General features: G+C 44.0%; 2 protein-coding genes across 2 annotated transcripts; both read right to left on the minus strand.

Moving 5' to 3' along the window:
• Positions 1–6,468: 6,468 nt before the first annotated feature.
• Positions 6,469–85,154, minus strand: PRTFDC1 (phosphoribosyl transferase domain containing 1). Its single transcript, XM_082258123.1, has 10 exons — positions 85,017–85,154; positions 76,784–76,861; positions 71,946–72,052; positions 70,877–71,060; positions 65,140–65,205; positions 63,202–63,219; positions 55,175–55,257; positions 49,388–49,431; positions 23,514–23,590; positions 6,469–6,602 (listed from the first exon to the last, which is right to left on the minus strand). The coding sequence occupies exons 2-10, from the start codon at positions 76,832–76,834 to the stop codon at positions 6,555–6,557; spliced, it is 678 nt and encodes a 225-aa protein (XP_082114249.1). The 5' UTR covers positions 76,835–76,861; positions 85,017–85,154; the 3' UTR covers positions 6,469–6,554.
• Positions 85,155–112,567: 27,413 nt separating this feature from the next.
• Positions 112,568–134,856, minus strand: ENKUR (enkurin, TRPC channel interacting protein). The gene is made up of 5 exons (XM_082257793.1): positions 134,700–134,856; positions 130,286–130,431; positions 123,154–123,407; positions 117,188–117,334; positions 112,568–112,781 (listed from the first exon to the last, which is right to left on the minus strand). The coding sequence occupies exons 1-5, from the start codon at positions 134,777–134,779 to the stop codon at positions 112,608–112,610; spliced, it is 801 nt and encodes a 266-aa protein (XP_082113919.1). The 5' UTR covers positions 134,780–134,856; the 3' UTR covers positions 112,568–112,607.
• Between the last annotated feature and the right edge of the window lie 9,323 nt (positions 134,857–144,179).

The following is a 144,179-nucleotide window of genomic DNA, read 5'->3' on the forward strand; positions in this document are numbered from 1 at the left end:
ATTACGTCTATTTCTGATTGTTTGGTCAGAGACTTTCACACCGGTAGCCTGCTGGAGGTCAATTTGTAAGGCCCTGGCAGTGCTCATGCTGTTCCTCCTTGCACAAGGAGCAGATACCGGCCCTGCTGATGGGTTAGGGACCTTCTACGACCCTGTCCATCTCTCCTAGAGTAACTGCCTGTCTCCTGGAATCTCCTCCATGCTCTTGAGACTGTGCTGGGAAATACAGCAAACCTTCTGACAATGGCATGTATTGATGTGCCATCCTAGATGAATTGCACTGCCTGTGCAACCTCCATAGGATTCAGGTATTGCCTTATGCCATCAGTAGTGAGACTGACCCTAAAACTAGTGAAAAACAGTCAGAAAAGATGAGTAGGGAAAAAATGTCAGTGGCGTACACCTGTAAAACCATTTCTATTTTGGAGATTGTCACATTGTTGCCCATCCAGTGCACCTGCTGTTTATTTCATTAACACCAAAGCAGCTGAAACTGATTAACAACCCCCTCTGCTACTCAACTGACCAGATCAATATCCCAGGAGTTTAATTGACTTGATGCTATACTCTGAAAAGTGTTCCTTTAATTTTTTTGAGCAGTGTATTTAAAGAATTTCTTGTTTTTTTTTTTTTTTTTTTACTCTCCTCCACTATGTGCCTTTCATGGTCTATTTTAGCTGCCCTGATTGCGCTCTTACATTTCGTATTGCAGCTTAGATGCTTTTAAAGCGTTTTTTCTCTTGACAGAAGAAAAGCGTTTACAAAAGCCCCAGTGTGCGTGAGGCCTAAGACATGGCACTGTTCACTGCATCATTCTCCTGTGAGCCCGGACAATTAAATAACCTAAGGGGACTAGTCCCTGTTGGGTTGCTTAATGCTAATTATTCAGCTCAGAAAAAGAACAGTGCAGGACCTCAGAGTGGTCAGTCTCTGGGGTACAGCACCCGAGAGGAGGTCAGGATTGCAGCGAAAGCGACTTTTTGCAAAACAGAAAGATCGCTCAAATGCCACATACCTTACCCAGCTCGAGTGGTAAGCAAGTAAAAGCAGCCTGAGCTCAATTCATCCAAACCAACAACTCCAACAGGTTTCACCCCACCCCTGGTGCTTAATCATGGATTAAACAATGTCCATGATTAAGCCCCAGGGGCAGGGTGAAACATGTCGGAGTTGTGGTCTGGATGAATCGATCTGAGGCTGCTTTTACTTACTTGCTTAGTACTCGGGCCGGGTGAAGTGTGCCGCGGCTGGGCTATCTTTTTTCTTCTTCTGTTTTGCAGTATGCTTTGGGTCTGCACAGACCTTTCCTCAGCCTGCACCCTCACTGGTCAGTGGCATCCAACTAACTGGACTTTGACAGCCTGAGCAGGAACCCTAAAGCATTTATTATAGGTCAAAGTGGCTTTTTATTTTAATAAAGACTGGGCTGCTTATTTATTTTAGGTAGAGTTGGGTTTTAAACCACAATTTATATTTCTTTGGGACTCGATTGGTGGGATCGCTATGCTGGGTTCCTGGGTCTGCTGCACACCTGCTCTGGCCATTATGAGGACCTTCAACTCTACCGAATATTTTCTTTATTTATAACATGGAGAATGTAACAAGAGGAGCAGGAACACAAAACATAGACAAGAACAGCCATAACTTCTAGGTGGACAGGAACCAAGGACTGAATTGGAAATTATGGCAGAGGGATTTTGCTGTTTAAATATCCCAGACATAAAAATAATCCAATTAATGACTTAACAAAAATATCATGCTTGGATGGATTGCACATTGAACAGTAGACTAAAAAAAAAAAAAAAAAAGAATATTGTGGCGTATGGTGTAAAAATCTAAATGTGGCACCCTTTCTGTGACCAGTCATATGACTCATACTGATGCAAGAACCAAGTGGTTTCTTTCAATGCAATGGGATCATTTCTTAGTTTGGCTCAATACGCTAAGCCCCTTCCCCAGAGACCATGCTTGTCATGTGACCAATCATTTACAGCAGTCTTTTTAAAATATCGCAGTCTGCAATTATTGTGTTATGACATTATAGAAGTAGGTAGTTAGACATGATTGCTTTTTCTTTCAATTTGCCATTGAGTATTCTGAGACGGGGGAGTGATCTGAGACCATCTCTCAGCATCCTGTGATTTGGCCATTTCATTCAGGACTAGAGAATCCTCAGCTTTTGACACATTCCCAGACTATGACACGGACACTGACTATAGAGAATACCTGCTTTGATCACCCACTCTGCTCAGGAGTGACTGGTGGACAAACGTTGGGCCTTCATTAGTCAGGGTGCTGATAGCTGACTTTCACAGATGATCACCCAGCTGCAAATTCACAATATCTCAGCGGCACGTCAGCTAGCTGCAGGTAACACGCTGAAAGGAAACACTGCAGAACAACATTGCGTTACTTCTAGAATCAATAGTCTTATTTTTTCCTCAGCATTCTCTGTGATTCTATAGCTGATTGATTCATTGTTCACATTGTTTCCTCTAACGTTGAGCAAATACTGTTTTGCTCTCAATTTATTGACCGCTAGTTGAACCTGAAATCACGAGGTAACACATGACTATATGGAGCACAGTATCGCATTCTTCAAATTTGTACAATATCCCAAACAACTCAAAATGAATCGGGGTTAAAAACAAGAAAATGGGACTTTCAATATGTACTACAACTTCCCTAAAGAAACTACTACAATGACCCAACTTTATGCTGGTCATTTTAAATGCTTGGTCGAGTCTACATCTTTTAGACGCCGGGCCTCCGAGCGGTGGAAAAAGAACTATACATTTTGTGGGCTCTATCTAATCTAATTTATGCGACCCCCCCCATCTTTTCAAGTCATGCTATGGCTTGAATAGATGAACTATCCGTGTGTGACCTGAGCTTCTCTAGCTTGTCCTCTCCTACCCCTTTTTTTCTTGAGGATTAGTCTTCCTGCCCTCAAGCCTTTTACCACACAGCATCAACCTATCTTTGATTCACATACCGTATTAAGCAACTACTTTTGCCCTGATCCCCTGAAGAAGCACTTTGCGAAACACATATCTTGCCCTATACTCAGTTCATTATCCAGAGAACTTTGAATTAGTACCGTTGGCACTTTGTCATCCTTTGAGATGTTGCTTGTATGCCTATTTTAAAAGGATATGTGAGGTTGAGGAGTTACATTTAGGGGCATTATTTGATATTTATTTTATATGTAATGCGCAATTTAGGTTTTAAACATTCACGATAAGAGCTTGTTCACACTGGGGCGACCTGTCAGGCGACCTGGTCGCCTGACAGGTCGCCGTAGGTTGCCTTCCATAGAGAAGCTGTGGACCCGATCTAATAGGAGTGACACAAGTTGCTCCGACTTAGAAAAAGGGACCGGAGCTTCTTTGGGGCGACCCGGAGCGACCTGCATAGACTTCAATGATATGAAGTCCGTGCCGGCTGCTCCGAGGTCGCGGTACTTCACAGGTCGCCCCGGGAAGTAGCGTCGCCACAGTGTGAACGGGGTCTTAATGTTTTTGTTTTTATTTATACATTGTAGTTTCTTTGGTAAAGATTTAGCACATATTAAAAATCCAATTTTTTTTTTATCTTCAACCCTGTTTTGCATTCAACCAATCAAATCACAGTGTGGCAATCTAGTGGGTATCCACAGACAGCCCCAGCTTCCTTCAAGTGGTTGTAAAGTCGTTTTTTTTTTTTTTTAATATAACAAACATGTTATACTTACCTCCTCTGTGCAGTTGGTTTTGCACCAGATCCTCCTCTTCTCGGGTCCTCCTTTGCTGCTCCTGACCCCTCCCTCCTGTGGAGTGCCCCCACAGCAAGCAGCTTGCTATGGGGGCACCCAAGCTGCAGCCGTGTGTCCATTCAGACACAGAGCTGCTGTTCAACCCCACCCCCTCTCTCCTGATTGGCTAACTGACTTTGATTGACAGCTGCGGGAGCCTATGGCGCCACTACTGTGTCTCTGCCTATCAGGAGGGCCGAGGGACTCGTGGACATTGCTGGACAGAGATGGGGTTAAGGTAAGTGTTAGGGGGTGCTGGGAGGGCTACTACACACAGAAGGATTTTTATCCTAATGCATAGAATGTATTGGGATAAAAAACCTTCTGCATTTACAACTCCTTTAGGTTTGTCATTGAGTTGTACAAGCGAAGAACACCTGGGATCCTGAACACAGATATCTGCAGTATATGGGTACTTTTTTTTAAAGAATAAGGTTTTATTAAGAGAAAGATACGATTACATGAACAAAACGCTATCTGCAATATACTTGGCGCACCATAGGACGAGTGAATGATGCCTTAGACTTGCTTATACTGCTGGCACCTTCTCTACCAGACCTGTATGATAGTGAATGGCAGACTTGCTGTTGAAGGGATTACAGGAAATTAATAGTATAATTAATATGAAGACCAAAGTTTGCACTGTATACTGTACAAGCTTAATTCAAACATCACAAAATTGAATTGGATTTTAATACAAAATTGAATCACATTGTGATATTTTATTTTCTTCCCAGAATGCAACTTTTATGAATATGTCCTTATGCTTCCATTTTCTTATTGTCATATTATTTGTGCACTATTGGTTGTGTATTTATATTTTTATGCACATTGATCATATTTTTAATGTGTGAATGTACTGATGTGAATGTATAGTAAAAATATGTAAAGCGCTGCATAAATTGTTCATATAAGTAACAGTAATAAATAAATAAATAGTAATATAATATAGTAATATAATAAATATGATAGTGGTGCTGATTAGAGTTGAGCGGACACCTGGATGTCCGTGTTCGGCCGAACTTGAAAAAAAAGTCCGGGTCCGTGTCCTGGACTTTTTTCTATCTTTACCCGGACACCGAACCTCATTGAAGTCAATGGGGACCCGTACTTTCAGGCACTAAAATGGCTCTAAAAAAACAATGGAAATGGCTAGAGTGCTGCAAATGGCAGCAAAATGTAGTTAAGAGCATGGCAAGTGCTATTAAAAAAAATTCCCCTTTAAATTTGTAATTTTTAAATAGCAGATTAGAACAGCAATCTGTAGTAAAATATAGCTGAGCGCTGCACACAACAGACTGATAAAAATATTTTTTTTCTCCCTCCTTCTCCTCAGTGGGCTCAAGTGAGGGCAAAAAGATTGTTCACTGCACCACCCCCCACACAGCAAAATCGATGTAGATAGCTAACGGACGATTGTTCTGTCCTGTGTCTCCTAATCTCTCCCTGCCTAATCTCTCCAGCCTGTCCCTAAAATGCTCAAATATCTTTCCCTGCCTACACTCCGACCTGTCCCTGCATTCTTTTCAGCACAATGTTGTTTTTCCCTGTCTGTCCCTAATCAGCAGCAGCCAGCACCGTCATGATGTGTGCTCTCTCCCTACACTACAGCAGACTGACGCACCGCGCTGTGTCTCTCGAGCTTATAAAGACCTGGGTCACATGCTTCAGCTGGCCAATCACAGCTCCTAATACATTAGTAGGCATGGCTGTGATGGCGCACACCAGTTAAACGCTTGTTGATTGGCTGTTGAAAGCCCGCCATTAAAAGCGCGCCATTACATACAAAACAGGAAATAAAATTACCGAACACGGATTTTAAACCTGAACATACAGTAAAGTTTTCGGGTCCGTGTCCGGGTAACAAAAATCCAATTATCCGGTACGGACCCGAATAATACAGTCCGTGTTCGCTCAACACTATTGCTGATAAAGTTGAGATGTGGGAGAGGTTGGTCCAGCTGGTCTCAATATCCCTAGGGGGGTTGGATGGACATGTGGACAATGCGCAACACGCAGGGTGTTATTTATTTGAAAATCTTATTAACTCAAGTGGCATTACCTGTTATTAATTCCCACATCGTTTTTGTTTTTTTTCTGTAAACTTAGGGATGTGGTACTCTGTATACCCATTAACACATTCTTCAATAGAATATTTATAACAAACGTGTACTACCTGCAAAACAGACAAGTACCAATTGCAAGCAGTGTAAGTAGCAGAATTTTACTTGACATCAGCCTCTTGCAATTCATTGTAGAGCAGAACTCCTACTGGGAAAGGGAGAAGCTGCATAAGAAGTCAATTGGTTCATGTGCTGACAAGAGTCATGCTTACAGAAGGAAAAAAAAAAAAGGGAAGACAGAGGACCCCATCAGTCTGCTGATTCTCCTCCATGTTATAGCACTATGGTAGAGAACAAAAATCAGATCTCAAAGGAGCTCGGACATACTTTCCAATGCTTTCGCAGGTAAAACAGCTCCTTTATATGGATTTCATCGGTGTATTTACCCGTCTGCCTGGAGTTCCGCATTCATTTCAAATCTTTAGTTTTTCATCCAAAGTTTCACTTCAGTCCATTATAACCGTTTACCCAAATGAAAATGGTAAATAAAGAAACTCTGAAGCATAATGTTACTAAATTTAATTTATTTTTACTACAACCAGAATTCCATTTAATTCAATATATTTCCTAAAATAGTCCATACAATCCCCCTAAACTGTCAAAAACACTTTCTTTTTTTGTAAAAACTGAAATGACTGTCACACTTTATATTTTTCTTTCCCGTTTTCACTGATGAGGCATATATGCTGAAAAAAAAAAAAAAAAAAAAAAAAACATGATTACTCAGGACTTCATAAAACAACATTTTAAGGGTCAAAACAAAAATACATGACAATAGGATTCAATAAATTTAAATCTCAGCTCACTAACACAATGTGATGATACATACAAAAAAGTTTTTTACTCAAATACACTCATAACCCAGCATATTTTAACCATATGATTCTATGCCGTTGTTTGTGATTTTCTAGAAGTTGGTGAAGTGCCCTTGTGTTTGCTTTAATATCCAATCATAAGCAAAACCAGCTGTAGCACCCTCTAGTGTGCTAGAATAGGTTTTTGTTAGTGTAGGAAAATTGTTCAGGCTTGGCTGGTAGCCAAGCCTGTGTTTTGCTATCTGGGTTGGGTGAATGACTCAGGGAGGGCTAGATTAACCACAGGCAGCATCTCTTAAACCTCCCTCCTACTTCTGGAACTTGCTGGAAACTTCTAGAAGAATGGGAGTGAGGATGAGGAGGAGCTGCCTAGAGTATTCACGAGGGCCTTGACCAATCCCCAACAGATGGGCTGGCAGGGGGCAGGCCCCGTCAAATACTCAGAGTCAGTCCAGCTGGAGCAGGGAGTTCAAGTCAAACGCTGGAGATGGAGTGTTAAGAGGCTGTCAGAGAACCTTGAGGGTAACCCGCTAGTCTGGGTCTGGGAGCTCAGGTGCGGAAGGGACCCTGTTCACAACACACAGGGGTGTCCTGACCGGAGACACGGGAGCAGGAGGACAACATTGCTGGGCAAATCTCCTGAGAGAAAGACAGCCGGTCGGAGGACTGAAAGGTAACCTGAGAGGATTGAGGAGAGCAGTTTGGGATGACTGTGGAAGAGAAGCCAGGAGGGCTAGTGAAAGGGGCAGCTGCAGCCAGGTAAGCTGGTAGTGCCTGAAGAGGTGGTGCTGGGATCAGTAGCCACAGGAGGAAGGCTGGGCACTAGGACTTTGCTACACAAACAAGGGGCCCGTGGTCCCTGCCTGTAAAGGGCTTTTGCTATCAATCTGACTGAGCCTTTTGTCAGATCACCCAACAGTATGCCGACTGGTCCTGGGAATTGTAGTTTATATAGTTGTGTCCCTGAAGAGTTCTTTTGCTAAAGTTGGCATCCCATAATATCCCTATCCAAGTTTATTCCTCTAAATAAAACATAAAAAAATACAAAGCACTGGACTGTTTCTTAACTCAAGTGTGCTGTGAAGATTCGGTGTGCCTGGCTGTGCAGGGTCGGGGGCTCCCTTTACACTTACGGCTACTTAGAGGGTGCACTACACATCCAATCCATGCTGTGTTTCTATTTTTTTTTTTTTACCACTGGCCGAACAGTCATCAGCTCAGTACCATTTTTTTTATTTTTTTAGAGCAGTCGGCTCTCTTGTAAAAGCAACCCTAGCGACTAACTAGCCACTGGATTGCTTTAACAAGCAGTGGGGGGGGGGGGGGGGGCTTTACCTAGAAATCCTGTCCTATCAGGAGTCCATATCAACCAGCCAGCGTTCCTGCTGGCTGATCACAGAGCCAAAAAAAGACAGGATCAACTTTGTTCAGCTGTGTGATATGGTAACTGGAAGGTGTGACCTGACATTACTTCCGGTTTACCCGGATGTAAAACAGTGCCGTTTTTCAAAAATCAAAAGCATTTGATCTTGGTGTGATCAAATGCTTTTAAAGGGCAGAGGAGTGATCTGGGGTCTTAAAGACCCCGGATCTCTCCATAAAGGGCACTGACCACATGCCCACATGCCTATTGCTGTCACAAGGGATGTTTAGATTTCAATAGATTTTTATTTGGTTTAAGTGCAAGTTAAACATACATAATAAAACATAGGAATAGCAGTAGTCATAAGACATAACAATTCAATATGAGAAAGAGATCTCAGCCCACCACAAGGGATGTTTAAAGCAATAAGGTAATAAAGAAAAAAAAATATGATAGCGACAGTGCAAAATATAAATAATTTAAAGTTCCCCCATTCCAACGTGCTCACGCACAAAAGAACAACCGCATCAGTCTCAAATCCAGTGATCATGCCACACAAGCTGAGGTATTATCGCGAACGTTGGATAATGAGCAGTAATTCTAGCACCAGACCTCCTGTGTAAATCTAAAGTGGTAACTCGTAAAGGCATTTGAAGTGTCACCTATGAGCCCCGGTTCACACTACTGCGTGTGCGGGGTTCGCATGTCATGTCGGAGCGCACTGCTCCGACATGACATGCGATCAGCTGTGCGGTGCGAGTTTAGCCATACAGTTTGTATGGCTAAATTCGCATCGCACCCGCAGCAAACACGCACAGGAGGCATTTTTGCTGCCGCATCAGGATCGGATCGCACAGCGGTTCACACTTGTGCGATCCGATCCTGTGCGAACTGCACGATCGCACTGCGATATGCGATCAAACTGGGGGTGTCGTTAAGATTACATTGACACCCCCAGCAGATCGCATATGGCAGTGTGAACTGCCGGGGGTGCGTGTGCGATGCGGGAACAGGCTGCGAATTCGCAGCCTTCCCGCATCGCATATATGTGAACCGAGCCTTAATAGTAAAATTTACGTTGTTTGTTGCATGCGCAATTTTAAAGCGTGACACGTTTGGCATTTATATGCTTGGCGTAACACAATTTTTTATATATTTTACCAAAAAATTTGGGTTATGTATATGTGGGGGTTTTTTTTGCATTACAATTCAAAAAAATAGTTTTTTTCCCCCAAACAATTTTGTTTGAAAAACAGCTAAGCAAATACTGCGTGACATAGAAAAATTGCAAAGTCCATCTATTTATTCTCTAGAACCTCAGCAAAAAAAAAAAAAAAAAGTTTGGGGGTTCTAAGAAACTTTGTAGCAAAAAATTACTGAGCGAGTGTCAGCACTTGGAGACAATAAGCTTATGCTTATGTCCTAAAAATGTACTTCTGCTCCTTTGTGGTCGAGTCAGCGGGCTGCAGACAGAAAAGTTAAACCACTGTATTGCTTAAAGAACACAAAGTGGTGGTGCCCTCTTGGTTGTACTGTTTGGCAGATATTTATAAAAGTACAGAAATCCTTAGACATATACAGTGCATCAGAAAACTATTCACAGCGCTTTACTTTATCCACATTTTGTTATGTTACAGCCTTATTCCAAAATGGATTCAATTCATTGTTTTTTTCCCCTCAAAATTCCAGAAACAATACCACATAGTGACAATTGGAAAGAAGTTTGTTTGAAATCTCTGCAAATCTTTAAAAAATATAAAAGGAAACAAAATCCCACGTACTGTACATTAGTATTTACAGCCTTTGCTCAATACTTTGTTGAAGCACCCTTGGCACAAATTACAGCTTCAAGTCTTTTCGATTATGATGCTACAAGCTTGGCACACCTATTTTTGTGCAGTTTCTCCCATTCTTCTTTGCAGGACCTCTCAAGCTCCATCAGATTGCACAGCCATTTTCAGAACTCTCCAGAGATGTTCAATCGGGGTCAAGTCTGGGCCACTCAAGGACATTCACAGAGTTGTCCTGTAGCCACCCTTTTGTTATCTTAGCTGTGTGCTTAGGGTCATTGTCCTGTTGAAAGATGAACCTTCGCCCCAGTCTGAGGCCTAGAGCGCTCTGGAGTAGGTTTTCATCAAAGATGTATCTGTACATTGCTGTATTTATCTTTTCCCCGATCCTGACTAGTTTCCCAGTTTCTGCCACTGAAAAACATCCCCACAGCATGACGCTGCCACCACCATGCTTTACTGTAGGGATGGTATTGGCCAGGTGGTTTCCTCCAGACATGATGCTTGCCATTCAGGCCAAGAGTTCGAATCTTTTGTTTCATCAGACCAGAGAATTTTGTTTCTCATGTCTGAGAGTTCTTCAGATGCCTTTTGGCAAACTCCAGATGGGCTGTCATTTGCCTTTTACTGAGGCGTGGCTTCTATCTGACCACACTACCATACAGGCCTGATTGGTGGAATGCTGCAGAAGAAGTTCTTCTGGAAAATTCTCTTCTCTCCACAGAGAAATACTGGAGCTCTGTCAGAGTGACCATCGGGTTCTTGGTCACCTCCCTGACTAAGGACCTTCTCCCCCGATTGCTCAGTTTGGCAGGGCGGCCCACTCTAGGAAGAGTCCTGGTGGTTCCAAACTTCTTTCATTTACGGATGATTGAGGCCACTGTGCTCATTGTGATGTTAATTGCTGCAGAAATGTTTCTGTACCCTTTCCCAGATCTGTGCCTCGATACAATTCTGTCTCGGAGGTCTACAGACAATTCCTTGGACTTCGTGGCTTGGTATGTGCTCTGACATGCACTGTTAACTGTGGGACCTTATATAGACAGGTGTGTGCCTTTCCAAATCATGTCCAATCAACTAAATTTACCACAGGTGGACTCCAATCATGTTTCAGAAACATCTCAAGGATGATCAGTGAAAACAGGATGCACCTGAGCTCAATATTGAGTGTTATGACAAAGGCTGTAAATATTTATGTACATGTGATTTTTATTTTTTTGTTTTTTATTTTTAATAAATTTGCAAAGATTTCAAACAAACTTCTTTTACTTTGTGGGTATTTTTTTGTAGAATTTTGATAAAAATAATGCATTGAATCCATTTTGGAATAAAGCTGTAACATAACAAAATGTAGAAAAAGTGAAGCACTGTGGATACTTTCCGAATGCACTGTATATGTGTATTTCTGCTGCGCATTTAGGGATTATCCTGGAATCAGGACAAGAGGAGGCCAAAATCAAGACTATCTGATCTGGGGGTGCAGTAAAAAAAAGTAAAAGCCAGGGGGCATAATGTCATCACTGTGTGTGAGTCAATGACAGTCTGTCACACAACGTGATAGAAATGCAGTGTACTAGTATTCCCTATTCACTCGGCACGCATCTGTACCACAAGTCATGGCCCCGAAGTAATGTCTGATAGGTAGTGCAGGGGTGGTACAGGAGTGAACAAGGAACACTAGTATGTATTAGGTGGTCATTGTATTAGAATAACTAGGTGCCCCCATCAGAATCCCATCCTCCATCAGGGTTTCCATCAGATTCCCACCTTACATGAGGGTCTCCATCAGTTGCCCCCATCAGACTCCAATCTTACATCAGAGTCCCCATCAGATTCCTACCTTACATCAATTGTCCTCATTAGAATGCACCTTTACATCAACTGTCCCCATCAGAGAGTCCCCCTTACACCAACTGACCCTATCAGATTGTCTCATGGATCAGTGGGCATGCTCTGAGAGACCTGGGGGTGCAACTAAAATGGGGGGGGGGGGGGCACAGCCCACTCCAGTGTCCCTGTAGATCCAGGCCTGCTGTAATTAACGTTAAATTTTATTAATGCTTCAAAGCAACTGAAGAGTAGAGTGCTCCTTGAACAGAAGCCATGGAATTACACCTCCTGTCTTACGTACCAGAGATCACTGCAGGAGAAAAGTGATCCTGCCTACTAAAGCTTTTAAAGAACTGACACTTGTAGGATTGTCTGATTCCTGGTCCCCTGCTACAGCAGGTGGTTTGACCCACCAAACTTAAGTCACTACTGTGTCCTGTACTAATGTGGGGCCAATGGATTGAACCACAGAGCACAGCAGGGGGGCAGGAATCTGACACTCCTGGAAGTGTCAAATTCTGAAGGATCTTCATCTGGTAGTTTCTCTCGCAGAGATCCATGGTGCAATGAGCAAAAGCATTGGGTATTCAATGTCATCTTTGCAGGGGCCAATGTTTTTGTAATTAATTTTAGCTTAGAGCCTTAAACCTCATCTTTAACACTTGCCCTAGCACTTAAAAAACAAAGTCAGAACATTGCATATTAATGTGTTTTTGCACTACCTTATTGAATTATCTGGAAAATAGTGTGAAATAACAGTGCATTAACCAGCTTAGATAGAAATAAACTGTACTTGGGAAAATTAAATTCAACACCTTGTGGTGATTATTAGATCAGTAACGTGTTATAGACCTAATCTTCCCACTTGCATTCGGTTTCCAAGGCAATTCATGGATGTCTTCACTCAACGTCCTAATTAATGAAATCATCCTAACGTGCAGATTGCAGCATTGGATTATTTTTATCCCTTGTGTTTTGTGGATCTGAAACAATGTAATAACTAGGAAAACCTACCGAATAGCAGGAGCTAAAATAAAGACAGTATGTCATTTATAGGAGATTCTTAGATTTTATTATACCCAATGCCTTCATGCACTAACCATGATAGGGTCAGATATTTAGAAGAATACATTCACATGGCAGTTTGTGTGCAGCCATAGACAGCCGCCAGCAAGAATCAATAGCTTCTTGCCCGTGGTTGTAAATGCCGCCTACACACTGGTGTCCGTTTATGAAAAACAGAGAAAAGCTGTGATCTCTGGTGTACATCAGTTAATGTAGCTGATATCATACCGCTTGTTCTTTGCTTCTCATCACAGTACATGACCGTTCTGTCACAAAAGGCCAGTTTATGAAAGTGAGATCTGAAGATCTCACAGCCGTTCCACTGAAATATCTCCTTCCAAGATTCTCCAGCTCAGAGGTGGAGAATCAGAGAGAAGCTGGTGCAAATAGAGGAAGAAAACTTCTTTCTTCATATATATCAGCACCAATAGGTTTTAAAATTGATATATAAAAAATATCCCCATTCACACCTGAGACCTCTTAACACTAACAAGTTACAGGGCATTGGGGGAGGGAAAATAGCTAATTGGGTTGAGTTATTTTGAGGGGACAGCAAATTTACACTGTTATACAAGCTGTACACTCACTACTTTACATTGTAGCAAAGTGTCATTTCTTCATTGTTATCACATGAAAAGATATAATAAAATATTTACAAAAATGTGAGGGGTGTACTCACTCCTGTGAGATACTGTGTATACACACACACACACACACACACACACACACACACACACACATTATATATATATATATATATATATATATATATATATATATATATATACACACACACACACATACAGTATATATATATATATATATATATATATATATATATATATATATATATATATATATATATATATATATATATTGTGACAGGAAGTCAGCTAAATCTGGGAATGTAGTCACAGGAAGGAGATACATTTCTACCTGATTTAGAAAGTCCATTAATTAATTTAGGGTGTTGGCTACAGAGCTAGCCAGCAGGAAGTTGAAAGGCCTTCACCTGTTCAGAATGAGGGAGTTAAGGCTCTATAATTTGTTCAGAGAAATTGCTATTGTTTGCTGCCTCCAGAAGCTGCATCCTGAAGCCATGTGGGCTGGGAGCAGGAGGACAGTCAGCGTGTGCCTCCCGACAGGATGTGTGGGCCTGGGAGAAGACCCCCCGGGGTGATGTGTGCCCGGGACGGTAACCAAGGGTGAAATCGTCTCAAAGGTGAGAAGACGAACTGTTGATGTGAAAGAAACAAAGGACTGTGTTGCCCTGTGAAGCTATTATAAAAGGACTATTGAGTGTCCGCTGTAGGACAAGGAAGTCTGCCCGACGGTAGGTTGGAGACAGACACTTAGGCAGGTTCCAGTTGTGAGAAGGTAGCCGCCCACAGAGGCAAGGATTTATTTTCTGTTTTATTTTATTTTGGATGTTTTGCTGCATACAGCCTGGTGAAGAAAACACCATTCAATAAACCACACTGTTTGTTTGCAAGCACTTGTCGGCTACCTGTCTGGGAAAACGCACCCCCCAAGGGGTCATCCACACCCGCCACCGAGCTAATCCCTCACATATGGTGGAGGATGCGGGCATAAGCAGAGATCCCTGCAAGGAAGTGCAAATGTTTGATGAACTTTATCTGGTGCATGAGATTGCACAATCTATGTGTGCAGGAGAGAAGATCCTGACAGAAAAAAAAAAAAAAAAAAAAAGTGTTTTAAAGAGACAGCGGTCTCAAAATTTTTTGATGAACTTTGTTGTGTCTGGTGCAAGTGACTGCACAAACTGTGTGCGCAGGAAAAGAGATCCTGCAAGAGAGAGAAAAACTACATGTGTTGAAGAGACAGTGGTCTGAAAATTGTTTGCTGGACTGTGAAAAATTTGTTTGTGGAGTTATTGAAGATGGGGCGTTCAAAACGCCTGAAGAATGCAAAGATAGATGAAATGAGAGACCGGATTCTATGGATGGAGGGGATGCTACCGTCTGAACCAGCCCCATCCATGCCTAAAGAGAGTCTACTAAAGAGGAAGGGTGTTGTCCCTAGCAACACTGATGAAACTGCTATGGAGACGCAGTGTGCTCAGATGAAAAGTAAACCCAAAATGGGGGAGATGCTGAAACAACGGAGCTTTGCAGCTCAACAAAAGGCTCATCAAGAGAGCATGGCAGGCTGGAAACAGAGACGCCAGCAGCCAATGGAGGCCATCGGTTTGGAAGAAACCGAGTATGTGTGCAGGGCTGAGTTGGATGCCTTGCAACGGAAAATGGAAGAAAAGGAACAAGCCTTGGAATTGCTTAAAATGGAGCATAGAAACTTGCAGGAAATGAATGAACTACTCAAGTCTCATGTGTTACAGTGGGAAGAATCCACTGCTCTTCTTTTGGTCGAGTTGCAAAAATGTCAAGACACTATAATGGAGAAAGATACCATCCTCATGGAAAAGGAAAGTGAAATTCAGACTTTGCAGAAGCAAAGTATGGCTGATATGTTGGAGTTGCGTAATCAGCTGGAAAAAAGTCTTCAGTGTTTGGAAGTTACAAAAATAGACCTGCAGGAGTCGCAGGAACAGAATGTTGCTCTGAAAGCGACATTGTCTCTCAACGACAACGAGAAAAGTGAAAGAGAGGCTAAATTACTGAGTACTGTGTATGATCTCACTACTTTGAGCAATGTGGTAGATGAATGGCGTGCGGACTGTGAAAGTTGGAAAGGGGAAGCCCAACGTGTCCAGCAGCAGTTAAAGGAGAAAGAAGCCTGTGTGGCAGAATTACATTCTTATTCCCAGATGCTAGCCAATGAGGTGAAGGCTCTTATGCAGGGAAAAGGAGATTGTGAACATAAGAGGGAAAAAGTAGAGGCACAGCTTCTGGAATCGCAAGTCAAGGTGTCAGAAGGTGACCGATTGTGTGCTAAGCTGTCAGAGAAGGCAAACCGACTGCAGGTTGAGTTGGACAATGTTACAAATCAGCTTTCTCAAGCAGACAGCAAATCTAGAGAAATTGCGGAAGATTTTTCTATCTTGGAATCGCAGCTGCAAGACACGCAGGAACTCTTACAGGAAGAGAGGTGTCAAAGGCTGAGTTTTAGCACAAAGCTCAAACAAATGGAAGATGAGAAAAATGGCTTCCTGGAACAATTAAAAGAGGAGGCGGAAGCAAAGAAAAACCTATCAGAGCAAGTCGCAACATTGCAAGCTCAGATAGCGGATATGAAAAAACGCATGGAAGAAAGCGTTGGTTCATTACAGTGTGTTGAAGATGTGAAAAAGAAGTTTGATCAGATGCTTGGTGAAGAGAAGACTGTGTCTGCAAAATATGCAGAAGAACGCGCACGTGCAGAAACGGAGGTGCGTGATAACGAGAGCAAAGCCCTGTTCTTGGCTCGCTCTTTGGAGGAAGCTCTAGAGTGTAAGGCTGAACTAGAAAGTGTTAAACAGCTGCGTACAGAAATGGAAGAATTGGTCAGCTCCAAGGATGATGTTGTGAAAAGCGTTCAGGAGCTAGAAAAGTCTAAGCGAGCCTTAGAACAGCAAGTAGAAGAGATGAAGATTCCGTTGCAGGAACTGGAAGAGGAATTCCAGGCAACAGAGGATCTGTCCCAAAGAGGGGATAGTGTGCCTGATGCAGTTTTTAAAAGGATCAGTGTTTTGGGGTCTGTCCTGAGTGAGCCTCAGAAATGTGACGACATGTGGCTTGAATCACCCCTTTGGAATAAACCGTTCCTTCAAAAACTTCAAGCATTGGAAAATGTATCATTAGAGCTTCAGCAAACAAAAGAGTTGTGTAAGAAATGTGATGATTTCTCAGTTCAGGCTGAAAACCTAGTGGAGAAAACTAAAGCGGAGAAAACTAAAGCAAGTGATATAAATCTGGGAGAAAAAAGCAAACGCCACCTAGTGGAGAAAACTAAGGCTGTTGGTGAAAACATGAAGCAAATGAATAAGTGCCTTTCAGGGAGTGTTTCGAAAATGGAACTGGTGAAAGACGGGTGGCAGAAGTTTGATCGTGATCTTGAGATGCATTCCATGTGGAATTCAGATAGAGAAAAAGAACTAGGTGACCTTGAGCGGTCAAATAGTTCAGCAGAAAGTGCATTGAAGAAACCTGTAAAAGAATGTGTTGCAGTTCCATGCTTCTTCACTGATGCAGAGAGGAGGTCTATAATGGATACCACCCAGATCGCTGGGTTCAACTGTGTTGTTGCCTTTGACCCCTATGTTGGTGGAAGGAAAGTTGATGATGTTCTGGTTGGCTACTTCTGTGAAGAGTTTGGCAAGAAATATAAACTGAATATCAAATTAAGTAGTAGGCCTTTACTGCGACTCGCTCAGGAGGGCGAAAAGTTTAAGAAGTTGATGAGTGCAAATGCTTCAGATCTGCCTATGAATATGAAATGTTTGGTGAATGATATTGATATCTCTGGGAAAAGGAACAGGGGTCACTTTGAAGAAATGTGTGACAGCCTGTTGTCTCAATTGGAAAATCCTCTGCACAGCATCTTAGAGCAAGCAAAGCTCAAGAAGGAAGATCATTCCCTTTTACAACAAAAAGTCAATGATTGTGTACAGCTGTATGGAGAGGCAACTCAAGTCACAGAGGGATGTCAAGAGTCCCTACTTGGAACAAAGCTTAGTGAAGCAAAGGTTCTCAAAGTTTTGTGGAAAACATTTATGGATTGCAGAGAGAGGCGTCTTAAGAATGTTGAAGACATTAAGACTAGCCCAATTGAGTTGCCTATGGATCACGGTCCTCCATGGTGGATTGGACAGACGGTTATGAGGGACAAGCTGTCTGACATTTATGAGAAAGCTGCCAATGAAGATGACAGAAACGAGAAGGAGCGAAATGATGCCAAAAATGCAGTTGAAGAATGTGTATATGAGATGAGAGACAAACTGTGTGGCATTTATGAGAAATCCGTCAATGAAGATGACAAAACAGTTTCATCCGGAAGCTTGAGGATAATAGGATGCTTATCAGTGAGTCAGCAGTGCTTGACACATGCGTGCCTGAAAATCTGTGTCCCGACCCTAGGGTTGAAACAAGAGGGGGGGGTATGTGACAGGAAGTCAGCTAAATCTGGGAATGTAGTCACAGGAAGGAGATACATTTCTACCTGATTTAGAAAGTCCATTAATTAATTTAGGGTGTTGGCTACAGAGCTAGCCAGCAGGAAGTTGAAAGGCCTTCACCTGTTCAGAATGAGGGAGTTAAGGCTCTATAATTTGTTCAGAGAAATTGCTATTGTTTGCTGCCTCCAGAAGCTGCATCCTGAAGCCATGTGGGCTGGGAGCAGGAGGACAGTCAGCGTGTGCCTCCCGACAGGATGTGTGGGCCTGGGAGAAGACCCCCCGGGGTGATGTGTGCCCGGGACGGTAACCAAGGGTGAAATCGTCTCAAAGGTGAGAAGACGAACTGTTGATGTGAAAGAAACAAAGGACTGTGTTGCCCTGTGAAGCTATTATAAAAGGACTATTGAGTGTCCGCTGTAGGACAAGGAAGTCTGCCCGACGGTAGGTTGGAGACAGACACTTAGGCAGGTTCCAGTTGTGAGAAGGTAGCCGCCCACAGAGGCAAGGATTTATTTTCTGTTTTATTTTATTTTGGATGTTTTGCTGCATACAGCCTGGTGAAGAAAACACCATTCAATAAACCACACTGTTTGTTTGCAAGCACTTGTCGGCTACCTGTCTGGGAAAACGCACCCCCCAAGGGGTCATCCACACCCGCCACCGAGCTAATCCCTCACAATATATATATATATATATATATATATATATATATATATATATATATATATATAGATTTAGTTAGTTGTCATGTGTCAGAACATAACATTACATATTTTCTTTAACCACTTTAGCCCCGGAGGATTTTGCTGCTTAAAGACGGGGCCCTATTTTGCGATTCGGCACTGCGTTACTTTAACAGGCAATTGCACGGTTGCGCGATGCTGTACCCAAATAAAATTGACGTAATTTTTTCCCACAAATAGAGCTTTCTTTTGGTGGTATTTGATCACCTGTGTGATTTTTATTTTTTGCGCTATAAACAGAAAAAGAGCGTCAATTTTGAAAAAAAAAAAAAAAAAAAAAACAATATATTTTTCACATTCTGCTTTATAACATTCCCCCAAAAAAATAATTTAAAAATCAATTTTTTTTTTTACATTTTACGCCAATTTGTTTTCTGCTACATATTTTTGGTAAAAAAAAAAAAAAATTCCAGTAAGCGTATTTTGATTGGTTTGCGCAAAAGTTATTGCGTCTAAAGATTTGTCATTTTTATTGTTTTTTACATTTTTTTACTAGTAATGGCGGCGATCTGCGATTTTTTGCGGGACTGTGACATTGCGGCGGACAGATCGGAACATCGCAAGTGGCCGGTGGCCATCGGAGCAGCCTGTCACACGCACTGGCTCCCCAGCTGATAAGCGCTCGCCCCCTAGAGTCTCCTGAGCGAGTGACGTAGTACTACGTTGGTTTGCCCAGCAGCAGCCGCCTGCCCAGTAAATTTGCGGTGGGCGGTTGTCAAATGGTTAAATTATAGTTTCACTTTTTAAACTTGGCTGCACTGTAATCTCACAAGATCTCTTGAAATTACAGGCAGCCCACCTCCTTCTATACAGATCTTGCCTGCTTTCAGAGGAAAAACTTCTCCTCTGTTCTCCCCCTCTGAGAAGTGAAGTTCTCTGCTTCATAAACAGGCTACAGAGGAGATCATTTACCCTGAGAACTGCCGAGAACTGAACGGCGAAAAAAACTTCTCAGTTTAATAAACATACACCACTGTGTGTAACCAGCAGTGGCTGTCTCAGATGTGTACACGGTGCACATCATTGGCAAGTGGCATTGCTGTTTGCATGTAACTTCTCATTCGAACAGTTACATGCGAATAGTGAACCTGGACACATACAGCATGGATCCAGGGTCGTCATTTGTGCAGAGTTGGCCAGTTTGTATATGGCCATAGCACAAAGCGTTGCTGTGTTTAGCTGCTTCTGATCGCAATAAACTATATGCGGCTAAATTGCTGTGGGAGGATACCTGGAAAAGATGCATGCTGGGGAAGGCTTTTTTATAGACTGCCCGCACGGTGGGATGCATTAGTCTTTTGTCCCCATTTAGGGACTTCAGTTAGCTCTGCTGCGGATCTCTCAAGACCTTACAACGCTGACCTTTTTCTTGGCACCTGTTGTTGTATCATGCCTTGTTCTTGTTGCATTCATCATGTTTTTTGTATCTGGTTATGCCTGTACCCAGTTGTTCTCAAATAAAATTTATATTTGAAAACAAATAAATAAATAAATAAATTTGCGTGTGAACGTAACCTCATAGATCTAATTCTTTGACACCTGTGGTTGTATTTCCAGATATTACCTGCATCTCCAGTTTCTGATGAAAGGTGCTATTATACTCAAGCATAATGATGCTCTTTCAGAATTAAAAAAAACAATAAGATCACTTTTTGGAATAGGTTACTGTATTAAGGGGGGGAACATGTAACATTTTCCAGCAGCTGCAGCCTCTAGCTGCCCCCAAGCCCCAGTGACAGTGGCGGGCATCTTCTCCTGGCATCCGCTGTCACTGTTTGAAAATAACGTGGCAGTGCGGTGCTCCACCTGCCCGGCCACGTCTTTTTTCACAGTCCTCTGTGAATGGGAAACTACAAGTCACGACAGCCTCTGCCGCTGTCAGATGGTATTTTCAACTAACTTTCCTCTCAGTGTGTATCTGCCTGTCCGTATGAGGTACGAGCAGACAGATACGCTGAATAGTCTGCAGAAGTCCTGCATGGCAGATTGCAGTGCAGTGCTTCTCAGGCTCCAAGTAAAAAAAGAAATGCACATTTTTTTACCTGCAAAAAGATGTGCATTAATTATTATTTTTAAATGGTGAACTTATCCTTTAATGAGGATTTAAATTTTGGAAGCTGTGCCCAAAAGCTGAACAGGCAAAGAACTAGTCACCGGTATTACTTGTTCAAACTTGGAAAGCAGGTGAGCAACAGTGCTTTGTCTCTCCTGATTGATACAGTTTACTCACACTTTGTTTATGCTATCTTTGTTCAGTTTTGGGTTTACTCTGACATTAACTTTTTTCTGAGGTTGAGATCTGAAGAAGGAAGCTACGCCTCCGAAACGTTGTCCTTAGCAACCCCATGCAAGTCATGCTCTGGGTCCCGATCGTGGAGTCTCCCTCTGCTTAACCGCATTGTCAGTTTCTCTGAGCGGCTACAGCATCCGGCTCTTGGAGGGTGTGCGGCGGCTGGACCGTGCGCAGGCGCACCACATCGAGTCTCCTTGAGTAATCCGAGGCGGTTGGCTTAGCCGTACGATACTCACTGATCAGTGCAGGACGAACAGCTGAGCCACCGAGGCTAGGAGGAGAGAGCCCTGTAAACATCATCGGGGGATATTTATTTCCATGCATGACTTCCTATCTGTTTGTGAGTACCTGTTTTTATGGCTTCTATTAACTTCAAATAAATGGTGTTACACTAGGGCGGTGTGCGCTCTGTTCCTTTATTTTTTGTACTTTTTTCTGTTAGCATCTTATATGTTAGTACTGATACCTCGTGTATACAATAAATTAATATCCGTGCTGTGATGTATAATTTAGTGAAAATAGAAAAAATTGAAAAAAAATTTTTTTTTTTGGCACCTTTTTGGCACTTTAGTTTCGTTGGAAGAAACCATCTTTTGGACTGCACTTAATCAATTCACTTGCACTTTATATGGTTATATTATGGACACTTATTTATTGCACATTATTGCACTTTATTAATTTATATCCATCGATTATGAATGCATTTTTGCTGCAGTATATTTATTAATTTTATAGCACATATATATATATATATATATATATATATATATATATATATATATATATATATATATATATTTTACCTGTTAGCGCTGTCTATTTATATCTTTTAACAGTACTGATAGCTCGCTAACAAAAATTGATGTGCTTTTCCATGTGACCTTCGCTGCCACTATAAAGAAGGTAATCATCGATGTAATGGGATCCGTTAAGGAAGCGGCGGATAGCTTTTAAGCCCACTCCCTAACAACAAGGTAATGTTAAAGACGCCGGTGGCTGCTAGCTCCAAAAAGTTGCATCTGAACCACATCTAAATCGCACCGGACATGTGTGAACCTAGCCTAACACATTAAACTTGAAAAGCAAGTAAGCAACAGTGTTTTGTGCCTCCTCTTTGATACAGATAGTGCAGGCTGCATCTTTGTTATCCCTTGCACACAGAAACTGCAACATTAGCAGTCATCAGGAACCATCATCAATGGAAGCCAATCAAAAAGCAACTTTTATGTGAATGGGCAAATCGATCTAGAACTGGTTGATACAGCTTACTGCACAGCACTGCAAGGGGGGGCCAACCCAAAATTTGACAGCCATGCATAGCACTGTGTGTGTTTGAGGCTGTACAGCTGCTCCAGTATGACTTTCACATTTTGACATGTGGCGGTTTCCGTGCAATCACTGTGTCTGCATCCACTTCTATAGAATGCCTAAATACAACTCAGAGCTCATACAGACTAACAAAGGCAGGATAAGTGCCTGTGCCTTTCTGAACGACGCCTGCGTCCTTCCAGACACTCCCGCATTTTTACAGATACGTTATTCATGATACCACTGAACTACGCACATGTATAGCATGGTTTAAGTATTGTCAGCAGTACTTTGTAAATAACACTAATTTGTAGGTGACAATATTTGGGGAGGTTAGCATTACATTATAGGGGCTCTATGATATAGAAAGCATTCCATGCTATTTGGTGCCGTGTTTGACAAGAACCACCAAATATTTTTTTTACCTGTGCGCAAAGTTTAGAAGTGCAATAAACATTACAATCACAGGAAATATAATGCATATTTCACAGTCAGAATTTTTCTGGAGACAGCCTTAGGGCCGGTTTATAACAAAAGGCGATGTGGGAAAGGTGCGTTCTGTGCATGTTTCCTGCACTGTGGTTAAAACGCACTGTGATCTGCGGGCAGCAATGCATTAACGGCACCCCAAACGCAGCTTGCAAATGCAGTGCATTTGCAGGCTCCAGATGGCATGATACCACAGTACCATGCCATTTGATACAGAACGTTTTTCAAAAGTAGTGCATTCACTACTTTTTGTGTGTTCCAGTGTGATTTGTGGGCCATTCAAATGATCAGCTGCCATATCGTGATTCTGGTGTAAACCAACCCATAAAAAGAAATCCAAGTATCGATATTTTATAGACACATTCATCCACCTTGGACCCATGTAAATATTGTATGTATATGCCACACCTGTCTAATGCCCCTGGAAGCTGGAAGTACCTGAAATAGACACCAATACTCCAGTGATCTCCACTTGCTTCCAGCTTCCCTGCTGCATTCTGAACATAGGAGGTTGGCAGATTGGCACAGATGCTTTTCTGCCTCCTTGTAACATCCTCTGAGCATCTGAACCTCTCCTTTTCACCCCTCACTTTAGTATGTTTGGATAATGCAATGCACTGCCCTATGCACAATACAAATCCCATAGTCAATTGTACCTAGTGCTTCCAAGAGGGAATCAAGAAAGGGTGGTTGTGTTCCTATATAAATTTCCAGATGGTTATTTACAATGATTACTGTCTATTCTATGAGTTATTAAAACAGATGCCAGATGTTTGTGCTTTGACTGTACTGATCACTCTCTGTTCGCAGTATACTATCAGCATACTCACATGGAGATCTCGGAAGTGTTCGTTGTAGTCCAGTGCATAACCAACTACAAATTTATTTGGAATTTCAAACCCCGTATCTGCAAACACAAAAAATTCATTACATTTCCATTCAAAATCACCATCAGAATAAATCACTATTTTATATATTAATATATAATCAATAATCTAATAATAATAATAATAATAATAATCTAATAATAATATATAATCAATAATATTAATATATAATCACTATTTTATATATATATAATTTATATATTAGAATATATCACTATTTTTACTCTGTAAGAAATCAGTTCCATAAAGTGGAAAACTATGCAATGTTGTTCCATATTTTTTTTTATGTAGATAAGTTCTCTCATAGAGGTAACATTCTCAGAGTTCTAAGGTGGAAATGACATTTATCCAATCACTGCTCCTCTAGGAAGGCTCATTTCCCTTCAGATGAAGAATCCTTTTTTTTTTCTGCAGAATTTGACAGCAAGCTGCCACCCAGTGGACAAAGTCTGAATAATTACTTACCATATGGATGCAGAGAAAACACAAAGATTTTACAGGTATTGAAGTAGCCATGGTGTGTGGGCAGAGAAGATTTTTTTTTAAAAGAGGTGTTACACTTGCACATGACCTTTGTTTACTGGTGTGCAGGTACCTTTCTGCTTTCATTATGTGTTCATATGTAGATGGATTATGATAAAAGTAAAACTGATGAAATGTACAATTTTTTTTTTCATGCAACTTCTGCACATTTTATAACAGACAGGAAATTTAATTCCTCTTTTAGCTTTGTCCTTTGTGACTTGCATGCTTACTGGACAATGAACCATTGGTGTGATGATCCAAGTACACTGACCTGCACCACAAGAGTCACACATGCCACATACAGCTGCCAATCCAAGTGAATGTAAATAATATGTGATAAACCCGTACCAAGGGGTCAATTCACTAACGTTTACTGCATGTGATAACATGGTCATGTGACTCATTTACATAAATTATTGCATGCAGGAAAAAAAAGCCCAATTCGCAAAAAAATAAAAAAATAAAAATTAAAATGAAAACTGTGCTGGTAAATATTGCAAAAACAAAAAAACAAAAAATAAAAACAAACTATAGCAGAACAGTATCATGCAGAATTTTGTCAAAAACAGTGTGGCCCCCCCCCCCCCCAAATAGCTGGTTGCTAAGGATCAGGCCATAAAGTCGGCCACTGCGTCCTTAACAATGGATGACTAATCTGCTGTCAGTGGGTTCCCTGCTGACAGCTGCATGTAAAGAAAACATGCTGGCGATTAAAAATTATTTAAAAAAAAAAAACAGCATTGCCCCGCCCCCCCCAAGCATTCCAGTCCCTTAGGGTCTGGTAGGGATTTTAAGGGGAACTCCACATCAAAATTTTAAAGAAAAACAGCATGGAGTACCCCCAAAATCCATACCGGACCATTATCCGCGCATGCAGCCCGGCAGGTCAGGAAACGGGCCACATGCCCTCAAAGTACCTTGTCTCCATGGTAAATTAGCTGACAGCTGATGAGTCATCCGCTTCCCATCCCGCTCATTAGCAACAAGCGCAATAGGATAAATTACCGCATGAAAATATGCGGTAATTACCGCATTATTGAAACTTTACCGTAGTTATTTAAACCACAATTCTTAGTGATTTGAACATTTGAACAATTGTTTGCGCATGCGTTATTTTAGCGCATTTTTTTCAGCGTTATTTAACTCTTAGTGAATTGACACCCAAGTGCCTAAATATTCACCAATAGTAACACAACAGCAGCACTCCTCGATTAATAATGCACAAAAATATCTAAATACAAATATACAAAAAGTTATCTTATTTTTTCTCTGAAAAAATGTGTGTGGATCAATGTGTGAAATTAATAATGCAAATCAATGTGCAAACAACGTGGTATCAGTATAGTCCCGTATATCAAATAAAAAGTCCCATTAAATATGAAAAAATTGGATTTTTGACTTACCGTAAAATTCATTTCTCTGATAATCATTGACAGACACAGCTCCTGATCTTCTTAACCATTGGGTTATACTGACCCCTACAGGAGGAGGACACTAGGCAGAAAATAAGTCTGGCTTTGCCTATGGGAAGTCCAAGGGGGGTATACTCCCTCTCTCTGTTATAGGTACTCAGTTTTGTTACAAGGAGTGTCAGAAGAATTACAACTCCACAGAGGGGTGGGTGCTGTGTCCATCAATGAACATCAGAGAAATGGATTTTACGGTAAGTCAAAAATCCCATTTTCTCTTTCGTTCATTGACAGACACAGCTCCTGATCTTCTTAAACCATTGGGACTTTCCAAAGCAGTGTTAAACATGAGGGGTGGGAACAGCAAAAAAGAAATTCCCAAGGCCAACTATAGCCAACCAGGTAAACAGGAGCTCAACCAAAACAACTGGAGCTCACCTGAAAACAACAATACACCCTCAAAGTGGACCAGGTCCTCTAAAAAGCAGCCTGCAAAGCCTTGCGGCCAAAGAAAGCATCCGCAGATGCCAAAACATCCACTTTATAGAACTTTGTGAAAGTGTGCACCGAAGACCAAGTGGCCACCTTGCAAACCTGCGTCACTGACGCCTGTTGACGGAAGGCCCAGGAGGCAGCGAGTGCCCAAGTAGAGTGCGCCTTGACAGGGAAAGGAGGAACCGGACCCTTGATGGAATAGGTTTCAATTACCATCTGTCAGATCCTTCTGGAAATGGTCACAGAGGAAGCGGACAACCCTTTTCGAGGACCATCCAAAAGCACAAATAGTGAGTCTGATTTCCTAAAGACTCCATAGCTGCCAGGCACACCCTAATTGCCCGGACGACATCCAAGGCATGCAAAGCAATTTCCTTCAGATGTTTTGCCCGGGACACAGGGAAGGCAACACAATGTCTTCATTCAAATGAAAATCAGACAACTTGAGGAAAGAACGATGGCCAGGGGTGAAGAACCACCAAAGTGAAACAGGGCAACGCCGCCAATTCCGACACCCTGTGCGCAGAGGTGAAAGCCCCCCAAAAAAGCGACCTTCTGGGACAGCGTATGCAGGGGAATCTCTCAAAGATTCTCAAAAGGAGACAGAGCACCAAATTGAGGTCCCAAGGCGGCAACAGAGACTGCACTGTAGGGGTCAAGAGCCTAACTCCCTGAAGAAAAGTACATACCAGGGAGCGTGTGGCCAAGGGCTGTTGAAAGAAGACTGGTAAGACTGACACCTGACCCTTGATAGTACTCAAGGCCAATTTCTGCTCAACCCCCCCCCCGTTGAAGGAAAGTCAAGACCCGAACCACCAGAAAAAAGAATGAGGATGAACCCCAAGAGACTCACACCACGCAATGTACGTCTTCCACGTACAATGGTAGATCTTCCTAGAAGTAGATTTCCTAGCTTTTAACAGTGTTGGAATCACAGACTCAGACAAACCTCTATCCATCATCAGCACCTGGCGTTCAACAGCCAAGCCGCCAAAGCCAGCGACTGTAAAGCAGCATGGAAGATTGGTTCTTGGGACAGAAGTCGGAACCAGGGCCATTACCCTTTAAAATATAGGGTCTTGCACTGCCCCCAAACACCCCGCCCCCCCAAAACAAAAAAACTTGTAAGCAGACCAAGGACAGTCGCACGTTGGAAGGAAGAACCTTACAGGAGGGTAAGAATGAAACTCGATCTTTTAGCCGGACCAAATTACCTCCTGGACCCACCTGACTTGTACCATGGGAGTCCACGAGTCCGGGAACCAGTGAAGATGTCCCCCCACCCCAGGTATGGCTGAGGGCGCACCTTCCTGCTGAAGGGGCTTTGTCCATGGGTCTGGAGAAGCCCGCTCTTGACTTGCCAGACCAAGTTTGCTTGGATCCTCCAGAGGAGGCCCTGAAGAGCTCCAATCCCTTGCAAGTTGTCCCAGAGGGACGAAAAAAACTTCTTATGAGCCAAGAAGGAGGGCCCACGTCTGGACCAGCTGGTCTGCCAGCTCAGCAAAGGCAGGGGGGGAGGCTACTCCACCTCCGAGTCACGGCGCAAGAGCCTAGCCCGTTCAGTCAGAGTCTGTGACAACAGGGCAATGGTGAATATCAGCCTCAGTGCCGAACCAGCCAGGGTGTACATATTGTGGACCACAGTCTTCACCTTCCTGTCAGCCAGGCTAGGGACTCTTCAACCGGAATCATGATTGCCTTGCTTAATCTGGAAACCGGGAGGGTCCACCATCGGTCGAAAAGTCCACTTCTTAAGAAGGGACTTCTCATAGGGGTATTGCCTAGCAAAATCGCCTAGGGACCCCAAGGGGAGATTTTGGTCGTGCCCAATATTTCTGTCAAAATAGGAGGGGAAAGGGAACACCTTTTCCACTCTAGATGACTTGTGAATGCCAAAAGGAACCTGTGCTTCCGCGGCAGCTTTTGCTGCATTCTCCATCTTTAAGGTCTCAAGCACAGCTAAAATCAGTGTGTCCACCAGCGCCTTTTTGTACGTGGTTGCAGAAGTGGAGGAATCAGGGCGCATGATCGCAGACCCAGGAGGGTGACCCACATCCGCAGCCGCCGAATCAGATTCGGGATCTAATAAGACAGATGAGGCAGGGGAAGGCGGGGGGCGCTTTTTGCTAGCCCGGTACATATACACAACGTTCGACCTGCGCCAGTGAAAGAGTCAAGTACATTCGATCTCATGAAAAAAGTTTCAACTGTGGCTGTAGGTAGTCTTTTTAGGAGGTATGCAGGATAGTTCAACCCCTGGGGTTAGTGGAGATGGATGGTGGAGGTGGCTGCAGGCTTCATACAGAGCTAGAGGGACTCTTCAACATACAAAAAGGGGTAGGAGAAGAAAAGCAGCGCCACCTCAGTGTAGATTAAAAGGTTATTTATTACATAAAAATAACATAGTAACTCACACAGAGGAAATAGTTGATCAGCAAATGGTGATGGTTCATCTGCAACACTGCAGGGGTGTTAGGGAAGTACACTGTGGTGGCCGTGGTCCTGGCTGTGCCGGTGGAGTCCGACACTTCCTGTGTTTCTGGCAGCGTTCAGTATCCAGGCTTACATCCAATAGTGGCAGGGGGGTGCTCGCGTTCGGAGCATGCATGCTCCTTCCTCAGGCGATCATGAGTCACAAGGGGGACCCCACAGAAAAGTGTAACACACTGCTAAGGGACAACCCCCACTGCTCCGGCAGCCCACCCGGTTGCCAGCCCCAGAGCAACAAATCGATCCTCAGAGAGGGAGAGGATCCCACCAGAATCACCACCCCATAGAAACCAGGCACCGCAGCTACCAGGAGAATCTGCACTGCACGAGCGGATAAGGAAATGAAAAGATCCAGAGTCAGCACCAGGTGATGAGGAGGGGCTCCCACCATCAAAATCTCCCAGGGACCCAGGAGGGATCCCTAGACCCCTGAAAATGGCACAGTCAGGAAAGGGGGGGGGGCCTGGCAGGAGCCCCAACCAGGTACAGCCCCCACCCACAGCCGATCGTCTGGTCGCCGGCGGTGCACCCCCTGCCCACTTTGCCAGCACAGCACCCTGCTCCCACCCTAGGGGGTGGACCAGGCCACCCACAGCCCCACCGTCAGTAAAGGGGGGGGGCGGATGGGGGTCCGATATGGCTCACAGGGACCACCAGACCGATGAGGGGGGTGCCTAACGGGAAGGATGGCCGTGCCATGGAGAGGCCTATGTCCACCCCAAAACCCTCCAGGGGGAGAGGGGGGACAGTTACTTACCATACCAGGAACCAGGCGGGCACTGCTCCAGAGAGAGCCTCCTCTCCTTTGAAATGGGGGGCTGTCGACCAGGAGGAATGCTGCAACTCGGGCCGAGACCCGGTCGTATGCGCTCGCTCGCTGGCCAGACTGAGGTGACCATTGGATCTAGATTATCCAGTCTGTCGCCCAGTCCGGCATTTGACTGTAGATCTCACAGGAAAAAATCCATGAGAAAAAAAAAAAGAAAATTCTATCTAAAAAGAAAAAAATGTCCAGGATCAGACATCCCAGCAGGGAACTAGGTCCTTACTCCTGACAAGGCAGAAAAAAAAAACTGGAGTACCTATAGCAGAGAAAGGGAGTATACCCCCTGTGGCTGCCCATAGGCTTTTCTGCCTAGTGTCCTACTCCTGTAGGGGGCAGTATAAACCAATGGTTAAGAACATCAGGAGCTGTGTCCGTCAATGAACGAAAGAGAAAAGTAAAATAAAAGTCCACTGTGAGTAAATTATTTCTTTATCGCCATCACAACCTCCAGAGCACCAATCACCAGCAAACATGGCTACCTACCGGACAAGAAGACCTCAGTACACAGGAGGTCAAATTGTGCTTTTTAGGAACAATCCTCAAATGCCAGATGGATGCATGGCTCTAACACTCGCTCTCAACAACCATAACCGCACCGCACCATATTCCTTATGCACCGAGAAAGAGTATAGAAAAATTACATAGTGAAGTTTAACCTGACTTACTTTTAAAAATATAGAGCATGTGCTCACAAACAAGGAAGAAATACACATACAACATAAGCACCTGATAGTGCTCCGGTGGGCGTGAGGACGTCACTACTAAACTCCGCCCTACGCTTTTCGTCCTCCCAGGGGCTTTGTTTGCACATTTTGCAATAATAATTTCACACATTAATCTGCACATACAGTGAGGGAAAAAAAGTATTTTATCCCCCGCAGATTTTGTACATTTGCCCACTGACAAAAATGATCAGTCTAGAATTTTAATGGTAGGTTTATTTTAACAGAATAACAAAAAAAATAAAAAATCCAGAAAAACGCATTTTAAAAAAAGTTATAAATTGATTTGCATTTTAATGAGTGAAGTAAGTATTTGACTCCTTCACAAAACATGACTTAGTACTTGGTAGCAAAACCCTTGTTGGCAATCAGGGTCAGACGTTTCTTGTAGTTGTAGTCCCGCTCCCCTTTGCAGATCCTCTCCAAGTCATTAAGGTTTTGAGGCGGACATTTGGTAACTCGAATCTTCAGGTTCCTCCACATATTTTCTATGGGATTAAGGTCTGGAGACTGGCTAGACCACTCCAGGACCCTAATGTGCTTCTTCTTGAGCCACTCCTTTGTTGCCTTGGCCGTGTGTTTTGCGTCCCTGTCATGCTGGAATACCTATCCATGACCCATTTTCATGGCCCTGGCTGAGCGAAGGAGGTTCTCACCCAAGATTTAAGGGGACATGGCCCTGTCCATCATCCCTTTGATGCGGTGAAAATCGAAATGAAATTGTCCTGTCCCCTTAGCAGAAAAGTACCCCCAAAGCATAATATTTTTACCTCCATGTTTGACGGTGGGGATGGTGTTCTATTACAGGCCAGGCAGCATTCCTCCTCCTCCAAACATGGCAAGTTGAGTTAATGCTAAAGAGCTCGATTTTGGTCTCGTCACACTTTCACCCAGTTCTCCTTTGAATCATTCAGATGTTCATTAGCAAACTTCAGATGGGCCTGTACATGCGCTTTCTTGAGAAGGGGGACCTTGCGGGAGCTGCAGGCTTTCAGTCCTTTATGGCACATTGTTTTACCAATTGTTTTCTTGGTGACTTTGGTCCCAGCTGCCTGGAGATCATGGACAGGATTCTCCTTCTAGTTCTGGGCTCATTCCCCACCGATCTCATGATCACTGAAACTCCAAGAGGTGAGATTGACAGTTATTTTGTGTTTATTCCATTTGCAAATAATCTCACCAACTGTTGTCACCCTCTCACCAAGCTCCTTGGTGATGGTCTTGTAGCCAATTCCAGCTTTGTGTAGGTCTACAATCTTGTCCCTGACATCCTTGGGTAGCTCTTTGGTCTTGACCATGGTGAACAGGTGTCTTTAGGAGCAAACATACAAAATCAGCAGGGGATCAGATACTTTTTTTCAATAGAATGACCGTTCTCACAATGATGGCGCTCCACAGCGCATAGCAGTCAGCTTGTATGAGCAGGAAGAGAGACGGCATCCAGCACGCAGGCTCCGCCCCCTATACGCGTTACGTCGGCGCCTCACTGAAGAAGTCATCTATAACAGAGAGCACTAGATCTCTTTATTTATTCCCCTTTATAGGTTGCAATCGCTCTGGAGGTGAGAGGCTATCCATAGCCTCTGAGGTCCGTGGATCCCTGTGTATAGAACAAGGCTGTTATTGACCCGTGATCGGGTCTTCAGTGGAGGTGAGAGACCAATTCACCTGGTGGTGGGATTGCATAGCTCACAGAGGTGTATTAAGTTCACACAGGATTATTCTTTTGGACACTTGGGAGCTGATTTTGCATTCACTATGTATGGACACCTTGGATGATTGCACCGTTTATGGACACTTATTCATAAGTTTGCAAATTATTTTGAATTGTGCACTATATGTGTTATTGATACACACTTTTTAAAGACTGGCGCATCACTATGATTTTGTAATTTAGTTTGTATTGTGAGGTGTTGGCACGATTAAGTGTGTGCTGCCGGTCTCTACATTGATTTATTGCACTATTGATTAAATGCACTTTTGATTTTTAGTAGTCCCCTTTTTGGTTGCGCTGATAGCTTTTTGTTTTATATACATATACACACACACACACACACACACACACACACACACACTTACACACATTTGATTCTGCACTTCTGCCTAGGGGGAGTGCACGCACCACCAGCGGCCCCCTTTTGCTGTGATTAATCACATCAGAAGCCGATCTTTGGGTGCCAGGCACTGGATGTCCGCCGGCACCCGCTGATCATGTGTAAAACACACACAACTGAGATCTGCCTATGTAAACAAGGCAGATCTCTATTCTGACAGGGAGAAGGGATGGATTTTGTATCCTTGCAAAGCAGGGAATAAAATCTATCACTTCCCCTAGTAAAAGCAGCATACAGTACACAAAAACACTGGCTAGGCTCACAGTTAACCATTTGCCGACTGCCTAACGCCGATCCACGTCGGCAGTCAGCCCCTCACAGGCAAAGTGACGTAGGGCTACGTCACTAGCTTGTGAGGGTCTAGGGAGCGAGCGCGGGCCCCCGGAGGCGCGCTCCCGCTCCCGCGTGGTCACGGACCCCCCCGCGCGTGTGACCAGCGGACCCGATGTCCGCCGGTCACTCGGCGATCGGCGGGGGAGAGGGAGAATGTCAGGCAGCTTGTGTAAACAAGCCACCTGTCATTCTCCTCGCTGTAAAGACACTGATCACACGGATCTAGTATGTAGATCCGTTGATCAGTGTCCTTACAGCTCAAGCCACAGCCAATCACAGTAGAAAGCACGCCCCTAGGGATACACACAGCCCCTCCCTCCCAAATAAAGTTAACCCCTTCACTACCAGTGTATTTTTACAGTAACAGTGCATATGTATAGCACTGATTACTGTAGAAATGTCACTGGTAACCCCAAAAGTGTCACAAATGTAAGTCAAGGGTCCGATCTGTCCGCCCCAATGTCGCAGTACCGCAAAAAAAAAATCACAGATCGCCGCTATTACGCGTTAAAAAAAAACAACAAAAATGACAAAAATCTTTCCCTTTGTTAGTAAACGCGATAACTTTTGCGCAAACCAATCAAAATACGCTTTTTGCGATTTTTTTTACTAAACATAGGTAGCATAAAACAAATTGGCCGAAAATGTTAAAAAATTTTGATTTTTACATTTTTTTGGGGGGAATTTCATATTAAAAAAATGTGAAAAATATTGCTATTTTTGCAAAATTGACGCTCTTTTTTTGTTTATAGCGCGTGATCAAAAAATCGCAGAGGTGATCAAATACCACCAAAAGAAAGCTCTGTTTGTGGGAAAAAAAGGACGCCAAATTTGTTTAGGTACAGCGTCGCACGACCGCGCAATTGTCCGTTAAAGTCACGCAGTGCCGAATCGCAAAATACCCCCTGGTCGGAATGGGGGAAAAATCTTCCGGGGCTTAAGTGGTTAACCCTTTGATTGCCCTAGATGTTTAACCCTTTCCCAGCCACTGTCATTAGTACCAGTGCATATTTTTTAGCACTGATCACTGTATTAGTGTCACTGGTTCCCACAAACTGTCAAAAGTGTCTGATTGTCCACCGCAATATTGCAGCCTCGCTAGAAGGCGCTGATTGCCGCCATTACTAGCATTAAAAAAATTAAATAAATAAAAATTCCAATATTATATCTTATAGTTTCTAGACAAAAAAAACATTTGCACAAACCAATCAATATACTCTTATTAGGATATTAACCAAAAACCTGTAGCAGAATACATATTGGCATACATTTATGAAAAAATTAGATTTTTAAAATGTTGTATTAAATATGTTTTATAGCAGAAAGTAAAACATATTGTTTTTCCCACAATTGTCAGGTTTTTTTTTTTTTTGTTTATAGCGCAAAAAATAAAAAAAACTCAGTGGTGATCAAATACCACCAAAAGAAAGTTCTATTTGTGAGAAAAAATGACATAAATTTTATTTGGGTACAGCGTTGCATGGCCACGAAATTGTCAGTTAAAGTAACGCAGTGCCGTATGCAAAAAAATGTCTGGCCGTGAAGAGGGGTAAACCCTCCGGAGGTCAAGTGGTTAAAGGAAACCTAAACTGAGGAAATATGGAGACTGGCATTGCTGCCTCCCCCCTAAAAATACCAAATACCTGAGTCAGACACCCCTTCAAAACAAGAAAGCCAGACAATTAGTATTATCTGGAGACGGCTGTAACAGCAGCTTTTCCTCTCAGTATCATTTTTCTATAAGTGAATATACAGGTTTCAGATTTTAAGCTTTGTGTTACATTGGAAAATATCACCTATTAACACTTCAAAGCTCCAGAATAACAGAAATAAATAGAGTATGAAAAGGTGAGCACACGTCAGTAAATGAGGTTTCAATGAATGGTTATTACTTGCATGCTGTGAAAAGACTTCTGAGCGTCGTGTAAAACGCTGACTATACTCTAATCTCTGCCGCTTCCAAATAATGTCACTATCAGCAAGACGCAGCTCTGCCTCCAGGGCAGATCACACTGATGGAGCAGGCGCTGCAGCTGCTTCTGCAAGGTAAGCCGTCACTTGGATTAGTTATTCTGCACCTGGCTTCCTAGAGAAAAATGGTAATTATAGTCCCCAACATTTCTGAATAATCTAGTGGAGCAGTTTTCTGCAACATATTGTATGTAATACTAATATATTAATTACCAAGCAGCTAAGATAGATACATCCTGTATATATGTATCTTTAGGCCTCATGTACACTGCTACTTGTAAAATGACCGTTTAGGAGCAGTTGGGCGTTTTTTTCAGAAGCCCCTGAACCCTCCTCTATGTTATCTTATCTGTCCATGTACACTGGGTCATTTACAGTCATTTAGAGGCAGTTGAGTTCAGTGTTGTTTTTTGGAAAACAATTATTTGCGTTCAGGATGTTCAGAATGTGTGTTTACCGGCGTTTCAAACGCAAAACGTGACCGAACGCGACCGAAAACGCGACAATGCATACTTGAGTAAAAGTACAAGTGCTCGATCAAAAAGTGACTTGAGTAGAAGTACTAACGTATTCAACATTTTTTGTACTTAAGTATTGCAAGTCGTTTTTTTTTTAAATTTTGCTACTCAAGTACTGAAAGTAAAAGTACCAGTAGTTTTGAAAAAAAATTGCTACTCAAGTACTGAAAGTAAAAGTACAAGTACTGTGTTACGTAGTTATTAAAGAAAGAAGTCAAAAGTTTGAACATCATATTGTTTTTTATTATTTCAAATGCAGCTTTTATTTATACATACAGTAGCATTTATTTTCGTATGCGCTGATAATACACATGTTTTGAGCTTCATGAAACCTGCCATCTACTGTTCTGGCAGTGGTAATTTTTATAATTGTAACGAGTAACTATGCAGCACAAAAAAAAAATATCGGAGTAGAAGTATTTAAATCATCGAAAAAATGTAGTGAAGTAAAAGTGGAAGTAGGAGAAAAAAATTCTACTCTAGGAAGGTACAGATACCGCCTTTCGGTACTTAAGTACAGTAGTGAAGTATTTCTATTTAGTTACTATACATCTCTGCGTTTTTCCATTTTAAAGGGAAATGATTTTTTGACCTCTAAAAACGGATCTGAGCGCAAACGCCCGCTAAACGCGGCTGCAAACGCGACACAACGGACATTTAAACGTCCTTTACATAGCTGTAAAATTCCAGCGTTCAAAGGACTTTTTAAAACGTCCCGTGTACATGTAGCCTTATATGTATAGTATGTGCGTGTAGAGTGGGGAGAAAGTTTCTTCCATAAGCAAACATATAGTATGGTTGTCCAAGGATGAAAAAAAGAACATTGGGGACAGACACAAACCCATTTTATAATCTAGTTGGGATGAGTTTTAAAGCAGTATTAAACCCAAAGCCAAAAATGTAATATATTGGAGTTTACCAATCCTTAGATGTGGTGGCTGCATTCGTTTTCTTTTTTTAGGCCTCTGTGTTTTATCTGGTGATCTGGCCAGTAACACACCTCCTGTATTAGAGTGCCCCAACTCTGGATGAAGGACCACAGGGGCACTTTTGACAGCAGCATTGTCAGTCTGGAACGAGGGGAGTGTAAGTATGGCCATAGACTGTTCGAATTGCTTTTCCTGCAGTTGGCTGACAGACAATGCTGAGAGGGGAATCCTTCCTGCCGGGCCATTGCCCCCAGCGGGAGAAGATGGGTATTATATCGCTAGGGGCTACAGCAGTCACTTGCAATAATCAGAAAGAATCCAGCAGGCTGGTTGTACCCAAGTTGATCAATCGATCAACTTAGTACACTTTGCCTGCCCATTAATTGTTTCAATCTCGGCCAAGACTCGAACCGTGTATGGCCGGTCTAACACTTATTAAGCAGTTACAACAAACGTTTTGTTAATTTGGGGATAAAGGTTTTACATAAATGAATACAAGCTGATCATTGTAAGCACCCCTGTCAGTGGTAAATAATTGGTCTTAACACTAACTGCTACATCTGCAGAACAGCTTGTTCTATTGAAAAATAACAGACTTACTGGTCAGATAACCAGGTGAAAATAGAAGTAAGCCAAAAAATGAATAAAATGAATGCAGCCGTCACATCTAAGAATTGGTAATCTGCAATTTAATAAACGTTTGGTTTTAGGTGTGATAATGATTTAAAGTGGTTCTAAAGCCCACATTTTATTTTTACCTTAAAGCATTCTTTGCATTAAGGTAAAAAAAAATGTTTAGGAATTGATTTTGCCCCCCACTCCGTATACTTACATGAGCCCTCATTCAATCCAGCGCTGTACTGTCTGCAACTCTTCTTTTCAGTCACTTCTGGCCATTGGCTCAGTGCTGTCAATCAAAGCCAGTGATGATGGAGCGAGTGGCGGGGCCAAGTCCTGCTGTCTGTGTCAATGGAAGCAGCAGCAGGGCTTGAAAGTGAGCATGCACGAGGGCCCCCATGGGAAGCAGCTTCCCATGCAGGGCACTAGAAAAAGCAGTGGCGGCGGGGGACCGAGAAGAGAAGGTTTGGGGCCGCTCTGTAGACATTCCAGTGTCTACTTTCCAAAAATAGGTCATTTGGGGGGGGGGGGGGGCATCTTGGCCTTTCGTGGCCCCTGAAACTGTGATAGGTAGTCAGAAGTGAAATCAACAATTTATGCCCTTAGAAAGCCTGAAGGCAGTGATTTTGGGGTCCTGTATGCGGATAGACTGCCAAAAAAGTCTCAAACATGTGGTATACTCATACTCAGGAGAAGCAGCAGAATGTATTTTGAGGTGTTATTTCACATATAAGCCATGGCATGTTTGAGCAAAATATCAATTAGGTGGCAACTTTAGGTAAAAAAAAACAAAACACTTTTGTCATTTTCTCAAAACTTGAGGCAAAAAATATTCCATGAACTCAGCATGTCTTTCAGCAAATAGCTTGGAGTATCTACTTTCCAAAATGGGGTCATTTGGGGGGTTTTGTGCTATCTTAATCAGGGCCTCCGAAACTGTGATAGGTAGTGAGGAAGTAAAAATGGGATTTTTGATTTACCGGAAAATCTATTTCTCTGATGTTCATTGACGGACACGGCTCCTGATCTTCTTAACCATTGGATTATACTGCCCCCTACAGGAGTAGCACATTAGGCAGAAAAAAAGTCTGGCTACGCCTATGGGCAGTCCCAGGGGGTATACTCGCTCTCTCTGCTATAGGTACTTAGTTTTGTTACAAGCTGTGTCAGAAGTATTACAACTCCACAGAGGGGTGGGTGCTGTGTCCGTCAATGAAAATCAGAGAAATGGATTTTACGGTAAGTTAAAAATACCATTTTCTCTTTTGTTCATTGACAGACACAGCTCCGGATCTTCTTAACCATTGGGACGTCCCAAAGCAGTGTCAAACTTGAGGGGTGGGAACAGCGAAAAATAAATTTCCAAGGCTAACTATAGCCAACCAGGTAAACAGGAGCTCAACCAAAGCAACTGGAGCTCACCTGAAAAATAAAATACACCCTCAAAGAGGACCAGGTCCTCTAAACAGCAGCCTGCAATACCTTGCTACCAAAGGAAGCATCCGCAGATGCCAACAAATCCACTTTATAGAACTTTTTGAAAGGTGACCGCCTTGCAAACCTGCGTCACTGACGCCAGATAACGGAAGACCCAGGAGGCACTGATTGCCTGAGTAGAGTGTGCTTTGACAGGGAAAGAAGGAACCTGACCCTTGATGGAATAGGCCTGAATCACTGTCTGTTGGATCCACCTGGAAATGGTCGCAGAGGAAGCTGTCCGATGCCCATCCGTAAGCACAAATAGTGAGTCTGATTTCCTAAAAGACTTTGTAGCTGCCAGGTACACCCTAATCACCCAGACCACATCCAAGGCATGCAAGCAATCTCCTTTAGACGTTTTGGCCTGGGACACAGGGGGAAGGCAACAGTCTTCACTCATATGAAAATCAGAGACAACCTGAAGAAGAATGACGGGCAGGGGCGAAGAACAACCTCATCAATGTGAACCACCAAGTAAGGTGAACGACAGGGTAACGCCACCAATTCGGACACCCTGCACGTGAAAGTCGTCAAAAAGGCCACCTTCTGGGCCAGCGTAAGCAGGGGAATCGCCCGAAGATTCTCAAAAGGAGGCTTCTGGAGGACAGAGCACCAAATTGAGGTACCAAGGTGGCATCAGAGACCTCACTGGAGGGGTCAAGTGCCTAACTCCCTGAAGAAAAATATGCAACAAGGAGTATGTGGCCAAGGGTCGTTGAAAGAAGATTGCTAAGGCCGACACCTGACCCTTGATAGTACTCAAGGCCAGTTTCTGCTCAACTCCCCGTTGAAGGAAGGTCAACAATGTTAGCACCGGGGCCAACACTTTTGCGAAGACCCGAGGAGCAGAAGCAAAACTAAAGGGTAATGCCACAAACTCATAATGCTCCTCTCCCACGGAAAAGCAGAGGAAGCACTGGAGACTGACATATATTGGAATGTGAAGGTAAGCATCCTTGATGTCGATGGAGGCAATAAAAATCCCCCTGATGCAGGAAAGCCACCACCATGAGAACGGACTCCATTCTGAACTTCTGCACTCGCACAAAGCAGTTCAGTGCCTTGAGATCCAGAATTGGACGCACCTTGCCTTCCTTCCTGGAGACTGTAAACAGGTTTGAGTAAAAACCCCTGAAAATATTCCGAAATCGGAACCAGGACCATTACCCTTTAGAGTAAAAGATCTTTCACAGCCCCAAAAAACGCCTGTAAGCAGATCCGAGGACAGTCACGCGTTAGAAGGAAGAACCTTATCGGAGGGTAGGAACGAGACTCGATCTTGTACCTGGACCGAATGACCTCGTGGACCCACCTGTGAACTCTTTCCCCTGTGAGACCTTTAATGATGTCATCCAGGGAAGCACCAATTAGGCCTTTTTAGAAGTCTGGTCCGCAGACCAGCGTTTGAGCCAAAAGACACGCCAAAGAACCACTGTCGAAACAGAGAGCCGAGCCACTAGGGGAACCGCATGCAAAGAGACATCACAGATAAACTACAGCCCCTGGAGCAGCTGTTCCACCAGCTCAACAAAGGCAGGGGGGAGCTACTCCCCCTCTAGGTCACGGCGCAAAAGCCTAGCCCATTCGGTCAGAGTCTGTGACAACAGTGCAATGGTGAATATCGGCCTCAGTGCCGAACCAGCCAGGGTGTACATATTGTGGGCCACAGCCTATGCCTTCCTGTCAGACAGGTCCTTAAAGGCTAAGGACTCTTCAACCAGAATCATGGTTGCCTTGCTCAATCTGGAAACTGGAGGGTCCACTACCGGTGGAACAGTCCACTTCTTAAGAAGGGTCTCCTCAAAGGGGTATCGCATAGCAAAATCGCTTCAGGACCCCAAGGGGACGCTTTGGTCGTCCCCACTATTTAGTGATAATTCTGTCAAAAATGGAAGGGAAAGGGAACACCTTTTGCGCACTGAATGGATTGTGAATGCCACAGGGAACCTGCGCCTTCACCGCAGCTTCAGCTGCATCCTCCATCTTTAAGGTCTCATGCACAGCTACAATAAGTGCATCTACAAGTACCTTTTCGTACGCGGTTGAAGAAGTGGAGGAATCCTCCTCACTATCTGAGGATTCAGGGAGTGTAGTCGCAGACCCAGCAGGGTGACCCATGTCCGCGGCGGCTGAATCAGATTCAGGATCTGATGAGACAGATGGGGCAGGGGAAAGCGGGAGGCGCTTTTTGCCAGCCCGTCACCCAAAAGCCACCTCCACCCGGGACACCAAGGATCCAGGACGGCCGTCAGTTCATTGATGGATGGAGGGGACCCGGAGGGCCCCGCAGCTTCAAAGAGGAGATCAGGTGGAGAGATGTGCTCCAAGGACTCCATGAGTCACCAGGGAGACCCCACAAAAAAAGAAGTGTAAAACAATGCTAAGGGACAATGCCCACTGCTCTGGCAGCCCACCCGGTTGTCAGCCACAGAGAACCAATCGATCCTCAGTAGAGAGGGGGAGGACCCCACCAGACTCCCCACCCCGCAGAAACCAGGAGAATCTGCACTGCACGAACGGCGATCAGGGAACTAAAAGATCCAGAAGTCAGCACCAGGGGATGAGGAGGGGCTCCCTCCGCCGAAATTACCGCCCATTGGGCTGCACTGTCATGGCCACCACTATTTTCAATGGCAAACCACCGAAAAATGGCCACTGGACTACACAAACATGGCCGCCGTGCATTACGCACACAGGCTACAAGAAAATGGGATGGATCCCTAGGCGTCAGAAAAACAGGACAGGCAGAAAGGGGGCCCCTGGCAGGATCCCCCACCAGGTACAGCCCCCCTCCCCCCCACAGCCGATCGCCCAACCCCCCTCCCCCATTGCCAGCACAGCACTCTGCCCCCACCCCAGGCAGTGGACAGGGCCACCCCACAGCCCCAGTGTCAGTAAAGGGGGGGAGGGCAGATGGGGGGCGATATCGCCCACAGGGACCACCAGACCAATAAGCGGGGTGCCTAACAGGAAGGAGGGACATCGAGGGGTCCTACCAACCTATGGAGGGGCCCACATCCACCCCAAACCCCTCCAGGGGGACAGCTACTCACCATACTAGGAACCAGGCGGGCACCGCTCCAGAAAAGAACCTCCTCTCCATCGAAATGGGGGGCTGTCGGCCAGGAGGAACGCTGCGACTCGGGCTGAGACCTGGTTGTATGCGAACTTGCGAGGCCTTCAGCTTGCAGGCCAGCCCCCGTCCGGTGGGGCTATGTCACAGCCGACCTAGCGCGAAGCTAAGGTCTGTGCGTGCTCGCTGGCCAGACTGGGGTGACCACTGGATCTAGATTATCCAGCCCATCTTCCAGTCTGGCAGTTGATTGTAAATCTCACAGGAAAAAAACAGGAGAAAAAATCTATCTAAAAAGAAAAATTTGCCAGGAGCAGAGATCCCAGCAAGGAACTAGGTCCTTACTCCTGTCTAGGCAGAAACAAAACTGAGTACTTATAGCAGAGAGAGGGAGTATACCCCCTGGGACTGCCCATAGGTATAGCCAGACTTTTTTTCTGCCTAGTGTCCTACTCCTGTAGGGGCCAGTATAACCCAATGGTTAAGAAGATCAGGAGCTGTGTCCATCAATGAACTAAAGAGAAATTAGCAATTTACTCCCTTAGAAAACCTGAAGGTGGTGATTGGTTTTCGGGGTCCTGTACACAGCTAGGCTCCAAAAAAGTCTCACATGTGCTATCCCTGTACTCAGGAGAAGCAGCAGTATGTATTTGGGGTGTAATTCCACATATACCTATGGCATGTGTGAGCAATATATTATTTATTGTAAAAAAGGAAAAGGGTGCGCTGATGTGTAAAAGACTGCTCCCAGAATGGTGATAAATGATATGTGTAATGTGAATGGTGCGCCTTTCAAAAATATATAAATGTGTTATAAACTTAACATAAATGGACAATAGTGATATAAAAACCTCTTTGTGGCATAAAAATGGTGATATAAAAATCAATAGGATGAAACAAATCAAAATGAATCAAAATATATCACAACGTGTAATAAAAATGTCCACAGTCCTTGTGTGCAAAAAGTTCACAAATGAAAAGAAATAAAATTCTTTTTAAACTTCTGTGATAAAAAATATATAAAGTGATGGGGAATCCAAAGCGTAATCAGTGTGGTGATAAACAAATGGTTAAATCCCTCCACCTTGTGAAATGCCTCCTTACCCGGCGGATATAAGATAAGTGCCTTAGAATATATTCTCGTGTATTGGCTGTATAAATCTCAATATGAACACCTCCACTCGTGCACAGATTCACCAGCGCGAAAACCAATAAAAGCCTCTTACCAGACGAAGGAAAAAAGTCAGCTTTCTAATCAACGGCTGAAACTTGTAAAGACTCCTCCTGTCTCTCTCAATAGGGGTAGGTGGCTAACGGCTCACACGATGAATCGGCAACATACGCAAAGAGTATAGGGAAGATTTATTGCAGGGCAATAGTCTCTGCATTAGACTTGATGATAGAGGACATGCGACTGCCAAAGCAAAGGGAAGAAGAGGCTGTGCAGGAATAACCTGGGACGAGCAACAGATTTTGGTTTTCCGAATGTGTTTCTTTAAAGCGCCTTGGATGATGTATGATGTAGTTCAGTTTGAACACTCAATCAGAAATATGAAGGAGAGGAATTTAAAACCCTTTTCTTTTGAAAGTCCAAACAGAGCTCCTCTCTCAGATTCCCTTCTGAGTCTCAGGCCAGAGCGCCTTAGAATATATTCTAAGGCACTTATCTTATATCCGCCGGGTAAGGAGGCATTTCACAAGGTGGAGGGATTTAACCATTTGTTTATCACCACACTGATTACGCTTTGGATTCCCCATCACTTTATATATTTTTTATCACAGAAGTTTAAGAAGAATTTTATTTCTTTTCATTTGTGAACTTTTTGCACACAAGGACTGTGGACATTTTTATTACACATTGTGATATATTTTGATTCATTTTGATTTGTTTCATCCTATTGATTTTTATATCACCATTTTTATGCCACAAGGAGGTTTTTATATCACTATTGTCCATTTCTGATAAGTTTATAACACATTTATATATTTTTGAAAAGCGCACCATTCACATTACAAATATATTATTTATTGACAACTTTAAGTTAAAAAAAAAAAAAAAAATGTAATTTTCCCAAAACTTGTGGCAAAGTATAAAATATTCCATGAACTCAACATGCCTCTAAGCAAATAGCTTAAGGTGTCTACTTGGGGGGGTGTTTGAATTGCCCTGGCATTTTATGCCCAATATTAGGAGCTTATGCTACACATCACCCACTCTTCTAAACACTTGAAGACCAAGCCGTTTCAGACACTTTTTGTTTACATGAAAAAAATATATTTTTTTTTATTAGGAAATTACTTTGAATCCCCAAACATTCTATAGTGTTTCAATAATGTTTCAAGAATAAAATGGTGGGTGTTGCATTTTTTTTTGTCACACGGTATTTGCGCAGAGATTTTCCAAACGCAACTTTTTGGGGGAAAAAAAACACTTTAAAATTGATTGCACAAACACACTATATATTGCCCAATTGTTTGGTAAAATATAAAAGATGATCTTATGCCGAGTATATAGATACCAAACATGACATGCTTTAAAATTGTGCATGCACGTGCAGTGGTTACAAACTACGTACAGGGCCGGCCCTTGGGGTGTGCGAGCTGTGCGGCCGCACAGGTCGCCCTGGGCAACAGGGGCGCTGTGTGGCCATCACAGCTCGCAGATGATCAGGCCGCACATCGGGAGGTAAGCGGCGACCACGGCCTGGAGGTTCAGTGTGGGGATCTCTGATGTAAGGGGGGCTCTGTGTGGGGGGTCTCTGATGTAAGGGGAGCTCTGTGTGGGGGTCTCTGATGTAAGGGGGGCTCTGTGTGGGAAGTCTCTGATGTAAGGGGGGCTCTGTGGGGGTCTCTAATGTAAGGGGATCTTTGATGTAAGGGGGGGGCTCTGTGGGGATCTCTAATGTAAAGGGGTATTAGATGTAAGGGGGGCTCTGTGAGGGGTCTCTAATGTAAGGGGGGCTAAGTTACTAGTGATCATAAAAAAGAAAAGACAAATAAAGTGCAAAAAAGTGCAAGAAAATGTGCGGGGGGGGGGGGGGGGGGACACGCGCGGTGGGGGGTGCCACAGGATTAGCTCGCACAGGGCACCTAAACGCCTAAGGCCAGCCCTGACTACGTACATATTTAAAAGCCTTTACAGGTTACCACTTTAGGTTTACAGAGGAGGTCTACTGTAAGAATTACTGCCCTCGATCTGATGTTTGCGGCGATACCTCATATACATGGTGCAATTGCTGTTTACATATGACACAAGACTGATGCTTGCGTTCGCCTGTGTGCGTAAACACGGGGGGAAAGGGATGCTTGAATTTTGTTTTATTATTATTTATTTTGCTTTTTTTTTTTTTTGACACCTTCCCTTTCCTTTTTTAATTTTTTTTTTATCATTTTATTGTTATCACAGGGAATGTAAACATCCCCTATGATAGCAATAAGTAGTGACAGGTACTCTTTTTTGAAAAAAATGGGGTCTATTAGACTCTAGATTTCACTTCTGCCCTTAAAGCATCTGACCACACCAAGATTGGTGTAATAAGATGCTTTCCCAATTGCGCTGTTAATATCTTACAAAACCAAAGTCATGAAATGCTTGTAGGTTCCAGTATCTTAGGCCATAGAGATGATTGGAGTCATTCTGGTCTCCAATCAGCTCTATGGTCAGCTAAAGGAACCACCGGCTGCAGTCTCGGGTTACCCGGTGGGACAGGAGAGCCGGACAAAACTGGACGGCGGCGGGAGATTTGGGGGGGGGGGGTTGGGAGTCCCCTCCCACTGCTTGTAAAAAAAAATTGGCCACTAGGAATTGCTTTTACATAAACCTAAACCGGCGTCATCCTGGTATGACCACTCAAATTCCAGCGAGGTACCAGTAGGTTGCTGGTCCTTGTTGGGCATATATTGTAAGGTTTTTTTTTTATGCAGCCTGTGGGCTAACTGATTCCTCCATTCACATCAATGTGGATGAACAAATCTCTGCCAGAAAGTGTGTGGTGCCCACCATTAATTAAACCTCCCAGCATCCACCCACTTCTAACCATGGGCATACATGCAATGTTCTATTTCGTGGAGCCCATGGCTGGAAATCGACTGTTTACACCTAAATTCCAGGTTGGCCAGGGAATGAGGGATGTACGGGCGCTGTAGAAGTGGTGGACTCCCAATCAGGATTTGAAAGCGCATCAGGAAGGACCTGTCGTCAAATTTTTGGTGGCTGCGGGACATTACTTGTGCAAGCCACCACACCAGCTTGAACTGCACTTATGGGACTCGCCACATCACCAAGTGTTACTGCAGTGCTGGTTTGATTACAACCAGGATGTACTAGGCCTCTGGTGCTTGCCAGTTCACCAGAAGGTTGAGCAGCACTAGTACCGACACTGCATACGAGAACCATGCGATTGTTGCACCTCAGCAACAGAAGAACGGGGTCGGTGCGCCTGACCTTAGTAGGGACTACTACTTCGTCGTCAGAGCTATCTGTCAGGATGTCACTGCTCTCTACAGGTTCATATGCTGAGCCTGATTCTAAAAATGTGAGGACTCCACATCACTCTCATCTGTCATGCTCAGCATTGTGTAGGTCTCTTCACTAGTGTACCTCTGTTTGGACATTTTGGCAAATAAATTTATAGGTACCTAGTGTGATTCATAGGTAAAAAAAAATAGCACCTGGTTGTCAAGGACTGTTTGAACCGCTACCAAAAAATGTAACTGCTAGTGCTAGCAGAGATCAGGCCTGACTCTGCGGTTTAGTGAGCTATGTATTAGAAGTGACAGTAATCTGTTGATTCTGCACTTCTTTGGGGCTGGGTGGAGGGGCTAAATGCAGGTGCTGGCAGGTGTCGGGGCTGATCCTGGTAATGCTGCGTTTTGGGAATACTATACTATAGGGGACACTAGTGTTGTTATGATCTGATCAACGATATTGATCTGTTCAGACACTATACTAGTAATGGAAGTGTTTAGTGTGTGTGTGTGTGTGTGTGTCACTGGCAATCAAAGGATTAAAATGTATTACTAAATATGTGGCGGGCAATCTGACGCTGTCCTGGATTGACGCTAATGCTAACTGGTGACAGTAATACAGTGATCAGAAAAAAGATCTGTACACTATAATGGTGACACTGTGGCATGGCAGTGAAGGGGTTAGCCAGGAGTAATCAGGGGGTTAAATCTTTATTAGGGGATATATGGCGGGTGCCCTAAACCTATCTGGGACTGCCTCTAACTACCACTAACTGCTGCTGACACTAACTGGCGTCACAAGTGACACTAATACAGTGATCAGTAAATTATCTGTTTACTGTATATAGTGACACTGTGAAAGGGAGTGATAGGGTTAACTGGGGGTGATCAACGGGTTAAATATGTGCCTATGTGTACTGGTGTCAGTGTAGTGCGTGTGTACTCAAGGTAGATGCTCTTTCCTCTCACGCCGTTACCGAAAAGGGCTCCAGGAGAGGAGATTGCATTATTTCCTGTGCCTGTGTTTACATTACACAGGCACAGAACACTCTGCCATTGGTCAGAATTGATCACCAGCCCCAGGCCAAAAATCATTGTCTTGACCCGATGACTGATCGGTTCTGAACCGAAATAGCACATCGCAGGGACGGCGGACGCGCTCCCCTACACCTGCGCGCGACTGATGTACAGTAAAACTGCGGTGGGTGGTCGGTAACTGGTTAAACATAGGGATTGCTGTCTAAATGAGCCTTTAGACCAGGGGTGGGGAACCTACGGTTCGGGGGGCGTATGCGGCCCCCGAAGTGATCTGGTCCGGCCCCCCATGCAGCTGAGTCTGTCTCTCAGCTGATCTGTCAGAATGGAGCTGATGCTTCCTGTATAGTTCCTGCTCCGTTATGACAGTTTGAGTGAGTCACAGGCGGAGTGATATCAAATGCACTCCGCCTGTGACCAATACAGGAAACATTGCCTCTTCCTCCAGCGTGGCGCTGCTACACTTCTCCTAGCCAGCATTTCCCACCAGCAGCACACCGGCCAGAGCCAGCAGTACCAGCCAGAACCAGCAGTACCAGCCAGAGCCAGCAGTACTCACAGCAGTACCAGCAGAACACACAGCAGTACCAGCCAGAACCAGCAGTACCCACAGCAGAACCAGCAGTACTAGCCAGAGCCAGCAGTACCAGCCAGAGTCAGCAGTACCTACAACAGTACCAGCCAGCAGTACCCACAGCAATACCCGCCAGCAGTACATGCCAGCAGTACCAGCCTGAGCCAGCAGTACCCACAGCAGTACCCGCCTGAGCCAGCAGTACCAGCCAGCAGTACCGACAGCACAGTACCAGCCATCAGTACCAGCCTGAGCCAGCAGTACCAGCCAGCAGTACCTACAGCACAGTACCAGCCTGAGTCAGCAGTACCCACAGCAGTACCAGCCAGCAGTACCCACAGCAGTATCAGCCTGAGCCAGCAGTACCATCCAGCAGTACCCACGGCACAGTACCAGCCATCATTACCAGCCTGAGCCAGCAGTACCTACAGCACAGTACAAGCCTGAGTTAGCAGTACCCACAGCAGTACCAGCCAGCAGTACCCACAGCAGTATCAGCCTGAGCCAGCAGTACCATCCAGCAGTACTCACAGCACAGTAACAAGCCATCAGTACCAGCCTGAGCCAGCTGTACCCACCAGCAGTACCAGCCAGCTATACCCTCCTGCAGTACCTGCCAGCAGTTCTTTTCAAAACTTACCACCACAAAAAGTCAACTGCGCTCCAGGCTGACCGACGCAAACCTGGAAAACCTGTTGCGAGTAGCAACATCATGAATACCAGCTACACATCATCACACACCTCACCAAAGAGAAGCAGTTGCAGCCATCACATTAGAGGTGAGTTAATTAAATGTTTGACCAAATATAACAGGCTAATTTTTAAGGTTATAATTTTGTACGGCCCCCGAATGGTTTTATAAATACCCAAATGGCCCTTGGCAGAAAAAAGTTCCCCACACCTGCTTTAGACTATCATTTTTGAGTATGTGGTCTGTGTAACTAGAAGCATGTCAGGGGCGTGTCTGCTGTCTTGGGGGCCCCATGCGTTCAGGGACAAATGCCCGGTACACAGTGTCTTCTGCATTCCAGGCATTCATACCTGAACCTGGAGGGTTCCTAAAACGTGGGTACCACTCAGCACAGCTGTCAGCTCTGTTCAGTTGCAGCCTGACATTAGCTTTGATGCAGGCAGCACCACTGAATGCTGAACCTGTTCCTCCTGGGCACATCAAAACAGAGAGGGATACACTGCAGCTAGAAAGCCTCGGCCCACTGGGCCTTAATTAGAGATGCATCAAAATTTTGGCGGACGAAAATGGTGTCTTCGGCATTTTTCTGATAGAGAAAAAGGTTGCGATATTTGCGCCGAAAACACGTGATTTTCCCACGACTTTACTGTGCTTATGGCGTGTTTTTTATAGGTCATGTGACTCAAAAGCCACATCAAAAACATAACATGGGTGTGTTATTGATGCGTTCTTGCTGTGTTTTCAATGCATTTCAATGTGGTGGTGCGTTTTTTTTTTTACTTTTTTAACACCACAACCGAAGCGCAACAGACCAATGTGAAGATCTAGATTAATAAAGGGGTGCATTTTTCTTGAGATTTTTTTGTGCTAAAAGTGCCAATAATGGCCGACAATAAATTCATATAATTAAAAAGTCGAATACAATACAATTATAAATAAAAATATAGATATTTTTTGAAATACTTCCACTTGGTGCACCTCTAGCCTTATTGTGAATCTAACCTCAAGAAAATTAAAAATTAATAGATTTCAGCCCACCAGTCTTTAGATGTAGTGGCTTAATTTCTTTTTTGTTATAGGCTTTTATTTTCACCTGGTGATCCTGCCAGTAACACATTTCTTGTCCTAGGGTGACCACAACCCCTTACCATTTCTATGGAGGAGCAGCGTTGTTAGCTTAGTAGGTGGTGTGTTAGAAGGTTCTTCTTCACATGAGAATATCACATGAGAATATATAAGAACATAATAGGAGGGTGTTCTGTGGTCTGAACACTATTTGAAATTAAATTGCAGAAAGCACAGAAAAGCACCGGATTTCTGGAGGATCAGCTGGTATTTTCCACATTTATTAAAAGGGAGAAAATAGTGGTTGGATATTACATACACTTTTAAAGATTCTGGGGGATAGTACCTTTGACCTGCCAGTAATTTTTCTACCTCTGATCAGGTAATAGTTCTAATGCACCCTGATAACCATGTTTAATCATGAACATCTAGGAGGAATGCAGCAACAGACAGCATAAAGGAACAGCACACTTTGTGACTCACAGTCTGGTCTGTATTTGTTATCACTGGATCTCTTCACCAGCAAGCTGGAAGAAGAAAAGAAAGGAGTATAAGGAAAGAGAGACAATGCAAAAATGTACAGAGCAAACTATCAATTTGGTATGTGTGTAGATATCAAGGTAGAATACTTATTTGTAGAGCCGACTTTCCACTTTACAGCATATCACAGGTATTTTCTACAGTACTTCTAAATATAGCCCATTCCTTTTTGAACATTATGTTAGTTGGAATATAAAAGATAGAAAACTCCACAGAATTCAAGCATTCATGCCATCAGCCCTCCTCGCTATAAGGGAATTGTTGTTGGTAGAAAATTTTACATGCAAAAAATAAAAAATAAAAAAATGAAACAATTGGATTATAATGTAATCTAAAATTAAATTAGGAGTTAAGCAAATTTCCGATTTACCCAACGCTGACATAACCCCAAATATTTAACCTAAGCCAACCTATTCTTAAAACTAAACTTAACCTCTAAATCTCAAACGTCAAGATGTAAACTTATTTAATGCCTAAACCCATTACTAAAGTCGAACCCAAGTCTAAATCTAACCCTTAACCAACATAACACCGATAACACCAAATTTAACACACCTGCTCCCCATTCACACCTGAGACCCTGTAACACTAACGAGTCACATGACACAGGGGAGGGAAAATGGCCAATTGGGCTCAATTTAGACATTTTACCTTGGGGGTGTACTCACTTTTGTTGCCAGCGGTTTACACATTAATGGCTGTATGTTGAGTTATTTTGAGGGGACAGCAAATTTACACTGTTAGGCTCCGTTCACATTAGGTCGCTCCGACTTAGGGGGTGACCTGTGAAGTTGCGTGGAAGTCAATGCAAGTCGCCTCCAGGTCGCCCCGAAGTAGTACCGGACCCTTTTTCTAAGTCGGAGCGACTTGTGTCGCTCCTATTAGAACGGCTCCTGTACTACACAGTGGGAGCGGGAGGACCGCGACTTGTCAGGCTGACAAGTCGGATCAATGTGAATGGACACTTATACAAGCTGTACACTCACTACTTTACATTGTAGCAAAATGTAATTTCTTCTGTGTTGTCACATGAAAAGATATAATGAAATATTTACAAAAATGTGAGGGGTGTACTCACTTTTGTGAGATTGTGTGTGTGTGTATATATTATATATATATATATATATATATATATATATATATATATATATATATATATATATATATATATACAGTATATATTACAGACCAAAAGTTTGGACACACCTTCTCATTCAAAGAGTTTTCTTTATTTTCATCACTATGAAAATTGTAGTCACACTTCAAGAGGTAGTCACCTGAAATGGTCTTCCAACAGTCTTGAAGGAGTTCCCAGAGATGCTTAGCACTTGTTGGCCCTTTTGCCTTCACTCTGCGGTCCAGCTCACCCCAAACCATCTCGATTGGGTTCAGGTCCGGTGACTGTGGAGGCCAGGTCATCTGGCGCAGCACCCCATCACTCTCCTTCTTGGTCAAATAGCCCTTACACAGCCCAAAGGTGTGTTTAGGGTCATTGTCCTGTTGAAAAATAAATGATGGTCCAACTAAACGCAAACTGGATGGAATAGCATGCCGCTGCAGGATGCTGTGGTAGCCATGCTGGTTCAGTATGCCTTCAATTTTGAATAAATCCCCAACAGTGTCACCAGCAAAGCACCCCCACACCATCACACCTCCTCCTCCATGCTTCACGGTGGGAACCTTCACCTTTTCTGCGTCGCACAAAGACACGGTGGTTGGAACCAAAGATCTCAAATTTGGACTCATCAGACCAAAGCACTGATTTCCACTGGTCTAATGTCCATTCCTTGTGTTCTTTAGCCCAAACAAGTCTCTTCTGCTTGTTGCCTTTCTTTAGCAGTGTTTTCCTAGCAGATATTCTACCATGAAGGCCTGATTCACACAGTCTCCTCTTAACAGTTGTTCTAGAGATGTGTCTGCTGCTAGAACTCCGTGTGCCATTGACCTGGTCTCTAATCTGAGCTGATGTTAACCTGCGATTTCTGAGGCTGGTGACTCGGATGAACTTATCCTCCCCAGCAGAGGTGACTCTTGGTCTTCCTTTCCTGGGGCGGTCCGCATGTCAGCCAGTTTCTTTGTAGCGCTTGATGGTTTTTGTGACTGCACTTGGGGACACTTTCAAAGTTTTCCCAATTTTTCAGACTGACTGACCTTCATTTCTTAAAGTAATGATGGCCACTCGTTTTCCTGTACTTAGCTGCTTTTTTTCTTGCCATAATACAAATTCTAACAGTCTATTCAGTAGGACTATCAGCTGTGTATCCACCTGACTTCTGCACAACACCACTGATGGTCCCAACCCCATTTATAAGGCAAGAAATCACACTTATTAAACCTGACAGGGCACACCTGTGAGGTGAAAACCATTTCAGGTGACTACCTCTTGAAGTGTGACTCTACAATTTTCATAGTCATGAAAATAAAAAAAACTCTTTGAATGAGAAGGTGTGTCCAAACTTTTGGTCTGCCCCGAAGTAGTACCGGACCCTTTTTCTAAGTCGGAGCGACTTGTGTCGCTCCTATTAGAACGGCTCCTGTACTACACAGTGGGAGCGGGAGGACCGCGACTTGTCAGGCTGACAAGTCGGATCAATGTGAATGGACACTTATACAAGCTGTACACTCACTACTTTACATTGTAGCAAAATGTAATTTCTTCTGTGTTGTCACATGAAAAGATATAATGAAATATTTACAAAAATGTGAGGGGTGTACTCACTTTTGTGAGATTGTGTGTGTGTGTATATATTATATATATATATATATATATATATATATATATATATATATATATATATATATATATATATATATATATATATATATATATATATATACACACACATACACACACACACACACACACACATACATACACACAGTATATTTATCCAGGGTTTTTTTCACAGAGAATAGGTGAGGGGAACTCAACCACTCTACTCCCATCCCTCTGAACCGCATTGGAAAGTGGGTGTGGCCAAATGGCCAAACAGTGGGAGGATTCTAAAGGGGCAAGAAATAGCAGGAGTGCATTATGTGCAGAGTTCAAGGATGCGCTATTCACAGAGTGCAGTTCAGGAGTGTGCTCTGTACCGAGTGCAGGGTTCAGGGGTGCGCTATGTAAAGAGTGCAGTCTCAGGGGTGCCCTATGCACAGAGTTCACAGGTTGGCTACGTACAGAGTGCAGAGTTTAGGGGTGTGCTGTGTACAGACTGCAGGGTAAGGAGTGCACTACATACAGAGTGCAGGATTTAGGGGTGTGCTATACGCAGAGGGCAGGGCTCAGCTCTTTTTCACAGGAGTCTACATCTCACTTGTACTCCTCTATCGCTCTGACCTCTGCACTACCCTCCCCCATCCTCCACCACAGCACACATCGCCTTCATCATCTCTCCTTCCTCGTCCCCAAATGCTTCCTTGCATCTAACCCACACAGCAGTGTAGGCGGCTCCACCTCTCTCTCTCTCACTTGCAGGGATATTATTGGTTGGCATCTGTGCACCCGAGAACAGATGAGGATCACAGTGCAGTTTACAATGGGATTCCCACACTGCACCAGCATCTGCATCCCCCCCCCTCCTCCCCCCCCCCCCCGTAAGTGCAGGGCAGGCAAGGATCTGTGAGAGCCACCAAGAGAAAAGTGGTCCTTTCAAACCCAAAAAGCTTCTGTGTATACAGGTGACAGTGGTGAGCAGGGAGCGCAGGGTGAGAAACGAAGGTGGTTGGACAGAGTTCCAGCAGAAAAAAAAGCCCTGGGTGTGAGGGCCACATGAAATAGTCTGGCGGGCCGGATTCATCTCGAGGGCCTTGTGTTTGACACGTGGGGTTTACAACTACTTTAACCAACCTAGACCCTTTAACAAATTCTTTAACCAACCCAACCTTTACCCTAAACCAGTGGTCCTCAACCCTGGCCTACAGGGCCCACTAAAAGGCCAGATTTTCAAGATAACTGAAATACATCCCAGGTGATATAATTTGCTGCTTAGTGATTGCAATACTCTAGTCTGCATCTCCCCAAGGTAATACCTAAAATCTGGCCTGTTAGTGGGCCCTGTAGGCCAGGGTTGAGGACCACTGCCCTAAACTAACCCAATCCCTTAACATAATCCCTGACCCAACCCAACCTCTTAAAGCGAATTTCAGGCAAGCATGGCTAATTTTATTTTATAAACACTCCAATTTGTTTGTACGTCAGCAGGTCTCTAAGCTCCTCTAAGAGCTCCTGATCTGTACAGTGGGGAGTCACACATCCAGCTCCCTACTGCGTTGGTAGAGGTGTGTATAAGCAACACCAGTTCTGATGTTATATCTCCCCAGTTCCCATTCGGCTGTGCAATTTACAAAGTACAGCACAATGGACATTTGTGCTGTGCATTGTGAATGGCACAGCAGAGTGAAGGAGGAAGTTGAGACACAACTGGTGTTGATCATACACACCATTCTAATGTAGAAAGGAGCTGGAAGGTGGTGGTACACTTTGGGATTTGAAGCCTCAGGTTAATATACTTCCTGTCACCATACTGCACCACTCAAGTTTGGACTTTCCTTGCTTGGACTGACATTTTTATCCTTTAATTTATAGGTTTCATTTATGTTAATCACTTTCATTTTCTTAATGTGGCAATGTAGACTTACCTTTTGTACACATTTTAGCTTATTGTTTTTTCCAGGAGCTATTTGGATTTCCCTTTGTGCACAATGCATCACTTATTATAAATTTGTAAACCTGGTTTTAGAGGTTGTTACATAGTTACATGGTCAAGGTTAATAAGGTTGAAAAAAAGACACCAGTCCATCCAGTTCAGCATGTGGTGTGTGCGTGCGCTCTTGTGTTAATGTCAAGAGTACATTGTGTATCCCTGTATATTGTGATCGTTAAGGTGTCCATCTAATAGTTTTTTTTTAACTATTGACGCTCCCTGCTGATACCACTGCTTGTGGAAGAGAATTACACATCCCTACCGCTCTGATAGTGAAGCATCCTCTATGCAGTTTAAGGTTAAACTGCTTCTCCTCCAATTTCAGTGAATGGCTGCGTGTCTTTTTAAATTCCCTTTCACTGTTTTTTTTCTATGCTGGGGTCACCAGTACGGTATTTGTACATCACTATTACCCTTCTCAAGCGTCTCCTCTCCAGAGAGAATAAGTTCCATGCTTGTAGTCTTTCCCAATAGCTGAGATTTTCTAGTCTCTTTATTAGCTTAGTTGCTCTTCTCAGGACTCTGTCCAGTTCCAGCACATCCCTCCTGAGGACCGCTGCCCAGAACTGGGCAGCACACTCAAGATGCGGCTGGACCAGAGTCTTGTAGAGTGGTAGAATTTTTGTTTTATCTCTGGAGTGAATCCCCTTTTTAAATGCATGCCAATATTCTGTTGGCTTTGCTTGCAGCAGCTTGGCATTGTGTGCTATTACTGAGCCTGTCATCTACTAGGACCCACAGGTCCTTTTCCATCTTAGATTCCCTCAGCGGTTCTCCCCCTAGCGAGTAACTTGTGTTTGTATTTTTAGCAGCCAAATACATTACTTTACATTTTTCAACTTCAAACCTCATTTGTCATGTAGTTGCCCAACCCATTATTTTTTTTTTTAGGTCTTCTTGTACTTTTTTTTGTCTATTTTTGTTCTTATTTTTAGACGTACAAGGTGCAATATATACACTTAACGGATCATGCCAACGATTTTACAATAGGGGGCAAAAACAAATTTCACATTTTATCACTACCCACCTTGCTACCTTCACCATTTTTGGACTGTATGCCTCTAAATGACTAAGAAGAACCTTCATTGTCCTTCCAGTTCCTATAACATCCTGAATAAAAGAGAAACATAACAGAGAGAGAAAAAAGGATCTTAGTAAGAATGTACAGGATCTAGCATTCATTTTAACCTTCATCTGTAACCAGAGCATGATGAAATCTGATTGGAGACCATAGGTCACCATACTTTATATACATGTAGTCAAATCCAAAATATGACAAACACAGCAAACATCTGGACTGTACGGAGAAAACATATACACTTGCCACATGCACTGACTAATTCAGCCTTCATCTGAGGTTAGTTTTAATGGATGCCAGTTACTTGTTGGAGTTCTTTATGTTACCTATTACCTATGCGACCTATTGACACACTGGCTAAAATGTTTTTCTCTTTCCAAAAGTGGATCTTTTTTTTGCCTCCACTAATATGGTTCCTTCTCCCCCCTTTCAAACATATTGACAAAAAAATAAATACATAAATTAGGGGGTGGGGTACCTTTTTAAGTAGAACTGGCCTAGGCTAGAATGAAGTTTAAAAGAGAAGTTCGCCTTCTTAAAAAAAATAAACACACATCTTTTTGCAAAAAAAAAAAAAAAAAAAATGGGATTTTTGACTTACCGTAAAATCAATTTCTCTGATGTTCATTGACGGACACAGCTGTTGATCTTCTTAACCATTGGGATATACTGCCACCTACAGGAGTAGGACACTAGGTGGAAAAAAAAAGTCTGGCTACACCTATGGGCAGTCCCAGGGGGTATACTCCCTCTCTCTGCTATAGTTTTGTTACAAGCAGTGTCATAAGAATTACAACTCCACCGAGGAGTTGGTGCTGTGTCCGTCAATGAACATTAGAGAAATGGATTTTACGGTAAGTCAAAAATCCCATTTTCTCTTTCATTCATTGAGAAACACAGCTCTAGATCTTCTTAAACACTGGGACATCCCAAAGCAGTGTTAAACATGAGGGATGGGAACAGCGAAAAATAAATTCCCAAGGCTAAACTATAGCCAACCAGGTAAACAGGAGCTCAACCAAAACAACTGGAGCCCAACTGAAAAGAATAATACACCCTCAAAGAGGATCAGTTCCTCTAAACAGCAGCCTGCAAAACTTTGCAGCCAAAGGAAGCATCCACAGTTGCCAACACATCCACCTTCTAGAACTTTGTGAAAGTGTGCACCGACAACCAGGTTGCCGCCTTGCAAACCTGCGTTACTGACACCTGATGTCGAATGGCCCAGGAGGCACTGACGCCGATTAGAATGCGCCTTGACAGGGAAAGAAGGAACCTGACCCTGATGGAATAGGCCTGAACCCCCATCTGTCTGATCAATCTGGAAATGGTCACAGAGGAAGCGAACAACCATTTCTGAGGCCCATTCGTGAGCACAAATAGGGAGTCTGATTTCCTAAAAGACTCGGTAGCCGCCAGGTACACCCTCATCACCCAGACCACATCCAAAGCATGCAAAGCAATTTTCTTTGGATATTTTGGCCTGGGACACAGGGAAGGCAACACAAGGTTTTCATTCAAATGAAAATCAGAGACAAACTTTGGAAGGAATGACGGACAGAGGCGAAGAACCACCTTATCTCTGTGAACCACCAAGTAAGGTTAACGACAGGATAACGCCGCCAATTACGAAACTCCGTGCACAGAGATGATAGCCACCTGAAAGGCCACCTTCTGGGACAGCGTAAGCAAGGGAATCTCCCAAAGATTTTCAAAGGGAGGCTTCTGGAGGACAGAGCACCAGATATAGGTCCCAAGGCGGTAATGGAGACCACATTAGAGGAGGAGCCAAGTGCCGAACTCCCTGAAGAAAAGACCAAACCTGGGAGTGTGTGGCCAAGGGCCGTTGAAAGAAGACCGCTAAGGCGGACACCTAGCCCTTGATAGTACTCATGGCCAATTTCTGTTCAACCCCCCATTAAAAAGGAAGGTCAAGATCTGAGCCGCCGAAAAAGAACGAAGATGAACCGCAAGAGACTCACACCACGGAATGTACGTCTTCCACGTACGATGGCAGATCTTCCTAGAAGTAGATTTCCTAGCTTTTAACAGCTTTGGAATCACAGACTCAGACAAACATCTATCCATCAGCACCTGGCATTCAACAGCCAAGCCGTAAAAGCCAGTGACTGTAAAGCAGGATGGAAGATTGGTCCTTGGGACAGCAGATCCTCCCAAGGAACATCGGCGACCAGCCACACCAGATCGGCGTACCCAGCTTAGCGAGGCCAGCCTGAAGCCACTAAGATGACCGGAATTCCTTCTGCCTCGATCCTGCTTAGAAGTCTTGCCAGAAGTTTGAGAGGAGGAAAGGCGTAAATCAGATGATACTGACACCACGGGGCCACCAGGGTGTCTGTGGTATCCGCCAGAAGATCCCTGACCAAGCCACAAACCTCTGCACCTTTCTGTTGGCCTGGGACCCCAACAGATCCACCTCGGGAATGCCCCACCGGAGACACAACTGATGAAACACCTCCGGATGAATGGCCTACTCCCCTTGGTCCAACGCCTGCCAACTGAGGCAATGCCAGTTTTCCACCCCGGGAATGTATACAGTGGAGAGGGCTGAAATTAACCGTTTGGCCCACCTTAGAATGCCGGCTACCTCCAGAGCCGCCAGGACACTTCTTGTGCTTCCCTGGTGATTGACATTAGCCACAGCCGTGGCATTGTTTTATTGAATGCGCACTGGACATCCCTGAAGACGATCTGTCCAATGTTCCAGGCATAGTCCGATCGCTCGGAGTTTCAAGACATTGATCGGTAGTCTTGACTTATCCAGTATACAGATCCCCTGAGCAGAACTTTTAGCGAGGATGCCTCCACAGCCGGACAAGCTGGCATCCATTGTGACCACTGTCCAATACAAGGGGAGGAAGGATTTGCCCAGCCGAAGAGCCAGAGAACTAAGCCACCATATCCGGGAGTCTTTCATTCTACGGCTCAGCCGGATCAGATTGTCCCGAGACTGCAGAGTCTTGTCCCATTTGGCCAGAATCTCCCTTTGCAGGGACCTCGTATGTAACTGTGCAAATGGAACCGCCTCCAAAGTAGACACCATCAGGCCCATCACCCGCATGCAAGTCCAGAGGGATGACCATCTGCTGGACAGCAGTAGACGAAGAGCAGCCTGCAGTTTCTGGAGTTTGTCCAGAGGAAGGAGCACTCTGGCTAAAGCCAAGTCCAGAGTCAGACCAAGATATTTCAGCTTTGTGGACAGAACCAGAGCAGACTTCTGAAAATTCAGAATCCAGTCTAACTCCCTCAGCGTTCATATGGTGATTTCCAGGTTTTCCACCAGAGCAGTAGGAGGTCGTCCAAGTAGCCCAGTACCGCGATCACCCATTGGCGTAACAATGCTAGCACTGGGGCTAACACTTTTGTGAAGACCAGAGGAGCAGAGGCGAGCCCAAAGGGTAACGCCACAAACTGATAATGCTCCTCTCCCATGGCAAAGCGGAGGAAGCGCTGGTGACCGCCACATATTGGAATGTGAAGGTCAGCATCCTTGATGGCGATAGAGGCAAGAAAATACCCCTGATGCAGGGATGCCACCGCCGTGCGAATATACTCCATTATGAACTTCTGCACCCACACAAAGCAGTTCAGCGCCTTGAGGTCCCGGATTGGACACACCTTGCCTTCCTACATGGGAACTGTAAACAGGTTTGGGTAAAAACCCTGAAAATGTTCCGATGTCGGAATCAGGACAATCACTCCTTGAAGTAACAGGTCTCGCCGCAAACTAATCCTGTAAGCGATCCGGGGACAGGCACAAGTTGAAAGGAAAGAACCTTGCCCAGGGTAAGAGCGAAACTTGATTTTGTAGCCGGGCCATATAAGTTTGTGGACCCACTTGTCTTGTACCAGGGAAGTCGACAGGTCTGGAAAACAGCGAAAATGTCCCCCCACCCCGATAAGGGTGAGGGTGCACCTTCATGCTGAAGGAGCCTTGTCTGCGGGTCTGGATAAGCCCGTTCTCGACTTGCCAGACCAAGATCGCTTGGATCCACCAGAGGAGGCCCTGAACGGCTTTGATCCCTTGTCAGTCGCCTCTAAGGGACGAAAAAACGTCTTATGAGCCGAGAGGGATGTCCCATGTCTACGACAAGGGTCCTTGCCCTTAGTAGCCTACAAAAGAAAGGTACTCTTCCCCCGTGAGACCTTTAATGATGTTATCCAGGGTAGCTCCATACAGTTGATCTCCCTAAAAAGGAAGATTAGTCAAGGCCTTCTTAGAAGTCTGGTCCGTAGACCAGCATTTCAGCCAAAAAATATGCCAAAGGACCACTGCTGAAACAGAGAGCCTAGCGACTAGGGGAGCCGCATCCAAAGAGGCATCACAGATAAACTGCAGCCCCTGAATCAACTGGTCCACCAGCTCAGCAAAGGCAGGGGGGAACTGCTTCCCCTCCTTTACAGTGTAAAAGCTTAGCCCACTCGGTCAGAATTTGCTACACCAGTGCAATGGTAAATACCGGCCTCAGTGCTGAACCAGCCAGGGTGTACATATTCTGGGCCACAGCCTCCGCCTTCCTGTCAGACGGGTCCTTAAAGGCAGAGTACTCTTCAACTGCAATCATGCTTGCTTTATTCAATCTGGAGACTGGAGGGTCCACCACCGGTGGAACAGCCCACTTTTTAAGAAGGAACTGCTCATACGGGTACCGCATAGCAAATCGCTTAGGGACCACAAGGGGATGTTTTGGTCGTTTCCACTCTTTAGCGACAATTTTGTTAAAATAGGTGAGGAAAGGAAACACCTTTGCCTCTCTGGATAGCTTGTGAGTGCCAAAGGTGACCGACGCCTCCGTTGCAGCTTCAGCTGTGTCCTTCATTTTTAAGGTCTCACGCACAGTTTCAATCAGTGCATCCACCAGCGTCTTCTCGTGCGCAGTTGCAGAAGTGAAGAAATCATCCTCACTATCTCAGAACTCAGGGTCTGTGGTCACAGACCCAGCAGAGCGTCCCATGTCTGTGGCAGCCAAATCAGATTCAGGATCTGAGGAGACAGATGAGGCAGGGGAAGGCAGGGGGTGCTTTTTGCTAGCCCGTTGTCCAAAAACCACCTCCACCCGGGACACAAAGGACTCCAAGACCGCCGTCAGTGCATCGATGGATGGTTGGTACCCGGAGGGACCTGCAGCCTCTGAGAAGGGATCAGGTGGGGAAATGTGCTCCAAAGACTCCATGAGTCAATAGGGGGACCCCACAAGAAAAAGGTGTAAAAATACTGCTAAGGGACACCCCCACCGCTCCCGCAGCACCACTCGGTCGCCAGTAACAGAGCACCTAATTGATCCTCAGCAGAGAGGGAGAGGACCCCACCAGATTAACCACCCAGCAGAAACCAGCACTTGCAGCCACCAGGATAATCTGCATTCCACGTGCGGCGATCATGAAGTGAAAAGATCCAGGTGTCAGCACCAGGGGATGGGGAGGGGTTCCCACCGCCACAAAAAAACACACCCACAGGGCTCCACTGTCATGGCCGCCGCCATTTTAAATGGAAAACCACCACAAAATGGCTGCCGGACACACCACCACACATGACCACCCTGCATGGAGCACACAGGCTACAGCAAAATGACAGCCCCTTACGGCACCACAAGGCACGCAGGGGGGATCCCTTGGCCTCAAAAAAAATGGGACAGGCAGGAAGGGATGGCTCCTGGCAGAAGCCCCCACCAGGTACAGTCCCCCCCCCCCCACAGCTGATCGCCCTGTCGCCAGGGGCATACCCCCATCGCCAACACAGCACCCTGCCCCCACCCCAGGCGGTGGACCAGGCCAACCCACTACCCCAGTGTCAGTAAAGGGGGGGCGATTGGCCCACAGGGACCACCAGAACGATGAGGAGGGTGCCTAATGGGAAGGAGGAAGGAGGGGAACTCAGGGGTCCAACCGTCCCACGGAGGGGCCCACTTCCACCCCAAAGCCCTCCGGGGGAGAGGGGGGGGACAGTCTCTTACTATCCTAGGAACCACTGCTCCAGACAGAACCACCTCCTAATCAAAATGGGGGGAAGCTGCCGGCCAGGAGGAATGCTGCGACTCGGGCAGAGACCCGGTCATATGCGACATCGCAAGGTGTTTAACTCACAGGACAGCCCCCGTTTAGTGGGGCTATGTCACAGCCGACCTAGCACGGAGCTGAGGTCTGCATGCGTTCGCTGGCCAGACTAGGGTGACCACTGGACCTAGATTATCTAGCCCATTGCCCAGTCCGGCAGTTGACTGCAGATCCCACAGGAAAAAAACCAGGAGAAAAAAATTCTACCTAAAAAGAAAAAATTGCCAGGACCAGAGATCCCAGCAAGGAACTAGGTCCTTACTCCTGACTAGGCAGACAGAAAAACCTATAGCAGAGAGAGGGAGTATACCCCCTGGGACTGCCCATGGGTGCAGCCAGAATTCTTTTCTGCCTAGTGTCCTACTCCTGTAGTGGGCAGTATAACCCAATGGTTAAGAAGATCAAGAGCTTTGTCCGTCAATGAACAAAAGAGAAATTTGCATTTATTATTATTTTTACTTGGAAACTGTAAAGAATTGCACCTGCGATTAGCAGATCGCGGGTGCCATGCAGGACTCCTGCAGACTTGTCAGGCAGATACACACTGACAGGAAGAGACAATGAACTACCAGAGCACTCAACTGCACCATGGTAGCTCATTGAGAACTACAAGCCGACAGCCGCAAAGACTATTTCCCCATTCACAGAATTCTATGAATGAATGACGCGGCTAGGCAGGCAGAGTAGTGACAGCGAGCACCTGGATCTTCTCCCCCTGCTCGCTGTCTTTGTCGCTGTCTGTCAATGTCTCACCGTAAAAAAGGGTGGAACATGTAACATGTTCCCAAAGGTGAACTTATCCTGCAAGGTAAAAAATGCCCTGGCTTTAGAAGCACTTTAAAGAGGTTGTAAACTCTGAAAAAAAAACAAAGAAGAAGAAGGGGGGACCCTGTAAGATAAAAGCATAATAAGCTAGTATGCATCGCATACTAGCTCATTATGTAATACTTACCTTAGAACGAAGCTGTTACAGTGGCGCCTGCACACCGCTGACATTTTCCCCAAAGTTTCTTCCAGGTTCGCGGGCTCTGGCGCCATGAATGGCCGGAGTCACGATGACGTCACTCCCGTGCATGAGCTGTGGCTGTTCCTTTAGAGCACATGTGCCAGTGATGTCTCTGACTGCATGTCTTGTAAATATCTCCTAAACAGTACATGTTTAGGAGATATTTTCACTACCTATAGGTAAATGTCTGCAGAGGAAGTTTATTTCCTCTTTAATTTGCAGTTGGTCTTACATTTGTGGCTATAGAAGCCATCACTTTTCTGAATAGGCTTTCCAAATTTAGAGTTTGGGCTTTCGGGCGCTCCGTATGTCCGTATTTCATCCAATTTTTTTGTGGATGAAAAACAGACATAATGCATGTCAATGGGATTGCGGATGTCAGCGGGTGTCAGCCGACATCCGATTTTCATCCTTTCAGTTCTGTTACGTTTTTTGGAACGGAACAGAACCCTATTTTTCCTCCGTTTAAAAAAACGGAACGGATGCAAAATCGGATGTTAGCGGTGTCATCCGCTGACATCCGCAATGCCCATAGACATACATTATGTCCGTATATCATCCGCAAACGGATGGGATGATATGCAGACATACGGAGCGGATGACACAAGTGTCATCCGTGTCCGTGAAAAAAAAAAGTGCCGCAGCGGAATAAAAAAAATCGGAACGGCCACGTGAAAGAGCCCTTCATCAGCGTAGGCAAAATCATTTGGCTGCATTTTAAAGAAAAAAAAAAACAGCAGCAACTGAAAAATTTTACAATTGATGTATAATGTGACACATCAGGAATTTTACGCAGTTTCAGAAGTATATAACATGAGCCTGACCTGCTCTCCCATCCTCCCAATTAGAAAAAAAAAAAAAGTATAAAGGACAATGACAGATTGACTGCACTTACCTCAACAATAAGTACATTCTAAAAAAAGAAAAAAAATACTTTACTTCCAGAACAATAGATTTATATTTTATACATAAAACATTTTTTGTCATATATGACAGCACTGTAGTATCATGTATGCATGTATGTATGTATGTATGTATGTATGTATGTATGTATGTATGTATGTATGTAGCTACAAGTTTAGAACATAATTTTTCCTAAAGTGGAACACCATCCCAAATGATATTTTTCTTAGTCTTACATAGACTAGGGAATGGTTAGACAGTTGGTCAGGTATCATATGCATATTGGGAATGATTTACCTTATTTCCTATTCCATCAACTCTGGTCAGAAAGGAAACAAGAGAAGTCGCTTCAATAAGGATAGAAAAATAAAAACTTTTCTTTTTTTTCTTTTTTTTTTTTTTTTAGGTAGGGAGAAGTGATATAGCCTGTGTTCATTCTGTGCCCTTGATTTTCAGACCCCCTTACTTTCCATTCTAATGACCATGGTTCAGCTGAAACCGCTGCTTGGGATGTTTGATTAGTATACTCACTTGTCCACTTGGATTATGGTAATTTGGAAAAACAACCCAAAAAGTCAAGAACAGGGTAACCCCACAACGCTTGCTATTACACTCGCAAAGGTCAGCCTATACTTTCCATTTCCAATGTTCACAGGAATGACTGCTGTGAACTGGGAACCACCACACCCAGGATTGTCATAAAGGACGTACGGCCATCTTTGAAACATTTACACCATTCAATATCTTACTGCTGCTGAGCGGCTCATCACCGTAATGTGCTTGAGGACTTCTGTAATTATCCACAGGTTTTACGCCTTCGTTCACAGGAAACTTCAAGACCACACACTGATCCATGCATGCACTAACACGGTTGTCTGCCATCTTGATTATCGATCTCTGGACTGGCCAGCAATATATGTGCTGCCTATCAGTAGTGGGACACACTTGCTACTTACTACTGTGTGTAGAACCACCACGCCAGCTTCCCTTTTTTACCTAATTCTTCAAACAATTTGTGTGAACATTCTGAACTCCTTTAGGCCTCATTTACACTCAATGTCCGTGGGAGGGGGGGGGGGGGGGGGGGTTGTCAAAATAGGCAGCTGAGTCACTGTTTTACTGCTTCCTCGGCCACCCCTCAGTTAGCTGCAAAGACATCCAGATGGGGTTGTACATATGTTGAAGCAAAAAAATGATACCCCCCCCCCATCAAGTTCGGTGGGAAGTACAGATGTCCCACACAAACCAATCAAATCAATGTGGCTCCCCCCAACCACCCTGCAATTGCATGCAATGCATATAGTTGTAGCATGGTAGTGAGAGATTTTATGGGTTAATACAGGTAGTGTAGAGATGATATACAGTATCACCTCCTTGTTGCCCATCAAATGCCCTCTGAAAAGTTATGCACCACAGATTGCTTCTCAGAAGGGTGGCAAGGGCTGCTGCATGTGTAAATGGGCCCTAAGGCTGGGTTCACACATGTCCGGCTGCGGTTTTGCAGTTAGGAGGCCGGTGCGTTTCTGTTCACCAGTTCAGGTGCAAATCTTTGCCCAAATTCACACCTGAACCCAACCCAAAAACACACAGGACCCTTTTCAAAACCACACTGCGGCCTCCTTGGACGTGTGTGACCCGACTCCATTGAAAGTCGGTCACATTTACACGTTATGCCAAAAGGATGCGGTTAAAAATGCATCCAATTCGCATCACTGTGAACCCAGCCTTAGTTATTCATATTTATTAAACATTATAATAAATATTACCTAAAGCAGCAAGTAATTATTTAGGTATCTGTACAAATTGTGTCCTAGCACAGCTTGTTGGAGTCTGAAGATAAATTATTTAGTAGAAAGGAATGAGCTTTGTTTTGCTCAGTACAGGTTTAAGTGAAGTCAGTTTGTATTAAAGTAAATGATGCATTAAATACCTTCCCCGTCAGCTTTGACAGGTCTTCCCCTCCGATTATCTGCAGGTCCTCTGTGGACTTGTCATTCTGCAGAAAATGAGATAGAGGATATTAATGAAGAAGTGCAGGATACACACAAGCATGCATGGCACGTATTCGTCACCGCGCTGGTAAGTGGAGCAATCACACAAACACAAAAGACTATGGCTAAGTACAGAGGTATGGTCAGGGTAAGACAAACATGGTCACTATACGCAGTAATGTCATTCTTTCATCATTCCATTCTTTTTAATAAACATCCAATAAAAAGAAACGGCACACAATGTGGACTTCCATACCGAATCTAGTTATTCAATAGAGTGGCCACTCACACCCCAGCTAGTCCTCCCTTTGACACATTTCACTCAGAATGGATTAAAGCTAAACTCCAGCCAAATATTTGGTTCAAGTTTTGGATAGAGTGGGGAAAACGAAAGTGTCTTTTAGGTTTTTATTTCTATTTCAGACGTTTTTATTGTTTTATCATACTTGTTTGTATACATTTTTTTTAAACTAAGCAGTTCCCTTGATGTCCCTACCATTGAGATTGGAGGATTAACCATATCCATTGATTATCACATGCACCCCTGAAAGGAAGATCAGCGATCATTGAGTCTGGGATCATTGAGGCTGGGTTCACATCCAATTTGCAAGACAGAAGAGTGTGACCGACTCTCAATGTAGCCAGTTTGCACACCTCCAGAACAGCTGCGGTCTGCATTTGGAAAGGGTCCTGTGCGTCTTTGGCTTCGAATCAGGTGCAAATTCAGGCAGAAATTGGGACCTGATTTGCAACTGAAATTGGTGAACAGAGACGCACCAGACCTCCTGCTGAGGGATGCTGTCCTGTAATTTAGACAAGACATGTGCAGTTCGTTTTGTTACGAATTTAAATTCGGACAAATTTTCCTTTTTTGGAAATTTAGATGTATCCGAATTTTCAAATCACAATAGTACCGAATTGAAACGAATCCAAAAAATAACGAAAATAAAATTTGGATGAAATTCGAATAGTTTTCAAATTCGAAAAGTTTTCCATCTTCAAAAAGAGAATAAAATAGAATAGTAAGTAAAGCAATAGAATAGAAAATAACAGAATAGAAAATAATAGCATAGAATAAAAAAATAGAAAGAATATAACCATCTTCTGAAATTCGAATTTCAAATAGAATACATTAGAAAAGAATAGAATAGAATAGACTATAATACAAATAAAAAAAAAAACAATAGAATAGAATATAAAGAATATAACCATCTTCCGAAGTTCGAATGGTGAATAGAATAAATTCAAATCTGAATAGAAAAGAATAGAATAAACAAATAGAAAAAGAATAGAATTAAAAAAACAATTGAATAGAAAGAATACAACCATTTTCCAAAATTCAATTATAATTCAAAATTGAATAGAATAGAAAAAAATGGATTAGAATACCAAGATGGTTTTATTCTATTCTATTTTTTTCTGTTCTATTACAATCTATTCTTTTCCATTCTATTCAAATTTGAATTTTGGGAAATTGTTATATTCTTTCTATTCTGTTCCATTGTTTTTTGAATTCTATTCTTTTGTATTCCATTCTTTTCTATTCCAATTTCAGAAGATGGTTATATTCTGTTCTTTAATTCTATTCTTTTATTTTCTATTCTATTTTGTTTGGTATTACTCTATTATATTCTACGCTTAATGTCTGTTATATTCTTTTCTATTTTTTTCCTATTCTATTCTTTTACCTTCTTTTCTATTTTATGGTCTTTGGAAACTGGAAAACAAAAATCGAAATCTTTTTGAATCTGAAAACTTTTCGAAATTCATTTGAAAACTATTCGAATTGATTTGAATACAAATAAACTAAACAAATTCCGAAAACAAAATAAGTGGATTAAACAAATTTAACCAAGCCAATTTATGCAAATAACGAGTCGAAGTGACAAAAAAAATATGTATATATATTGTTTTAAGGGTGATACTATGAGATTGTTGACCATCCACACCTGGATTCCATATTTCACGTAAGGACATTTTCTTCAATTTTGTGGTTTATGTGGTTGTGATTTTTGTGGTTGTGATTATTTTAGTAAATCACGGCTTATGCACTCTCTCCACTCTTGATAGAGAGTAATTTTATATATTCTGTTTATTTCTTATGTAAAGCGCTGCATTTATTCTTTTTATAGGTAAAAGGGAAATACCCCCCTAGGAGCCCGAATCTACCCGACCGCCAATCCGCCACTATTCAGCTAGAACTGTGATTGCCTATCCAGGAGCGAACTACCTATTTTTTTCGTTAAGCATAATCCAAATAATTTTAAGTTTCAGCAAGTAAAGATCGATTACAGGGCTCTTCCATGCAGTGGCAATCACTATCTTGGCTGCCAGGAATATAACGTGAATTAATGTTTGAGTGTGCTTGAGGATATTTTCAACTGTCTCATTAGGAAGAGCTGTCCTGGCAGTCTTCGTGATATTCACCATGGTTACCCAATACATCAGGGAATAAACTTGTATCCAGAAACATCTAACTTTGAGGCATGTCCACCACACATGCAGGACTGTTTTAGGTTTTTATTTCTATATTTGACCCTATTGGAGATAATAAAGCCAAAGCAACAACATGACAGCCAAGTAACAGGCTTTTTCAGAAGGTAGTTCTGTTAAAGAGACACTATCACCTTGCTTATTTAAAGGAAAAGTGACCGGGTTTTTCTGAAAGTCAACCCCCATGACCCCCCCCATCTTACAAAAATTTTTGCCATACATTCTTCCAGTTCCATTGTAGCCCTCACAAAATACCCAAGGCTTCAGAATATGGACGGACATGTGACCTCCTCCCAGCATGTAGTGCTCAGGCCTAAGAGGTTAAAGGCCAGGCTCAAAGTCACATGAGGCAGGGGGGTAACATCATTCATGTGTATTCCTGGACACCAGAGTCTCAAAAGGTAAAGCAACAGAAACTCCTTAATGTCAACCTCCCTCTTCAAACAAATTCATATATGCCAAGTCTCCTTTCCAGTCCTTTGGAGCCTTCACAAAATATCCAGTGTCTCAGAGTATGGAGGAACTTGTGACCTCCTTCCAGCATGTAGTGCTCGGCCTGAACGGCTATAGACAAGGGTAAGATCATCAACCCCATGTAAGCTCTGGCATAAGAGTTTACAGAGGATTGGAGTCCCAGCTCTCGTGGAGGAAACAAGGGGCAGGGAAGCATGGCAAAGGTGGGTATAAGTAGGTCTGGGGATGGGCTTTAAAGAGTACCAGTCCCAATTCCCCGAATACGCAAACTGATAGAGTCTCGGTAAAGCCCTACATAGCCCAACTCTTGCAAGGAGGTGCCTGACTATCTCAATGCTTTTACTGAGCCATTTATGACCATCCTTATATCTATGGATACCATAATTGTACTCTGTCATGAACCAGCTAATGTGTGTGAATAGGCTAAAATTTATTTGTCTAGTGACTTAACCACTTGACCTTTGGAAGATTTACCCCCCCCCCCCCTTCATGACCAGGCCCTTTTTTTGCTATATAGCACTGCATTTAACTGACAATTGTGCAGTCATGCAATGCTGTGCCCAATCAAAATTTTTGTCATTTTTGTCTCACAAATAGAGCTTTCTTTTGATGGTATTTGATCACCTCTGGGTTTTTTATTTTTCGGGCTATAAACAAAAAAACCTGACAATTTTGAAAAAAAAAAAATAATTATAATTATATTATATTATAATATAATATATATTTTTCTTACTTTCGGCTATAAAATATATATATCCAATAAAAAAATGTACAAAATCTAATTCCTTCATAAATTTTGACTAATATGCATTCTGCAAAATATTTTCGGTGAAAAAATCCCAATAAGCGTATATTGATTGGTATGCAGAAACATTTTAGCATCTACAAACCATTTATATAGTGTGGAATTTTTTTATTTTATTTTTTTTTAATTCTAGTGTTGGCAGCGATCAGTGACTCATAGCAGAGGACAATCTGACACTGACACTTTGTATGAACCAGTGACATTAAGACAGTGATCATTTCTGAAAATATGAACTGTCACTGTACTAATGACATGACTGGGAAGGGGTTAAACATCTAGGGTGATTAAACAGGTAAATGTGTGCCTAATCAGTGTTTTGTGTGTACTGTATGCTGCTTTAAATAAAGGATGTGCTGGATTTTATATTTTTGCAGGGAAACAAACTCCAGTAAATCCCCGCAGACAGGACGGAGCTCTGCATTGAAAAACTAAAGAAAAAGAGGACTAAAAGAGGTGTGTGGAAAACAGCCGGCCCTTAGCTAGATATACTCACCCACCAGTCTGCTAACAAACCAAATAAATCTGTCTAATGTAGGTTAAAAACAGGGGTTTGATTAACACATATTTGCAAACGCATGTGTAAGCTGCAAGGCCTCTCCACGGCACCCTGTGTATCTTGCAGTCCTAACATTACTCAACCTGAGTGTCTCCACAACTGAAGCACATGACTGCTAATGGATGGATGGGATACAGATGGCCTTGGAGGTGGCCCGATCCTCCCCCAACCTGCTCCCATTCATGACTGGTTTTCAAAAATGAATGTCTGTGTAATAGCCATAGGGTGCAAACTAAAAAATGACCAGCTGAGAAACACACACCTCCCTCCCTTTAGTGTAGGTAGTAAAGACAAATTGGGACTTTAAATGTGGCACCAGCCTGTAAAGCACAGCATCTCCATCCCCGATTACATATAAAATATGGACAGTTTTAGGACTTTAAATGAGACACAGGAAGGTAGTGCTCTGCATCTCCATCCATGTATATGAAAAAAATTAATTTACATATGCAGAGCTCTGTCCAGTCTGTCTCCTCGCCGATCAGTGGGTGCCGGTGGTCATCCATTGGCCGACACCCGCTGATCAGCTTCTGCTGTGACCAATAATAGCAGAAGTGACGCACCCCCTACCCAGATGAGCAGAATCACGTATACCCCCGTATACGTGATTATACGCAGAGTGACTGCCCTGTAGCAGGAAAGCAACGATAGGGCGGTTGTTAACTGGTAATGGGCAGATTCTTTTAAAGAGACTCAGTCACTTTGGCTATTCAAGCAAAGTGCCAGTGTTTCCTAAAAGGCAACCTCCCCCTTTCAGTTTAAATTCGCTATGCTTCCTTCCCATTCCATTGGAGCCTTCACAAAATACCCAGTGCTTCAGACTATAGAGGATTGTGTGACTTCCTCCCAGTATGCCCTGTAGTGCTCAGGCCTGAGTGGCCCAAGGCAGGAGTAACATCATGAACCCGGTGTAAGCTCTGACACCAGAGTTTACACAGGATTGAGCTCACAGAAGGACAGATTAGCAGGGGAGCATGGTGAAGGGGAATATAGGCAAGTATTGGGGTGGGATTTAAAGATTACCTGTCACCATGCCCTGAATAGGTGATGTGACAGGGTCTAGCATAGTCCAACTCTTGTAAGAGGTACTGGACTATACCTCAACACTTTTACTGGCCATGTAGGACCATCCCTAAGTGTAAAGTTAAAGTACCAGGCAATGCGTGAGCGCAGACTCAAATTAAAGCAGCATTCTCTTCTAGTCCAGTGTCATGGTGACCAGATTCAGCTTTACTGTCCCAGTGAAACAATTGCCGCTTCCATCTCCCCCTTCCCACACAGGTGTTCTGCTCCCAGACAAAGTCACTTAAGGAGTAAAAAGTAAAAAATAAAAGTGGATATAACTTACACAGTAACTTCTCAGCCTGATAAAGTCTACTCTCATAGAGATAAAGCGCTCAGAATTCCGGCTTAGATTTTTTATCTGTTCCACGAGATCAGCGCAGAATTTGTATCCTCCCTTCAGCACACACAGCACGGTAATATGATTGTCTCCAATGTCTTTCATAATATCATTGGCCAGCCGCTCTATCCTGCAAGGCAAACATAGTCAGATGTCTGTGTGCAATTATCAGACCATTGTGGAGGGAGAAGTGCGGAGGAGGTGAGAGAACCATAATGCAATGCCACTTATATGGAGTATTCCTGTAAAAGAGAAGGAGGTTACTGGAAGACAGTGCACCGACCCTTTGGAAGATATAAAAGCAGCTTTTTTTAACAACTATAAGAGCCGTGAGCTTTTATTAGAGTGGATATCTGTGCAGAATGAATCACCCGAGAGGGCAACAAGTGAGGAGGGATTTCCCAATCCTCGCTGAAATTATTCACCATCGGAAAGGCTCTTCTCTCTATTAAAATAAAATCCGTGGGCACATGGCGGCTGGGATTTTTTTTAAATGGTGACTCTTGGAAGCCTGTGTTACTCTTTAAATGTTAAAATGGAACTTCATCCAAAACTCTTTTTTTTCTGTTTTTTGGACAGACAGGAAAAGGTTAGATTCAGTCTACAACAGTCCATGTGCCCCCCTGTGCTACAACAGTCCATGTGCCCCCCTGTGCTACAACAGTCAATGCCCCCCCGTGCGAAAACAGTCTATGTATCGCTGTACTGCAAAAGTCCATGTGCCCCCAATGCTGCAACAGTCCCTATGTCACCAATACTGCAGCAGTCAATTTGTGCCCCCGTACTGCAACAGTCCATGTGGCACCAATGCTGCAGCAGTCCACATGTGCCCCCGTACTGCAACAGTCCATGTGTCACCAATGCTGCAACAGTCCATGTGCCACCAAGTGCCATTTATGCTGCAACAACCCAGAAGAAGAGAGCAGTAGCAGCCTACATATTTCTCGTAGTATGTCTCTTAGCATCTTTGCTTTAAAGCTGTAATAAAATAAAATGGATCTTTTTGTGGAACTACCTGTCTACAATGACTCCATGAGGTATGAACACACAGTCCAGATCTTCAGCATAGTGGTTTGGCAGTGTAAATACATCCAGATTATATCCAGTCCATTTATCAGAAATCTACAAAGAAAATTGAACACAACTGAAAAGACTGATTCATTTCCGCAGCTATTCATTACAACACACAAGGAGAAGAAAAAGAAAAAAAGGAAATCTAAGATTGGAAGCTTTTATTTTGGATAGAATAGGAATTGTTTAAACTCCTGTTTTTCTTTCATTGGAGATTTTTTTCCTCCTTAAAGCCCCGTACACACGTACCGATCGTCGGCCGACAGATCGGCCGTCTTTTGTCCCTGGGCTGTCGTGTCCGCTGAAAAGTGCAAAAGACCGCACAAGAATTTTGTCCGCCGACTACAGCCGACTGCAGAAGTGATGTCATGTAATGGTTAACTTTCCCTGTGTTTTTCCTTTTCTGAGTATGCCCAGTCTTGGAAATCAGCGGTCTGTCGGCCGAATTCTGTACTGACTGGCGAACAATCGGCCGCTCTGGTGTCGGCATACAAAAATTTTAATGCTTGCATGACAGATTCTTTTCGGCCGAATGTGCGCTGTCGGCTGTCGGAGGCATCATACTAACAAGCCTACAATCGGCAGATCGGTCGTCGGCCGAAGCTTTTCGGCCGACGATCGGTACGTGTGTACGGGCCTTTAGACATACAAGAGTGAGACAAAAATCTCTCGAAAGACACTTTTCGCCATAACAAGTGTCTCTATTGGATAGTATATTTCCAAACCTCTTGTTCCATGGAAAACTGTAAACTAAACGTTTACATTACCCATTACTTTCTATTCCAGTGGCAATGCTTAAGAGGAGAAATAGAGAGGGGAAATCTTACCAAGGGAGACCCTCGCTCCCTCTATGCTATAAGACTGGCCTCTGAAGCCTCTTTTCTAAGGAGCTGCCGCAGTTGCAGGTACTTTTATCTATTACTATTATTATCCATTACAATACAGAGCCAATAGCCATGGAGGACACCAAGGGACAGCCCACAAGCCTTGGCAACCAAGAGAGAAAGAGAACATTGGCTGCTGGGGATGCAAGGGATAAGGAGGGCAAGTCATTTTTTACTAGTATCCTAAGCATAAACGAGCATTTACCCTTGCAGAGTGGGGAGAATTCTAGTCCCCCCCCCCCCCCCCGAGTTTAGCATGGAAAGTGAACCTGAAACCGTCTAAAAGTTAGTTAACAGCTAGTGACCTCTAATTTGTCTGTTGAGTGTCTTGGGTGTCCTGGACCCTAGGACAGTTGTGGTCAATATCCTGATTCAATCCTTTCCTACATCCAGTACCTCACTACTGGCAAAAACTGCCCATCACATTAATGGGCCAACATTGAGTTGCAGGTGAGGGGGGTCAAGCTCTTGACTGCAGGTGTTGGTCTTGAAAATTAATTTTTGAATGGCACCCAAATGCACCTAGGCAGCGCACTGTAATGTAGTTGAGTTGTAGCACACAAAAGTGCATGGATAGTACCAATTTGTAAGTCGTGGTGCGCTACGTTAAAAGAAAAAAGTTCTCATCCAGCTCTATTCTGTGTTGTGCTGCAGTGGCAGCCCTTGCAAAATGAAGTAGTGATGCACATTACATTTGTGAATAGCCCATGTTAAAAGGTATATGTTCAATACAGCAACACACTAGTGTGAACAGGTCCTTTATATTTATTTGAAAAATTTCAGCAAGCGTAAATGAACAGCTTCTCTCCTATAGGAAACAAGCAGGTTGCCAAACCCAAACAAAGCTCACTAAATCAAATGTGCATAGTTGACCTAGACAAGATTAGTTATCAACAAAACTGGCAAACCCAAACATCATAATCTTTCCCTACGTTCCCAGGGTGGCCCAATAAGCCAACTCTGCAAATTCTGTGACGCTCCGAAATAAAAAGGTGAAAAAAAGGCTACTGCGTAGGAATAGCCTGAGCTTGTGTCTGCTATCATTGTTTTTGGAAGGGTACGCTGCTCTCAATAATACTTGGCAGACGCTCATAGTAAAACTGGGCATAAATCCTGAGTATTTGTTGAAGGTTCGTGTATTTGTACACTGGCTTACTTCCTATGTATACAGAAATTCTTTTTCTTTAAGACTCGGGACATCATACCCCAAAGTAGCTTTAGACACCGGCTTAATTATCCGATAACTGTGTATGGGCATGCTTGCTTTGAAATAGTGATTAGTAAACTAAATAGCTCATAGATACCAGAGCATGTTGGGACATTCATCTATCAAAAGCTAAAAAAAAAGCTAAATTACTTTTGTTAGATGATTTATGTGTCAGGACTTTTTTTCAAGGCAATTTTTGGAGGGGAGGAAAAACCAGTTTCACTACTTCACCATGTACATAAAAAAAAACCAAAACCTAAAGTTATACCCTTTTTTCGCCATTTTGGAAAGTGTAGGGAATGGGTAACCCCCCCTCCCCAGTTAGTAACTTATTTGAGGGTTCTCCTTTCTCTTCCTGGAGACACAACAGGAAGTGAGAGAAATCTCCCCCAATGAGCTAATACACTCTTGGCTGTCACTGGCAGTAGTGACCCCATTGGATGATTTCCACTTTACTACTGTGTAGACAGATGCCTACATTAGGTGGGGTTATTCCTGTTAATGTGTTATGTCTCTTTAACTGCTGGCTGGTGCATACAGGGAGTTATGCCTCGTACACACGCAACGATTATCGGCCGACCGTTCGTCCGACTTTTGTCCAGAGTTGTGTTTTGTTGGTTGGAATGTGCCTAGACTGCACACAAATTTTCTCGGCCAACAAAAATCTACTTCAGAAGTGATGTCATGTGCTGGTTTACTTTCCGTGTGTTTTTTCTTCTCTGAGCATGCCCAGTCTTGCACATCAGATTTTTGTCTGACGAAATCTGTACTGACTGACGGAAAATCGGCCGTTGTGTTGACGGCCAACAAAAATTTTATAGCATGCACACCAGATTTTATTCGGCCGAAAAGTCTGAGTCGGTTGTCGAAAGCATCATACTAGCAAGCCGAAAACCGGCCGATTGGACGTTGGCCAAAAATTCCCGGCCAATAATCGATGCATGTGTACGAGGCATTAATGTAATTGTTTGACATGTCTTCCCTTGTATGTGTGTGTCAATTCCTATTTCAAGAGGCTATATATACAGGTACAGGGGAAGCGGACCTCATGGTGCAGTCTGGTGTGGGAACAATACAGTGAGGACCAGTGTATTTACCATGTAACCTCTTCTAAATGAAGCTTCACCATTTAATGGGACCCAATCCTGGGCAACCACATGAACGGTCAGAACACAGAACATTTTCTTGCTATCAGAGATTTTGTGTTACATATTGTGTTCCAAATGAATGGGCTGCAACGCAACGCAACACATCAAAAATGAGGTCCTGCCGAACGTATCATCAGTGCATTGTACTGCAGTTCGGTGCACCAAGGTGTGGCAAGCATGTGGGGAGAGCAAAAATGCGTGCATGGTGTTTTACTATGCATTACTGCAATGCAAAGTGTGTATGGCCTTAACAGTTAAAAAAAACTGCTGACAATTTTTAATTAGAATCCCACTTTTTGCAAAAAATAAAAAATAAGTGTGCCAATTTTTAAAAAGCAAGATTTATTTTTGCATTTAACTCTGCAAAGCATTGCAACCACGATCAATGGATTATGGGTGCAATGCTCTGACTCCTGCAGACTTTTCCTTTAGCTCCTGGTCCATACAGAGGTACGAACCTTTGGCTACGGAGCTGGAGCAGTTATCAATGGACTACAAGTGCGGTGACTGCATGTGCTGCAGCGGCAGATAGGTTTGTCGTTTTTCCATTCACAGTTCAATATGTGGCTGTCCGGGCAGAGCCATGCCGACTTTGAAAAATGACAAGAGCCTACAGCCTATAGGGAGAAGAACCCTGCAACCCTGTAAGTCGGGGGGAAGTTTGGGGGTAGAGGGCTGTGCATGCTGACAATGTTTCAGTTAACACTCTAAATATTGGTTTGACATGAAACAGTCTGAAAGAATAGTTAGCTTTTAGGGCCAGTTCACACTGGTGCAAATGGAAGACATTGCATGTGATTTGCATCGCACTGCTATGCAAATCACATGCATCGCAGAATTCACATCGCATTCGGACCAAAGCCGTGCAGGACCCTTTTTTTAAACTGCACCAGAATTTGATCGCATGGATGTTTACACCCATGCGATCCGGTACCTTTCCAAATTGACAGTTCGCGCTGCGATATACAAACTAATCTGGGGGTGTCATTAACTTTGTATTGACACTCCCAGCAGTTCACATATGGCAGTGTGAACTGCCTGCGAGTCGGGTGCGATGCGGGAACCCACAGTGGATTCGCAGGGTTCCTGTATTGCACCAGTGTGAACAGGCATAATCCTATTCCTTTTTTTTTGAAACGCCGGTAAACACACCTTCTGAACATCCTGAACGCAAATAATTGCTTTCCAAAAAACGACACTGAACTCAACTGCCTGTAAATGACTCAGTGTACATGGACAGATAAGATAACATAGAGGAGGGTTCAGGGGCTTCTGAAAAAAATGCCCAACTGCTCAAAAACGTCCGTTTACAAGTTGCAGTGTACATGAGGCCTTATTGTAACTTAATAGTATTGCTGATGCCCCAAAACTTTAGCTCGAGCACCGTGCAGATTTGTGATTAAAATAGGAGTTTGAGAACTGTGGGTGCTCCAGTCTACAGAGTAACTGTAGCCATGGTTGCCTCGAAGCCAAATTCCAGTTCATGTCAGTTTTAGGGTAATAGTAATAGAATAATGCAGAAAAATAAATGTGTACTATTTACCACCATTCCACGATGTTTAGCATAGTAATCCTGGGATTGGTTTTCATCCATTTAAATTCAGAAGATGACTTGACACAACTGTGAGAGCAATAAGCAGAGAAAAGTGAGAAGATTTGTTGCAGCACAGAAGGAAAATACATTTTTTGCAGGAACTTTAATTCTGCTGACTAATATCAATTCAATACATGGCACTTTCACCCCCTTCCAGCCCAGGCCTATCTTCAGCTTTCAGTGCTGTCGCACTTTGAATGACAAATGCGCGGTCGTGCAACATTGTACCCATATGACATTCTTATCACTTTTTTTGAGACAGATAGAGCTTTATTTTGGTGGTATTTAAAGTGATTGTAAAGTCTCATTTTTCTTTCTATTAAAAAAACAAATGTTATACTTACCTCCTCTGTACAGTTGGTTTTGCACAGAGCAGCCCAGATTCTCCACTTCTCGGGTTCCTGGCTGGAGCTCCTGGCCCTTTTCTCCTGTTGAATGCCCCCACAGCAAGCAGCTTCCTATAGGGGCACCCGAGCCGAGCTGCAGCTCCATATGGGGGGCACCCGAGCCAAGCTGCAGCTTCCTATGGGGGGCACCCGAGCCAAGCTGCAGCTTCCTATGGGGGGCACCCGAGCCAAGCTGCAGCTTCCTATGGGGGGCACCCGAGCCAAGCTGCAGCTTCCTATGGGGGGCACCCGAGCCAAGCTGCAGCTCCATATGTTCATTCTGATGCGGAGCTTCCGTTCGGCCCCACCCCCTCCTGATTGGCTAACTCAGTTTGATGGACAGCAGCGGGAGCCAATAGCCTCTCAGCCAATCAGGAGAGAGAGTACCACACTCCTGAGGCACTCATGGACATTGCTGGATTGAGAGGAGGCTCTGGTAAGTATTAGGGGGGCTGCTACACACAGAAGGGCTTTTATCTTAATGTATAGAATGCATTAAAGGGTAACTCCACTTTCATGGGGAAAAAAAATCAGCAAATGAAGAAAAAACAATGTAGCTCATACAATTGCGACACAAATCCTATTGTAATTGAATGTTATTAAAAATGACCTTTCCTTCTCAATCTGCAGCAGTAATTTTCTGAAAATGCAATACAATATGGCTACCTGGAGGCGTTTTGTACACAGAATGTGTACTGACTACACCCCAGAAACATCATTTGCTGCTTGTGTGATTGCCTCACCACTTTTCCCAGAAGTCTGCCTAAGATACAAGTCAGATTTCTGGCATCCCCTGCAACAAAAATGTCATTTTTGGTGAGATACTCCCAATAGGAGCACATCAAAGGGATGCAGGCCCAGCAGATTTCCTCATTAGAACCCTACAGCTGCCACAGCTGATAGATAATTATGAAACCACTCCAATTTGACCCACTCAGCACAGAGGAACAAACAATGATTTCTTCAAAATAACAAAAGGTAGGAATCTGCAACAAAGTTTGTTAAAATCCTTGTACATAGATCACCTAGAGGGGAATGATTTTTCTCAACAAAAGTGGAGTTCCACTTTAAAGGTAAAAAAAAAAAAAAAAACCTTCTGACTTTACAACCCCTTTGATCTCAACTGAGTTTTTTATTTTTTGCTAAATGGAAAAAGAATATTTTTCACAAAAAGAGGTGCGCTAATAAGGCTGACAATGTACTCACTGTGCCCCATCTTGCTAGTTATCGGCTCTCCTTTCCAAAAAAGAGACAGCGTGTGATTGGGCATAGCCGATCACATAGTAAAGGGCCGCTGTGATTGATCGATCATTGGCCAAGTTGATTGATCGATCAACTTGGGTACAGCCAGCCTGCCGGCTTCTCTTACGATTATTGCTAGCGGCTACAGCAGACATAATCATTGTTTTCTCCTGGCTGGGACGGCTTCCCCTACCTGCCCCCCTGCCGGTGTTCTGCTGAAAACTTCAACTACGTCACTTCAGGTGACTCTTCAGCAGGAATAAAAGGAGATTTAGACGAGTCGCTGTTTTCATAGACCACTGGCAGCCTATACACTCCGGTACATGACCATGCATAGAATGCATTAAAGGGTAACTCCACTTTCGCCGAACGCCGGGTAAGGAGGAACAAAGTTGTCGCCGCCTTGCAGGCAGCCATGTTGTTGGTTAGTAGCGGGCGTTACTATCAATGTCCAGTCATTATAGCGTGTACCGTAGTGTACAGGCTGTCGGCGGTCTATGAAAGCAGCAACTTGTCAAAATCTCCAATTAACCCTGGAAGTGACGTGGTTGGAGATTTTGGTGAGTTGAATTTTTTGGCAGAACACCAGGAGCAGACGATTGTTTGGCAAAAGGGATTCCCCTGTTAGCACTGTCTGTGTTGATGGGGGAATCGTGCAAATTTCTGTGCTGCAACCCATGGCTGCAGGAAAAAAATTTGCACCGTGTATGAGCTGCCTTAAAGGCAGGATTGATCCATCCGCTTGCGGCAGAGACAATTTGCAAATATGAACACCTAACTAGATGATCCATCTGTGTGAAGAGCTGACTTTCTGAGATGGGAAAGGACATCTTTTATAATTGTATTTATTTTATATATATATACATACATACACACACACACACACACACAATATCGCACAAAAGTGAGTACACCCCTCACATTTTTGTAAATATTTTATTATATCTTTTCATGTGATAACACTGAAGAAATTACACTTTGCTACAATGTAAAGTAGTGAGTGTACAGCTTGTATAACAGTGTAAATTTGCTGTCCCCTCAAAATAACTCAACACACAGCCATTAATGTCTAAACCACTGGCAACAAAAATTAGTACACCCCTAAGTGAAAATGTCCAAATTGGGCCCAAAGTGTCAATATTTTGTGTGGCCACCATTATTTTCCAGCACTGCCTTTTGGGGATGGAGTTCACCAGAGCTTCACAGGTTGCCACTGGAGTCCTCTTCCACTCCTCCATGATGACATCAGGGAGCTAGTGGGTGTTAGAGACCTTGCGTTCCTTTAGCCTTCATTTGAGGATGCCCCACAGATGCTCAATAGGGTTTAGGTCTAGGGACATGCTTGGCCAGTCCATCTACTGCTTGTTTAGCAAGGAAGTGGTCATCTTGGAGGTGTGTTTGGGGTCGTTATGTTGGAATACTGCCCTGCAGCCCAGTCTCCAAAGTGAGAGGATCATTCTCTGCTTCAGTATGTCACAATACATGTTGGCATTCATGGTTTCCTCAATGAACTGTAGCTCCCCAGTGCCAGCAGCACTCATGCAGCCCCAGCTCAAGACACTCCCACTACCATACTTGACTTGACTTTAGGCAAGACACAATTGTCTTTGCACTCCTCACCTGGTTGCCACCACAAACGCTTGACGCCATCTGAACCAAATAAGTTTATCTTGGTCTCATCAGACCACACCACAGGACATGGTTCTAGTAATCTATGTCCTTAGGCTGGCCATACACTATACAATTTTCTTGTTCAACTTTCCTTTAGATTTACCAAAACCATGTAATATAGGGTCAAACCTAAACACTTTCAATTTGTATGCAGTCAGGCAGGCCCTTGCACTACGTAGTTTAAGGTAAATCTAAAGGAAATTGAATAAGAAAATTGTATAGTGTATGGCCAGCCTTAGTCTGCTCGTCTTCAGCAAACTGTTTGTGGGCTTTCTTGTGCATCATCTTTAGAAGAGGCTTTCTTCTGGGATGACCATGCAGTCTAATTTGATGCAGTGTGCGGCGTATGGTCTGAGCACTAACAGGCTGACCACCCACCCCTTAAATCTCTGCAGCATTGCTGGCAGCACTAATAAGTCTGTTTCCCAAAGACAACCTCTTGATATGACGCTAAGCATGTGCACACAACTTCTTTGGTCCAATCAACGTGAGGCCTGTTCTGAGTGGAACCTGTCCTGTTAAACCGCTGTATGGTGTTGGCCACCATGCTGCAGCTCAGTTTCAGGGTTTTGGTAAGCTTCATATAGCATAGGCCATCTTTATGTAGAGCAACGATTCTTTTTTTCAGAGTTCTTTGCCATGAGGTGCCATGTTGAACTGTCTGTGACCAGTATGAGAGAGAGAGCGCTATCACCCAATTTAACACACCTGCCCCCATTTACACCTGATACCTTGTAATACTAACAAGTTACATGACACTGGGGAGGGAAAATGGCTAATTGGGCCCAATTTTGGACATTTTCACGTAGGGGTGTACTCACTTTTATTGCCAGCGGTTTAGACATTAATGGCTGTGTGTTGGGTTATTTTGAGGGGACAGCAAATTTACACTGTTATACAAGCTGTACACTCACTACTTTATATTGTAGCAAAGTGTCATTTCTTCAGTGTTGTCACATGAAACGATATAATAAAATATTTTTACAAAAATGTGAGGGGTGTACTCACTTTTGTGAGATATTGTACATAGTTATTTAATGCTACCCCTGTAGGAGCCGCTGATTTAACTGTTTCTTTCCCAAAAACGAGTGAAGAGGCTACCACTATCACAGGCAACAGTATATCCACTCTGACTCCATTAAACCGTTTAGGGGATGTCTTTTTAAAGTTCTCTGCATGATGTACTTGCATGTATGCAAGGGTGCTATGGAATACTCCAGAAGAGGAGTTGTAACAGGAAAACATTCTTTACTAGTTACAACTTCTTTGAGCAGACTTTAACCCAGTAATCAAGGGGGGGGGGGGGTCAAAACTGAGACCCTTAGTAGAACAGAATACAATCACTGGATTCTTGAGCTTGGGTCAGTTTTCACAATTTCCCAAGGCAGCTGCACACCTCCCGGCTTCCACTAGGCACTTCTTCAGTAGGTCCTCCAGGAGTAACTAGAAATCGGCCCCCCTAGCTCTACTATAGCTGGGACCTCGATGAACATGAGCAGACTCCAGCAGGAGTGCCTCAAAAGGGGCAGCAATCGCTGAGGCTGGGAACTTCTCCAGTAGGAACAGGGCTGTGTCAGGCCTCAGACTATTTATACCCCCTCTGGACATCTACTGGACACACCCCCCGAGGGATTGGCTGAAGTACCATAAATAGTCAGGCTGCTCATTTGACTTTCCCACCCCTCTATGTTCTGGAAGCCTCCAGAAAGCAGGGGCAAACTATCAAACCTACAGCCTGGGAGCTCTAGAACAGCCCAAATAAATCAAAAGCTGCTCCAATGATTGCAGAGGAGCCCAAAAGAACTATATTTACCTATCATCCTAGTAACCCATCTAGGAGGGTGCTACAGTTACATTGGTGCAAGCTGGACCAATGTAATTATGTATAAAATATCCATACTTGGAATTCATTTTCATTTGTTGCTTTTTCTATTTATACACAGTTTACAGATTTGTATTTCTAAGTATGCATTTTGCAGGTATTTAGCACTTTTAGTAGTTCTAAGACCGCATTCACATTGATCCGACTAGGACCGCGACTTGTCAGCTTGACAAGTCGCGGTCCGTCACGCTCCCATTGTGTAGTACAGGAGCCGTTCTAATAGGAGCGACCTGGAGGCGACTTGCATAGACATTCATTTTATGAAGTCCGTGCTTCGGAGCGACCTAGTGTGAACCGGCACTAAGTTACGAGAATGAAGGATTTTTATCTCCAAACAAGTGTTCACAGTTGGGGGCATAACAGAGAAGAGAGTCAGAAAATCGGTATTTATAAATGCAAAATTAAACGGTTGCTTTGGTGGCACTCCACATTGTACCACAGCCCGTCCTCCCCCAGAGCGCATGAACACTTTATATCCAGACACATGCTCTGACATCTCTGCTATCCTGTGAGTTTTATTCATCTGTTTGGAATAAACCCTATTGCTGCACTTAGATGGCGCTGCTCTTTTTTTGTTTTGTTTCTGCAGAGTCTCTTCTAGCTTTATCCTGAGCCATCAGCTTACCCCAGAGACTCAGTTTTACCATTAAACTTTTATATTGATTGCTCACGCCCTTCACATCCAGCTAATAGTGCGCCAATGATCGATTTTTTGCCTAGCTCCCAGCCTGGCTGCTGAAATCTTCGGGCGGCTTCTGGGTCTCAATTACCGGCCACTGTTATTAGCCAAACAGGGATGAGGTCACTCCCACGCATGCGCAGGAGTTCAGTCAGATTCGCTGTTGCCTAATTTGTAAAGTGAGCTGCGCATGCGTGGCTCACTGTACAAGGGCAGACAGGCAGGTCAGTAACTTTAATGCAGAAGAGACAAAGCATGTCTCTTCTGCATTAAAATTCCTGCCTGTCCGCCCTATTTTAAATTCTGTGCTAAAGTTCCAATTTGTTAGCACCTTACTTAATCAGAGACTGTGTCTCTGTATCACATTACACTTTAGCAAGATTTTTTTGCTAAACCTTATTTGGCACAGCAATTATATGGTATTTAATGTATTTATTTTACAATGTTTCTTTTATATATTCATTCTTTCTTTTTTAGCAGCGCTACCACATCTTTTCATTTTAAAGTTCCAATTTAAATCCCCCTTACGATGGCCACAAGCCCCGCCCCCACTTTGGCACTGCTATCTTTAAAAATATGGCTCATGCGCTGAAGGGCTCTGCCTGGCCATCGGGACCCAGCAGAGATTTGCATGCAAAAAGGGATTTCCTGCACATACGTGAACATCTGGGGGCCTGCATTTGCGTCTGCACGTGTGCACAGATCTCTACGGGTCCCAAACCCCTGTGGCAAGTCTGCTCGTGTGAAGATCCCAGCAGCCTGCATACACTGTAATAGGCAGAGATATACAGGGGGCACAACATTGTTTTCTCCCAAGTGGAAAAAGTCAGTAGAACTTTTTTTTTTTTTTTAAATCGAATTTTAAGAGGGGGAGAGAGGGGGAGCCAGGTGCAAAAAAAAAAGTTGTTTTAGTGGGTGAAGCTCCACTTTGTTAAATGTCCCCCCATGCATTGTCTGTGAAGTGTCACATACATTGAACTGCACCGAAGATGCTGGAGCATGAATGCGGGCCTACTAAATCAGACCCACTGTTGTGGGAGAAAGAAGACCAGAGAAGATTTGGGGCCAAAAACTTGCTTGAGATCATTGTAGCCGAATTAGGCTACATTCACACCTGAGCGTAGCGTTTTCGCACGTTTTTTACCGCGATTTACAGGCGTTTTTACAGGCGTTTTTTTGTGCAGGTGTTTTTAGATTGAATAGAAACCAATGGAAAACGCCTGTAATCTGCCCAAAAAGAAGCTAATGTACTTTTTTGAGCGTTGGGCGTTTTGCTTACAGCGTCAAAACGCTCAGATGTGAACAGGGGCCATTGAAATGAATAGGATTTGTCTTGTTGGGCGTTTTGAGAGCTGATCCTAGAGCAGAAAAACTCCCCAAAAACGCCCAAAAACGCCTACATGTGAACGGAGCCTAAGGCTGCATTCACATGTCAGCATTTGGATCGCAGGCAGAACCGCCGCGGTTCCGCCCGCGATCCGGAGATTATTGCAAATCGCGGGACGCCTAGCGTTTCCCGTTGATTTGCAATAGCCCCCCAAACGCCGAGCGATGTTGCCGCGATTTCCACCTGCCGAATCGCGGCAACATCGCGCAAACAAAATCGCGGGACGCAATACGCTCCAAAGAAGTACAAGAGCTTCTTTGGAGCGTATTGCGTCCCGCGATTTTGTTTGCGCGATGTTGCCGCGATTCGGCAGGCGGAAATCGCCGCAACATCGCTCTGCGTTTGGGGGGGCTATTGCAAATGAACAGGCAACGCTAGGCGTCCCGCGATTTGCAATAAATCTCCGGATCGCGGGCGGAACCGCGGCGGTTCTGCCCGCGATCCAAATGCTGACATGTGAACGGAGCCTAAGTGCACTTACGACAGAGACAATTGAGTACTGTCCGTGATACTTTTTTTTTTATTTGCACTAACATACAATTTTTAAGCTTGTCCTGAAAAATTGTATGTTAGTGCAAATAAAAAAAAGTATCAGGGCCAAAAACTTGTAAGTCAGAAGCCATGCAGTTATTTCTACAATAGTATTCCTAAAGGTATAAGATAAAGGGCAGACGGAAATGCAGGATGAGGTTCCTGTGCCATACCACAGCATGCTACTTTTCAAAAACTTTGGGTGACTCCCTCTGACTTCACTCCAGGATGTCAGTTATGGCCACAAGCACAAAGATCCATGAGCTGCAGCTGCAGAATTCACAAGTCAGAGATATGTTCTCACCATTAAACCAAAAAGCAGTCTAGCCCACCCATTTATACAACTTTCTATTTATACAATGAGGGTCCTCTAACCTTGATTGCCCCCCCACACCCCAGCTCACCTCTGTGTGGCTTCCTGGCTGAAGAGTAGTAGAGAAAAGCGAGGGAACAGGCTCAGTCCTAATACTGCTGGGGGAAGAGGGCTGTGCTGAAAGACATGGCTTGTTTTCTCTGCAATCTGCTGGCATAATGTGAGACTTGTGATAACTCTTTCTTTCCCAGACTGGAATGCACACATATTAGTTTTCGAAATTTGAGACCTGGTTTGGCTAAGTGACTGCGCGTGAAATTGGGGATAAAGTGTGTGTCTGGCTAGTCATGCAGTAAGCTCTCTGTTTTTAACAAGGAACATCTATTTTTTTTTTTTTCAATTCTTTAAAGTATGTCTAAAGCTCAAACTTTTTTTTTTTTTTTTTTCTAGGGAGATTTTGAATAGAGCGGGGGATGGTTAGTAATGTGGACCTTTTCATTGCTGCTCAGTAATTTCCTAGTAACCATTGTCACTAAAACTGAAATGATGGTATATGATGGGATATTTCAAATGGTGTTGCAGGAACAGAAAATATGGTAATGTAACTTCCTATGCGATATTAAGGTTCAATAAGGCAGTATTTTCACTATAAAGCTTAGAACAAGAACATTTATTGGTTGAACTAGATGGACTTTTTCAGCCAGACTAACTATGTAACATGGGGACATGACCTCAGACTAACAGGAGGAAAGTTCAAGTCTTTTTTTAGGCTCTATTCAAATTTGTGAGACTTGTCGTGCAACTTTGGACATCAAAGTAGCATGGCAAGTAGTTCCCCATGTTTTCCAATGATAACCATTCATATATGTGCGACTTAAAGTTTTAGCAACTTCAAAGTAGTTTATGCACTACTTTGGTTCGACTATCATGCAACTTGTGGGCAGTGTTTAGGGCTTCCTGTGAATACCCGCTACGGGCAGCGGTGCCCGTAAAAATTATGGCTGCGCATGTGCCGTTCTGAACCTCGCTGGGCTCGAGAAAGCCTATCCACGCTCAGCCATGTTCGGCTAGGTGGGTGCATGAGCAGTGACCTAATGGCGCCACCCAGCGCCATTTTTAAATGTGAGCCATTCGGTCTTAGCGGCAACGCGCGCTGCACCATATCACGGATTAGACCAGACCACTACGCAGCCTCTGACCACCTCCCCCTAATCCATGTCCACACAGCCTCTGACCACCTCCTTCCTGTTCCCTGTCCGCACAGCCTCTGACCACCTCCTGTACCATTTCCGCAGCCTCTGACCACCTCCTGTTCCATGTCCGCAGCCTCTGACCACCTCCTGTTCCATGTCCGCAGCCTCTGACCACCTCCTGTTCCATGTCTGCGCAGCCTCTGACCACCTCCTGTTCCATGTCTGCGCAGCCTCTGACCACCTCCTGTTCCATGTCTGCGCAGCCTCTGGCCACCTCCTGTTCCATGTCTGCGCAGCCTCTGGCCACCTCCTGTTCCATGTCTGCGCAGCCTCTGGCCACCTCCTGTTCCATGTCTGCGCAGCCTCTGGCCACCTCCTGTTCCATGTCTGCGCAGCCTCTGGCCACCTCCTGTTCCATGTCTGCGCAGCCTCTGGCCACCTCCTGTTCCATGTCTGCGCAGCCTCTGACCACCTCCTGTTCCATGTCTGCGCAGCCTCTGACCACCTCCTGTTCCATGTCTGCGCAGCCTCTGACCACCTCCTGTTCCATGTCTGCGCAGCCTCTGACCACCTCCTGTTCCATGTCTGCGCAGCCTCTGACCACCTCCTGTTCCATGTCTGCGCAGCCTCTGACCACCTCCTGTTCCATGTCTGCGCAGCCTCTGACCACCTCCTGTTCCATGTCTGCGCAGCCTCTGACCACCTCCTGTTCCATGTCCGCGCAGCCTCTGACCATCTCTTGTTCCATGTCCGCAGCCTCTGACCACCTTCTGTTCCATGTCCGCAGCCTCTGAACCAACTCCTGTTCCATGTCTGCAGCCTCTGACCACCTCCTAACCACCTCCTGTTTTATGTCCACAGCCTCTAACCATCTATTGTATCATGTCCGCAACCTCTGACAATCTCTTGTTTTTTTATCAGAAGTGTGTGGACTGTGGAAAGGAGACTGTAGGACAAAACCAGAGCCACCAAGCTGGAGCAAGCTGACTGAGCCCTGCACGGTACACCTGAGAGGAGGTAAGTGACAGGCCAGTCTGGGGGGTTACTGATCTAAGGGGGGAGCAATTATAATAATGTAAGGGTGCACTCATATAAAGGTTCCGCCTTACCTTAATATATTCACTCTGCGGAAGGTGGTTTCTTATCAGAGCCCCCCCCCCTCATTCCCAGAGTTCCTGGCGTTTCCCTTTACATCAGAGTCTGCAGGATTCCCCCTTACAGTGCAAGAGGGAACTCTGCAGTCTCTGATGTAAAGGTGAACTCTGATGTAAAGGGCAATGCTGCAGACCCTGATGTAAGTAGGAACTCTGATGTAAATGGGAATGCAGTAGACTCTGATATGAGGGGGTCTCTGGTCCTCAGAACCCCCCCCCCCCATCGGAGTTCCCCCTTAGATCATGATCTGCAGCGTTTCCCTTTATGTCAGAGTTCCCTTGCACTGTAAATGGGAATCCTGCAGACTCTGATATATGGGGAAACTGTGTTGGAGAAGTATGTTTTTTGACTTTTAATTTAAACAGTTTGCTAATAGCTTTAGCTACATGTTTATACCTTAAATATTGATATTGGCCATGTTTAGCACAGAAAGTGGCCATTTTAGGAACAAAAAGGTACTTTTTTCAGTGTTGTTAAAAAATGTGGCTCTGTCAGTAAATTTCATGATTTTTGTCAGTAAAACATTGGTGCTGTTCGTACATTTTGGTGTCCTGCCAGCAAATATCACTTGGTGGGGGGGTTGGCAACACTACTTAAGGGCCATAGAATTCAATGTTAACCCTCAAAAATTGCATAAAAGTTGTACCTGAGTGTTATACAATGCAACAGTTGTCCATTATCACTGGTCAAAGCCAAAGTCGTATCCAAGTTGCACCCATCCAAAGTTGATTGGAATAAACTTCTAGCAGTGGTAGTGAGTCAGCTAACAGTAAGTGGATTCAAACATGCTTAAAACAAACATAGGTTTACAAAAAAAAGGTTGAAAAAAATAAAAATGATATTAAAAAAAATGGGGAAGACTTAATAGTCCACTTGGTCTTTTTGTTTACCATTACTCTTCTATGTATGGAAGTTAAAGGATAAGTTCACATTGCATTACATGTTACACCCATATTCAGGGTGTAACATGTTAGTGTAGCACCTTGCATCATTGGGAGGTTGCTGCCTCAACCTCAAAGAGACAGCCTCCTCCCGATGACAGCACGGGTCCTGAGCAGTGGCAGTGGAGAAGAAGATCGTAGCAGGACAATGCTGCATCTGGTGGGTAGGTGAGTATCTGGTGGGTAGGTGAGTATCTGTGTTAAGGACAACAAAGCATCAGGTAGGTGGGAGTTCAAAAATGAATGGGGGAGTTAAGTTCCTCTTTATCCTTAATCCTTTTAATGGGAGGACTTCATATGATGTCCTCCCATGATCGAGCCACACAATAGCGTGATCTGTCACCCACTGTGTCCACCAAATGTTTGATACAGCCCTGGTGATTTGGCAGAGGAAAGTGCCTTGTTGCATGCTGGGGTACTGTATAAATGCCAGGAGCACTGCTTGGGGTCTTTCGTCTGGATAGCGGAGCCCCGGAGGGAGGGGGCGGCTGCCTCCTCCTCTGTAGAGGTGCCATGCGGCCTCAGGGGGTTGACCAGGAACCAGGAGGTTGTGTGAAGCTGACTGAAAGGGGAGACACTGGAGGATCTGATTCCGCAGTACAGTGAGTACAGATCTGTGTCAAGGCCTGTGGGGGGGGGGGGGGGGCACCTCTGCAGCTAGAGGAGTCAGTGGAAGGGTGTCAGTAAAGGAGGTGCTAGTAAGTGTTCCAAAGAGATTAAAGATTAAAGTTCACCAAGTTTATTGCTGGAGAGAAAACAGCAAGGAGACTTAACCCTTTCCATACATGTCACAGTATGGATTAAGTAGTGCAGCTGCTTCCACGAGCAACCTAATGAGGCAAAGTGAGAGTTCTCCTTATCCATTGTGAATAGTTACAGTTGGAGTATCCCACTATTCCCTTCTCCCATCCAAAATAAACACTAAAAAACCAATACCCCTGGACTGTTTATTGAGTGACGAGCCATCGGGAGTAAGGAGTAATGTGTGAACTGTACCCTAAGTGACTGTGTGCTGGTAATCAGAGGAAGACCAACAAGTCATCATACAGCAAGCCCTACGAGGACAGTGCTACATGTACTATTGTGATGAGCTCTGTAAGTGGTCACAGTGATCACATGTCACAGACAGGGCCAATCACAGCCCATCTGTATCATGTGATTAGCTGTGGCCAATCACAGCTAATCAATTTAGTAAACACTACATGAATAGTTATCATTCAGAAAAAATGGTTGCTTAGAACTGTAGAAATTACAGTTATGAGCAATCATAGTGTATAAAAGTAGGAAAATTCTGATCACCTCCCCAGAGTAGCACTGTGTTACTATGATAACACTGTATAGCTCTGGTCACTATATGTAAAAAACATAAATTGCAAAAATATTTAAAAAATGTAATAAAACAAAAAAAAATGATTATTTAAAAAATGTAAAAATATATATTCATTTTTATTTATTTATTATTTTTATATACTTTTAGCAGTCAGTGTCCCTGATCACCACCACACCAGTTTTAGGATGACGATGTACTGCACTGGTTGATGACGCTCTACTGCAACTGTTGTATGTAAACAATTGTGAATATTTTTTTTTTTTTACATTTCTTAATTTTCCAAAATATTGTGACAAAAATTACAAGTTGGAAAAGCTCACCATGCCACTTACTAAATACCTTGGAATGTCTACTTTCCAAAATGGTATAACTTGGATATTTATGCTTTCCTGGCATTTTCGGGCCTCAAGAAATGAGATCGACTATCAGTACCTCAGGATTGATCCATTTTCAGATATACAGTATACAGTGGGGAAAACATTTATTTGATCCCCTGCAGATTTTGTAAGTTTGCCCACTTTTCAGAGACATGAAGGGTCTATAATTTTTATCATAGGTGTACTTATAAAAAATAGAGACAGAATATCATCTAAAAGTCCAGAAAAAAACACATGATACACATGTTATAAATTGAGTTGCAGTTCAGTTAATGAAATAAGTATTTGATCCCCAAGCAAAGCATGACTTAGTACTTGGTGGAGAAACCCTTCTCGGCAAGCACAGAGGTAAGATGTTTCTTGTAGTTGGTGACCAGGTTTGCACACATCTCAGGAGGGATTTTGGTCCACTCTTCTTTACAGATCTTCTCTAAATCCTTAAGGTTTCTTGGCTGTCACTTGGAACCTTGAACTTTCAGCTCCCTCCATAAATTTTCTTTAGGATTAGGGTCTGGAAATTAGCTAGGCCCCTTCATGACCTTAATGTAATTCTTCTTGAGCCACTCATTTGTTGCCTTGGCGGTATGTTTTGGGTCGTTGTCATGCTGGAAGATCCATCCAAGACCCAACTTCAGTGTTCTGGCTAAGGGCAGAAAGTTCTCATCCAAGATTTTATAATGCATTGCCCCTCAATGCAACAAAGTTGGCCCGTACCTTTAGCAGAGAAACAGCCCCAGAGCATAATGTTACCACCTCCGTGCTTGACTGTAGGGATGGTGTTTTTAGGGCCATAGTAAGCATTTTTCTTCCTCCAAACACAGGAAGTCGGGTAATGCCAAAGAGCTCAATTTTGGTCTCATCTGACCACAACACTTTCTCCCAATCTTTCTTTGAATCATTTAGATGTTCATTGGTCAAATTTAGACTAGCCTGTACATGTGCCTTCTTGAGAAGGGGGGCCTTACGGCCGCTCCAGGATTTCAATCAATGTCAGTGTATTGTGTTACCAGTGGTTTGTTTGGTGACTGTGGTCCCAACTGCCTTGAGATCATTCACAAGCTCCTACCATGTAGTTCTGGGCTGATCCCTTACTTTTCTCATGATCATCCTTACCCCATGAGGCAAACCTCATAGTACCTTGTATTTTCTATATTCTTTTATTATTATTTTTTTTTCAGGAAAAAATGCTATATACCCTGCTGGAATACATGTACAATGTAATGCAGCCTAAGATCAGTGACAGCGGTCCCCCATGTTATATGTTCATCTCCTTGTGCAGCACCCGGCACGGTAAGCCCTGCTAATGGCGGGGCACTTGCAGCCAAACAAGAGTGTCAATCCATCTACACCTTCGGCCTCCGAGCCCTGGCTCCTCCTCCCGTGTCGGTGGCATTTTTTTGCCAGTCGGATGCGGCCAGACTCGCCACGGCTGCGTGCGCAGCCGGTTCACGCATGCGCGGTAGTCCCGCATGATGCCCTTCCGCCCTGACATATAGGACCGCAATGCGCAGCACTGCGCATGCGCGGCCCTATAAAAGACACCGGGGATCTCTGGAGAGTGCCATTCTTCCCCAGGCAGAGGAGAGAAAGCACCTCTGGGAGGAACACAGACCCTACCTTAGTCGGATTGCAGTTCTGGACCCACTAGCCACCAGGTACTTTTCTTTAACCTTAAAGGAGATCACACACTGGAACACTATAATTTTGAAAATTTAAACTTTTTTACTTTCATTGGATCCAGGAGCCCATCCTCAGCCTTAAGGCACTCAAAAGGGAACAAGAGGAGATCACCATGAAAATTTCTTCCTGCAGCCCCCCTTAAGTAAGGTTTTTTGATTTTTCCACCCTTGGTCTCACTATGGGATCGTCAAATAACATTGGAACTTGAAATTATTTATCTTTTGATACTGTTTATATCTGATGTCACCATTATCACACATGTCACTACTTCTGACTCTTTCTCACTACTCACCCTTGGGCCCCTTGCCCAAATCGAGCACCTTTCTATGATCTATGTAAAATAAATATAATTTTTTACAAAAAATCGCATTTTCCAAATTGCATTTATAAAATTATAAAATAATGCCTTAAAAGTCTCATTTTGTCTTTTGGCTTGAGGAACCAAAAATGACTTGTAACTATATAACAGGGATGTTGGCACACTATACTTTATTCCTAAAACTGGGCATCTGAGTATCAAACCCCTTTACCCCAATTACTTTACAGTGCAAGGATAAGCCAGAGACTTTTAATTTGCATGTCTAATGTAGTTTCAGTCCTAAAGTGTTACTAAATACACAACAGTAAAATCAGTCTGTATATGAAGTAAAGCATGCTTGTTATACTCACTGAGGAACTTAAAGCAGAGCTCCACCCAAAAAGGGAAGCTCCGCTTGTTTGCTTCCCCCCCCCCCCCTCCGCTGCCGCATTTGGTACCTTTTTGAGGGGATGGGGGAAGCGGATACATATCAAAACCTGGTACCCGCGCCCACTTTTGGATAGGATCGCCGCAATCGAGGTGTGGTGATCTACATAATTTCCAGTCCCTCCTCCTTCTACCCCAGAAGACAACAGGACCATTCAGAAAACGCAGCGTGACTCGCACAATAGTAAACAGGCTGTGAAGCTTCACTTCCTGTTTCCCTTAGTGAAGATGCCGGAATCTGCACCCGGAACCGATGGACAGATCAGCTTGGGGTGCCGACATTGCGGGCTCCCTGGACAGGTAAGTGTCTATATATTAAAAGTCAGGAGCTACAGTATTTGTAGCTGCTGACTTTTCATTTTTTTCCCCAGGGGGAACTCCACTTTAACCACCCAAAGACTAGGCCTATAACTTTTTACAAGTTAAAATCAGAATTTTTTGCTAGAAAATGACTTAGAACCCCCAAACATATATTTTTTTAGCAGAAACCCTAGAGAATAAAATGGAGATTGTTGCAATACTTTATGTCACACTGTATATGCGCAGCGTAACAGCAAGGAAATAGGGAGAGGGTGCTATTATAGCTCCCTTTTTGGACATACAGGCGGTCCCCGGGTTACAAACAAGATAGGGTCTGTAAGTTTGTTCTTAAGTCGAATTTGTTTGTAAGTCGGAACAGGTAAATTTTTTAAGTTTAGCTACCAGCCAGGAGTTTCTGGTTCAGGGACTCATTTCCTACATCCCTCGAGTGCAAGAGTTCAAGGGGTTCTATCCCATGTGTTCATCAGAAGGAAACCTTTGGGGAAATACAGGTTGAAAGGAAGTCAACAATAATTCACGATGGACATGATTTTCACAACAAGAGGGCTATTATTCAGACGTTTAAATGGTGACAATCGATCTAAAAGATGCATACCTGTATATTCCAGTCAGAAGCTGCTCCAAACCCTTCCTCAGGTTTGCTGTGAAAGGCCAGGCCGAACTATCTTTTTCCAGTTCAACGCCCTCCCGTTCTTCATGAAAAAGTTTCAGCGGTTTCTAAAACTTCCATCGCTAGATGAATGAAGGGGGCAATCCATGAGGCTTATGCAACTGCCGGGCTTAAGCTCCCCAAAATCTTACAGACCATTCCACCAGGGCCCTGGCTATGTCCTGGTCGAGTTTCCAGGCTTTTTTCAAGCATTGCCGCCTGGATCTCTTATCTGCTAACGACCAGGTTTTCGGGAGTAAAGTGCTTCAGGCTGTGGTCCCTCCCTAGCAGGATGGTGCTGCTTCCCGCACTATTATACATGTTGTAGTATGGATGGTAGGTATGAAATTAGCTGTGCCTTCAGTTATTTGTTATTACTGAGGGTCTCTGGCTCTCACCTGTATTTGAACTAATGTGGATTGCGTTTCCTGTGTTGGGTGGGAGGAGCCTATCTCTCATTAAGCCATCCTGGAAGCTTCCTGGAAATCAAGTTAACAGGTAATAACTTCGTTTTTTTTTTGTATAATGTGAAAGATAATGTTACTCCCAGTAAATCGACACCTAACATGGCATGCTTTAAAATTGCACACACTTGTGGAATGGCGACAAACTTGGTACTTAAAAATTTCCATAGGCCAAGCTTTAAAAATGTCTACAGGTAACCAGTTTAGAGTTACAGAGGGGTCTTGTGCTTGAATTATTCCTCCCACTCTAACGATGGTGGCGATACCTTATATGTGAGGTTTGTACTCCATTTACATATGTGGACGCGACTTGCGTCAAAGTAGCAATGTAAATACACGGTGGGCGGTCCGGAAGTCGTTAAAGGGTTAATCCTCTGCATTGTGTAAAAAGCCTGTTTGATCCTATATGCACGGATCCTCCTGCTCCTGCACTGTCCCCCTAGACAAGGGATGAGACCCAATGTGTGGAATCAGGCTGCACATGCTCAGTTTGGTCTCTATTGCATGAAGAGAACATTTCCTGTTTGAGTTTTTTTTTTGGAACTGGTCATGTGATCAGCACAGCACCAATCAGTGCTGGGCTGACAGAGGGTCGGTGGTCAGTCGGTGTCAGAAGACACTTTAGAGGAGAGTGAAATCTCCTTACAGGAACATTCAGCGCTGGGCCAGGCACATCTATATATCATGTGACTGCTGTATACCGCTCATCAGAAAAGGTATATAGCGTTTTAATTTTAATGAAAAAAAAAACGTATTTATAGGTTGTGTGTAGTGAGGTGGTGCGGATGCATCATTGTTACATTCATGGGTTTTGTAACACTTTAAAGTAGAACTATGGGCAAAACATTATTTTTCCAATTTGGAGAGAAAAAGGAAGGTTTGTTACCACTGTCAGATTTTTTTTGGCCATCTGTGTCCCATTGCAGGGATTTCTCTTCACTTCCTGTCCCATAGCCAAACAAGAAGTGAGAGGAAATCACTCCAAATTAAGGGACGTTCTTGGTCACCAGGACTAGTGTCCCCATTGGAAGATTTCCCTTCTGTTACTTTTTTTTGGGAACAACCCAGAATTTGGGAATTTCTTATACATTCACTTTCAATGATAATAGTAAACGGACAAATAGAGAGGATGGATCTTCCTAAAGCAGGCCATAGACGATTCGAATTTCGTACGATTTATCGTTCGATAAACGAAAGCGGCACTCGTGCACATCATCGAGTGCACCATCAATGTGAGCCGAAAATCGTACGACAAAACACTATTTTTTGTGCCTTTTAACCACATCTCTACCGGACACACTCCCTACTGTTCTGTGTTTTGTTAGGTGAAATCATACAACTCCCCCACTAATGATACGAAATTCGGCCGATTTTCGCAAAAAAACCCAACATGTTGGATATGTGAATTTTTGCTGTCGTACGAAAATCGAACGTTTTACATACCACACTAACGATACGAAAATCGTTCGATAACACTGCCATTTACGATTTTCGAACGAAATTCGAATCGTCTATGGCCTGCCTAACTGTGGGGCATAGGCAGCAATAAAAACAGACAAGGGTTCTAACCTCTCTCCACTCTATACAAAACTAAAAAAAACTAAAAAAAAAGTTTTTTCCTTTAGTTCTACTTTAAGGTTAAAAAAAATTATGAGCTATATTCCTAACTTTCAACCACATTTCCACCTCCATTTATCTTCACAGCCTTGGAGTATTGTAGCATGTGATACTGGAAAGATCACATTCCAATTTTCTCAGAATAATATGTTTATAATCATCAAAGTATGACAGTCATTTCATGTTACAATTACTTAGAGCCTAGAACTGAAACTAATGAGAATCACTATCATATGATAGTCTGATGGACTTCCCGCAGCCACAATAATAGTCTGCTGTTCTCTGCTGATCTATGCAGGACAACTGACACATCAGGATGGACTCGAAGCCTTTCCACAATAAACAGGTTCATATTTATAATAATGCTATAAAGACCCCAACCGAGCCCCCAGTTACAACGGCTTGACTTGTCATGTGATTTAATAGTTTCAAACCACATGACAAACCGCCTCAATGAAAGCAGCCAAATCGGTGCGACTCCGGCTCTATCGGAGTTGCAACAATTTTGAAAGTAGATGAAGTCGCACAGTTGTTTTCCAAGTCGCACCTTAAGTTGCACTGACATGCAACTTCAAGTGAAGTCGCACGATTTCAAAGTCGGATTTAGTGTGACCGAAGACTTATCCTTCTTAGAAACAGATTTTGGCTTAATTTGCTCATCATAACCACAAGGTTAAAGTTAATAGCCCAATAAAAAAAAAAAAAAAAACTGGCTATTGCTGCAATGTTCACCTTCAATCAAGATTTTACATGCAGTACTTTTTTCTGCTGCTAGATGTCCTCTGACCAGCATCATTCATTCCACTTCCCCTTAGCCTGGATTGTCCTCGACCAGCCCCAGCCTCTGACTAGACAGTGAAAGGAGAAGCAGCACAGTGATGAGCTTTTCTCTCCTCCTATCAGTATGCTTCATGTCACCAAATGAACTGATTGACTATTCCTATTGATCCTTCCTCTCATACTCCAACCCCACTATACAGGCACTGCAAGAAACGGATACCAGGTCATATTCAGTTACTTACAGTTTGCATTTAGGTGTTACATTCAATGATGTGCTCAGTTCAGATTTCAGATTTCTTCAGAGTTAAATTTCAGATTTAAAGAAACCCTCTGACAAGGAACGTGTAAAGCCTACCCCTCAACCATCTTATATTCATCTTTGCAGTGCTCCTCAATACAACATCTTTGTATTGAGGCTGCCACCGCAAAGTACCTCTGGGTATCGACAGCATCTGACCTTCTGCTATGATGCAGTACTCAGGCCCAGCGGCCAATCCCTAGGTCTGAGCATGGTCACATGATGGGGTAACTTCCTGCTCCCTCTAAGCTCCGACATATTTTGCAGCAGTTGCTAAATAGTGGTGGGGAACGCAATACAAGTATGTATCAGGTGGTAGAATTGTGGGCTTTAAACAGATCCCTATTTAACAGGGGGGCACATTTGCAGGGGGGCACATTTGCTTTCGGGGGGCTCTCTTCTCTAAGTGGGGGGGACGATTTCTACAAGTGGCATTGCACTTCTGATTCTGCAGAATTCATTCATCTCAATGTGTCATCTAATCCTTCTCTTCTCTGTCTCTCCATAGGTATGTGTCCAACTTTGCTTGCAACCATCCAACATTGAAAGCGTGTACCTGCGTTTTCTAGGCTTTGTTTTAATGTGGTATGTGTCCAACTTTGCTTGCAACCATCCAACATTGAAAGCGTGTACCTGCGTTTTCTAGGCTTTGTTTTAATGTGGTATGTGTCCAACTTTGCTTGCAACCATCCAACATTGAAAGCGTGTACCTGCGTTTTCTAGGCTTTGTTTTAATGTGGTATGTGTCCAACTTTGCTTGCAACCATCCAACATTGAAAGCGTGTACCTGCGTTTTCTAGGCTTTGTTTTAATGTGGTATGTGTCCAACTTTGCTTGCAACCATCCAACATTGAAAGCGTGTACCTGCGTTTTCTAGGCTTTGTTTTAATGTGGTATGTGTCCAACTTTGCTTGCAACCATCCAACATTGAAAGCGTGTACCTGCGTTTTCTAGGCTTTGTTTTAATGTGGTATGTGTCCAACTTTGCTTGCAACCATCCAACATTGAAAGCGTGTACCTGCGTTTTCTAGGCTTTGTTTTAATGTGGTATGTTTATTTGTTTATCCAGCTGTAAACTGGAGCTGCTATATGCTTTCTTACCTTAAATTTATAACCATTACAGCCTTTAACCTTTAGAGGTATCCCCCGGTTATCTGTAGATCTTTCTGAAGTGAAACCCAGTGCCAGCTAACCAGCCCTAATTTATCAATTCCTGATTGCTTAATTGGATAAGCCCCCACCCCAGGTCTAAAAGTATATAAGTGAAGCATCACTTGGGGACAGCACATTTTCAGGGGGGCACATTTGCTTTCGGGGGGCTCTCTTCTCTAAGTGGGGGGGACGATTTCTACAAGTGGCATTGCACTTCTGATTCTGCACTTCAGAGAATGCACAAAGTGAATGAACACAGGAAAGGCTGAGATATATACCACATATACTGCAGGTGATCTCCATCAGTTTTTTTTTTTTTTTGGTTTCACCTCTTCAGCTCTATCCTGGTAAAATGCACTCTCTGCCACTTCTTCTGACTGCCCTATCCTCCATCCTTAAATTCTCTCTACTTCACCCCTCTTCTCCACCCCACAGCTTATATATATCATCCTCACTTCTGTCCTCACCTTATTACTGCACTCACCATCTCCTGCTATTTCTAAATCCACATGCACACAAATCTTCAAGGACACTGAGGCATGTCCCTTCATATAAATCACACTCTCATATTACCACCCTCACCTTTCTGCTTCTCCTGGCCTCTGGAGACATATCCCCAAACCCTGGGCCTCCATCTACCCATGCTCAATACTCCACCTACCCTACACCCTCTGGCTGCAGTCGCAGTCAGCACAATCTAGTTCCTATCTCTCTTCTTCCCAAGACTGGACTCCCTTTCTCTTGCGCCCTTTGGAACGCCCGCTCTGTCTGTAACAAACTCACCTCTCTCCATGACCTTTTCATCGCTAATTCATTTAATCTACTCGCCATCACCGAAACCTGGCTTCACGAATCCGACACTGCGTCTTCTGCTGCCCTATCCCAAGGTGGTCTTCTATGGACTCACTCTCCTAGACCCAACGGACGCAAGGGAGGGGGTGTCGGGATCCTTCTAGCCCCACATAGCTCCTTTCAGGTACTTCAGCCGCCTCCCTCTCTGTCACTCTCCTCATTTGAGGTACACTGCATTCGTCTTTTCTCCCCTGTCTCTCTAAGGATAGCTGTGATCTACCGCCCCCCTGGACCAGTATCAACCTTTCTTGATGACTTCTCCGCCTGGCTACCCTACTTTCTCTCTTCTGAAATCCCCACAATCATTCTTGGCGACTTCAACATCCCTATTAATACTAACACTCCTACCACTTCCAAACTTCTCAATCTAACCTCCTCCTTTGACCTGAAGCAATGTATACATGCTTCTACTCACTCTGAAGGCAATATCCTTGACCTTGTTTTCTCCCACCTATGCACCCCGCACAACTTTTCCAACAATCCTTTCCCTCTCTCTGATCACTACCTTATTAGTTTCACTCTTTCCCTCTACTCCACCTCCTCTCCCTCCAGCTACCGTACATTTACCCGCAGAAACCTACGCCATCTCAACCCTTCTCTTCTCTACTCTGCTACCGACCACCTCTATGACAAAATCGCACCCCTGTCCTGCACCAACCTAGCCACTTCTGTCTACAACACTTCACTCTTAGCCTCCCTGGACACATTGGCCCCCCTCACCACACACCGAATCAGGCCCAGACCCCTTCAACCTTGGCAAACCGATAACACTAGAAGTCTGAAAAAGCATAGCCGTGCTCTTGAGCGCCTATGGCGTAAGACTCGGTCTCAGAATGATTTCAACCAATATAAATCCGCCCTCCAAAAATACAATTCCAGTCTCCACACTGCCAAACAGACCTATTTTATCACTCTCATTAACAGCCTGTCATCACGCCCCCGACAACTCTTCGCTACCTTTAACTCTCTACTCCGTCCTCCACTACCCCCTCCCACCGACTCACTCACTGCCCAGGAGATTGCCAACCACTTCAAACAGAAGATTGACACAATTCGTAAGGAGATCGTTGCTGTTCAGATACCTTCCTCCATGCCTTATGCTTCACGCCCACAAGTGCGATCATTACTTCCCTCATTCAACCCCGCCACTACAGACGAGGTTGCTAAACTACTTGCTAACGTCCACATAACAACCTGCCCTCTGGATCCTGTTCCCTCGCAAATGCTACGTTCACCTTCTGGCCCTATTCTACACTCTCTAACCCACATCTTCAATCTCTCTCTCTCTTCTGGCATCTTCCCCAACTCTCTAAAACATGCACTAGTCAGCCCCATACTTAAAAAGCCCTCACTGGACCCAACCGATCTGAACAACCTACGCCCTATTTCCTTGCTCCCCTTTTCATCCAAACTCCTCGAACGTCTAGTCTACAACCGACTGTGCGACCACCTTGCTGAGAATAGCCTCCTTGATCCCCTTCAGTCTGGATTTCAGCCTCAACACTCCACTGAAACTGCACTCCTAAAGCTGACAAACGATCTGCTAACGGCCAAAACCAATGGACAGTATTCTGTACTCCTACTTCTGGACCTTTCTGCTGCCTTTGATACGGTTGACCATCCCCTCCTCCTCAAAAAACTCCATGCCTTTGGTCTCCGTGACTGTACTCTTAACTGGTTATCTTCCTACTTATCTAACCGCACCTTTAGCGTTACCTACAATTCTACTTCCTCCTCTCCTCTTCCCTTCTCTGTTGGAGTTCCCCAAGGCTCTGTTCTTGGACCTCTCATATTTTCAATCTACACCTCCTCTCTAGGTCAGTTGATAGCCTCCCACGGCTTCCAATACCACCTCTACGCTGACGATACCCAAATCTACCTATCCACTCCTCAGCTCTCTCCCTCAGTCTCCTCACGTATCACTAATTTACTATCAGATATATCGGTCTGGATGTCTCACCACTTCCTCAAACTCAATCCATCCAAAACCGAGCTTATAATTTTTCCTCCACCTCGTGCCCCTTCCCCTGATTTCTCCGTCAATATCAATGGCATTACCATCAGCCCATCCCCACATGCCAAGGTCTTAGGTGTTGTCCTGGACTCTGAACTCTCCTTCAAACCCCACATCCAATCGCTGTCCAAATCTTGCCGCATCAGCCTCCGCAACATCTCCAAAATACGCCCCTTTCTAACCAAAGACACAACAAAACTCCTAGTTCACTCCCTGGTCATCTCGCGCCTCGACTACTGCAATTCCCTTCTCATTGGCTTACCTTTACACAGGCTATCCCCCCTTCAATCCATCATGAATGCTGCCGCCAGACTCATCCACCTCACCAATCGCTCAGTGTCCGCTGCTCCTCTCTGTCAAGCCCTCCACTGGCTTCCGCTCACCCAACGAATTAAATTCAAAATACTTACAACATCTTACAAAGCAATCCACAGCCTAGCCCCCAGCTACATCACCAGCCTCATCTCAAAATACCAACCTAATCGCTCTCTTCGTTCCTCTCAAAACCTCCTGCTCTCTAGCTCACTCATCACCTCCTCCCATGCTCGCCTCCAGGACTTTTCCAGAGCCTCTCCAATCCTATGGAACTCCTTACCCTTATCTGTCCGATTATCCCCCACTCTATTAGCTTTTAGGCGATCTCTGAAAACCCTCCTTTTCAGAGAAGCCTATCCTACCAACCCCTAACAAATGTACCTCCTTTTTCTCCATCAACCCATCCCCCACGGTTATTGCCTTTTGTTTCACTTGACCCTCCCTTCTAGATTGTAAGCTCTAACGAGCAGGGCCCTCTAGTTCCTCCTGTTTTGAACTGTATTGTAACTGTATTGTCTTCCTTCACATTGTAAAGCGCTGCGCAAACTGTTGGCGCTATATAAATCCTGTATAATAATAATAATAAAATAATAATAATTTAACAGACTACTGACTAGGCATAGTGACAGGGTCTCTTTAGGTTAGGAAATGCTAGCCCAGAAGTGAAAAGAAAACATACCCATAATGAGAGATTATGATGGGGATCAAAATTTTTCTCTTTTCTTTTATTTCAGCACAAATGTTGATTTTATATTATCAGTCTTATTGGTGTGATAGCAGTATGTTTATATGATTATGGTATTATTTCTGTCTTCATAATATTTGAGTTAGGAATTGGGTTTATTGTAAGTATATACACTGCTTAAAGAAAACTAAAGGAACACTTTGAAAACACATTCGATCTCAATGGGGAAAAATATCATGCTGGATATGTATACTGATATGAACTGGGTAATGTGTTAGGAAGGAAAGGATGCCACATCGTTTGATGGAAATGAAAATGATCAACCTACAGAGGGCTGAATTCAAAGACACCCAGAAAATCAAAGTAAAAAAATTATGCAGCAGACTAGTCCATTTTTTCTGAAATTTGATTGCAGCAACTTATGGTAGTCAGTAGTTTGTATGGCCCCCACATGCTTGTATGCATACCTGACAATGTCGGGGCATGCACCTTTTGAGATGACAGTTGGTGTCCTGGGGTGTTTCCTCCCACATCTGGACCAGGGCATCACTGAGCTCCTGAACAGACTGAGGTGCAACCTGGCGGAATCCGATGTACCAAAACACAATGTCCCAGAGGTGTTCTATTGGATTTAGGTAAGGCGAGCCTGGGAGCCATTCAATGGTATCAAATACCTCCATCTTCCAGGAACTGGCTGCATACTCTCGCCTCATGAGGCCAGGCATTGTCGTGCACCAGGAGGAACCCAGGACCCACTGCGCCAGCGTAGGGTCTGACAACGGGCCCAAGGATTTCATCCCAATACCTAATGGCAGTCAGGGTGCCATTGTCTAGCCTGTAGAGGTCTGAGCTTCCTTCCATGGATATGCCTTCCCAGACCATCACTGACCCACCACCAAACTGGTCATGCTGAACAATGTTACAGGCAGCAAAATGTTCTCCACGGCTTCTCCAGACCCTTTAACGTCTGTCACATGGGCTCAGGGTAAACCTGCTCTCATCCGTGAAAATCACAGGGTGCCATTGGCAGACCTGCCAATTCTGATGTTCAGTGGCAAATGTCACTTGAGCTCCACGGGGCGGGCAGTGAGCACAAGGAAAACTAGAGAACGTTGGGCCCTTAGGCCACCCCCATGAAGTCTGTTTCTGATTGTTTGGTCAGAGACATTCACATCAGTGGCCTGCTGGAGTTCATTTTTGTAGGGTTCTGGCAGTGCTAATTCTGGTCCTTCTTGCACAAAGGAGCAGATATTGGTCCTGCTGATGGGTTAAGGACTTTCTACGGCCCTGTCCAGCTCTCCTAGAGTAACTGCCTGTCTCCTGGAATCTCCTCCATGCTCTTAAGACTGTGGTGGGAGACACAGCAAACATTCTGGCAATGGTACGTATTGATGTGCCATCCTGGAGGAGTTGGAATGCCTGTGCAACCTCTATAGGGTCCAGGTATCGCCTAATGCTACCAGTAGTGACACTGACCCTAGCCAAATTCAAAACTAGTGAAATACAGTCAGAAAAGATGAGTAGGGAAAGTTTTTTTTAGTGGTCTCCACCTGTAAAACCATTCTGTTTTGGAGGTCATCTCATTGTTGCCCATCTAGTGCCCCTGTTGTTAATTTCATTAGCACTAAAGCAGCTAAAACTGATTAACAACCCCCTCTGCTACTTAACTGAGCAGATCAATATCCCAGGAGTTTAACTGACCTGATGCTATACGCTGATTAAAAAGTGTTCCTTTAATTTTTTTGAGCAGTGTATTTTGGTTAAAGCTAAATGAACTCCAGACAAGTAACTAAACATACTGCATAGAGTACATATATCGAAAACCATTTTACCTGCTAGGGGTTTTGTAATTCTGAGTAGCCTGTCTTGTCATCCAAACGCCCCTGCCAGACAACACAGCTGGAATGTGGAGAATACAACCTCAGCCTGCCTACTGCTTACAGTTGGCACTCTACTGTTTCTCCTTTTCAGCACCTTTACTGTCAGTACATGTGAACTGCTCACCTTGGTTCTTCTGTCTTTCCTAAATCTTTAAATCTGTTTAAATCTGGCCATAATAAACATATAGATTTTTCTTTTTTTTTTTTGTTTCAAAAGAAATATAAGAGATAAACTGCATGGATAGATTAATCTCCGCTGCTGGATATTGCATTTTGACAGCTGACTCCAGAGGCTGTCAGAACACCTGAACAGTGTTTGTATCTGATCCTGGTCCTGTTGGGTGACTTTCTAATGGCACTTTTCCACTGCAAGTACCGGCTCGGCTCTACTTGGCCCTGCTTGGCCCGGTTTGCTTTTCCACTGCTGGTACCGCATGGTACGGTGTTGGAACGGTTCGGTACGGTACGGTATGGTTTGCTTTTCCACTAAAGTAGTACTAAAGTTAAGTGGGTGGGATAACCACGATTCTCTGACCAATCAGTGGCTAGTAGTGACTGCATGCAAAGGATTGTGGGATATGGTACCGGTATGGTACCTCTTGGAACCACAATCGAGGTGGTACTGTTTTTGAGAGCCGTACCGTTCGGTTCCATGCAGTGGAAAAGCGACGCCGTACCGTACTGTACCGAACCGTTCCTACACCATACCATGCGGTACCAGTGGAAAAGCACAAAAGCGAGCCAAACCGTTCGGTTCCATGCAGTGGAAAAGCGCCATAAGTGCCCCGCTGAGAGGAGGGCTTCTCAGCATTATATGGAGATTGGTAGACGCATAATGTATGTAAGTACAACTTTCAATGTAATTACAGATTTGAAATTATGTATTATAATGTGGAAAGCAAATTACTGGCAGCTTTCTGTACATTATAGGCTGGTGATAAATATCCCTGATTAAGATAATCCACAGATATTTGACAGCATTGGATTTCACTCTACAGATAAAACTATTATTGAACCATTGGGAATATACAGTAATTTATGGTATTGGGTATCATCTCCGTATACCATTATGCTAAGCTCTGTTTTTGATGTCTAGAAAGATATGAGCTTCTTGGAGGTTTAAAGTTTTTTGAATAAAAAATGTATATTTTTTATACAAATATGCTTTTTTGATTATTTCGGTTGCCATGTAAAAGTTGTACAAAGAGGTATACGGAAATGTTTTTGTGCTAATTAAAGAGATGATGGCAACTCTGATTCAACACTGAGGATACCATTGCTTTGATTTACAGTGCTTGTATCTGGAAGCAGGCACTGTTTGGCTAACAACTTTTTACCCAGCTCCTTCGTCAAAAGTTGTTCAATCAATGTTGATCAAACTGGGTGGTGCCAATAGGGGCACCCATGGCTCTAATTTCAGCCCATTCAGCATGAATTAGCCAAAACTGAAGCTATGTATGTCAGCCTTTATTAGATATTAGATAGCATGGATGAAGCAAATTTTGGGCATTCAGCCCACAAGAAAGAGAAGAAAAATCACTTGATTCCCCCATCAATGCCAAACATTGTATTCAGGCAGCTGGGTCTCGTTCGGCTGCTTACACTGTTGAACGGTGACTGCATATGGTCTGATGCACCTGATGGGGTGTACTCGACCAGAACATTTACACCCTCTAATTTTCAAATTTTAAACTTTTGTAGAGCTGGGTGGTACTTACAGGACCACCCACAGCTCAAATATCGTCAGATAAACTGTAGCAGGAGTTACCACAATTCGAGCTGTCCATGGACTTTAGATAATTGTATGTAGGCAGCATTGTCCCCCTGTTTGACCTTTATGCAGCTGTGCTAATGCATAGCTTGCCTGCTACTTTTAGCATTGTCAGCAAAGGAACTGCTGGATGATTGACAGTTACTTTAACCATTTAGCAGCTGAGACTAGGAGTTCCTTCCACAATGACCTCACTAGCTTCTCCTCTTCCAAAGCCCTGTCTGCAGTGATGAAATTACTTAGGCAGTAGTCATGGGACCACTCCTAATAGCCAATGAAAAATGTATGAAATAGATTTTTTATTACAAGACCTATAGATTTTTAATATTGTATGCCTGCACTCGTGTGAAAAGTAGAGTTCACATACACTTTCAAACAATATAATAGATAAAAGGGTCATTCTGTAGAACTAGGTTCTGATGGGACTGCTTTCTGTAATTTCTCCCGCGCTCTCCAAGACTTCCACACAGTCAGAATACACTGATGAGCACTGCCGTCTATAGACCAGTTAATAAACTTCTGTACAACCAGCCTGCCCATACATGGATCTAAATTTGGTCTGTCCCTGCTGAACCTGCTGCATTTCGATCTATGTATTACCAGCGTAAGCCAACACAGCAGGCTCCTGGGAGACGGCCCTCTCTCCTGCAGCACACCGCAGGTGACTCAGAGCCTTAGCTCTGTATGTTTGTCTATGAGCCTGTGTACAGAGGGTGTGTCCTTTCCCTCCAAACAACTATCAGATTTCACAGAGCTCTATGCTCGAGCTCTGCAGTGCATGTGATCGCAGATCCTTGCCCCTGCTGCTGAGAAAAATATTTTAATTGTGTTTTGGAAGGCTCTACGGGAGAAATTGCAGCAGATAAACAGGTCCAACTTATGTAGGAGGATTTGTTTCATCTCAGTGTATCACCTGAGGTAAGTCCCTTCGCTAGGTATATGTTAGAGTTTACAAGCAATTTACGTTTTTTTTTTTTTTTTTTTGCTATATAAACACTTAAAATAAAACTTGCCATTAGAGAAATACCGGAGCTTTAGGCTTCAAGCGATATTCAAGCCACTGGCACAGTGAAAAAAAAACAAGCTCCCCAGAACCTGTCCTGCCGCAGAGTTCGTACAGGTAGTCGTTAACTGCACGTTTCTGCTGGAGCAGCCTATCAAGCATATACAAGGTTGAGTTCCATCGCGTCGGCCAGGCACAAAGAAGACGTCTGACGGGCAGGTTGTGTTGCCGCTGAATGTCAGCAAGGCAAGCCATGGCTGTGTAAGATCTTCTAAAATAGCCCGAGATTTTCCTGGCCTGCCACAAGACGTCCTGGACCCCAGGGTATTTGACAACGCATCGCTGCACGACCAAGTTCAGGACGTGTGCCATGCATGGCACGTGTGTAATTTTGCCCTGTTTCAGCGCGCTCAGCAGATTGGCACCGTTGTCGCACACAACTTTACTAACTGTCAAATTGAGCGGTGTTAGCCACTGATCTACCTGCGAACGCAAAGCTGAAAGGAGTGCAGGACCATTGTGGCTCTTGACTTCCAGGCACAACAGACGCAGCACAGCATGGCAACGTCTCACCTGGCATGTCAAATAGGTTCTGGGGATCTTGGGCGGCGCAGCGGAAGAGACGGTAGCAGCGGAAAAGGAGTCAGCCGAGGAGGAGAGAGAGGATGGAGTAGGAGGAGGAGAAGAAGAGGCAGACCTGCATGCAATCCGTGGCGGTAAAACCAAATCTACATGGGTGCCAAGGGTTACATGCTTGATGGCCATCAGAAGGTTCACACAGTGGTCAGTAAAAGTTATATACCTTCCCTGTCCGTGTTTGCTAGACCACGTGTCTGTGGTCAGATGTATCTTGGCACCGACACTGTGTGCCAGAGATACATTCACTTACCGCTGAACATGGCCATATAGCTCCGGGATGCCCTTCTGCAAGAAATATTTCCTTCCTGGGACCTTCCATTGTGATGTTCCAATGGCCACAAATTTTCCAAAGGCCTCCGAGTCCACCAGTTTATATGGCAGTAGTTGGCGGGCTATCAGTTCTGACAAGCTAGCTGTCAACCGTTGGGCAAGAGGGTTATCCAGCGTCATAATTTTTTTACGCGCGAACATTTGGGCCACGGAAGCCTGCCTTTTTCCAGAAAAATGTGAGGATGGCATGATGGAAGGTGGGGTGGAGGACAATTGTGAGGAGCGAGGAGAAGGAGAAGAGGCTGGACAGTGAGAGCCTGGAGTGTGGCTTTGTGGGTTCTGACGGCGTTGCTCCCACTGGGCTCGGTAATGGGAGTCCAGGTGCCTTCTTAAGGCGGTCGTCCCTAGGTGAGTGTTGGGCTTATCGCGACTTATGCGTTGACTGCAAAGGCTGCAGATGCATGGCCGGCCCTACCATGGGTCCCGGTGGGACCATGGGACCCAGGCGGTACTAGAGAGCGGCGGCCCCCGGCCGCCTCTTCTCTTCTTTTGCTATTGGTAAAAAAAAAAACGTGACCCGCGGCCGGCCTGACATGCACACTGCGCATGCGCCGCCGCTCGGCAAGGCCCGTAAACGTTCGGCTATTTCCGGGAATAGCCGAACATGTATTAGCTTTCCTGAGCGGCGGCGCATGCGCAGTGTGCATGTCAGGCTGGCCGCGGACGTGTTGACGTGTGGCGCCGGGCGGCGCCATTTTTAAATCCTAAAGCGCCTTTACAAAGGTAAGTGAGACTGCTCCACACACACTGCAGCCACACTACCTGCCAATCTGCCATTATGCGGGGCTGCAGGCATACTACAGAAGATGCAGTGCTGCAGGCATGGTACATGCCCACAGCACTGCATCTCCTGTAGTATGCCCACAGCCCCGCATTCTCTTGTACCATGCCATGCCCGCAGACCCACATATTCATGCACCATGCCTGCAGCTCTGCATTCTCCTGTACCATGTCCGCAGCTCTGCATTCTCCTGTACCATGTCCGCAGCCCCGCATTCTCCTGTACCATGCCCGCAGCCCCGCATTCTCCTGCACCATGCCCGCAGCCCCGCATTTTCCTGCACCATGCCCGCAGCCCCGCATTTTCCTGCACCATGCCCGCAGCCCCGCATTCTCCTGCACCATGCCCGCAGCCCCGCATTCTCCTGCACCATGCCCGCAGCCCCGCATTCTCCTGCACCATGTCCGCAGCCGCGCATTCTCCTGCACCATGCCAGCAGCCCCGCATTCTCCTGCACCATGCCAGCAGCCCCGCATTCTCCTGCACCAAGCCCGCAGCCCCGCATTCTCCTGCACCAAGCCCGCAGCCCCGCATTCTCCTGCACCAAGCCCGCAGCCCCGCATTCTCCTGTACCATGCCGGCAGCCCCGCATTCTCCTGTACCATGCCGGCAGCCCCGCATTCTCCTGTACCATGCCCACAGCCCTGCATTCTTCTGTACCATGCCCGCAGCCCTGCATTCTTCTGTACCATGCCCGCAGCCCTGCATTCTCCTGTACCATGCCCGCAGCACTGCATTCTCCTGTACCATGCCCGCAGCCCTGCATTCTCCTGTACCATGCCCGCAGCACTGCATTCTCCTGTACCATGCCCGCAGCCCTGCAGGGCACTGTGGTACTATAGACAGTAGAAAGCCTGGTGCGCTCATCTGCCCAGTGTCTACTGCTCTGTCCTGCTCTTGCTGTCACTCCGTACACACTCACACTCCTCTGACTGCTTTCATAGTCCTATAGAATGTGGGGGCCTTTTGGAGGGCAGGGGGGGGGGGGCAGCATTTCATTCTCGGACCCAGGCAGCACAATGTTTTGGGCCAGCCCTGTGCAGATGGCAACACTATTGTCTGCAGCGGACACGTTAAAAAAAGTCCACACTGCGGAGTCATGTGCCGGCATCCTGGGAGCACCAGATGTGACCGTACATGGTTGATAGCTCGCTCCTGATACATTAGCAGTCTGGTTTGTCCCTCCTGTGCAATGTAAGTTCGGCCTGCTTCTCCTCCCTATCTGCTGGTCCATCTCTCCTTCTGAACTCCCCTCCTCTTCCTCTCTTGTGGGCACCCACGTGACGTCCATAGACACGTCATCATCGACGTCACCTTCCCCACCATTAACATTAGCGATCTCGTAGTAGGCAGCAACAGCGGGGACCAACCTCCTTGGGCTTATCTGGGTACTGTCGTCAGACTGCTGAGTGGTGGCTGTTGCTACCTCCTCTTCCTGATCCGATGCCAAGAATGGCTGCGCATCGGAAATGTCTTGTGATGGACCAGAAAATAATTCCTGTGACTCAAGCGGAGGGTATATGGTAGTGGTGGTGTCGGTGTCTTTGTGGGTGTACACAGCAGAGAGTGAAGAGGGTGCAGATAGAGAGGATGAGGAGGGTGCAGAAGAGGAAGGCTGAGTGAGCCACTCAACCAAGTCTGGTGCGTCCTTTGACGTAATCGAACGCACCTTCTGCAACTTCCCACTTAGGCTCCGGCCTGGTGCTCCTGCCCTACCACCCCTGCGGAAGGGCCTGCCTCCTTCTCTGCCTGTTATTTTTTAAATGACCCTGTGACAAAAGTCTCTAGAGAAGAGCAGTATATGTGGAAGAAGGTATACAACACCCCGCTTCAATCTGTTATAATGCTTTTTTTTCAGTAACGTTTGTCACTGTGTGTAGCAGAGGGAACGCAGCAAAACAGAAAAAAAAAATTCTGCAGTACCCAAATACACTATTATGAAAGTATATATAACACCCCGCTTCAATCTGTCATTTTTGGGGGGGCGACTGGTATATCACACCAGTTAGAATACTTTTTTCTAATTGCGTTTGTCACTCTTTTTAGTTGTAGTATCGCTGCAGAACCGCTCACCAGTCACAATGCTGCACAATACAAATCCACTAGAATATGCTTTCTATATCAGAAAGTATATTATAAGTGTATAACACCCCTATATTCTGCACACCAAACAATAGTACACCTATACCAGTCCTTAAAAGGACTTTTGTGGACCTATTAGCTAGCGATTTGTTTCACTAACAGTCTGTCCCTGCTCCACACAGCAACCTCTCCCTACACTGACAAAAGACAGAATGTAAAATGGCAGCCAGATCAGGTCTATTTATAAGGTAGGGGGTGTATCCATGTGCTGAAATGTCTCAATTGGCTGTCCTGTACCACCTGATGGATGTGTCATGGGTCAAAGTTCTTCACAATGTAAAAGAATATGGTGGTCACGAATATCGCCATATGTTCGCATGTTCTGCGAACAGCGAACAAGCAAAGTTTGCCGCGAACCGACCGCTGGGCGAACCGCAAGGCCATCTCTAGCAATGACATCTGGATTCATTCAACTCTATGTAAGAATATACAAATAAGTCATAGTGAAACCCTTTAATAGGAATTCGGAAAAGGTTTAACAAATGAAAGAAATAAAACAAACCACCAACTGAGTGTAGTTGAATCAGAGCTCACTGACATCAAATGAAATACATAATATTACACTGATACCTGTGGAAGGTAAAGTTCATAAAGTCCAAATGTAGCTGGGAGATGGTGAAAAACAAGGAAGGAAACAGGGGCCAGACGAGAAATTCAGCAGATGGTAATGAGGAAAAACACACAAGCTGGCAGCTCCTAATAGGGCATTGGGATTCCCTCAGAGACAAAGAACAAACGAAAAAGGGAGCCAGGTCAATAGGATCTTCACCTTCGCTGACCTATGCCGAGGTTACGTTGGAAAAAATGATCATACGCCATTGTGGGGTATCCTTTTAAAGGAACTCTTTGATACTTTTTGAAATCTGGTTGGCATGTATCAATGCAAAAAAATCAGGCACAAATTGTGCCTATTTGTTCAGCTTCGCAAAGGGACTTTTTCAGGTCCTTTGGGGAAGACTTACCACTTCAAACAATTTTACAGCTGCTCCACAGATTATGTGATGTACTGTCTGTCTTGCCCCTGTGGCCTCCTATACGTATAGGAGGGCCACACTATTCACACAGCGAGAGCCCGTTTTGGGGACCACAGGAGGTTGATTGAGGAGGGGTCTGAGGACCATAGTGTCTCCAGGCATCTCCTATCCCACCACAGCCAGTCCACCAGGGAAATGCAAGTGTGGGTAATAGAAACTATCCCTCCTTGCAACTTCCAAGCTGCGAGATTCCAGAAATGATGTCACAGAGATACCTACTGGATATTCATGTTGAATTCTTTAGCACCTGCAGGGGCAGGTCAGCCTGAAGAAGAGAAAAATTCAGTATCCTAGAAAATTAAAATATTACATAGGACCAATAAAAAAAAAAAAGGATTTTTAATACAGAAATGTTAGCTTGCTGAAAAGTATGTCCATGTACAGTATAGCATGCACTCAATACTTTATCGGGGCTCCTTTTGCATGAATTACTGCATCAATGCGGCGTGGCATGGAGGCGATCAGCCTGTGGCACTGCTGAGGTGTTCTGGAAGCCCAGGTTGCTTTGATAGTGGCTTTTAGCTTATCTGCATTGTTTGGTCTGGTGTCTCATCTTCCTCTTGACAATACCCCACAGATTCTCTATGGGGTTTAGTTCATTTGGAAATCAACTGGTCCCAGTGTCTGGAGGAAGAGTGGAGAGGCACATAATCCACATTGTATGAAGTCCTGTGTGAAGTTTCCACAGTCAGTGATGATTTGGGGAGCCATGTCATCTGCGGGTGTTGGTCCACTGTGTTTTATCAAGTCCAAAGTCAGCGCTGCTCTCTACTTGGAAATTCTACAGCACTTCATGCTTCCCTATGCTGACCAGCTTTATGGAGATGCTGATTTCATTTTTCCAGCAGATCTTGGCACCTGCCCACACTTCCAAAAGTACCAATGGTTTAATGATCCTGATATCACTGTGCTTGATTGGACAGCAAACTCACCTGACCTAAACCCATAGAGAATCTGTGGGATATTTTCAAGAAGAAGATGAGAGGCACTAGACCAAACAATGCAGATGAGCTGATGGCCGCTATCAAAGCAACCTGGGCTTCCATAACACCTCAGCAGTGCCACAGGCTGATCGCCTCCATGCCATGCCGCATTGATGCAGTAATTCATGCAAAAGGAGCCTCGACCAAGTATTGAGTGCATACTATACTGTACAGGGACATACTTTTCAGTAAGCCAACATTTCTGAACTAAAAATCTTCTTTTTTTTTTGGTGGTCTTATGTAATATTCTAATTTTCTGGGATACTGGATTTTGGGTTTTCACTAGCTGTAAGCAGTATTCGTCAAAATTAAAAAAAAAGAAATTCTTGAAATATATCACTATACAAAATATAGGAGTTTCACTTTTGGAATTGAATTACTGAAATAAATTAACTTTTTGATGGTATTCTAATTTTATGAGATGCACCTGTATGGAACATGCATACTACATTCATCCAAGCTGGACCAGTGTAACTATGCAAAAAGCCATACCTAAATTTCAGATTTATTAAAAGATGGCTCTCTCCTTTATTTTGGGAGAAAAATGATGTCTAGTTATTGGCTATGTAGATAATCTTGTGTCTTTCAATGGCATCAATATCTCGCTCCAGCTGTCTCATTTCTGCTTCCAGTTTCTCTTTGTAAGCCTTTTTGGGCGGTGTGTCAATCACAACGGAGAGGCCTTGGTACTCGTGGTGAAGCTCATCCCAGTTTTTCTTCAATCCCTACACAAGAAAAGGAAGCATTAACAATATAAACTTCTGAATAGCCTTAAATCTGAGCTTCTGAAGATACAAGCCTTTGTTTCCAATTTCCAAGTCTCTCCTAAATCTGATTAGATGATATAATACTCAGATTAAAACAGACCTTGCATAAAAAAAAAAACGCCAACTGAAAGCAAAAGCATTATAGAACATCTGAAAATAAAAAGTAAAAAATACTTATCTTACACACCAATGATGCCACTGGACCTTGCAATTGGATTTTGGAAAAACGGAGGATCCCAAATATCACTAGAGGGCACTCCAGCTCTGCTCAGAAGCACATTCTTGAGATATTTGGGATCCTCAGTATTTCCAGGATCCTACAAGAGAAGCTACTGGTGTAACCAGGGTCATCGCCAGCATAAGACTGCTTAGGCAGCCGCCTTAGGAAGTCAGAATGTGGGGGGCGGCGCTGGCAGAGCTCGTGGTGTCACAGGGGTCGCAATGCAATGCCCGTGCGGCCTCCCTGTCCCATTAGGTTTTACACTGGGACAGGAACAGCGGTGGTGGCATTTACTGGAAACAAACCCTGTATTTTCCTCCTGCAGGGAATCAGCCCTCGCCGCCCCTATTGTCCATGTTCCCTTCCTTCTGTGTACTCTCCTGCCCCCCTGCAATGCTGCTGGCTTCCCCTCTCTCCGATCCTGCCAGCTACTGTAGGGGATTGGTTCAGGATAAAGAGTAGGGAAGGGGCCTGTAAATGTGTAAATTGTGGGCCCCATCCTTTTCTGAAAGAACACAATGAGTGATTGGTACCGTGGCACTGTGTTCATTCATAACTGAAGCATAGTAAACTGTGTTTATTATGCCTCGGTTTGTGAATGACCAGGGAGACAGCATAATACACCTGATGCAGTGATGCCTAGCCTACTGGGGTGTAAGGTATTTTTGATATTTTTCTTCTAAAGTTTCACTGTTTTATTGCTTCTAGTTTGAGATTTCTATTCAGTGGGAAGGGGGCTGCAAGGTAAGCAAATGGAGCATTTTCTTGCATAATCCACATTGCAATGTTTATAGGATTTGCATTAGCAGTACACGGATATATCTTTTGCCTACAGTTGCACTTTGGAACAAGTGTTCATAAATCATATTTATACATTATTGGGTTAATATTGATCCACTGGCTTTTGAGGGCAGTGTTGTGCATAGAGAAGAAAGACTCACAGACTGAATAGAAAATAATTACAATACAATTGATAACTATTAAATAAGATTTTCTTAAAAAAAAATAAAATAAAAAAGTTATAGTAGCTGTTACTAGCAATGGTATTGGGGTTACAGGCACTGTGTACTTTTTCTGCGTTAGTTGGTATTTAGTGCCACGACTGGGAAATCCACTCCCACCAAGGGCAGAGTGGCTGACCAGAACTTTGGATAGCAACTGGGTGGATGGCAGTGAAAACCACAGAGTAGACACAGAGCGCTTGGCTTGTTTAGCGATGGTCTGAAAAGGGCCAAGATGCAGAAACTAAGATACTGGCTGGTCCTGACCCAAGCTCGTAGTGTTAGAGATGTTACATTGCAGGCAGTATTAGTTGCAGTCCTCCGGCTCAACAAGCAGGCCGCAAAACCAAGAACAGATGAGACTCTCTTGCAGCGCTGTGGCACTGGATTTACAGAGCAGCAGGGTACACAGGGAAATAACCAGAGAACACAGGAATGCACTACAGTCGTTGGTTCGAATCACAACCACTGCAATACCTGGAGTTAATAAAAACAGGAAAAACACTGCGCTTTAGGAGAAGCAGCTAACACCTGAAACAATAGTACAAGTTCCAAATAAAATAATAAAAACAGAATGGTGTAGCGCTAAATTATGAATGACAAACACTTATACAGAATCAAAGTATGATGTTAGCATATACCAGGGGAGTAACTACAGGGGTTGCAATCGCTACCGGGCCCCATGCTCCAGGGGGCCTGTGCGGCTCCCCTGTACACCTGGATAGGAGGGGCGGTGAGGGCAGAATGTAGAGAAATCACTGTCCTCCTTTTTCCTCCCATAGCTGCAGGAGGAAAATTAGGAGATTGGTTCCTCTGTATGCTGCCCCCGCCACTCCTCCTATCTAGTTCACTTGTGTTCTGCTGTCTCTCCCCCCCCCCCCCCTTTGCTCCCTCTCCTCTCCTGCCGGCTGCTGCAGGGGATGTGTCACAATAGAGAACCAGGAAAGGGTCGGTAAAAATTTAATTTTTCAGCTCCTTCCTTTTCTGAATGGACAGAGTCGCAGTCAGAGACATTGTAAAAAAATAAAATAAAATGATAAAATATAATACAATTAAAATACCAACAAAAATAAAAACTACTGACACCAGTGGGTGAACTTCCAGGATCGCAAAGGTCACACTTGTGACGGGGCCCTGTCATTCCACCACTGTGGGGAGGCCCCAAGATGGCAGGAGGGGGGCCCACTGCAGAACTTGTGAAAGGTTCCCGCTGTGGGACCATAATAAAGGGCCCCACAATGAGAGTAAAGGGCCCCAGGATCAGTGGGAAGAGCCCCAGGCTTGAAGGGAAGGGCCCCGGGCCAGGGTTCCGGGGGGCCCTTCATGGTTTCTTGCACCGGGGCCCTGAAGGTTCTAGTTACGCCTCTGGCATATACAGTCCAAAAAAATGAACACTGAAGTCCACAAAGGAAGGTATTGGCTGAAACAGATTCCCAGGAAAGGAAAAGCTCCAAACAAATGAAGAAAGGTGAAGATCAGGTGTGCCCAGGAGTAGAAATGAATCCACCAGACAATATAGTGAGAGATGGCTCCTTACCAAATAGCTCTTGCCACTAGATTATAGGTGGCTGAACGCTCATATGAAAGAGAGATCCTCCAATGTAGTGGAATGGCCAGGCAGGAGCATAGGTCACTCTCTCCGGGGACAACCAATCATAGGTCACAGGGATATCCAGTGTATAGCCATGGAAATAAAAAGGGGAAACCCCTGGAGTTTGCATGTTCTACCTGCGGTTTCCTATGGATACTCCGGTTTTCTCCCACCCTTAAAAGACATGCTGGTAGGTGAATTGGCTCCTGTCTAAATTTGTCCTAGTATATGTATGAATGAGAGTACTGATTGTAAGGGACTGATGTGAATGTACAATATATATGTAAGGCGTTGTGTAAATTGACGGCGTTCTATAAGTACTTCTAATAAATAAAATACACATAGAGACAAACATGAGGCACAGACTGTTGCGGGTAACAAGGCAGGCTCGACTCACAAGGGAAAGAGTTGTGCAGACTGCAGAGAAACTAGTAACAAGCTGGAGTGCAAAGACACAGAGGTGTATAAAGACAGACTGCAGGAGGAGTTCACACAATGAACAGAGCAAGACACTGGTAGAGAGACACAAGGTAGGAAGCAAGCTGGGGTGGACTGGGAGCAAGGCTGGAAATGAACTGGGACACGCTAAGAGCAAGTCTGGAAGAAATAGGAATGTTGGGGAATGAGAAAAGGCATGGAGGAACGCACTAAGAGATTGCAAGGAGATCCGACTGCTAGCCTGTGGATGAGTTGCTTGAAAACTGAGCAATTCATGGGCTAGCCTTTTAAAACAGAGCTGCCTCTGATTGGCTGGATGTCAGCAGCTGCACTGGGGGGAAAGATCCAGTGCTGGAGGCTGCAACAAACAAGAGTGACAAGAGGAGTCAAGAATTTCTAGGTGGCTTTAAATTATATATGGTGGTCCCAAGAGGAGTATTTATGTTTCAAGCCAAAGACACAGTGCTGTGCAAAATATATACTTACCTCCTGGTAAGTACCCCTTTCTACTGGTGGTGGATGGAGGCACAATATCCAACCCAGTCTGTGGGAGGAATCTTTCTATGAAGAGCGATCCACTAGAGTGTGTACGTGTGTCACAATGGTGCTTTGGACTTCTATATGTGATTGTGAGTCACGCTAGCGTTTTTTGGACAATTTATCACAACACCTATTATTAACTTATTTATTAATTTATTTAGCACTTTCACTTGTATAAAATATTATATTTAATTTATATATTATATTTATTAATTATTGATATTGAGCACGTTTACTAGCGCGGTTTTTCAGATTAGCCGTGCAGTTTTGGCAACGGGCTTATCTGATATATCTTAACAAGAGTGACATTTAGCTGACTTTTCTATTCTCTATAACTTGTAAAGTCCATCCAAAACGAAGATTTCAGATTTTAGTAGATCTGAAAAACATCAGTTTCAGTTCAATATAACAGGGAGAGCCCAACAGAAGATGACTTGTCCTCCAGGGACAGGGAGATCTTTCTTATGAAGCAGCCATGAGATATAGGAAGCCAGGGGCTGACATGGCCCACCAGGCTCTGCCTATATCACAGTGGGGTGAACTGACCCTTTAATGAAAAACAAACACATGTTACCTCTAGCACATTCTGTCTCTCCTCTTCGGACAGTTTTTTCATGGCGCCCATTTTAAGCCGTTCTTTCACATAAGCATCATATTCCTCCTGGGCTCTTCTCACTTCCTCGTTCCTCTTCACTAAGTATTCAGGGGTAGAGCCAAAATCCTTTAGAAAAAAAAAATGCTTGTGCTAAAATCTATTCTGGGAGGTTTAACAAGTAGATGCAGAGAAAGGTTGCACCAGAATAAAAGATTGATCTCTATTTGGAGGTAAGAAAAGATACTCTCCATGTGTTGTACATCTTTTCAAAGCACCTGAAACTCTACTGTAACTCTATAAGTAAAGCTTAAATAGATTGAACCACAGTTCATAGACTTTATAGGCACAACTACACCACATAAAATAAAATAAAAAAAACTTTATTGATGCACAATAAAAACTTAAAACCATAGTTAAAAGGTAAAAACATAGTATTCTGCACCATGGTACTGAGGGTGGTGGTCCAGATTTAGTATACATAGTAATATATGTACTGTTAGACTAGAAGCCCAAATCAGTAAAGGGCTCCACCAGCCTTTTACATAGAGCTTCTTTGCCTCCTCCCCCACCTCCGCTGCCACATTTGGCACCTTTTGGAGGGGAGGGGGAGCCCTTGACATGTACCCACTCCCACTTCTTGTATATTTCGCTGCAGCAGAGTCATCTAGAAGTTTGGCCCCCCTCCACCTTCCCCCGCTGCCGGGCCATTTCAAAAGCGCAGTGTGATTCACATGCTTAGTAAGGAACCGGCTGTGAAGCCGCAAGGCTTCGCTGCTGGTTTCCTGTAGCCAAGATGGCGGCAACAGCACCTGAGGACTGATTGAAAAATCTGCTCGGGTGAAGACACCACTGGATTCGTGGACAGGTAAGTGTTCCAATATTAAAAGTCATCAGTTACAGTATTTGTAGCTGCTGACTTTAAATTGTTGCTAAAGGAGCCTGGAGCTCCACTTCAAGTGTCTCTCTTTTTTTTTTTTTTAATAACAAATATGTTATACCTACCTGCTCTGTGCAGTGCTTTTGCACAGAGCAGGCTCAGTCCTCCTTTTCTTGTGTCCCCTCCCTCCTGCCGAGTGCCCCTAGAACAAGCAGCTTGCAATGGGGGCACCCAAGCAGGCTTGATTCTGAGCTGCAGCTATTTGTTTCCATTCACACACAGAGCTGCAGCTCTGCCCTGCCCCCCTATCCCTGCTGATTGCCTCAGTGGCTGTGATTGACAGCAGCCAATGAGGAGGCAGGGTCCCTGAAGAGCCGAGGCACTCATGCACATAACTGGATCAAGATCAGGCTCAGGTAAGTATTAGGAGGGCTGGGGGGATGCTGCACACAGAAGGTTTTTTTTACCCATATGTATAGAATGCATGAAGGTAAAAACCTTGAGCCTTTAGAACCAATTTAACATGTTTTGCATGTTCCGCTTCTTTAGGCTGCATTCACATGTCAGCGTATGGATCGCGGGCAGAATCGCCGCGATTTCGCCCGCGATCCGGAGATCATTGGAAATCGCGGGATGCCTGTGCGTTGCCCGTGATTTGCAATAGCACCCCAAACGCTGAGCGATGTTGCCGCGATTTCCGCCTGCCAAATCGCGTTAACATCGCGCAAAAAAAAAAATCGCGGGACGCATTACGCCCAAAAAAGTACAAGAGATTCTTTGGAGCGTATTGCATCCCGCAATTTTTTTTGCGCGATGTTACCGCGATTTGGCAGGCGGAAATCGCGGCAACATCGCTCAGCGTTTGGGGCGCTATTGCAAATCACGGGCAACGCACAGGCGCTCCGCGATTTGCAATGATCTCCGGATCGCGGGCGGAATCGCGGCGATTCTGCCCGCGATCAATACGCTGACATGTGAATGCAGCCTTAGGAGAAAAAAAGGTGCTAACATAGAATTGCTACAAAAACATCAGTTGCAACATGCAGACAATCTCCCAAGTATAGCATGCCACACAATGAATTCTAATCCATAAAGCAAGAGCCCTGTGTTTGTGAGATGTCAATTATAAATTAAGTAAATAGTTGGTCTAAACATGAATAAGTACGTAACCTATATAATAGATCCGTTATTTCCAATTATTCCCAAACATTTGACAACCCGACATACATCACAGTCTGTCCACACTGATAATTGTATGATAAATAGAATAAAGCAAGGAAATAACTATGCCATCCTCAAACAATTTTACAAATGCCCGTGCCAACATGAGGAACCTGCAAAAGCATGGAAAAATCCTCCAGAAACATGTCCTCCCTGTGAGAGGTCCCCCACCCAGTCTAATGGAACTCATTTCATTGGCAATTTTTTACACCGATCTACCTCCCTTGGTTACATTTGTTTCTGTGTTTTGAGCGACCAAACATTTTAATAACTTGATCAGTTAAAGCTGGAATAAGTCTAATAACATGGCTGACAGATGTTTGTGGTTAAAAACTGAGTGGAAGTTCCAAATTTGTTAAAGCTGCCAAGTGTGTGGTCAGCCGATGGATTGCTATACACAGTGTCAGAACCAGAAGATAGTCAACCACAGAATGGGTTCAGGTGCTCACTGGGAGAATGACCTGCATGTCTGGGATGCCTTTCAGATGTATTTAGTACATCTAGAGATGGAATAAAAGCAAAGCAATATCATTTGTGGAAAAAAAAAAACAGCGCTCCATTGAATCCAGTCTAAAATTTAAACATTGCCTTCCATCAATGCCCTGAGTTATACACAAAGTAGACATCATGACTGATGACAGCTCCTTCAGAATTTTGGATTAGCAGCTAAAGGATTAAATGTATGGTTGAAGGGCAAGGGTACGAAGGGTATGGTTGAATAGGCATCAGGTTATTGGTAGAGTGAGTAAGAAGGGTTCTGCCTGATCAAATAGTGCCTCGTGATCTACTGGTTCCTTTAGTCTGTACATCTTCAGGAGAGAACAAGTCCCACCTTCCCTCCCTTGTTGCTTGGCCTTGTTATACAGTGCCTTGCGAAAGTATTCGGCCCCCTTGAACTTTGCGACCTTTTGCCACATTTCAGGCTTCAAACATAAAAATATAAAACTGTAATTTTTTGTGAAGAATCAACAACATTGATCTTCACAAAAAATTACAGTTTTATATCTTTATGCTTGAAGCCTGAAATGTGGCAAAAGGTTGCAAAGTTCAAGGGGGCCGAATACTTTCGCAAGGCACTGTACTTACTTTATCTTAAAAAAAAAAAAAAGAAAAATTAAATAACTAATGAATAAAAAAATTTTAATACTTTGCTGCTTGTCAAGCATATTCACATGTGGAGAAATTACCTTAATTGTGTTTTTTTTTTTTTTTTTTTTTATACTTTTTCTGTCACAGCTGGCGGTTATCCTTTTTGTGGGCTGAGGTGACAGGTGGCACATAGAGTTGGGTGAATTGGTAGCAGGAAGCACAAGTAAGCCCCTGAACCTTACCTGGACAGCTGGGGGCTGAATTGGCGCCTGATAAGGAAGGAGAGTTATGCCTCGTACACACGATCAGATAATCGTACAGAAAAAATCGCTTTCGAATTGATCGCACTATAATCTGATCGTTAGTACACAGTTTGACAGAAGATCACGACATTTTGTCCAACAAAATCCAAAGAGACAAACATGAAAACGTTTGTCATACGATAGCCTAGCAAACGACAATCGTTTAGTCAGCACAGTATTCGTTTGCTAAAAATCGTTAGACAAAGACCACGCATGGTCAGAAACATGAAAAATAACCTAGAAAAAGCCTGGCTGCCATTGTTTTTTGTTTTTCACTATCCGATGTGTAGCTACGCAACCAGGAAGCTTTTCCAGAATCGTACAAAAAAAAATACGTTTGGTACGCATGGTTGAATTCGATACTAGTATCATGCAAAAAAATGCGAACAAAGTCGTCCGATTATCTAATCGTGCGTAAGAGCCGAGGCATTAGAGAAACACACTCAGCTCTGCAAAAGATATTTTGAAGCTGGTTATACAGTATATTAGTGGTTTGATAATTTATTATTTACACAGATCAAGTTGTGGCTGATACATATTAATAAAGTATCAACCCACTCAAAAGGATTTATGTTGTCGGAGTGGTTATTTAAAGTTATGTTTTTTTGTTAAGAGAGAAGTGAACAGTGGATCAGTCAAGGTCCTTCACAAAGATATGTTAGAAACAAACCAGTAATGCCTGTGTACCCCAGCTCCAAAGATGGCAAGACTTTAAAGTAGAGTTCCACCCTTAAAAGTCATTTTTCCCCATCTGCTTGCTCTCTGTTACCTGAAAAATAAATGGATAATCATGCTTTTTTTTTTTTCTTTTCTTACCTTGTTTTAGAAGAAAATATACTCACCTTACTTCCTCTTCCTCTCTCTTCGGCCGTGGCCCGCGCCATCACTTCCTGCTCGCATTGATTCCTGGGAGCTGAGCGTCATCGCTCCCAGGAATCAATGCGCCTGCATCGGCCCCGCTCGTCAGTTCCGGTGCAGGTACGTCATTCACTGCTAAACAGCTTTTGGGCATGCCCAGAAGCTGTGCAGGAATGACGTGCCTGCACCGGACATGACGAGCGGGGCCGGTGCAGGGCATTCTGGGACGAAGTGGACACAGAAGAAGACGCCGAAGAGGACGCGCTGGCTTCAGCTGCCCACACCTGAGATGGCAGCGCTGGACAAGACATTTTCAAGGTAAGTATTTCTTCTAAAAGGTAAGTGCGACCCGGGACAGTTCAGAGGCTATCCATTGTGAAATGCACTATTTTTATTAAAAAATTTTTTTCCGAGGGTGGAACTCCGCTTTAAAGAGACATTGACACTTAGCCCATTCAGAAGCTCATGGCACTGCAAATCTCATGCGACATAAAAAATTGCAACACTAATCTTTTTATTTTCTAGGGCTTCTTAAAAAAAAAAAAATATATATATATATATATATATATATATATATATATATATTGTTATTATATAATATTGAGTATGGCCCCCTTTTGCACAAACAGCCCTGACCGTTGAGGCATGGACACCAAAGTAACATCCACATGAATGGCAGGACCCAAGGTTTCCCAGCAGAACATTGCCCAAAGCATCACATTGCCTCTGCTGCCTTCTTATACCGCATCCTGCGCACCCGGCCATCCGCATGATGTAAAAAAACAAAAACGTGATTCATCAGATCAGGCCACCTTCTTCCATTGCTCTGTAGTTCAGTTCTGATGTTCATGTGACCATTGTAGAAGCTTTTGGCTGTGGACACGGGTCACCATGGGCTTCACAGCCCCATACACAACAAACTGTGATGCCCATTTTTCTCCGCTTTCACCATATCAACTTAATGGACAACATGTTCACTTGCTGCCTAATATATGCCACCAATTTTCAGACGCCACTGTAAGATATTCCCTTTACCTGTCAGTGGTCATAATTTTATGGCTGATGTGTGTGTGTGTGTATATATATATTAGAATATTTGGGGGTTCTATGTAATTTTCTAGCAAAAGATTTTTACAGGTATGTGAGAAATGTCAGAACTGGCCTGGGGGTAAAGTGGTTTAACTAAATAGATTATTTCACAAAGGTCAGAGTTTACATATCCTTTAGCGCTGCACGTTTGCTGGCATGCACATGAATACTGTAGATGTAAAGTGCACATAGTTTGTGTTTGAAAATATTGGAATACACTGTACATTACCCCTGTGCCTATTATACCAACATTCGAACCATCTCAGAGCACGCACGTGATTGACGTTTGATAGATAGATATCCCCTGTCCATGCATTAGGCCTAGATGTGGCAGCATGCTATGGGACTTCCACAATAACAGCTTTCCAGCAGTCAAGATGCTGAGTAAGTGCAGACGTTAATGTCATCTTGAGATGACTGATGGCAGGCATTCTTTATCTATGTGTATAAATTAATTATGTGATATTTCCTGTTGGTAAAAGCCTGTGTGCTAGTAACCGTTATATTACCTTCCTTTTGATGTATTTAGGAACAAGTCCCGAGGTTTCCAGAAGATGCTTATCCCCTTTTTTGGTGTCCACATAGATGGGCTGTGGTTTTTTAGGTACAGCCATGACAGCTTCAGCTACATTTGTTTTTATGAAACTTTTGTTCGTTTGCACGCCCAGGATTGGCTGCTCTGCTCTTGTTGGAACTGGGGGTCGCTTCTTGTCTTCCGCTAGGCATCTTTGGGGTCTTCCTGTGGAGTCAAGGAAAGCACTTTCTTGTTGTGCACAAGAAAGGCAAATGTGATTAGTAGCAAATAATAAGTGTCCTTATAAATTAAGAGCCCTTTCACACCAAGGCGCTTTTTAAGCACTTTGGCGCTAAAAAAGCGCCTGAAAAGCTCACAAAAACCTATTCCCATTAAAATCAATGAATGCTTTCACACTGGGTTGGTGCGCTGGCGGGGCGGTGAAAAAATCTTGCAAGCAGCATCTTTGGAGCGTTTATAAAGTTTCTCAAAAATGCCCCTCTCTATTGCAATGAATGGAAAGCGCCCCAAAAGCGCTTCAAAATGGTTCTGTAAGCAGTTCTTGAGTCACGGCCGGGTCCTTAAAAAAAAAAAAAAGTGCACTGCTAATGCCTAAAAAGCGCTCAGCGTTTTATGGGCAGTTTTCAGGCGCCTCAGTGTGAAAGGGCGCTCAAGCTGATCATCTTCAGTGCAGTTGAGACCAGAGAACCAAATCTCTTAACCCCCACAGTGCCAGAAGTTTTGCAGCAGAAAGAAGACAGGGCCGTCCTGCAGTGAAGATTTCTACAGAATCCAACAGCCTGCACATCATAGGATATACTTCATTACGGGTAAAATAATTGAACTAAACCTGGAGAAGAAAAATATTTTTTCAACTAAACTTAAAGCAGTATTAAACCCAAAAGCAAACATTTATTATATTGCAGCTTACTGATTCTTAGATGTGATGGCTGCATTCGTTTTCTTTTTATGGTTTTCTTTCTTCTATTTTCATCTATTGATCCTGCCAGCAAGTCTGTTGTTTTTCAGCAGAACGTATCAGTTTATATTGATGAGGCAAACCACTTAACACTGACAGGGGTATTTTAAATGATCCACTTTTAACTATTCAAGCAAAACCTTTATCCCAAAAAGCAAAAAACTGTTGGCTGTAGCTGATTATAAAGTTTGAGCTGGAGATTGGCTTCAATTTGTTAGTGTATCTAAATACATTTATCACTCTCCTTCCCACTAGACTGACAATGCTGCTGTCTGAGGTGCCTCCTGTTCTCATTCTCCCAGACTTGTGTCTAATACCGGAGATGTGTTAGCTCGCCAGATCACCAGATGAAAACAGAAGGGGGGAGCCAAAGAAAAGAAAAAGAATGCAGCCACCACATCTAATGATTAGTAAGCTGCATTATAATACATTGTTGGTTTTGGGTTCAATACCACTTTTAGCTTCAGGCTTTGTTCACATCTTGGCATCCCAGATCACAGTGATTCTGCCTGCGAACCAGAATCAAGGTAAATCGCGGGAGCGCGCGATCCTCGTCACTTCCAATGACACCCCATTCGTCGGGTGACAATTGCAGCAAAATCTCATTGCCTTTGGTGTGCCATTGGAAGTGAGGGGGATCGCAAGTGCAACCCGTGATTTCGTGAATCGCGGCGATTCTGCCTGCAATCCCGGACGCCAAGATGTGAGCGGAACCTCAAAGTGGTATTAAACCCAAAATCAAACATTTATTATATTGCAGCTTACCAATTCTTAGCTGTGATGGTTGCATGCGTTTTCTTTTTATGCTTTTTTTACTTTATATTGGTCTGGTGATCTGGCCAGTAAGTCAGTTGTTTTTCAAGAGAACAAGCTGTTTTGCAAATGTAGCAGTTAGATGGTTGGGACAAACCATTTAACACTGATAGAGGTGCTTACAATGAACATCTCTTATTTATTTATGTAAAACCTTTTATCCCAAAAAAAAAAACAAACTTGTTGTTTAAAAAGTGTGAACTGGGGTCTGGCATTAATTTGCTAGTGTATTTAAACCTGCTAGTACATCAAACACTCCCCTCCCCCCAGACTAACAATGCAGCTGTGTGCTGGGGTCCTCCATACAGAGAGGGGACATTCTAATACAGGGGGTGTGTCACTGGCCTGATCACCAGGGGAAAACAGAGGGGGAAAAGCCTAAAGAAAAGAAAAACTAACAAAGCCACCACATCTAATGATTGATGAGCTGCAATATATATTACAGTTTGGGTTTTGGGTTTAATACTGATTTAAATGCTCATGAACCTTACACTTTTAAAGTGCAGCCCAGGGGCGTAACTACAGGGGTTGCAGGGGTTGCGATTGCTACCGGGCCCCATGCTCCAGGGGGCCCAGTAGCAAACCAGTGGGTGTTCTTCCAGGATTGCAAAAGTCACACTTGCGACCGGGCCCTGGCATTGCACCACTGTGGGGAGGCCCCAAGATTGCAGGAAGGGAGCCCACTGCAGAACTTGTGAAAGGATCCTGCTGCGGGACTGTAATAAAAGGCCATGCAACGAGAGTAAAGAGCCCCAGGATTAGTGGGAAGAGCCCTGGGCTTGAAGGGAAGGGCCCCGGCCAGGGATCTGGGGGGGCCCTTCATGTTTTCTTGCATCGGGGCCCTGAAGGCTCTAGTTACGCCTCTGGTGCAGCCATCTGTAGACATACCACCTTTGCTATTTTATTCAGTATATTCTAGGCCAGGGATTCCCAAACTATGGCCCTGCAGTTGTTCAGGAACTACAATTCCCATAATGCCTAGTCATGTATGTGAATGTCAGAGTTTTACAATGCCTCATGGGATGTGTAGTTCTGCAACAGCTGCAGGGCCATAGTTTGGGAATCCCTGTTCTAGGCAGCATAAACTTGAAGCGGAACTCCACCCAAAAGGGTTTAACCACCTGCCGACCGAGTACGGTAGTACTACTGCGGCAAAGTGGTTCGTTATCGTCTGACGACGTAGTATTAACGTCGTCAGACACTCCCCCTTCTGGGCGGCGCTTGCGCGCCACCGGAGGCTCGCTCCCGCTGTTTTCATTCACAGCGGGAGTCGGGCCCCGATCGCCGGGGATCTAGTGTGGAGATCCGCCCGCTGTGTGTAAACACAAGCGGGCGGATCTCCATAGTGACAGGGAGTGACAGATCGGACTGTTCAGCATAGCTGGACATCCGATCTGTCCATGACTCACTCAGTCACCTCCCCCCCTACACGTCAGTAAGCACCAGGCATACATTAACCCCTCCCTCTCCAATAAAATTAACCCCTTCCCTGCCAGTGTCATTTTTCCAGTAACAGTGCATATATATAGCACTGATTACTGCAGTAATGTCACTGGTACCCCCAAAAGTGTCAAAAATGTCAGTCAAGGGTCCGATCTGTCCGCCGCAATGTCGCAGTCCCACAAAAAAATCGCAGATCGCCGCCATTACGCGTTAAAAAAAAAACACCAAAAATGACAGAAATCTTTCCCTTTGTTAGTAAACGCAATTACTTTTGCGCAAACCAATCAAAATACGCTTATTGTGATTTTTTTCTACCAAACATAGGTAGCAGAAAACAAATTGGCCAAAATTTTTTTTAAAAATTGGTTTTTACATCTTTTTTGGGGGGAATTTCATATAAAAAAATGTTAAAAATATTGTTATTTTTTCAAAATAAACGCTCTTTTTTTGTTTATAGCGCAAAAAGTAAAAATCGCACAGGTGATCAAATACCACCAAAAGAAAGCTCTGTTTGTGGGAAAAAAAGGACGTAAATTTCGTTTGGGTACGGCGTCGCACGACCGCGCAATTGTCAGTTGAAGTCGCACAGCGCCGAATCGCAAAAAGTGGCCTGGACGGAAGACAGCAAAATCCTCGGGTGGTAAAGTGGTTAAAGGACACTTTAAGGACTCGTCCCCCACTCCTCCTGCACAATTGGCACTTTTAAGTTTTAAGGAGCGGGGGGGGGGGGGTGGAGCAGGTACCCGATATTGACAGGTACCTGCTCTCACTTCTGTTCTGAAGCGCTGCGGCGCTCGAGAATGGAAGTTCTCCTCCCTCCCTCTCTCCTGCAGTCTTCTGGGACCACGACCGTTCCCAGAAGGTTGCATCCACCAGTCAAGGTGCACTGCATGACTCGCGCATGTGCAATGGGCACCCGGCTGTGAAGCCACAAGCTGTCACAGATGGGTGCCCATAGTGAAGATGCTGGCGCCACCGAGGGAGGACGGAGGATGAAGGTGACTGGGGTGAGTGCACCGCTGGACCATGGGACAGGTGAGTGGCTGTTTTTAAAAAGTCAGCAGCTTCACTTTTTGTAGTTTTTTTTGACAGGTGCCTGGAGATCCTCTTTAATTTGAGCCAATATAAGCACAGAGTTAAAAATTCATTACAGAGGTGCAGTCCCCCTTTTTATCAGGTACGTTGTAATTTGGGCACGTTGTAATCTCAGTTTAGTGTACACTGGGTATTTCTCCCTCTCTCACATCATGTCATGCTTCTTTTTTTAACTGTCTCATCATTGTTCCCGGGTTGGCAATGCACGGTAATCTACATTAGGTGCCTTGGGGTACCATTCATTTTTAATAGCACCCCAACACATCTGCCTTTCATTGCACTTCTGTGATACAAAAAATGTGGCAGGTACAATATTAGGTACGTTGTTGCATGTTAGGCGGGCCATTAAAATGAATGTGCTGCCTTAACACAATGCAAGTAGCAATGACATCATCACTGTTGGGAGGGGCCCAGAACCCCTCCCACTACAGGCTGCCTGCAGAAAACTACAGGAGGGGGCGGAGATAAGATCAATCGCCCTGCACAAGGAGAGAGTGCAGCAGTGATTGGTCCTGCACAGAGGCAAAGTTTCACTCTGGATTACTGCACAGTTCAGAAAGAAATATACAAAGCCCATCAAGATGTTTATAAGAATACCCAGGGCTCTTAAGTTTGGACAATGTTAGTTTATCCTAGATTTTAGCTTTATTGCATGACATCCCCTGTGCTAAAGTGGGTGTAAACCCTTACATATACCCAGTGAAAGTGGGAGTGAACTCGTTTTGTTTTATTAATAAGGCTTACCTATAGCTACAGTAAATATTTCTTAAACATGCACAGTTTGTGAGATATTTACTTTAGAATCGGCTGCTGACATCACTGGCGCATGCATGGACCCTGCCATCCATTTAGAACTCCATGCTGTGGCTGTGACTTCAAGCCATGGCCATGCCGTGGAAAGAAAGACCGAGTGAAGATGGAAGCACCTACAGCGGTGCCAGCGCTTCGCTGGAGGGCTTTATTTTCAGGTAAGTCTGTCATAATGTGCTAGTTTGCTGTTCATACTAGTATACATATTATGACTTGAACTGCGGGGCTCTTTTTTTTTTTGCTGCGGTTTATTACTGCTTTAAGTGAATCGTCTCAGGTGATACACAGAGATTAAACAAATCCTTCTACATACATTGCACCTGTAATCTACAGTCTTCTTTTCCCTACAGCTATTCAAAGTCCAGAATTATTTAAAACTTGTTGCCAGAAAACAGGGGGGCGGAGAGCAGAAATTATGCTCTGCAGAGCTCAGTGAGGAGAAGTCTGAGAGCTGATTGGAGGGAAGAGACGCATCCATCTGCACACAGCTAACAGGAACAGAGTTGAAGTTGTCAATCACAGGCTGTGTGTTGGAGATCCCTCCCCTGTCACCTTTTCTCTCTTGGTGCCAGGAAAAGGTGTTAGATGTGACTCATGCTGATAGCAGAGAAAGGAAGGCTGTGCTGTTACACCAATATGTAACATATAATAAAATGCATAGTTATATCTAGTCTATGTCTACTGTATGTGTTTGGTTATTATACTGCCAACTTGTGGTTATTTCGGTTGTTGCACTTGCTTTCTGTCTTTCCCTTCTGTGTTCCCTCCTGTCCCCACCCATTTATGATGTATTTCCTGTTCCTGCTTCTTTATGCTTAGGCTAAGAGATGGCCACATCTGTCTAGGCCTTAAGCAATCTGCTTGCATCCGGGAACACATTACAATGCTTTGACCTGCAGCATAGTTGCCAACATTTGAAAAAAATGTCCAGGAACACTTTGCAGCGCAGCTATCAATTACTTACCAAACCCACTTCCCTGAAGCTCCGCCCACTCTGCATAATTACTCTCCGCCTACTTATCAGATTATAGGGTCTACTTCATAAAGAGAGAATTACAGGAATTTAAAAAGGGAATTAAAAACTTGAGGCCAAAGTAGCAGAGTTGGAATAATTCTCCCATTCGGCTGCACTACTTCTGCCTAAAGTTTAAAATTCTCATCACAATTCCCTGCAATTCTAAAGTGTCAGCTTGTCGGAAGTTGCTCTGCCTCCCCCTGCTGGCGGATTTCGGAAAGTGCACCATGCTGTCACCCTGCCTCCGGTGATACGTTAAATTTGCAACAGGCGGGAAGAGTGAGCGGGCACCGCCAGAGAGACAACCTGCTGCCAGAACTACAACACCTAGCTGGGGTGAGAGCGACACTGTGTGGAACAAAATTAAAAAAAAAAATTTTTTTTTTTTTTTTAATGATTTACATTGTCCCTGATTAACAGGGACAATGTAAATTACCAGGGACAGGCTCCTATTTGCCGGGATTGTCCCGGGAAAACGGGACAGTTGGCAGGTATGCTGCAGATACCATCTTTCAATCATGTGAACATTTTGTTGTCTGCTTTACCTACTGCATGCAAAAACCTACGTGGATGGAAAGAAATTGTGTCTGGTGAGTTCAGCTATCTGATAATGATTGTCCGCGGTGATTGTATCTGCTTTTACTGGCCAGGAATAGGTCTCAGCAAGGGATAAGTCACTATTACAACAATTGGAGTCAGAATAAAGGCAGCAGAGAGAAATGACACTTAGTGCTCTAGACTGAAACAAGCACACACTATAGAGGGATATCCTTTGTTCATATTTCATGTCTGAGGGTAACAACCACTTAAAACCAGGTTTTATTTCCAGCTGGACTGCTGTCACTTGTAAGCCTGACCTCTGTGTTCACAAGTGACAGTTCCCCTCTCCTAGTGGCTCCCAGAGAACCCTTTCTGCCCCTCCCCAACCCGTATGACAGTGGAGGAGGGGGCAGGGTGTAACATGCTACTTACTTTGGGCCAGTGTTGCCTCTTTTGTGTGTTTGAGTAAATATTCCTTTGGGGAAGGAACCTCTACTTTGGCTGGTCCCATGGTCTTGTGTGCAGCTTTATTCTTCTGCTCCTCAACTTTAACGGAGTCTCTGAAAGTAGATGTGTATCTGAAAAGAGAAAAAAAAAAAAAACAGAGGTCAAAAAATGAAATATTTACAGATATAGGAACATGAATTAGAGTTGGTTCACACCAGAACGCAGTGCGGGAAAGGTGCATTCTGTACTGCCTGTACTTCCGTACACACGGCCTTTGCAATCTGTTGCGGGTGCCAATACATTGTAAACCGCACTCCAAACAGATCACAAATGCAGTGCGTTTGTAGGCACCAGATCACATTGTACTGCAGTACCATGCTTTTTGGTGCAGCATGCTTTTCAAATAGTGCATGCTCTTCTTTTTGTGCATTCCGATGCGATTTACAGCAGACTGCAAAATTGCACAACAAAGGAATGCACAGGAATCCGACAGAAACGGGGTCTGCATTCCTGTGCGATTGCAGTGTGAACCGGCCTTTACTGCAGACCCCCAAACCATTCTCCCACTGACCACTAACAGTGTAAGGACCCCTTCACATAGGTGGCCAGGGGGTGTTAAAAGCAGGCAGTTGAGCTGCAGTTTTTTGACCCCCACACACCTAAACAAGGGCATGCCTCCGCTTAAAGCAAAATGCTGCAAAAAATGTAAACAGCAGGTGGTACCGCCTTGCAATGGCGTGGTGCGGCAGTTACAGGTTTTACGCAGGTATTAAGGAGATGACATGTCGCTTACTCACCATCTGTCAAACACCTCTAAAAATCGATCCACAACGTAACACTTTTCAGATTTGAGGCAATGGCTGCTGCATGTATGAATGAGCCCTAAGTCTTCCAAAACCACAGGGAAAATAATGTGACAATTTAAAGTGTAAAGCCATCCTTTTATTCTTTTGGATAAAATAACCAGGAGTTAAAACCCCTCTTAGGTATGTATTGCTGTCGTGTTCCCCATGGGGGAGAGTCACCCTCTCTGTTTGTCTCAGTGACCACTGTCTGCACTATGGAAAATGATGGGAAATCCAACATTTTTGAGTTGTCACAGGAACAGGAAGTTAGGGGAAATCTTCCAATGGGGACACCTGTACTTGTGACAACCCTCTTATTTCTTGTTTTATGTCTGGGACAGGAAGTGAAGGGAAATCTGCTGATGGATACAGACAGCAGAATAAAAATGAAGGAGGCCACAACAATTCTGTATGTTGTTATCTATAAAGAAAAAAACGTTTTTGCTTAAGGGCTCTTTCACACAGGGAGTCCGTTCAGATCCGCCTGTCCGTTTTTTTTTTGGCGGATCTGAACGGTCCCCCCATGCATCCCTATGGGGCATCGGATGTCAGCGGAGAACAGAACGACGGTCCATTCCCATCCGATTCCCCCATAGAGATGTATAGGGAACTGACAGCTGTGTCTCCGCACACAGTGCAGAGACACAGCTGTCATCCTCCTGCTCAGCGGGGGATCGGCGGATCGATCCTCCACTGGGATAAACGGAGTCGGTACGATGGACGGGCTGTGTGAAAGGGGCCTTAAATATCTTTTAAAGCTGAACTCCAGCAAAAACTATTTTTGGACATTCGCACTGCAAAAATAAATTACGGCTAATGAAGTGTATTTGTGCAAGCTGCTGGGTTTGGGAAAACATTTATTTTCATTTCACTCTTACATCACAGTAAGTAAGGGCCCGTTTCCACTAGAATGTATTGCGGGAAACCCACATCCCTGCGGGTTTACCGCATTCCGGTCACACTGCCCTTGCTATCTGCAGCGGGGGTCGCAAATGCAGTGCGTTTTGCCTGCACGGTACAAAAGTACCATGTGATCTAGTTACGGTGCGTTTTAAAAAGTAGTACATGCACTATTTTTGGTGAGATTTAAGCCCATCCAAAATTAATAGGCTGAAATCGCACTGCACAGAACTGCATTTGAATCACAAAGGAACCGCACAGAGTTCCTGTGCAATTCTAATGCAGTTCCTAGTGTGAATGGGCCCTAATCCCTGGTTTACACTAGTGCAGTGTGTTTGCATGTGTAAGGGATGTCAGGTACCTCATAAAAAACACACATTTCCGTTTTATGGCATTTCTATGAAACCACCAGTAGATGGCAGCACAAAGTTCAATTGCAAGCAAGGCATGGGAGGAACTAAAAGTTAGACCTTTTGTTCCTGGGGGAACAGAATAGCAGTTGCTGTGTCCCTCAGAATAAAAAGTCATACCTCGTGTCCTTATCATTGCAGAAACGTTTTCAATAAAAATAATTCTGGTTTCACCCGGTCCGATCCCTTCGCACATTGGAATTATTGACCATACTTTCAGCATATGTGCAACACATGCACACATCGCGAGTACAGCAGCTTATTCTTTTGAATGGGCTGCAATGCACACGCAAAACACGGGGAAAGAAGTCCCTGACCATTTTTTAAGGGCATTTTTACAGTTTTGCGTTTTTTTGTTGTTAAACTGCTAAAAGTGTAAGAAAAACACAGTAAAAGTATTTCCCTTTAATTCCTATGGGACTTTTCCCACCATTGTGCTGCAGGTGCATTTTTAAGAGTCCTGCATGCTGCAACTCTGATGTTGTTCTGTTTAAAAAGAGCACCAAAAACGCACCTCCCATAGAAATCACACACAATACAGTATATAGAGAGGGGGAAATATATATATATATATATATATATATATATGTGTGTGTGTGTGTGTGTGTGTATATATAGAGAGAGAAATACAGTATATAGAGAGAGGGAAATACAGTATATAGAGAGAGGGAAATACAGTATATAGAGAAAGGGAGATACAGTCTATAGAGAGGGAGATACAGTGTGTTGAGGGAGATACAGTATATAGAGAGTGAGATATAGTATATAGAAAAAGGGAAATACAGTATGTAGCGAGAGATACAGTATATAGAGAGAGGGCGATACAGTATATAGGGAGAGGTAGATACAGTATATAGAGAGGGAAATACAGTATACATAGGGAGAGGTAGATACAGTATATAGAGAGGGAAATACAGTATATAGAGAGGGAGATACAGTATATAGGAAGAGGGAGATACAGTATATAGAGAGAGGGAAATACAGTGTCCTGTTTAAAAAAAGCTCCAAAAACGCACCACAGTTGCGTTTTTGGTGCGCATTTGAGTTACATGTCCACGTTTCACAGGTGCATGCCGGGAGTCAGGCAATCAGAATATGTACCAAAAATGCATCAAAAACGCGTATGCTTTTTTACTGCATTTTTCAACAAAGCAGTGTGAAAAGGCCCCAAATTCTGCCACGGAAGTAGTGGAACCGCACTCAGGTAGATGAAAGCAATGGAAATACTTTTATTCTTCAAATCATAAGTAGACAGACAGTGCAAGGAACAGATAATCCAAGGTTAACGCGTTTCACGGCACACACAGTCGCTTACTCATAACACGGTTATGAGTAAGCGGCTGTGTGTGCCGTGAAACGCGTTAACCTTGGATTATCTGTTCCTTGCACTGTCTGTCTACTTATGATTTGAAGAATAAAAGTATTTCCATTGCTTTCATCTACCTGAGTGCGGTTCCACTACTTCCTTTGCACTTATCCGGATGACGGGTCTCACCAGCACCAGGTTGGACTGATACACCTGAGCGGCTCCTTTCTCCAATTATCCCAAATTCTGCCACACCTGTCCACATGGTGCTGCGGCAAAATGCAGTTTGGTATGCAGGCAACCGCTCCGCAGGTGACGATGCGTGGGGTGCCAGTAGCAATTATTGTCACCCCCACACATCTGCTAAAGTGCAGCGTGTGTCAGTGCGGGTCAGGATCGCACACGATTATGCATGCATTCTTACCTGCACTACTGTGAACCCAGGCTAAGTGCTGGACGTCCAGCACTGAAACTCCCAGTCCCTACTGGAGTACACTGATCACAGTGGGTCACTCGCTCACCAGTTCATCCATTGAGAAAACAGCTTGCATTTTTTTCACAGAATACAAGGCGTTCTCTGATTGGAGGAGGGAACATTGTGACGTTCACAAATACAAAGAAAACTACATGAAAAAACCTAAACAAACCACCCCCAAAAAAAACACACGCCCAATAAAAAAAAAAAATATATATATTTTTTTTTTTTAAGAAAAATTTTTTAAAGCGACTTAATGAGCACATTTTTCAGTTTTACCGCAATTGGTACATTTGTGGTGAAACCAATCGGGCCACAATCACTGCACTCATTTCTAGTTAAGAAAACTGAAATATCTTAAGAACTGAATGTAAAATGCAGGAAGGCAAGGAGTCGTAGCAATCCTAGGGCACTTCTAGGGACAAATTACCCACTGTCAGATACGTTGGATGGGTCAGCTCACCTGGGTGGTTTATGAATTTTGACCTCCTCTTTAGGGATAAGATTATAAATGTTCTCCAAGGGCTCTGCCATGTCCTTCATCTTTGGGAAGTTTCAGGATCAGAGAAAGAAAAGTGCTTGTCCTCTCCAGGGGAAGAAACACAGCTCCAGCCTGGACTGTTGTCACTACTGTTGCCCTAGCAACCGTTTCCACACACTGCTCTTGTCTTGTCTTTTTTTCTGACAAGCTTTATTCAGCCGGCTCAGATTACACAACCTGCATCCATTACTCACCTTTCATTGAAAGCTCATTCAGAGGGATCCAGAGCCCTCTATAAACACGAGAAATGTCCAATATATTCACATAATGATGAGCAGCTGTCACATAGGCCAGGGGTCCCCGAACCGTTCAGTACAAGGGCCACGTTGTGTATTTTACAAATATTTGTGGGCCAAAAACAAATCAAATGAATTAACTAATGAATAACATTGCAATAGATTAATACATTTTACTTGAAGAAAGAACTTAAACCAAAGAAACCAAAGCAAAGAAATTCCAAAAAAAAGTGAGACGTTAATAAAGGTCAAACAAAAATAAATTCAGGCTAAACCTTTGTTGTCAAAATCACCCTTATATCAGGCCCCCATCAGAGTCCCTCCTTACATCAGGGTCCCAATCAGTGTCCTGCCATACATCGGGGCCCCATCAGACTCCCCCCCTTACATCGGGTCTCAGTCAGTGTCCTGCCATACATCAGGGCCCCATCAGAGTCCCCCCCTACATTGGGTCCCAATCAGTGTCCTACCATACATTGGGGCCCCCATCATTGTTCCCCCTTACATCAGGGTCCCCATGAGTGTCCACCTTACATCGGGGTCCCCATCAGAGTCCATCCTTATGTTGGGGTCCCAATCAGTGTCCTGCCATACATTGGGGCCCCCATCAGAGTCCTGCCATACATCAGGGTTCACATCAGTGTCCTCCCTTACATCGGGGTCCCCATCAGTGTTCCCCCTTAACCACTTACCCACTGGGCACTTAAAGCTCCTTCCTAACCAGACCAATTTTCAGCTTTCAGTGCTCTCACATTTTGAATGACAATTACTCAGTCATGCAACACTGTCCCCATATGAAATGTTCATCCTTTTTTTCACACAAACAGAGCTTTCTTTTGGTGGTATTTAATCATAATTGGGTTTTTTATTTTTTTGCGCTATAAATGAAAAAAAAAAAGACTTTTTCTTTGTTTTGGTTTTAAATTTTGCAAATTTAGTAATTTTTCTTCATAAATTTTGACTAAAATTTATACTGCTACATATCTTTAGAAAAAATAACCCAAATAAGTATACATTTTTTGGTCTTTTTGAAGGTTATAGCGTCTACAAGCTAAGGCGCCAACCATTGAAAATTGATCACACCTAAAGTACTGACGGCCTATCTCATTTCTTGAGACCCTAACAAGTCAGGACAGTACAAATACCCCCCAAAAGACCCCTTTTTGGAAATTAGACATTCCAAGGTATTAAGTAAGAGGCATGGTGAGTTTTTTGAAGTTGTAATTTTTTCCCACAATTCTTTGCAAAATGAAGATTTTTTTTTATAAAAAATTGTTTTTCGCAAAATGGTCATATTACGAAGTTATTTCAAAATACATTCCGCTACTCCTCCTGAGTATGGCGATACCACATGTGTGAGACTTTTCCACAGCCTGACCACATACAGAGGCCCAACATCCAAGGAGCACCGTCAGGCGTTCTAGAAGCAAAAATTACACATATAATTTTCTGACGACTTATCACACTTTTGAAGGCCCTGGAGCACCAGGACAATTGAAACCCCCATAAAATGACCCCATTTTGGAAAGAAAACACCCCAACACATAATCTAGGAGGCATAATGAGTCTTTTGAACATGTCATTTTTTTCCACAAGTTTTTGGAAACTTGTGGAAAACCAAAACGCATTTTTTTTTACACAAAGTTGTCCATTTATTAGACATTTCTAACACATAGCATGTACATAGCAAAAATGACACCCCAAAATACATTCTGCTACTCATCCTGAGTATGGCGATACAACATATGTGACACTTTTCCACAGCCTGGCTACATACAGAGGCCCAACATGCAGGGAGCACCGTCATTTCCTGACTTCCCGTTACAATTTTGTGAGACACTGTAGGGCACTGATAAGCATTGTAGTGGCACTGATGTGGCATGGATGTGGCCCGGATGAGCATTGACGTGGCATGGATGTGGCACTGATGAGCACTGACGTGGAATGGATGTGGTGCTGATGAGCACTGACGTGGCATGGATGTGGCACTGATGTTGCATGGATGAGCACTGACGTAGTATGGATGTGGCACTGATGAGCACTGATGTGGCACGGATGAGCACTCCACTGACGTAGCATGGATGTGGCACTGATGAGCACTGACGTGGGATGGATGTGGCACTGATGAGCACTGATGTGGCATGGATTAGCCCTGACGTGTCATTGATGTGGCACGGATGAGCACTGACGTGGCATGGATGAGGCACAGATGAGCACCCTGACGTGGCATGGATGTGACACAGATGAGCACCCTGACGTGGCATGGATGTGACACAGATGAGCACTGACGTGGCATGGATGTGGCACTGATGAGCACTGATGTGGAATAGATGTGGCGCTGATGAGCACTGATGTGGCATGGATGTGGCACTGATGAGCACTGACGTGGCATGGATGTGGCACTGATGTGGCACGGATGAGCACTGATGTAGCATGGATGTGGCACTGATGAGCACTGACGTGGGGTGAATGTGGCACTGATGAGCACTGATGTGGCATGGATTAGCCCTGATGTGGCATGGATGAGGCACAGATGAGCACCCTGACGTGGCATGGATGTGACACAGATGAGCAGTGACATGGCATGGGTGTGGCATTGATGAGGCACGGATGAGCACTGACGTGGCATGGATGTGGCACGGATGAGCACTGATGTGGCATTGATGTGGCAGGGATGAGCACTGACGTGGCATGGATGAGCACTGATGTGGCATGGATGTGGCACGAATGACTACTGACGTGGCACGAATGAGCACTAAAGTGGCATGGGTGTGGCACGGATGAGCACTGACGTGGCATGGATGTGGCACAGATGAGCACTGACGTGGCTTTGATGTGGCACGGATGTGCACCCATGTGGCATGGATGAGCACTGATGTGGCATTGTTGTGGCACGGATGACCACTGACTTGGCACGGATGAGCACTGAAGTGGCATGGATGTGGCACGGATGAGCACTGAGGTGGCATGGATGTGGCATGGATGAGCATTGAGGTGGCATGGGCGGGCACAGATGTGGGATGGATGAGCATGGATGTGGCATGGATGTGGCATGGATGAGCACTGAGACAGCATGGGCAGGCACAGATGTCGCACGGATGAGGCATGGATGAGCACGGATGAGGCATGGATGTGGCATGGATGAGCACTGAGGTGGCATGGGTGGGCACGGATGTGGCATGGATGAGGCACTAATTGGGCACATTTGAGGCAGAGGAGGCGTGCAGCTGCAGTTTCTCTCCTCTCCTCGCACGCTGTACCAATTGCTGTGTACAGCGTCCGAGGAGAGGAGAGAAATGAACTGGACATGCGCCGGTTTGTTGTGACGTGATCGCTCATTGGACGGAGCGATCACGTGGTAAAGGACCGCTCTCATTGGCCCTTTACCACAATCCGTGATGCGCCGGGTCCCCGGGACCCGGAGAGCACGGACACTCCCGTGTGCGCACCCCAGGGGGCGCGATTCTGGGAGGACGTTCAGGAATGCCCTCTCAGAACTATACAACCACTTTGCGGCCGTATTTTTACAATGGACAGTCGGAAAGTGGTTAAATTAGGGTCCCCATGAGTGTCCCCCCTTACATCGGGGTCCTAATCATTGTCCTGCCATACATTGGGGCCCTCATCAGAGTCCTCCCTTACATCAGGTCCCAATTAGTGTCCTACCATACATGAGAGTCACCCATGAGAGTCACCCTTACATCAGGGTCCCCTTTAAAGTCCTAATATACATTGGGTCCCCATCGGTGTCCCCCCATGCATCAGAGTCCCTATTGGCACTTTTCATGTGTTTTTTGCGCATTTTTGGTGCAACAATGTAGGGCAGTCCATTAACTTGAATGGGCTGCCCTACGCTCCATAAATGTGCCAAGGTATCTCCGGTAACTTTTTTTTGAGCTGACTTTGGCGCATTTTTGAACAGAATGTTTTTGCATGTTTATCGAGCAACAAAACCCCTTTTTTCTAGTGCATTTGGTGGGCCATTAAGAATGAATGCGTTCCACATTTTGGCGTGTATTTTCCTTGTTCTGAAAATGCGCATTTCTGTTTCCACCACGCTCAGATATAAACGGGCCTAACAATCTCCTCTCCCGTTGCTCCTTTACCCAGAGAGGAGGCACTCTAATACAGGAGTTGTGTTACTGGCCAGATCACCAGGTGAAATCAGAAGGGAAAAATTATAAAAAAGAAAAGTAATGCAGTCATCACGTTTAATGAATATAAGCTGCAATATAATACATTTTTGTTTTTGGGTTTAATACCTCTTTAAGTCGCTACTTCATGGCTCTGGTTGTTATAGCAACCGATCCTTGGAAGGAATAACTGAATGTATGCTGCAATCTGTAAAGTCCAAATTGTCACCTATAATCCTGTTCATAAGAATATAATTACTTTATTCAGTCATTTCTCATTAAATAAAAAAAAAAAAAATTGCACCAAATTTAAAACCTATCAGTTTAAAAATATTCAGTTCTTAGCAATAGGGTTGTAGCGTGTGTGGTGTAATTCCATAGATTTTTTTCTTACATTCTTCAAGAGCAGTGGTCTCCAAACTGTGTCCTGGGAGCTAGATGTGGCCCTTTGCTTGCCTTTATCAGGCCCTTGGGACACTATTCCTCCCCTTGATACAAAGCACTATTCCTTCCACATCAACATAGGGGCATAATTCCTGTCACTGATACCAGCAATGGGCCACTAATCCTACCACTGATACCAACAATGGAGCACTATTTTTCCACTGACACCAGTGATGGGACACTATTCCTCCCACTGACACCAATGATGGGACACTATTCCTCTCACTGGCACCAACTGCACGGGCCTATTCTTCCCACTGATACCAACAATGGGGCACTATTCCTCCCACTGATACCAACAATGATACCAATGATGGGGCACTATTCTTTCCCCTGATACCAACAATGGGGCACTATTCCTCCCAAATGATACCAATGATGGGGCAAAATTCCTTCCCCTGATACCAACAATGGAGCACTATTTTTTCACTGACACCAATGATGGGGAACTTTTCTTCCCACTGACACCAACTGCACGGGCCTATTCTTCCCACTGATACCAATGATGAGGAACTATTCCTTGCCCTGATACCAACAATGGGGCACTATTCCTTCCCCTGATACCAGCAATGAGGCACTATTCCTTCCAAATGATACCAATGATGGGGCACTATTCCTTCCCCTGATACCAACAATGGGGTACTATTTTTCCCAAACCATACAATGATGGGGCACAATTCCTTCCCCTGATATCAACAATGGGGCACTATGCCTCTCAAATGATACCAATGATGGGGCACAATTCCTTCCCCTGATACCAACATTGGGGCACTATTCCAATAACTGATACCAATTATGGGACACTAATTCTTCCCCTAATACCAATGATGGGGCACTATTCCTCCCAAATGATACCAATGATGGGGCACAATATTTCTTGCCCGTGTATTGTCGTTATTGCTCATTTGTAGCACATGCATTGTAAATCGATCCTTTTTGTTACATGTATATTGTAACAATTGCCTGTTTAATGCCTGTGTACTGTATGATTATCTGTTTGTATCCAAAAACAGTTGCATGCTTTTTGGCTGCCTATTTGTCACAAATGCCCTTTTCTGGCCTGTGTATTGCAACAGCTGCCTGTTTAATGTTTGTTTTATTGCAATTGCCCATTTAAAATATTGTACATTTAGTGTATTGTCACGATTGCCCATTGGTTGCCTGTATATAGTGACAATTGCCAGATTGTTCTTCAAATATTGTAATGATTTCCTGTATGTCACCCATGTATTGTAACAATTTTCAGGCTGTTGTATACATATCCACTTGCAGACTGCCTGCCAGCAATGTACTGGTAGTCGCTGCCTGTTTGCAGGGTTAGAGCCTGCATATGTGTGCCCCCCGCCGACACCCGCTGTAATTGTACACAATGGGAGTCTGTCAGCAGGTCCCAGCCAATGATTCAATGATCAATGTGTCCAATCACAGCCTAGAGCCATGTGTTGACAATCAACACATGACACTGTACAGAGGGAACAATCTCTCTGTTTCTTATCCCTGCAAAGCAAAGAGATCTTTAGTAAAATCAGCACACTATACACATTGTTAGGCACACATTTAACCCCTTGATTACCCAAGATGTTAACCCCTTCTCAGCCAGTGTCATTAGTACAGTGACAGTGTACAGTATAAGCACTATTAGTGTCACTAGTGAAGTCAGTGGCAGTTAGTCAGTTCCCACTCAATCCCATTATAAGTCGCTAATCAAGGCAGTAGCATTTAAAAAAAAAAATTCCAGTATACAGTATGTACCATAGTTTGTAGACACTATAACATTTACGCAAACCAACCAACATACGCTTATTGGGATTTAATTTTCCAAAGACATGTAGCAGAATACATTTTGATCTAAATTGGTTAGGAAAATCGTTTTTTTTTTTTTTTTTTTTTTAACTTTTTATTGGATATGTTTTATAGCAGAAAGTAAAAAATATTGTCTTTTTTTTTTTTTTTTTAATTTCCCACATTTTTTTAATTATAAAATAAAAAATACAGCGGTGATCAAATACCACCAAAAGAAAGCACTATTTGTGTGAAAAAAATGATATAAATTTTGTTTGGTTACAGTGTTGCATGACCGCGCAATTACTAGTTAAAGTAGTGCAGTGCTAAATAACAAAAAAATGGTCTGGCCATGAAGGGGTTAATAGCTTCTGGAGCTGATGTGGATATTGTAATGTAATGATTGCTCGTTTGATGCATGTACTAAGCAGCACTCGCCAGATTATTGTTTGCAAATTGTAACATATTCCGGTTTGTTGGCTTTGCATTTTCATTATTGCACTTTTGTTGCCTGTGTTTTAAATGATTGCCTGTTTGTTTCCTGTGTATTGTCATGATTGTTGTTTGTTTCCTGTGTATTGTCATGATTGTTGTTTGTTTGTTGCCTGTGTATTGTTGTAATTGTGCTTTGCTTGTTGCTTGTGTTTTGTCATGATTGTTGTTTGTTTGTTGCCTGTGTATTGTTGTAATTGTGCTTTGCTTGTTGCTTGTGTTTTGTCATGATTGTTGTTTGTTTGCTGCCTGTATTATTATGATTGGTGTTCCTTTGCTGCCTGTGTATTGTCGTAATTGTTGTTTGTTTGCTGCCTGTGTATTGTTGTAGTTGTTGTTTGCTTGTTTCCTGTGTATTGTCATGATTGTTGTTTGTTTGCTGCCTGTATTGTTATGATTGTTGTTCCTTTGCTGCCTGTGTATTGTCGTAATTGTTGTTTGTTTGCTGCCTGTGTATTGTCGTAATTGTTTGCTTGTTGCCTGTGTATTGTCATGATTGTTGTTTGTTTGTTGCCTGTGTATTGTCATGATTGTTGTTTGTTTGTTGCCTGTGTATTGTCATGATTGTTGTTTGTTTGCTGCCTGTATTGTTATGATTGTTGTTCCTTTGCTGCCTGTATTGTTATGATTGTTGTTCCTTTGCTGCCTGTTTATTGTCGTAATTGTTTGTTTGCTGCCTGTGTATTGTCGTAATTGTTTGCTTGTTGCCTGTGTATTGTCATGATTGTTGTTTGTTTGCTGCCTGTATTGTTATGATTGGTGTTCCTTTGCTGCCTGTGCATTGTCGTAATTCTTGTTTGTTTTCTGCCTGTGTATTGTCATGATTGTTGTTTGTTTGTTGCCTGTGTATTGTCATGATTGTTGTTTGTTTGTTGCCTGTGTATTGTCATGATTGCTCCAATGTAGCTTGTGCATTTTGAAGAGTATCCCTTTGTCTTTATAATACACAGATAATGTCACAATTGTGTATTTGCTGACCATGCTTTGTGACAATTGGCAGTTTATTGCTTGCAGTTGGCAATGCTTGCCCATTTTCAGCTCAATTATTGTATTGAATGGTTGTTTATTTCCTGTGAATTGTATCAATTGCAGGATGCAGGATGGATTGAATACCCGATTCCCCTGTCACACACAGTGTTTTTTCTCACCTGCTCACATACCACTATGGGACATCCAAGCTGGCAGGAGAGATCCTACATGTGATGGAGGAAAGATATTCAACCCATGTAGCTGGCTGCATACTTGAAGTGGCCAGTGAGAACCAAAAAGACGGCATAACATGCGGGCCACTCTCCATTATGGGTGAGCATTAGACCTCATGCACACAGGGCATTTGAAAAAACGAGCTGCCAAGCCAGTCTAGGAAAAAGCAGCTGCAAAAACATGCTTTTAGAAGCATTTTTTATTGGCGTTAATGTGCGTTTTTAGCAGCGTTAACATTTAGCAGCCCTCTTCTATTTTCCAGCCTCAAATCCAACTACTACAGCTTAACCACTTTACCACCGGAGGATTTTGCTGTCTTCCGTCCAGGCCACTTTTTGCGATTCGGCGCTGTGCGACTTCAACTGACAATTGCGCGGTCGTGCGACGCCGTACCGAAACGAAATTTACTTCCTTTTTTTCCCACAAACAGAGCTTTCTTTTGGTGGTATTTGATTACCTGTGCGATTTTTACTTTTTGCGCTATAAACAAAAAAAGAGCGTTTATTTTGAAAAAATAATATTTTTAACATTTTTTATATGAAATTCCCCCCAAAAAAGATGTAAAAACCAATTTTTTAAAAATTTTTTGGCCAATTTGTTTTCTGCTACCTATGTTTGGTAAAAAAAATCACAATAAGCGTATTTTGATTGGTTTGCGCAAAAGTTATTGCGTTTACTAACAAAGGGAAAGATTTCTGTCATTTTTGGTGTTTTTTTTTTTAACGCGTAATGGCGGCGATCTGCGATTTTTTTTTTTGTGGGACTGCGACATTGCGGTGGACAGATCGGACCCTTGACTGACATTTTTGACACTTTTGGGGTTACCAGTGACATTACTGCAGTAATCAGTGCTATATATATGCACTGTTACTGTAAAAATGACACTGGCAGGGAAGGGGTTAATTTTATTGGAGAGGGAGGGGTTAATGTATGCCTGGTGCTTACTGACGTGTGGGGGGGGGGGGGAGGTGACTGTGTGAGACAGGGACAGATCGGATGTCCAGCTATGCTGAACAGTCCGATCTGTCACTCCCTGTCACTGAGGAGATCCGCCCGCTCTGTTTACACAGGCGGGCGGATCTCCACACTAGATCCCCGGCGATCGGGGCAGA

Source organism: Pelophylax lessonae (genome assembly GCF_965119305.1).
Source record: "Pelophylax lessonae genome assembly, chromosome: 5".
NCBI lineage: Eukaryota > Metazoa > Chordata > Amphibia > Anura > Ranidae > Pelophylax > Pelophylax lessonae.

Excerpts from the sequence above, each read along its gene's own strand:
- PRTFDC1 (XM_082258123.1), bottom strand. The coding sequence starts at position 76,834 with ATGGATGAAAACCAATCCCAGGATTACTATGCTAAACATCGTGGAATG. Across the intron at positions 72,053-76,783 it reads CTAAACATCGTGGAATGGTG|ATTTCTGATAAATGGACTGG; the intron begins GTAAATAGTACA and ends TTTTCTTTGTAG. Across the intron at positions 23,591-49,387 it reads TAACAAATACAGACCAGACT|ATACGGGGTTTGAAATTCCA; the intron begins GTGAGTCACAAA and ends TTGTGTTTGCAG.
- ENKUR (XM_082257793.1), bottom strand. The coding sequence starts at position 134,779 with ATGAAGGACATGGCAGAGCCCTTGGAGAACATTTATAATCTTATCCCT. Across the intron at positions 130,432-134,699 it reads AAAATTCATAAACCACCCAG|ATACACATCTACTTTCAGAG; the intron begins GTGAGCTGACCC and ends TTCTCTTTTCAG. Across the intron at positions 123,408-130,285 it reads AGAGGCAACACTGGCCCAAA|AAAGTGCTTTCCTTGACTCC; the intron begins GTAAGTAGCATG and ends GTGCACAACAAG.